The sequence below is a fragment of the Hippopotamus amphibius genome, chromosome X (assembly GCF_030028045.1).
Source record: "Hippopotamus amphibius kiboko isolate mHipAmp2 chromosome X, mHipAmp2.hap2, whole genome shotgun sequence".
In the NCBI taxonomy this organism is placed as follows: domain Eukaryota; kingdom Metazoa; phylum Chordata; class Mammalia; order Artiodactyla; family Hippopotamidae; genus Hippopotamus; species Hippopotamus amphibius.
In genome coordinates, this window is record NC_080203.1 from 89,609,861 (window position 1) to 89,746,090 (window position 136,230).

Here is a 136,230-nt window from a genome sequence, read left to right on the forward strand (position 1 = left end):
GATCTACAAGTTTTATAACATATTTTTTATTCTATTTTTACGTTTAGTCTTTTTATATATTTCTATTTCTAGCTAAGTTTTTTGTCAAGCTGACTGTATCTCTCCTACCTTCTTTTCATCTCTATCTTTTATAGATTTCTATTTATTTCTTTTTATTTTCATATTTCCAGTCACACTATGCTCTTCTGTTGCCCTGTCTTCTATCCTTTTTTAGTTTATTTTATCTTAAATACTTATAAGCAATATTATCGGTCTGCTCTGGCTCCTTGCTTTATTCTCAGGATGGCACACTGCTTTGGTATTTATTATTCAGTTTTTGTCTTTATCGAACTTCTTACTATAATTGTCTGATTTCATTCTGAGAATCCTCAATCTGTCTGGTGGTACTCTAGCTCTTTACTATATTTGATCCTAGCTTTCAATATCTCCCGGGAATTGTGTTTGTGTGTGTGTAGTGTTATTTTTTTGTTTGTTTCTTTTTGCTTTTGTTTCTGTTTTGTTCTGTATTGGTATTGAATTTCAGTTGGTTTTCTCTTTGAATCTCTGATAGCATACTGGGGTTCTTCTGTCAGGTCTTTCTAGTGCCTTATGTTCTATTGGATTCAGCATTTGTGTGTCTTATACATGTATGTGTTTCCTTGACTAAGTATTTGTTTGACTCAACACTCTGCCATTAGCTTGGGACTTGGACAGTCCTTTTAAACCCCTTTATTGCCAGGACAAGCAACCTCTGAATTTTGGACTACCATGAGAAAACAAAGAAGAACCATGCAGGCAAAGGAGCAGGAAAAAAACCCACAAGAACAAATAAATGAAGAGGAAATAGGAAAAATGCCTGAAAAATTATTCAGAGTAATGATAGTAAATATGATACAAAATCTTGAAAACAAAATAGAGAAAAGACAAGAAACAATTAATAAGGACTCAGAAGAACTAAAGAAAAAACAAACAGTAATAGACAACAAAATAACTGAAATAAAAAATATTCTAGATGGCATAAACAGCAGAATAACTGAGGCAGAAGAACAAATAAGTGAGTTGGAAGATAGAATGAGGGAAATAACTGCCACAGAGCAGGAAAAAGAAAAAAGAATAAAAAGAATGGAAGACAGTCTCAGAGACCTTGGTTATAACATTAAGCACACCAACATCTGAATCATAGGCATCCCAGAAGAAGAAGAAGAAGAAAGGGTCTGAGAAAATATTTCAAGAGGTTGTGTTGGAAAACTTCCAAAACATGGGAAAGGAAAAAATTTACCAAGTCCAAGAAGTGCAGAGAGTCCAATATAGATTAAACCCAAGGAGAAATACACCAAGGCACATATTAATCAAACTAATGACAATTAAACACAAAGAAAACACATTAAAAGCAGCAAGAGAAACGGAACAAATAACATATAAGGGAAAACCCATAAGGATAAAAGGTGACCTTTCTGCAGAAACTCTGCAGGACAAAAGGCAATGGCAGGATATACTTAAAGTCCTGAAAGAGAGAAACCTACAGCCAAGAATACTCTACCCAGCAAGAATCTCATGCAGATTTGATGGAGATATCAAAAGCTTTACAGACAAGCAAAAGTTAAGAGAATTCGGCATCACCAAACCAGCCTTACAACAATTGATTTAGGAACTTTTCTAAGCAGGAAACACAAGAGAAGGAAAACACCTACAAAAACAAACCCAAAACAATTAAGAAAATGGTAATAGGAACACACACGTCAATAATCACCTTAAATGTAAATGGATTAAATGCTCCAACCAAAAGACACAGACTGGCTGAATGGATACAAAAACAAGACCTCTCTGTATGCAGCCTACAAGAAACCCACATCAGACCAAGGGATACATATAGACTGAAAGTAAAGGCATGAAAAAAGATATTCCATGCAAGTGGAAATCAAAAGAAAGCTGGAGTAGCAATACTCATATCAGAAAAATTAGACTTTAAAGTAAACACGCTTACAAGAGACAAGGAAGGTCACTACATAATGATCAAAGGATCAATCCAAGAAGAACATATAACAATTGTAAATACATATGCACCCAACATAGGAGCACTTCAATACATAAGGCACACACTAACAGCCACAAAAGGGGACATCGACAGTAACACAATAAAAGTAGGAGACTTTAAAACCCCATTTACATCAATGGACAGATCATCTAAACAGAAAATAAATAGGGACACACAAGCTTTAAATGACACATTAGACCATCTCGACTTAATTGATATTTATAGACATTCCATCCAAAAATGACAGAATACACTTTCTTCTCAAGTGCACATGGAATATTTTCCAGGATAGATCACATCTTGGGTCACAAATCAAGCCTTGGTAAATTCAAGAAAATTAAAATCATATCAGACATCTTCTCTGACCACAATGCCATGAGACTGGATATCAATTACAGGAAAAAAAAAACTGCAAAAATTACAAACACAGGGACGCTAAACAATACACTATTAAACAACCAAGAAATCATTAAAGAAATCAAAGAGGAAATAAAAAATATCTAGAAACAAATAACAATGAAAACACAACAACCCAAAAGCTATGGGATGCAGCAAAAGGAGCTCTCAGAGGGAATTTTATAGCAATACAGTCCTACTTTAAGAAACAAGAAAAATATCAAATACACAATCTAAACTTACACCTAAAACAATTAGAGAAAGAAGAACAAAGAAACCTCAAAGTGAGCAGAAGGAAAGAAATCATAAAGATCCGATCAGAAGGGGAAGGGGAAGCTGAGACAAAGCGAGAGAGTAGCACAGACATATATATACTACCATCTGTAAAATAGATAGTCAGTGGGAAGTTGTTGTATAACAAAGGGAGTCCAACTCGAGGATGGAAGATGCCTTAGAGGACTGGGGCGGGGAGGGTGGGGGGGACTCGGGGGTGGGAGTCAAGGAAGGGAGGGAATACGGGGATATGTGTATAAAAACAGATGATTGAACTTGGTGTACCCCCAAAAAAATAATAAATAAATAAATAAAGTCAAAAAAAAAAAAAAGATCCGATCAGAAATAAATGAAAAAGAAAGGAAAGAAACAATAGCAAAAGTTAATGATACTAAAAGCCGGTTCTTTGAGAAGATAAACAAAACTGATAAACCTTTAGCCAGACTCATCAGGAAATAAAGGGAGAAGACACAAATCAACAGAATTAGAAATGAAAAAGGAGAAGTAACAAATGACACCACAGAAATACAAAATATCATGAGAGACTACTACAAGCAACTATATGAAAATAAATTGGATAACCTGGAAGAAATGGATACATTCTTAGAAAAATAGAATTTTCCAAGTTGAACCAGGAAGAAACCGAAAACATGAGCAGACCGATCACAAGTAAGGAAATTAAGGCTCTGATTAAAAATCCCCAACAAACAAAAGCCCAGGGCGAGGCAGATTCATAGGCGAATTCTACCAAACATTTAGAGAAGAGTTAACACCTATCCTTCTCAAATTCTTCCAAAATAGGCCAGAAGGAGAAACACTCCCAAACTCATTCTACGAGGCCACCAAAACCCTGTTACCAAAACCAGGCAAAGATGGCACAAAAAACGAAACTTACAGACCAATATCACTGGTGAATACAGATGTAACAATCCTCAACAAAATGCTAGCTAACAGAATTCAACAGCACATTTGAGGGATCATACAACATGATCAAGTGGGGTTTATCCCTGGGTTTCAAGGATTCTTCAATATATGCAAATCAATCAACGTGATACATCATATCAACAAATTGAAGGATAAAAACCATATGATAATATCAATAGATGCAGGAAAACCTTTTGACAAAATTCAACATGCATTTATGATAAAAAAAAAAAAAATCTCCAGAAAATGGGCATCAAAGGAAATTACCTCAACATAATAAAAGGCATATATGAGAAACCAAAAGCCAACATCGTTCTAAATGGGGAAAAATTGAAAGAATTCCCTCTAAGAACAAGAACAAGACAAGGGTGTTCACTCTCACCATTATTGTTCAACATAGTTTTGGAAGTGTTAGCCACAGCAATCAGAGACGAAAATGAAATCAAAGGAATCCAAATTGGAAAAGAAGAAGGAAAATTGTCGCTATTTGCAGATGACATGAAACTATACATAGAAAACCCTAAAGACTCTACCAGAAAACTCCTTGCATTAATTGATGAATTTAGAAAAGTAGCAGGATACAAAATTAATGCACAGAAGTCTCTTGCATTCCTATACACTAACAACGAAAAAGCAGAAATAGAAATTAAGGAAACACTCCCATTTTCCATTGCAGCAAAAAGAATAAAATACCTAGGAATAAACCTGCCTAAGGAGGCAAAAGATCTGTATGCAGAAAACTATGAGACACTGATGAAAGAAATCAAACACAACAGAAACAAATGGAGGGACATACCATGTTCATGGATTGGAAGAATCAACATTGTGAAAATGACTGTACAACCCAAAGCAATTTACAGATTCAATGCAATCCCTATCACATTACCAATGGCATTTTTCACAGAACTAGAACAAGAAATTTTATGGTTTGTATGGAAATGCAAAAGACCCCGAATAGCCAAAGCAATCTTGAGAAGGAAAGATGGAATTGGTGGAATGAGGCTTCCTGACTTCAAACTATATTACAAGGCCATAGCGACCAAGACAGTATGGTAATGGCACAAAAATAAAAAGGAAGATCAATGGAACAGAATAGAGAACTCACAGGTAAGCCCGAACACATATGGGCACCTTATCTTTGACAAAGGAGGCACGAATATACAATGGAAAAAAGACAGCCTCTTCAATAAGTGGTGCTGGGAATATTGGATAGCTACATGTAAAAGAATGAAATTAGAACACTTCCTAACACCATACACAAAAATAAACTCCAAATGGATTAAAGACCTACATGTAAGGCCAGACACTATAAAACTCTTAGAGGAAAACATAGGCAGAACACTCTATGACATCCATCAAAGCAAGATCCTTTGTGACCCACCTCCTAGAATCATGGAAATAAAATCAAGAAAAAACATAGGGACCTCAGGAAACTTAAAAGCTTTTGCACAGTGAAAGAAATCATAAACAAGACAAGAAGGCAACCCTCAGAATGGGAGAAAATACTTGCCAATGAAGCAACAGACAAAGGATTAATCTCCAAAATACACAAGCAGCTCATGCAGCTTAATACCAAAAAAGCAAATAACCCAATCCATAAATGGGCAGAAGACTTATACAGACATTTCTCCAAAGAAGACATACAGATGGCCAACAAACACATGACAAGATGCTCAACATCACTAATCATCAGAGAAATGCAAGTCAAAGCCACAATGCAGTATCACCTCACATTGGTCTGAATGGCCATCATCAAAAAATCTAGAAACAACAAATGTTGGAGAGGGTGTGGAGAGAAGGGAACTCTCCTGCACTGTTGGTGGGAATGTAAGTTGGTACATTCACAACGGAAAACAGTTTGGAGGTGCCTTAAAAAACTAAAAAAAGTAATACTATATGATCCAGTAATCCCACTCCTGGGCATATACCCAGAGAAAACTATAATCCAAAAAGAAACATGTACCATAATGTTTATTGCAGCACTATTTACAATAGCCAGGACATGGAAGCAACCTAAATGCCTATCAACAAATGAATGGATAAAGAAGATGTGGCATATATATACAATGGAATATTACTCAGCTATAAAAAGGGATGAGATGGAGCTATATGTAATGAGATGAATAGACCTAGAGTCTGTCATACAGAGTGAAGTAAGTCAGAAAGAGAAAAACAAATATTGTATGCTACCTCATATATACGGAATCTAAAAAAAAAAAAATCATGCTACTGATGAACCCAGTGACAGGACAAGAATAAGGATGCAGATGCAGAGAATGGACTTGAGGACACGAGGTTGCAGGGGCGGGGGCCAAAGGGAAGCTGGGACGAAGTGAGAGAGTAGCATAGACATATATATACTACCAACTGTAAAATAGATAGCCAGTGGGAAGTTGCTGTATAACAAAGGGAGATCAACTCGATGATGGGTGATACCTTAGAGGACCAGGACGGGGAGGGTGGGGGGGAGTCGCGGGATGGAGGGAATATGGGGATATGTGTATAAATATAGCTGATCGACTTTGGTGTACCTGAAAAACTGGTACAAGAGTGTAAAGCAATTATATTCCAATAAAAAAAATAATAAATCTTCACTTTAAAAAAAAAAGTGTAAAGCAACTATATTCCAATAAAGAGCTTAAAAATAAATAAATAAATAAATAAATAAATAAATAAATAGATTGGCTCTGAAAGCAATCTCTAAAAATAAATAAATAAAAATAATAGTAATAAATACAAAGAACATACACCATTATCAAGTGGGGTTTATCCCTGGAATGAAAGGATTCTTCAATATATGCAAAACGATCAATTTGACACATCATATGAACAAATTAAAGGGAAAAAAACACATGATAATTTCAATAGACGCAGAAAAATGTTTTGACAATATTCAGCGTCCATTTATCATAAAAACTCTGCAGAAAATGGGCATAGAAGGAAATTACCTCAACATAATAAAGGCCATATGTGACAAACCAACAGCCAACCTCATTGTAAATGGTGAAAAACGGAAAGCATTCCCTCTACGAAAAGGAACAAGACAAGGGTTCCCCTCTCACCACTATTATTCAACATAGTTTTGGAAGTTTTAGCCACAACAATCAGAGAGGAGAATGATATAAAAGGAATACAAATTGGAAAATAAGAAGTAAAATTGTCACTCTTTGCAGATGACATGATATTATACATAGAAAAACCTAAAGATGCTACCAGAAAACTGCTAGCACTAATCGATGAATTCAGTAAAGTAGGAGGATAAAAAATTAATGCAAAGGAATTTCCTTCATTCCTAGACACTAACAATGAAAGAACATAAAGAGATATTAAGGAAACACTCCCATTTACCATCGTAACATAAAGAATAGAATACCTAGGAATAAAACTGCCTAGGCAGGAAAAAGACCTGTATGGAGAAAACTATAAGACACTGATGAAAGAAATCAAATACGATACAAACAGATTGAGGGACATACCATGTTCTTGGATTGGAAGAATCAACATTGTCAAAATGACTATCCTACCCAAAGCAATTTACAGATTCAATGCAATCCCTATCAAATTACCAATGGCATTTTTCATAGAACTAGAACAAGAAAATTTTACCATTGTATGGAAACACAAAAGACCCCAAAGAGCCAACAAAATTTTGAGAAGGAAAGACAGAGCTGGAGGAATCAGGCTTCCTGACTTCAATCTATACTACAAGGCTACAGTGATCAAGATAGTATGACACTGGCACAAAAACAGAAATATAGATCAACGGAACAGAATAGAGAGCCCAGAGATAAACCCACACATATATGGGCACCTTATCTTTGACAAAGGAGGCAAGAATATACAATGGAAAACAGACAGCCTATTCAGTAAGTGCTGTTGGAAAAATTGGACAGCTACATGTAAGAGGATGAAATTAGAATACTTCCTAACACCATACACAAAAATAAACTCAAAATGGATTAAAGACCTAAATGTAAGGCCAGAAACTATAAAACTCTTAGAGGAAAACATAGGCAGAACACTCTATGACATACATCAAAGCAAGATCCTTTTGGGCCCACCTCCTAGAATAATGGAAATAAAATAAAAAATTAATAAATTGGACCTAAAGAAACTTAAAAGCTTTTGCACAACAAAAGAAACCATAAACAAGAAAAGAAAACACTCACAATGGGAGAAAATATTTGCCAATGAAGCAACTGTCAAAGGATTAATCTCGAAAGTATACAAGCAGCTCATGCAGCTTAATACCAAAAAAGCAAATAACCCAATCCACAAACGGGCTGAAGACCTAAGTTGACATTTCTATAAAGAAAGCATGGAGATGGCTCCAAAGAACACATGAAAAGATGCTCAATATCACTCATCATTAGAGAAATGCAAGTCAAAGACACAATGTGGTATCACCTCACACTGGTCAGAATGGCCATTATCAAAAAATCTGGAAACAATAACTGCTGGAGAGGGTGTGGAGAAAAGAGAACCCTCTTGCACTGTTGGCGCAACTGTAACTTGGTACAGCCACTATGGAAAACAGTATGGAGGTTCCTTAAAAAACTAAAAATAGAACTACCATGTGGCCCAGTGATCCCACTCCTGAGAATACCATAATCCAAAAAAAAAGTGTACCATAATGTTCATGGCAGCACCATTTACAATAGCCAGGATACGGAAGCAACCTGAATGCCCATCAACAGATGAGTTGATAAGGAAGATATGCCACATATCTGGAATATTACTCAGCCATAAAAAGGAATGAAATTGAGTTATTTGTAATGAGGTGGATAGACGTAGAGAATGACATACAGAGTGAAGTAAGCCAGAAAGTGAAAAACAAATACCATATGTTAACTCATATGTATGGAATCTTAAAAAATGGTACTGATGAACCCACTGATAGGGCAAGAACAAAGATGCAGATGTAGAGAACAGACTTGAGACACGGGGTGGGGGCTGAAGGGGAAGCTGGGACAAAATGAGAGAGTAGCATTGACATATATACACTACCAAATGTAAAATAGATGGCTAGTGGGAAGCTGCTGCATAACACAGGGAGATCAACTCGATGATGGTTGATGACTTAAAGGGTTGGGATTGGGAGGGTGAGAGGGAGCTGCAGGAGGGCGGGGATATGGGGATATATGTATAAATACAGCTGATTCACTTTGTTGCAAAAACTGGCAAAACAGTGTAAAGCAATTATAATGTAATAAAGAGCTTTAAAAAAGGAAAGAAAATGGGGGACACATCAAAATTCATTTTATGAGACCAGCCTTACCCTAATCTCAAAATTAGACAAGGACACCAAGAAACGAAAATTTCAGGCCAACACTCCTGATGAACATAGAATCAAAAATCCTCAACAAAATATTCCCAAGCCAAATTCAGTAACACAATAAAAGAATCATACACTGTAATCAAGTGAATTTTTTCCAGAGATTCAGGGATGGTTGAACATCCACAAATCAAACAACGTGACATACTGCATTAACAAAATGAGGGATGAAAATCATACAATCATCTCCAAAGACATATAAAAGACATTTGACAAAATTAAACATATATTCATGATTAAAACTCTCAACAAGGTGAGTATAGAGGGAACACACTGGAACATAATAAAGGCCATAGAAGACAAGCCCAGGGCTAACAAAGGGAAAGTATTTCCTCTAACAACAGATACAAGACAAAGATGCCCACTCTCTTCACTTTTATTCAATATAATATCAGAAATCATAACCACAGCAGTCAGAAAAGGAAAAGAAATAAATGGAATCAAAACTGAAAACAAAGAAATAGAATTGTCATTGTTTGCATATGAAATGATACTACATACGGAAAATCCTAAAAACACCACCTAAATGGGTAGGATAAACTGGGAGACTGGGATTGACATATATACACTAATATGTATAAAATAGATAACTAATTAGAACCTGGTGTATAGCACAGGGAACTCTACTCAATGCTCTGTGGTGACCTAAATGGGAGGGAAATCCAAAAAAAAAAGGGGAGATATATGCATACATATAGCTTATTCACTTCTTTGTACAGCAGAAAGTAACACATTTTAAAGCAACTAAACTCCAATTTAAAAAAATAAAGTCACCACCTAAAAATTATTAGAACTAATAAATGAATTCATCAAAGTTGCAGGATACAAAATTAATACACAGAAATCAGTTGCCTTTCTATACACTAGTAATGAATTATTAGAAAGAGAAATTAATAAAACAATCCTATTTACAATTGCATCAATAAGAATTACTTAGGAATAAACCTAACCAAGAAGGTAAAAGACTCATACGTGGAAAACAAATAGGTATTGATGAAAGAAATTGAAGATGACACAAACAGATGGAAAGACCTGACCATGTTCATGGATTGTAAGACTTAATATTGTTAAAATGACCATACTACCCAAGATGATCTACAGATTTGATTCAATTCCTATCAAAGTACCAACGACATATTTCACTGAACTGGAATAAGGAATCCTACAATTTGTATGGCATCTTCTCTCTCTCTGTCTCTGTCTCTGTCTCTCTCTGTCTCTCTCTCTCTCTCTCTCTCTCTCTCTCTCTCTCTTATACACACACTCACACACACACACACAAACTGAGTAGCCAAAATAGTCTGAGAAAGAAGAAAAAGTTGGATGTATCACACTCCCTGATTTCAAACTATACTAAAAGCTACACAAATGAAAACAGTATGTACTGGCACAAAAACAGACACATATACCAATGGAAAAGAATAGGGAGCCCAGAAATAAACCCACACTTATATGCTTAATTAATCTATGACAAAGGTGGCACAACTATGCAATAGGGGAAGACAACCTCTTCAATAAATGATGTTGGAAAAACTAAACAGCCGTATGCAAAAACAAAATCAAACTGGACTACATTTTCACACCATATACAAAAGTAAACTCACAATGGGTTTGACTTAAATGTAACACCTGAAACCATAAAATTCCTAGAAGAATCATAGGCAATACATTCTCTGACATTAATCTTAGCAACATGTTTTTGGATAGGTCTCCTCAGGCTAGGGAAACAAAATGGGACTACATCAAACTAAAAAGCTTTTTGCACAGCAAAGGAAAATATCAACAAAACAAAAAGGCAATGAGAGACTATATTGCAAATGATATATCCAATAAGAGGCTAATATCCAAAATATGAAAAGAACTCATGCAACTCAACATCAAAAAAACAAACAACCCAAGTAAAACAGGGGCATAGGACCTAAGTAGATATTTTTCCAAAGAAGACATACACATGGCCAACAGACACATGAAAAAATGCTCAACATCACTAATCGTCAGGGAAACGCAAATCAAAACCACAATGAGGGTGCACTCACTCCTTCTTACAAGAGCACCAGAATTACAACTAACTGCTGAACAATCATCGACAGAAAGACACTGCAACTCACCAAAAAAGACACCCCACATCCAGAGGCAAAGAAGAAGCTGCAATGAGACAGTAGGAGGGGCGCAATTGCATTAAAATCAGGTCCCATAAATGTTGGGTGTGTGACTCACAAACTGGAGAACAGCTATACCACAGAAATCCACCCACTATAGTGAGGGTTCTGATCCCACATCAAGCTTCCCAACCTGGGGGCCTGGAAACGGGAGGAGGAATCCCCATAGAATCAGACATTGAAAGCCCCCAGGATTTGATTGCAGGACCTCCACAGGACTGGGGGAAATGGAGACTCCACTCTTGAAGGGCACAGAAAAAATAGTGTACTCACCAGGACCCAGGGGGAAGGAGCAGTGACCCCATAGAAGACTGAGCCAGACCTACCTGCTGGTGTTGGAGGGTTGCCTGCAGAGGTGCGGGGCAGCTGTGGCTCACCAAGGGGACAGGGACATTGGTGGCAGGGGTTCTGGGAAGTGCTCATTGGTGTGAGCCCTCCCCGAGTCCACCATCAGCCCCACCAAAAAGCCTGTAAGCTCCAGTGCTGGGTAGCCTCAGGCCAAAGAACTAACAGGGTGGGAACACAGCCCCACCCAGTGGCAAACAAGTGGATTAAAGTTTTACTGAGCTCTGCCCACCAGCCCAACCCACCATCAGTCCCTCTGATCAGGAAGCACACAGGACCCTCTTAGATAGCTTCCTCCACAAGAGGGCAGACAGCAATATCAAGCAGTATCAGCAGTATTTCATTCTGTGGAACTGAAAACCACACTCACAGAAAGATAGACATAATGAAAAGGCAGAGGACTTTGTACCAGATGAAGGGACAAGATAAAACCCCAGAAAAACAACTAAATGAAGAGGAGATAGGCACCCTTCCAGAAAAGAATTCAGAATAATGATGATGAAGATGATCCAGGACTTTGAAAAAAGACAGGATGCAGATCGAAAAGATGCAAGAAAAGTTTAACAAGGACCTAGAGGAATTAAAGAGCAAACAAACAGAGATATGCAACACAATAACTGAAATGAAAAATACACTAGAAGGAACCAATAGCAGATGAACTGAGGCAGAAGGGCGGATAAGTGACCTGGAAGACAGAATGGTGATAATCACTGAGGCGGAAAAGAATAAAGAAGAAAGAATGAAAAGAACTGAAGACAGCCTAAGAGACCTCTGGGACAATATTAAATGCACCAACATTCGCATTATAGGGGTCCCAGAAGGAGAAGAGAGAGAGAAAGGACCCGAGAAAATATTGGAAGAGATTCTAGTTAAAAACTTCCCTAACATGGGAAAGGAAATAGCCACCAAAGCCCAGGAAGCACAGAGAGTCCCAGGCAGGATGAACCCAAGGAGAAACATGGCAAGACACGTAGTAGTCAAATTGACAAAAATTAAAGACAGAGAAAAGTTAGTAAAAACAAGGGGAAAACGATAAATAACATACAAGGGAACTCCCATAAGGTTAACAGCTGATTTCTCAGCAGAAACTCTGCAAGCCAGAAGGGAGTGGCATGATATATTTCAAGTGATGAAAGCGAAGAACCTACAACCAAGAATACTCTACCCAGCAAGGATCTCATTCAGATTTGAGGGAGAAATCAAAAGCTTTACAGACAAGCAACAGCTAAGAGAATTCAGCACCACCAAACCAGACCTTCAACAAATGTTAAAAGAACTTCTCTAAGTGGGAAATAGAAGAAAAGGACCTACAGAAACCAAAACAAAACAATTAAGAAAATGGTAATAGGAACATACATATCAATAATTACCTTGGATGTAAATGGACTAAATGTGCCAACCAAAAGACACAGACTGACTGAATGGATACAAAAACAAGACCCATATATATGCTGTCTATAAAAGACCCACTTCAGACCTAGAGACACATACAGACTGAAAGAGAGGGAACGGAAAAAGATATTCCATGCAAATGAAAATCAAAAGAAAGCTGGAGTAGCAATACTCATATCAGATAAAATAGACTTTAAAATAAAAAATGTTACAAGAGACAAGAAAGGATATTACATAAAGATCAAGGGATCAACCCAAGAAAAGGAGATAATTATAAATATTTATGCACCCAATATAGGAGCACCTCATTACATAAGGCAAATGCTAACAACTATGAAAGAGGAAATTGACAGTAACACAGTAATAGTGGGGGACTTTAACACCCCACTTACAACAATGGACAGGTGATCCACACAAAAAATTAATAAGAAAACAGAAGCTTTAAATGACACAATAAATCAGCTTGATTCAATAGATATCTATAGGACATTACATCCAAAAACAGCAGATTACACTTTCTTTTCAAGTGCACATGGAACATTCTTCAGGATAGATCACATTGTGGGTCACAAATCAAGCCTTGGTAACTTTAAGAAAATTGAAATCATATCAAGCATCTTTTCAGACCACAATGCTATGAGATTAGAAATCAATTGCAGGAAAACTGTAAAAAACACAACCACATGGAGGATAAACAATATGCTACTAAATAACCAAGAGATCACTGAAGAAATCAAAAAGGAAATCAAAAAATACCTAGAGACAAATGACAATGAAAACACAACAATCCAAAACCTATGGGATGCAGAAAAAGCAGTTCTAAGAGGGAAGTTTATAGCAATATGATCCTACCTCAAGAAACAAGAAAAATTACAAATAAACAACCGAATCTTACACCTAAAGAAACAAGAGAAAGAAGAGCAAACAAAACCCAAAGTTAGTAGACAGAGAGGAATCATAAAGATCAGAACAGAAATAAAGGAAATAGAAATAAAGAAAACAATAGCAAAGGTCAATAAAACTAAAAGCTGGTTCTTTGAGAAGAGAAATAAAATTGATAAAACTCTAGCAAGACTCATCAAGAAAAAGAGGGAGAGGACTCAAATCAATAAAATTAGAAATGAAACAGAAGAAGTTACAACGGACTCTACAGAAATAAAAAGCACCATAAGAGACTACTACAAGCAACTATATGCCAATAAAATGGACAACCTGGATGAAATGGATAGATTCTTAGAAAGGTATAACCTTCCAAGACTGAATCAGGAAGAAAGAGAGCATATGAACAGACCAATCAGAAGTAATGAAATTGAAACTGTGATTAAAAATCTTCCAACAAACAAAAGTGCAGGACCAGATGGATTCACAGGTGAATTTTTTCAAACAGTCAGAGAAGAGCTAACATCCATCCTTTGCAAACTCTTCCAAAAAATTGCAAAGGAAGGAACACTAACAAACTCATTCTATGAGGCCACCATCACCATGATACCAAAACCAGACAAAGATACTACAGAAAAAGAAAATTACAGACCAATATCACTGATGATTCTGGATGCAGAACTCCTCAACAAAATACTAGCCAACAGAATCCAACAACACATTGAAAGGATCAAACACCATGATCAAGTGGGGTTTATCCCTAGAATGCAAGCATTCTTCAATATACACAAATCAATAATGTGATACACCACACTAACAAATTAACGATAAAAACCACATGATCATCTCAACAGATGCAGCAAAAGCTTTTGACAAAATTCAACACCCATTTATGATAAAAAAAAAAATACTCTCCAGAAGTTGGGCATAGAGGGAACCTACCTCAACATAATAAAGGCCATATAAAACAAACCCACAGCAAACATCATTCTCAATGGTGAAAAACTGAAAACATTCCCTCTAAGATGAGGAACAAGACAAGGATGTCCACTCAAAAAACTACTATTCAACATAGTTTTGGAAATCCTTCCCACAGCAATCAGAGAAGAAAAAGAAATAAAAGTAATTCAAATTGGAAAAGAAGTAAAATGGTCACTGCTTGCAGATAACATGATACTTACTATATATAGAAAATCCTAAAAATGCTACCAGAAAACTACTAGAACTCATCAACGAATTTGCTAAAGTTGCAAAATACAAAATTAACACACAGAAATCTCTTGCAATTCTATACACTAACAACAAAGGATCAGAAAGAGAAATTAAAGAAACAATCCCATTTACCGTCACATCAAAAAGAATAAAATACCTAGGAATAAACTATCTAAGGAGACAAAAGACCTGTACTCAGAAAAGTATAAGGCCTTGATGAAAGAAATCGAAGATGACACAAACAGATGGAAGATATACCATGTTCTTGGATTGAAAGAATCAATACTCTTAAAATGACCATACTATCCAAGGCAATCTACAGATTCAATGCAATCCCTATCAAATTATCAATGGCATTTTTCACAGAACTAGATCAAAAAATCTCAAAATTTGTATGGAGACACAAAAGACCCTGAATAGCCAAAGCAATCTTGAAAAGCAAAACAGGGCTGGAGGAATCATGCTTCCTGACTTCAGACTATACCACAAAGCTATTGTCATTGAAACAGTATGGTACTAGCACAAAACAGAAATATAAATCAATGCAACAGGATAGAAATCCCAGAAATAAACCCACATACTGGGACTTCTCTTGTGGTCCAGTGGTTAAGACTCCACATTCCCAATGCAAGGCCCCCAGGTTCAATCCCTGGTCAGGGAACTAGATCCCCTATGCCCCAACTAAAGATACCATATACCACAACTAAAGATCCTGCATGCTGCAATTAAAGATCCTGCACACTAAAATGAAGATCCTGTGTGCTGCAGTTAAGACCCAGCACAGCCAAATAAGTAAGTAAATAAATATTTTTTAAAAACCACACACCTATGGTCTATTAATCTACAACAAAGGAGGCAAGATTATACAATGAAGAAAAGACAGTCTCTTCAATAATTGCTGTTGGGAAAACTGGACAGCTAAATGTAAAAAAAAAAAAAGACTAGAACATTCTTTAACACCATACACAAAAATAAACTTGAAATGGATTGAAGACCTAAATGTATGACCAGATACTATAAAACTCTTGGCAGAAAACATAGGCAGAACACTCTTTGACATAAACTGCAGAAATATCTTTTCCAATCCATCTCTCAGAGTAATAGCAATTTTAAAAAATAAATAAACAAATGGGACCTAATTAAACTCAAAATTTTTGCACAGCAAAGGAAACCACAAACAAAACAAAAAGACAATCCACAGAATAGGAGAAAACATTTTTTTAGTATTTTTTAATTTATTTTTATATCTTTATTGGAGTATAGTAGCTTTACACTGTTGTGCCAGTTTCCTCTGTACAACAAAGCAAATCAGCTGTATTTATACATATATCCCCATATCCCCTCCCTCTTGAGCTTCTCTCCCAAGCAACCCTCCCACCCTCCCTATCCCACCATCTCTATTCCCTCTCTAGGTCATCAGCAATCAAGTTGATCTCCCTGTGTTAGGCCGTTGCTTCCCACTAGCTATCTATTTTACATTTGGTAGTATATAAATGTAAATACTACTCTTTCACTTTGTCCCAGCTTCTCCTTCCCAACCTCCCCACGTCCTCAAGTCTGTCTCTACATCTGCATCTTTATTCTACCTCTGCCACTGAGTTCATCAATACCATTTTTATTTTTATTTATTTTTTTGGCTGTGTTGGGTCTTCACTACTGCACATGGGCTTTCTCTAGTTGTGGCAAGCAGGGGCTACTCTTCACTATGGTGTGCAGGCTTCTCATTGCGATGGCTTCTCTTGTTGTAGAGCATGGACTGTAGGTGTGTGGGCTTCAATAGTTACAGCACGTGGGCCCAGTAGTTGTGGCACATGGGCTTAGTTGCTCTGCAGCATGTGGGATCTTCCCATACCAGGGCTCGAACCTTTGCCCCCTGCATTGGCAGGCAGATCTTAACCACTGCACCACCAGGGAAGTCCCAGGAGAAAATATTTACAAATGATGAAACCAAGAAGGGATTAGTCTCCAAAATTCATAAACAGTTCATCCAGCTCAATATCCAAAAAACAAACAACCCAATCAAAAAGTGGGCAGAAAAACTAAAGAGACATTTCTCCAAAGAAGACATACAGATGGCCAAAAGGCACATGAGAAGATGCTCAACATTGCTAATTATTAGAGAAATACAAATCAAAACTACAATGAGGTACCACCTCACACCAGTCAGAATGGCCATCATCAAAAAATCCACAGACAATAAATGCTGGAGAGGGTGTGGGGAAAAGGGAACCCTCTTGCACTGTTGGTCGGAATATAAATTGGTGAAGCTGCTATGGAGGACAGTATGGAGGTTCCTTAAAAAGCTAAAAACAGAGCTACCACATGATCCAGCAATCCCATTCATGGGCATATATCCGGAGAAAAACATGGTTTGAAAGGATCAATGCACCTCAGTGTTCATTGCAGCACTGTTTACAATAGCCAAGATGTGGAAACAACCTAAATGTCCATCGACAGAGGAATGGATAAAGAAGATGTGGTACACATAGTCAATGGAATATTACTCAGCCATTAAAAAGAACCAAATAATGCCATTTGCAGCAACATGGTTGGACCTGGAGATTATCATACTAAGTGAAGTAAGTCAGACAGAGTAAGGTGAATATTTTGTAATATCTTTGTATGGTGACAGATGATAACTAGACTTATCGTGGTGATCATTTTGAAATATCTAGAAATATCCAATCACCGTTTTGTGTACCAGGAACTAATATAGTGTTTTAGGTCAATTATACATCAAAAACAAACAAAACAATCAAACAAACACATGGAGAAAAAAGATCAGATTTGTGGATACCAGAGGCATGGGGGTGGGGAAAGGGAGAATTGGATGAATGCAGTCAAAATGTACAAACTTCCAGTGACAAGATAAATAAGTACTAATGATGTAATGTACAACATGATAAATATAATTAACACTGTTGTATCTTATATATGAAAGTTGCAAGAGTAAATTCTCAGAGTTTTCATCACAAGGAAAAATTATTTTCTATTGCTTTACTTTTGTATCTATATGAGATGATGGACGTTCACTAAAGTTACTGTGGTAATGATTTCATGATATATCTAAGTCAAATCATTATACTGTATACCTTAAACTTATACAGTGATGTATGTCAATAATATCTGAAAAAACTGGAAGAAAAAAGGATACATATTAAACAAACTAGAATACCTTGTTTCCATGAGAGGCATAGAGTAGGAGTGAATAATGGGAACAAAAATGATTGACATGAATGACAACTGAGGGGCATGGCCTGAAAGAATGATGACAATAGTGATATGAGCTATAATACGATTTTCTCAAATGTCTGACCGTAAAGTATTCCCACCCTTCCTTTGCTTGAAATACTCTTACCTTCTCTTAGGCCCTGAGAGAGCCATACTTCTTACTGCCTTAAAGACTTTATAGTGCTGCTCCTGGAAACCCTGAAGTGATAACCCTTTGTCTTCTCCTGTTCATCTGTATAACTCATGCTTATTTCTGAAGTCTCAGCTTAAATATCACTTCTTCCTGAAGGTCTTTCCTGGCCACAAATCACTTCATCTGCAACTTAAATTTCTCATCCTCTTGGAAGAATCAATGTTTTTTAAATGACCATGCTACCCAAGGCAATCTAGAGATTCAATGCAATCCCTCTCAAAATACCACTGTCATTTTTCACAGAACTATAACAGATAATTTTAAAATTTGTATGGAAACACAAAAGACCCTGAATAACCAAAACAATCTTGAGAAAAAAGAACAGAGCTATGGTGATGACCTAGAGGGGTGGGATAGGGAGGGTGGGAGGAGGGCTCAAGAGGGAGGGGATATGGGGATATATGTATAAATACAGCTGATTTACTTTGTTGTACAGTGGTGGAAACTAGCACAACAGTGTGAAGCAATTATACTCAAATAAAGATCTGGGGGGAAAAAAAAGAACAGAGCTGGAGGAATCATGCTCCCTGGCTTCAGAATATACTACAAAGCTACAGTCATCAAAACAGTTTGGTACTGGCACAAACACGGACACATAGATCAATGGAACATGATAGAGAGCCCAGAAATAAACCAATGCACCTATGGTCACCTAATCTATGACAAATGAGTCCACAATATACAATGGAGAAAAGACATCCTCTTCAATAAATGGTGCTGGGAAAACTGGACAGCTACATATTAAAGAATGAAATTAGAACATTCTCTAACACTATATACAAAAACAAACTCAAAATGGATTAAAGACCTAAATGTAAGGCCAAATACTATAAAAACTCTTCTAAGCAAACATAGGCGAAACACTCTTTGACATAAATTTGCAGTAATATCTTTGTGGATCCACCTCCAAAAAAAAGGAAAAGGAAAAGGAAAAGAAACAAATGGGACCTAATTAAAATTAAAATTTTGCACAGCAAAGGAAACCATAAACAAGATGAAAAGACAACACTCAGAATAGGAGAAAATATTTGCAAACGAAGCAACTGACAATAGATTAATCTCCAAAATATACAAATAGCTCATGCAGCTCAAAATCCAAAAAACAACACAATCCAAAAATGGGCAGAAGACCTAAATAAACATTTCTCCAAAGAAGACATACGCATGGCCAAGAGGCACAGGAAAAGCTGCTCCACATCATCACTTATTAGAGAAATGCAAATCAAAATCACAATGAGATATCACCTCACACCAGTCCAAATGGCCATCATCAAAGAATCTAGAAACAATAAATGCTGGAGAGGGTGTGGAGAAAAGGGAACCTTCCTATACTGTTGGTGTGAATGTAAATTGATACAGCCACTATGGAGAACAGTATGGAGGTTCCTTAAAAAACTAAAAGTAGAACTACCATATGACCCAGCAATCCCACTATTTGGCATATACCCAGAGAAAAGCATAATTCAAAAAGATACATGTACCACCATGTTCATTGCAGCGTTATTTACAATAGCCAGGACATAGAAGCAACCTAAATGTCTATCAATAGATGAATGGATAAAGAAGATGTGGCACATATATATAATGGAATATTACTCAGCCTTAAAAAGGAATGAAATTATTTGTAGTGAAGTGGATGGACCTAGACTCTATCATACAGAGTGAAGTAAGTCAGAAAGAGAAGAATAAATACCATATGCTAACACATATATATGGGATCTAAAAATATGGTATTGATGAACTTGTGGTAGAGGAAGAATATAGACACAGAGGTAGAGAACAGACTTGAGGACATGGAGAGATGGGAAAGGAGAAGCTGAGACAAGGTGAAAGAGTAGTATTTACATTTATATACTACCAAATGTAAAATAGCTAGTGGGAAGCAACGGCCTAACACAGGGAGATCAACTCGATGATTGCTGATGACTTAGAGGTGTGGGTTAGGGAGGGTGGGAGGGATGCTCGGGAGGGAGGCTCAAGAGGGAGGGGGATATGGGGATATATGTATAAATACAGCTGATTTGCTTTGTTGTACAGAGGAAACTGGCAAAACAGTGTAAAGCTATTATACTCCAATAAAGATAAAAAAAAGATGTGATATATATATGTATACGTGTATATGTACACACACACACAGACACACACATACACACAATGTAATATTACACCGCAATTAAAAGAATAAAATAATGTGATTTGCAGCTACATGGATGGACCTAGAGTTTATTATATTGTGAAGTAAGTCAGTCAGAGAAAGACAAATATCATGTGATATCACTTATCTGTGGAATCAAAAGAAAATTATACAAACGAACTTATTTACAAAACAGAAATAGACTTATGGACACAGAAAACAAACTTATGTTTACCAGAGGGGATAGCAGGGTGGGCGGGGGGGATAAATTAGGAGTTTGGGATTAACATATACACACTACTATACATAAAATAGGTAAAAAACAAGGACCTACTATATAGCACAAGGAACTATACTCAGTATCTTGTAATAACTATAATGGAAAAGAATCTGAAAAAGAATATATGTGTGTGTGTGTGTGTGTATGTGTGTGTGTGTATAACTGAATCACTTTGCTGTACACTTGAAACTAACATATTGTAAGTTAACTATATTTCAAGTTTTTAAAAAGGAAAACCTTAAAACAATCTTGAATATAAAAAAGATTTAAAAAGAGAGAATAACAAAAAATGAAATGAAAATGCAAAACCATCTTTATTCACAGAGGACATGATTGTCTATGTAGAAAGTATAATAAAATCTAGAAAAAAGCTACTAGAACTAAGTAAGGTTAGCAAAGTTTCAGGATATAATATCTATATACAGAAATCAATTGTGTATATATATATATATATATATATATATATATATACACACACATATACATATATTTTTTGGCCATGCAGTGCAGCATGTAGGATCTGAGTTCCCCGACCAGGGATCAAACCTGTGTCCCCTGCATTGGGAGTGTGCAATCTTAACCACTGGACCACCAGGGAAGTCCCACAATTGTATTTTTATATACTAGCAGTGAATGATTGGAAATTGAAATTTTTAAAATACCATTTATAATAGTATCCAAAAATATGAAATAAGTGGGGATAAATCTGAAGAAAATATGATAGACCTGTACATTGAAAACTATAAAAATACTGCTGAGAAAAATTAAAGGCCTAAATAAATGGAGGAATATATCTGGTTCATGAGCCAAAGACTCAATACTGTTAAGATGTCAATTCTCCTCCCACATTGATCTATAGACTCAATGCAATCCCAACCAAATCCCAGCAGGCTCTTTTGTAGAAATAGACAAGATGATTCTAAAATTCATGTGGAAATGCAAAAGACACCCAAAGAGCCAAAAAAACTCTGAAAAAGAACAAAATTGAAGGCTTAAGACTATCTGATTTCCCAAATTATTACACAGCTACAGTAATCAAAGCAGTGTAATACTGGCATAAAGATAGACAAATATATCAATGGAACATAACAGAGGGTCCAGAAATAAACCAATGCATATGTAGACAACTGATTTTTGACAAAAGTTCAAAAGCAATGCAGTGGAGAAAGGATAGCCTTCTCAACACACAATGCTAGAACAATTGGGTAACTATATGCAAAAAAAAAAAAAAATGAACATGGTGCCATACCTTGTGCCATATACAAAAATTAACACAAAATGGGTCACAGACCTAAATGTAAAGCCTAAAACTATAAAACTCATAAAAGGAAACATGGGAGAAAACCTTTGTAATCTTATGTTAGACAAAGATTCCTTAGATATGGCACCAAAAACATATTCCATAGAAGAATAAAATAATAAATTAAACTTCATCAAAGGGAAGGGAGTGAGATGAATTGGAAGATTGGGATTGACATATGTACACTGTATAAAATAGATAACTAATGAGAACCTACTGTATAGCACAGGAAACTCTATTCAATGCTCTGTGTTGACCTAAATGGGAAGGAAATCTAAAAAAGAGGGGATATGTATACATATAACTGATTCATTTTGCTGCACAGCAGAAACTAACACAACAGTGTAAAGCAACTACACTCCAATAAAAAATAATAAAAAAAATCTTCATCAAAATGTAAAATGTCTTCTCTTCAAACGACACTGTTTAGATAAAGAATAGAGTTGAGAAAACTGGGTATCCATATACAAAAGAATGAAGTTGGACTCTTCCCTTATACCATATATAAAAACTCAAAATAAATCAAAGATCTAAATGTAAGAGCTAAAACTGCAAAACTCTTAGAAAAATATCATAGGCAGAAAGCTTCACGACATTGGATTTGGCAATGATTTTTTGTATGACACCAAAAGTACAGGCAACAAAATAAAAAACTGAACTATATCCAAATTTAAAACTATACATTGAAGGACACAATCACCAGAATGAAAAGGCAACCCAGGGGATGGGAGTAAATATCTGGAAATCATACGTGATAAGGAATTAATATGCAGAATGTGCAAAGAACTTCTACAACTCAACAATAAAAAAACAAACCCAATCAAAAATGGGCAAAGATATACATATGACCAATAAGCACAAAAAAAAAAAAAAGATGCTCAACATCAGTAATCATTAGGGGAATGCAAATCAAAGTCACAAGATATCACTTCACACCCATTAGGATAATGAAAGAAAGAAGAAGGAGGGGGGAGGGAGGGAAGGGAAGGAGAGAGAAAGAAAAGTGTTGGCGAGGATATGGAGAAACTAGAACCCTAGTACATGTAAAATGGTGCAGTCTCTACAGAAAATAGTATGGCAGTTCCTCAAAAAATTAAAGATCAGTTACCATATGATCCAGCAATCCCACTCTTGGGTATATACCATAAAGAATTAAAAGCAGGGACTCAAATAGATATTTGTATACCCATACTTAAAGCAGCATTACTCACAATAGCCAAAAGGTAAAAGCAACCTAAGTGTTCATCAATGGAGAAATGGATAAACAAAATATGGTGTATACAATGGAATATTATTTAGCCTTAAAAAGGAAATTCTGCCACATGCTACAACATGTATGAACTCTGAAAACATTATGCTAAGTGAAATAAGCTAGTCACAAAAGGACAAATACTGTATGATTTCACTTATATGAGGTACCAAGAGTAGTCAAATTCAGAGGCAGAAAGTAGAATGGTGGTTGTCAGGGGCTGGGGGGAGGGTGAATTAGCTATTGTTTAGATGGTAGTTTCAATTATGCAAGATGAAAAGAGTTCTGAAGATGGATTGTGTGGTGATGGTTGCACAAATATGAATGTATTTAATGCCACTGTGCACTTAAAAATGGTTAAGATGGTAAATTTTATATGTATTTTACCAGAATATTTTTTTAATTTTAAATCTGTTTAAAAAGCTTTTTCAGGGGACTTCCCTGGCAGTCCAGTGATTAAGACTCCGTGCTTCCACTGCAGGGGGCATGGGTTCAATCCCTTGATCAGGGAACTAAGATCCCGCGTGCTGTGTGGCCATACACAAACAAGCAAACAAATAAACAGCTTTTTCAGAATGAAAATAAGACACTTTTTAGAGAATGAAAAGACAAGCCACAGACTGGGGAAAAAATGTTACAAAACATACATAAATCTGATAAAGAATTTGCATCCAATTATATGTAGAATTCTCAAAACTCAACAATAAAATGAACAACTCAATACAAAATGTGCAAAACAGTTCAGCATTTTACCAAATAAGATACATGGATGGCACATGAAAATACTCTCAAATCATTAGTCAGTAGGAAAATGCAAATCAAAACTACGATGAGATACCACTACATCCTACTAGAATAGCTAATGTCAAAAAACTGACAATGCCAAGTGCTGGAAAGGATGTGGAAAACTTTCACACACTGATGAGAATGCCAAATGGTAGGATTACTTTTAAAAAAGTTTAGCAGTTTCTGAGATTGTTAAAAATATACTTACCATATATCCCAGCAAACCAACTCTAAGTATTTACTCTAGAGAAATGAAAACACAAAAAAATCCCATGCAAATGTTTACAGCAGCTTTATTTGTAATCACCTGAACCTGGAAACAACCCAATGTCCCTTCAACTGGGGAATAGATAAACTAACGGTGGTACACCCATACAACGGAGTATAACTCAGATAAGGAACTATTGATAAATCCAACAATGTAGATGAATCTCAAATGTATTATGCTTACTGAAAGAAGCCAGTCTCAAAAGGCTACATATTGTATAATTCCATTTACATGACATTCTCCAAAAGATAAAACTATAAGGACAAAGAACAAATCAGTGTTGCCAGGAGTTAGAGGTAGGGAGGATTTTACTATAAGTAGCAGGGATGAATTTGACGGGGCAGAGGGCAGAGGGTAATGGAACTGTTCTATACCTTGATTGTGTTGGTTATACAACTCTATGCATTTGTCAAAGCTTACAGAACTGTACACCAGAGGTTTATTCTATGTAAATTTTTTAAATAAAATTTTAAAAACCTAAAATAAGCCTACATGCTATATGATTCTTTTTACATTTACACTAAGGCAAAACTATAGGGACAGAAAAAGGATCAGGGGCTCCTGGGATCTGAGGGTCACAGTAGGGTTTGACTACAAAGGGTCCTGAGAGTTTTGGGGGTGATGTAAGCTATCCCATATCTTGATAGTGATGGTAGTTCACTACTGTATACATTTGTCCAAACTCACAGAACTTACACTATAAAGGGTGAACTTTATTGTATATAAATTATACTTTAAAAAAAAAAGGCAAGAGGGAAAAGACTCGAGAAATAGCACTGTAAAAAACTTGTGATAGGGACTTGCCTGGTGGCGCAGTGGTTGAGAATCCACCTGTCAATGCAGGGGACATGGGTCGAGCCCTGGGTCAGGAAGATCCCACACGCTACGGAGCAACTAAGCCCATGTGCCTCAACTACTGAGCCTGTGTTCTAGAGCCCATGAGCTGCAACTATTGAGCCCTCGAGCCACAACTACTGAAGGCCGCGTGCCTAGAGCCTGTGCTCCGCAACAAAGAGTAGCCCCCACTTGCTGCAACTAGAGAAAGCCCACATGCAGCAATGAAGACCCAACACAGCCATTTATTTATTTATTTAATTTTTTGAAAACTTGTCACATGTTGTAGAAAATCCAGAACCCCAAATTTTTATCCTGACATGACTACTTTAGTTCTTCTGTTTGACTTGGGCCAAATTTTGTTCCCATGCTTTTTCTTACTTGAGATATCTCTCTTAGGAGCACTAGAAAAGGTTTTAAAGTTAAATTATGAATTGCCATATGGTTATAAACTGGTTTTAGCTGTGCTGGTATCCAATTTTTCATTATAGCACTATTATCTATCAGGAGAGTTTGATAAGATAGCATGAAATAAGTTAGACCCCATTAAAGGGTATTTGGAGTGGAATTTTAGCAAGACCTTATTTTTTAGTCAAAGAAAGAGTGTATTTAAGACTTGATAACAGAGGCTGGCACACCGCAGATGCTTAATCAATGTTAAGGAGGCCGCACAATGCAGAGGAAAAGGCCTGCATGATGGTTTTGTTTGTTTTTTGTTTTGTTTTGTTTTTTCTCATTAAACTTTTTTTAATGGGTCTCAAATTCTGTGACAGATTTTTGGTCAAGTTGTTCCCATTAAAAAGTACTGATTTTAAAAACTAATAACTTAAAACTGCCACACAGAAAACAAATGGTCCACAAAACATTCTCCTTTCCTTCTGAAGGTTTTACGATGCATTGTTATCATTAACCAGTCTTTTACTATTAAACTTAAATGGCCAATTGAGACAAACAGTTCTGAGACCTTTCTTCCACCACTGCTTAAGACTGGGGTGGCAGGTATTGGGGGTAATATTCATTTAGCTTTCTGAGCTTTCTGGGCAGACTTGGTGACCTTGCCAGCTCCAGTTGCTTTCTTGTCCACTGCTTTGATGACACCGACAGCAACCATCTGTCTCATGTCACGAACAGCAAAACGGCCCAGAAGAGGATAGTCGGGGAAGCTCTCAATACACATGGGCTTGCCAAGAACCATATCAACAATGGCAGCATCACCAGATTTCAAGAACTTGGGGCCATCTTCTAGCTTTTTCCCAGAACGACGATCAATCTTCTCCTTCAGCTCAGCAAATTTGCAAGCAATGTGAGCTGTGTGACAATGCAGCGCAGGTGCATATCCAGCACTGATTTGGCCTGGATGGTTCAAGATAATCACCTGAGCTGTGAAGCCAGCCACTTCCATCAGTGGGTCATTTTTGCTGTCACCAGCCACATTGCCACGACAAACATCTTTGACAGACACGTTCTTGACATTGAAGCCCACATTATCCCCAGGAAGGGCTTCACTCAAAGCTTCATGGTGCATTTCAACAGACTTCACTTCAGTTGTTACGTTGACAGGGGCAAAGGTGACCACCATGCCAGGTTTGAGAACACCAGTCTCCACAGGGATAGCACTAATACCACCAACTTTGTGGATGTCCTGGAGAGGCAAACGCAAGGGCTTGTCAGTTGGGTGAGTTGGTGGCAGGATGCAATCCAGAGCTTCAAGCAGCGTGGTTCCACTGGCATTGCCATCTTTATGGGTGACTTTCCATGCCTTGAACCAGGGCGTGTTAGCACTCGGCTCCAGCATGTTGTCACCACTCCAGCCAGAAACTGGCACAAATGCTGTGTCAGGGTTGTAGCCAATTTTCTTAATGTAGGTGCTGACTTCTTTAACAATTTCCTCGTATCTCTTCTGGCTGTAGGGTGGCTCAGTGGAATCCATTTTGTTAACTCCAACAATTAGTTGTTTCACACCCAGAGTGTAAGCCAGAAGGGCATGCTCACGGGTCTGCCCATTCTTGGAGATACCTGCTTCAAATTCACTGACACCAGCAGCAACAATCAGGACAGCACAGTTGGCCTGGGATGTGCCTGTAATTACGTTTTTGATGAAGTCTCTGTGCCCTGGGGCATCAATGATGGTCACATAGTACTTGCTGGTCTCAAATTTCCACAGGGAGATATCAATGGTGATACCACGCTCACGTTCAGCTTTCAGTTTGCCCAAGACCCAAGCATACTAGAAGGAGCCCTTTCCCATCTCAGCAGCCTCCTTCTTGAATTTTTCAATGGTTCTCTTGTCGATCCCACCACATTTGTAGATCAGATGGCCAGTAGTGGTAGACTTCCCCAAATCTACGTGTCCAATGACAACCACGTTGCTGTGGGTCTTCTCCTTTCCCATTTTTGCTTAGGGTTAGCGGTGGTTTTCACGACATCTGTGTCCTGGCGGCAAACCCATTGCAAAAAAGCCTGCATGATGTTTTTATCACACCTGGGTTCCAATCCTGGCACCACCACTTGATATGTTGTCTTGGGTACTTCCTGACAACTTTGAGCCTACTTATCTTTCATATGGGGAGACTAACCTCTTACTAGCAGAGCTGCATTGAAGGCAAAAGCAGGTAACAGATTTCCAGGGTCTGGTGCAGTTTGTGCTCAAGCAGCATGTAATTCTCTCCTCTGGCTGCCCAAGAATGTATAAGTGGTCTGCACTTTCCCGCCAATCATCCTGCAGCCAAGGGCTCATCAGTCCATCACACAATTCCAGTCTTAGGATATGAATAAGTAAATTAGGGGGTGACAGAAAACGAGGCAAGACTAAGGTGTGGCTGTGGATCCAAAGATGATGTGGAAGACTTCCCTGGTGGCACAGTGGTTAAGAATCCGCCTGCCAAGGCAGGGGACATGGGTTGGAGCCCTGGTCCAGGAAGATCCCACATGCCGCAGAGCAACTAAGCCCATGTGCCACAACTACTGAGCCTGCATGACACAACTACTGAAGCCTGTGGGCCTAGAGCCCGTGCTCCGCAACAAGAGAAGACACCACACTAAAGAGTAGCCCCCATTTGCCACAACTAGAGAAAGCCCGCACACAGCAATGAGGACCCAATGCAGCCAAAAACAAAAACAAAAAAACAAAACAAAGATGATGTGGAAGTTTGGGGTGGGGGACAAAGACTGCAATGTAACACCCATTCTCTTCAAACATGTCCAGTCTCAGGTAGACTGCTGGGAACTGAGGTCCCATGCATAACCCAAACAACCCCCTGGTAAAGTAAGATTTGTGTTTCTATTGCAAACATTTACCCTAGTCCCTTTCTGAGGGGTCCTGACAGTGCCTGGGCCTTTGTCTGATGGGGTAGACTCCCCCAGAAGAGGTGGCTAATATTTTTATGGGGTATAATGTCTTCTAGACACAAGAAAAGGAGTTGGCTGGTGTACCCCTGATATAGCAGCTCTTGAGAATACAGCCTGTGAATAAATGATACCAAAACCCTTTTGAATCATGGAATTCAAATGATGATGCTGGGTGAGACATGGTCACACAATGATAGGGCCCCAGCCAGAGTGCTTTAGTTCAAGGGATTCCAACTCACAGTCTGCCCAGAAATGCCCCACAGCAACACTTACCAATAGGTGCCTTACTTCCCCTTTGTGTGAACAGGCAGTCCTCTACCCTATCCCTAGACCCTGTCAGAGACCCAGAAGGCTCATCATTGTCCCCCTACTCCCACTGCCACCCAAGCGAGGATCTGTGGACTTGGGTGGGAGAAAGATGTGTGGCCTATAGCCCATTGCAGGGATGTCCTACTGCTGGGCTGTTGTGGACTAGTAAAGAAACCATTACCTCCACCCCGGAGGAACCCCCAGATCTACCAGCAGCCTAGCCTCTAGTTGCATGTTTAACTCTCCAAGAGGGTTTTGTGAGGGGTCGGCCCTCCAACCATCCCAACCTATAAGGTGGGGGATAAAATTGTTAGCATAAGGGATCTGCTGATAAATTTTTTTATTTCTCTTGAAAACAGAGTAGGGGTTAAATAAGGGTATTGGGTTTGTCAGTTTCAGACACTTGGGACTTTTTTTCCCCTGGAGAATGGAGGGAAGGAGGGTGAGGGCAGGAGCAAACCATTTCATCTTTTATTTCCACTGGAACTGAAGCTTGGAGTAGGGGAAGGAAGTGAGATCAGTGGATCAGTCACCAGCACTGTCATCAGCATTGCCACAGAGGTCAAGGGCGGACATCATGGAATCAGACAGCTTGCTGGCAAGTTTATCTGCAGATGAAGAAAAATGGTCAGTCATTTGTTGGCTGGCTTACCAACAGGAGGCCTGCAGGAGCTAGCCTACATTTACCTTGGTCTGCACCAAACTCCCAAACTGGCTCCCTAACCTCCCCCCACCCCACCCAACACTAAACAAAACAACTGGCAGCCACTGCTCAACCTTACAGGAAGACCCACTTGTCTACCTGTGAAATGATTACCCCAAAATAGCTTATATCTCAGAGTGTCAGACTACTGAGCTTCAAGTATTTTTCTCTCTTCCTAGTATCAAAACAGCTGTTTTCTTTTACTGTGTTGAGCTTAGCATTCTGCCATGACCCTCAAAGTTCTCACAGCAAAGGGGCAAAATGGCAGTAGAAGCTTTGAGCCTAGATGCTCACCTCCATCCTCCAGCCACACCCTATTGCTCTTCAGGATTCCCCTCAGACATCACCTCCTTCGGGACGCCTTCTCTGATCACCCCTACCTTACCATGACCTCCAGGCTGGGTTAGGTTCCCTTACTGTGCTTTCTATGTCTTCATAGTGATCACTTTGTGTTGCCAATGTCTGTTTTCTTGTCTCCTCCCCACTCCTGAATAAGACCAGCAGCTCAAGGGCAATTCATCTCTGTATTCCCAGGACTGAGTGTGGAACCAGGCCAAGAGCCAATGGTTATAAACATAGTCTAGTTCAAAGAACAGTGCTTATGGGATCAATCAATCCTAAATTTGCATTCTGGCCCCATCAAATACCTTGAGTGTGTCACTTAATGTCTCTGGGCCCCAGTTTCCTCACTTACCAAATGAGAGTAAGACTTTTGCAATGAGTTAGCAAAAATCAGTATAGCATGGAGACCTAAATGGACCAGTCACACAACAGAGCCACCATTAAAATGAAGGGAGAAGTTCTTTTGTGAATTGATGGGGAAATACCTATAATGTATATGGAGCAGAAAAATGGTGTGGCAAAACTATGTTCAGGAGACTAGCATTTGTCTACAAAAAGAACAAAGAATATATAGATATTTGCCTGTGTGTCTATCTCAGAAATGAGATACAAGAAATTAACTGGTTGCCTCTGGGGGGAGGCCTGGAAGACTGGGGGATTGGAAGGAGACATTTTATTGTATACCCTTTTGTACCCTTTGGATTTTGATGTGTGTGCCTCTTGATAAACTAAACACATATAGCCTGAAAGCTTCTTAACACATAGAAAGCAGGTGATAAATAAATGGTGGGTATTTGATACATAAGACTAGGCCAGTGTTTCTCCAAGTGTGGTCCCCAGAGGAGCAACATCAGCACTAACTGGGAACCAGTTAGAAACACAAATTCTCAGCGCCCCCTACCCACCCACCCAATGGCCAACTACTCAATTAGAAACTCTGGGGGTGGGTCCCAGAAACCTGTGTTTTAATAAGCCCTCGGCAATTCTAATACAAGCAAAAGTTTGAGAACCACTGTGCTAGCAGGTGAGCCTCCTAACCCATCCCTGCCCCCTAATCCTGGCCTGAGGCTGGACACATGGAGAGGCTCATTCAGAAGCCCCTAATTAAGGCCTCAGGTGGGTGGTGGCCAGGTGCCCCCACCTGTACGCTTCTGGACCTTCTTCTTATTCTTCACGGCAGATGCCAGAGCCTGGCCCTGCTGCAGGGGGTCTGTCTCCATGATCCTCTGTAGCATCGAGCGACGGTCCACTGGGCAGACATCCACCATGCTGTTGTTCCTGGGGCGAAGGTCCACATTGCGCTTAGCCCACCCCATTTGATGACGGTTTGGATTGGTGCAATACCCAGTGAGATCTCCAATCTGGGGAAAGAGGACAACAGTGAGGTCTGGGCCTCCAGGGTACCTCCAAAGACTTCTGCAGAGGAGGCAGGGACAGGCTTGCATAAGAACAGGAGCCTGGAGCCATGCAGAATTAATCTTCAAGTCTGGCTCCACCACAGACTAGCAGGTGCTTAGTTATCCTTTCAGCCACAATTTGCACATCTGTCAAATAAGGGTGGACAGTGGGTAGCTTGCATGGCCTTTACAAGAATAAAATGAAAAAGTAGAATTACTTGTCCATGGCAATTGGTATTACAATAATTCTTTGTTCAAGTGACCCTTCAAGGTCTTACTCAATTTTACAGATATGTTCTGACACCTATTTTGTGCCCAGCTCTGTATGGGAAAATGCTAGAGAAATGACTCAGATGCAGTCCTATCTTCGGGAAGCAACCAGGTTAAAGGGGAAAAAAACCAACCACACCACAAGTTAGAATGTGGTTAAGTGCCCACCAAAGAAATGCAGCGTAAGCGACAGAGGCTGAGGAGACAGTGGTGGTCAACATACTTCTGCTGATGGGAGAGTCATTTCTGACTGAACACTGGGAAAATACCTGGGCACCCAAACAGGTGTCTATTTGGCTGGAATAGAAGGTACATGTGGGCAGTAATTTTGATAGAAAGCTCACTATGTGCCAGGTACCTTTCTAAACCCACACATATATGTGCGTGTTATACATACACATCCGTATGTATATGTATACATACACTCTCAGACACGTGTATTAACTCATTTAATCCTTGCAACAATGTCTTTGACAAACAAGGCACCTAAGGTCACACAGCTAGTAAGCAGTGGAATAAATTAGAATCCAAGCAGTCAGAATTCTGTATGTATGACTACCTGCTACATGACAGTGGGGAAAAGGCAAGGCTACCACACTGCACAACTCTGGGGTTGCGGGGTGGGGGGGGAGGTGCACCATTCACAATACGGCACACCTAAATGAAGGTGGGAATGGCGTGATTCACACTACTGCCCTAACGCAGGCCGCATCATCTCTTACAGAGCACAGGCAACAGTTTCCTTCCTGGACTCCCTACCCCTACGCTGGCTCCTTTCTTTCCAGCTTGATTTTTACTCCACCCACTAGAGTGATAGTTCTAATACATAAACTTGACCATGTAGCTTCCCTGCTTAAGAAACCCTTCCAGATGTTATACATCCATCAAAAATGAAGGACAGTTCTTTAAGTAATCATGTGAAACAATCTACAAGATGCATTTGTACATAAAATAAGCAGAACAATACAAATAGCACACGACTATTCGAATTGAAATAGATCTGTTATCTGCTTTTATGTATATGTGTGTATAAAGATGGAATAGCTCCGAAAGGACACTCAGGTCTAATAGTGACTGCCTCTAAGGAGGGGGCAGTGTGGCTGGAAAAGAGAGGCAGGAGAGAGATTTACTTTCACTATATACCCTTTACACCTTTTCAATTTTTTTGTTTGGTTGGTTTTGGGGTTTTTTTTGGCCATGCCACGCAGCTTGTGAGATTTTAGTTCCCAGACCAGAGATTGAACCCAGGTCCTCGGCAGTGAAAGGGGGAGTTCTAACCAATGGACAGCCAGGGAATACCCTACCTTTTCGATTTTGTACCATGTACCTAGTCAAAAATATCTTAAATATAGAAAATGGGAAAAAAAATTTTAATCTTTTGCCTCCCTTCCCCCCCACAAAAAATAACCAACTTTCAGTGTTTACCTATTATTCATGGTTTAAGGTTAAACTCAAGGCCTTCAGTGATGTTACACCAGATTCATCTTTCCTCACCTCTACCCCCACTCCAGCCATCTCAGACCACTGGTGATTTCCGCAAAATACCATACTCTCACCCTTTTGGGTCTTGGCACGTGCACAGGCGGAGCCCCTACCCACGGGCTGCTGCCCCTTTGCCCAGAGAATTCCTCAACCTTCAAGACGTGACACAAGCATCAAGGCCCCCAGGAAGATTTCCCTGACCCACAAGTAGTATAGGTTAGGGCCCTTAGATCCAAGTTTTCCCAACCTCTGCCCCCAACCTCAGGCTGTGTGTCTCCCATCACAGTGTAGCTATCTGTGGCTGAAACCACTGAACTGTGACCTCTCAAAGGGCAGATGTAGAAGCTGACAAAGCCTCCAGAGATCATAGCACAGCATATCAACTTGATCCTGTAGGTGCTGGGGAGCCATGAAAGGGCAAGTGACCTTTGGGATCTGCCATATGGGACATATGTCCAGGTGAGAGACAACTGGAAGCTTAGGCTAGGGTTACAGGAATGGTAGGAATAGAAAGACACCAAAAGCATCTCTTAAGATTTAGGAGGGAGAAGCCACAGACTTGGTGATTGACTGTGTATAGGATCCAGGATACCAGTTAGAAGGAAGGAAGAATCAGGGATGCCCAGGTTTTTAACTTAAACAACCAGGTGGATAGATGGGGATCCTGTTCTCTAGGCTAGAGCTGGGCTGGGAAAGCTGCTTGAGAAAGCATGCCTCCTCCTTGGACCTGCCATTAGTTGGCAAAGGATGCACCCTGCCTAGCACCCAGGGAGCCCACAGGGAGTGAATGAATGACCCACATCTCCCCACCATTATAGGCAGACCTCATTGGGAGCCAGGTGGAAGGGACTGACCATTTCCCAGAGCCCAGGGTAGAGGAGAGGGGTGCCATGGAGAAAGAGAACAGGTACCTTATACACGGTGGTTTTATTTTCCATGGCATCTGCTATTTTCACCATCGGAGAATGGAGCCACTTGATCTCCATTTCGAGTGGGTCCATGTCACCCAACAGCTCATCAGATTCTCCAGTGGCCAAGCCTTTAAACACAATCAATACCACTGTCAGGGCCCTGGCTCCTCCTTGCTACCAGCCCCTTGGTTAGGCCTCATTGGAAAGGATATGTGGACGCTGCCCAGGGGAGTCGGGAAGGAAAGCTCTTTTATTCCTGCTGGGAGGCCACATGACAAAGGATTAAAGGCATGGGTTTTCCAGTAGGGTACTCTCCTGCTGGGAGCTGGTCTTGGAGCCTCAGCTTCCTCATCTGGAAAATGAGAATGCCACAAGCCCTATAACAAAGGACTGCTGTGAATCACAGCAGAAGGTGACTGAAACGCACTGGCCTGAGACACTGCTCTGTAAATGGCAGCTACTGGGATTCCCTCCCCAGGACCAAGCCTCTCTCCCTCTCTCTCTGGTGCCTTGCCTAGAGCTGGCCTCCACTGCAAACCACAAATGTGCCCACTGCCCTGGGCCCACACTACCCTCGCACCTCTTCTAAACTTTGCCCCCACCCCCTTCCCTGGGCCTCTAATCCCTAACCAACACTAAGGCAACTAGGAAACTCTCACTATTAACCAATCCCTCTTCTCAATTTCCAGGACCTCCCTCTTTTGCCAAAGTACATTCTCACTGCCAGAACTCCACTAGCTCTCACACACAGCCACAGTCAAGCATCATCAGAAAAATGTGAGTAATTCCTCGCAACTGCCCACTTGATAGAAAGTAAAGTTCAGGAAAAGGGTTGACTTGCCCAAAGCCACATGAGGAATATACTCTGAACTAGGCAAGCCTCTTGTCCTCATTTGTAATCCAAGCACAGTAAAAGGCCCAGAGAAGGAAAGCTATTGGGCCTCAAGAGAAACAGAGTAACTAGAAGCCAGGCCAGCCAAGGCTTTCTCCACTACCCCAGTGTTCAGACAGGCCCAGAGAGCACCGGGCCCCTTTCTTGGGTAGGGTAGAGAAGGAAGGAGCCATCAACCAGAGCTGGAGATGGTAGAGTATCTGAAGAGAACAAACTTCCTACAGGAGTTTCTGAAAGTCATTCTTCTGTACCTCAACAAATAACCATCTTAATAACAACTAATATTTACTAAGCATGTACTATATGCCAAGCACTGTGTTTTTACATATTAAATAAGTCTTCACAACTATCTTATCAGGTGGGTGCTATTGTCCCCATTTTACAGATGATGTCATTGGACATGGAGAGGTTAAGGAACTTGTGCAGCACCACACACTAACTCAGATTTTAATCCAAGCAATCCATTCTTTTAACCACTTAGATACTGAATTGGAAGAGTCTTCAGAAACAGGGCAAGAGAGATAGTTTGAATGCCACATCTGCCTGTCACTGACCATGCAACATTTAGCAAATATCACCTTTCTGTGTCTCAGATGCCTCACCTGCCAATGGGAATAAAAGTAAAAATCTAGGAATGGACATGCAATGGCTGTGGCAAAACCTGGGGCAATATGAGAGAATGGGTTTTTGAGAGGACTCAGTCCACTCCAGGCCTCAAGAGATGAGGAAAAGGACCTCACACTTCCTAAACACCTCACCACGTTCCAGGTACTTTGCTGGTTTTTTTCCTATCTACCAAGAGCCCACAACCAGCCACCACCACCCCCCCACCCAATCCCCACTCCGTCTTCCCGTGACCCAGATTACAATTCTCCACCTTGTGGGAAAAGACATTAAGCTTAAAGCTGGTGAGTTTTTCCCAAACCAGAGTAGAGCCAGAGCAGTGGGAGGTCAAATATGGGACTTGCTGTCAGGTCTGTGTGGCTGCACTAGGACAGGACCAGGTGCCAGGCAGACCAACCCACTCGCCCTTACTTACATTCCATGGTATCCTCATTGGCCTGCTCAGTATCCTCAATGTCGAAGACCTCAGTCATCTCCTTAATGATCTCAGCACTGAGATGGGCAGGCAGAGTGTGGGTGGAGGGTGGGAGTGTATAGAAGCTGATCTTCCCACTGCATTGGGAGGTGGGAAGAAACTGGTGATATCATTAAGACAACAAATGACCAATCAAAGAGAGAATAAGTTCTCAAGTCAGAAACAGTTGAACTTCAACTAGAAAACCCAGACAGTAGCTTCTGAACAAGAGGTTGAGTTGCTACATAATCACTGGGTATAAGCTGCCGAGCAGGATGTGACCTGATGCCTCGGCCTTCCCTATCCAGGAACTCAGGCTACCCCACTGCTGCAGTGAACACAGATGAGCCCTTTTGTGGAGCCCGACTCCCAGTAGGCCTCACCCTTACCCCTAGCCCCCTCCTCACCTCACCCAGTCAGCCAGGACAGCTTTGGCTGCCTGCTCCTGACTGTATGTGCCCCCTTTCTTCTTCTTCCCCAAGCGGTGGGCCACTGCAGTCAGAAAGTGCTCAGTGGTCTGGAACCCAGAGATGCCGTAATAGCTGGAAATCTGGTGAAGAGAGGAAGAAAAGAAATCATGAGGAAGAACGAAGGACCCTTGGAGCGGGGTAAGGCATAAGCGAGAGCCCCATGTACCTCCTCCAGGTTACAGCGCTGCAGGATGGTCTCTACCGGGGTCACAGGGTCCGCCAGCTTCTGTACATGAATGCAGTTGCGCAGGATGGTGCCCACCTCTGAGTTGGGTCCTGGGACAATGCCCGGGGCGTCCAGCAGCCTGATGAACTTGTCCAGGTAGACCTCCTGCATGAACCTGGGGCAGGAGAGGAGAGATAAGAGGACGCAGGACAGTGATGAGCCCACATGTGTCTGGCACCCTCCAAGCCCCAAGCACCCACTTGAGAGAAGGGGTGGGACAGATGGCACACAGATGAAGGTGGAGAGATGTTGGGTGTGAGTCTAGTCTAGCCTCCACCACCAGAGACTGAGCTGCAGGACCACAGTCAAGCTTCTGACTCTCTAAGCCTGTTGCTTCATCGAGGAAGTGGAGCTGCTTATTCAGAGTCCAATCTTGCATGGCTGTCAGGAAGTTTCAAGGAGCTAAGGGGGAGAAAAACCCACCTGGGTGCCTAGCAGATACCCAGGGTGTGCCAGGTAAATGATGGCTATCAGTGAGACTCCCATGCCCATGGAAGAATCAGAGGCTGGTCCAAGATAAGGGACAGGGGCTGAAGGCGTGGGAGCTGGGGGAATGGTAGAGTGAAAAGGGTTTTGAAGTGGGGGAAGCAGGCAAGTGCTTACTTGGTGACCCCAGGAACGGCTCCCACACTGCACGCACGGCTGCGCTTCAGGCTATTGATCAGGCTGCTCTTCCCAACATTGGGAAGGCCTACAAAGGAGCAGCAGATGGCTCAGGGCAGGAAGGGTCCTCAGGAATACTTGAGACAGCCTGTGTGTGGGAGGCCCAGGCAGCGGCAGTGTGACCAGGCCACGGGGAAGCCAAAAAAAGAGCCTGGCCTCCTGCCTTCCTGTCCATGGCCCTGACTGAGCCCCTCCATGGCCTTTCTACCCCTCTCTTCCATATATGAGCACCCTAGCTAGATGCATCCCTCTCTCTAGATGTGACACTCAGCTCCCACCTACAACTAGCCTGGGAAAGATGCTCAATGCAAGGCCTCTGTAACACAGTCCAGTGGAGGGTGGACACTGGCAAGTATCGTGAGACAGAACCATCCATCCTGGCATGTAATTCACCTGGCATGGAGGTGAGGGGGGCTCATCTCCAGATGTCAGTCTCTGAGCAGCTTTCTGCCTGTGGTGTGTGTTTTTCTGTTTGGGCATCTGTGAGCACCTCTCAACCTATGGATGTCCTTGTCTATTTCTTCCTCACTGGGTCTCTCATTCTCACCATTCTCTTTCTCTGTGTGCTAGAATTTACATGTGTACTGCTCTCTCACAGAAGTGCCTCTGTGTATATTCCTCGTGTATAAAAGTCTCTGCACATCTGTCTCTTGGTTGTTCTCATTCTAAATAGCACTACTTTCCCTATATCTGTCTTTCCGACTCCATCTTCTTCTCTATCATATCTTTCATTGTCTGTGTATCTCTGTGTACCTAAGCACCTCTTTCTCTGCTGGTTTGTCTTACTGTCTCTCCTTCCGGCCATTGTCCTTTCTCTCTAATTCTCCCCACCTCACCAATTCCGTCTCTCTGTAATTCCCTCTATGCTAACTCCTCTCAGCTCTTTCTGCACGTGTTCCTTCTCTCCATGGGCTTGTCTCTCTATGTGTATGCCCCACTGTACATGTTTCACTGTGTCTCTTTTTCTCTGTCTGTGCCTCCCTAATCCTCTCTCTGTCTCTATTTCTCTATATATACATATATATCCGTCTCATCATAGACATGTATCTGTCTCTGTGACTCTGGGGCATGGCTATGTCTGAGGGTCGAGTGTATCTGGGCATGTGAGTCTCTGTGCTTGCAGGGCGGGGAGCGGTGGGGAGCAGAGTTGGGTAAGTGTATGGGAAGGGCTTGGTCTGCATGTATTTTGCCTCTGGGTCTCCATACGTATGGATATACATGTCGCTATACGTGTGGATCTGTACATCTGTTTGTGGATCTGTAATGTGTGCATAGGTCTGGGGGTACAACCTTTGTTCCTGCTCCTTTCTATGTGCATCTCCCTCTGAATCTCTCTCTATCCCTGTGTTTCCTTGGGTATGCATGTCTGCCTCTCCACTTACATGGGAGGGTCTCTAGCCCTGTTATGTCTCTCTCTGCAGGTCTCTGTGCACACGTCTTTGTGATAATATCTCCCTCTCTCTGCATGCCTCTGTCATTCAAATCTGTCTTCCCTTTCCACTCCCCACCAATCCCACCATTTGGCTTCCCAGATCTTTTACTGTGTCTATTCAGGTATGCACATTTACACCTTTTTCTCAGTGTCCAACTCTCTCTCCAATGTCTTTCTCTCTTGGCTTCACTTCCTCTCCCTGCTGGTCTATCTCTGCCTCTCTCAATTTCCCTGTTCGCTTCCCATGAGCCCTCCCTCAGTGCCCTGGGTTGCGGGTTTGAGCCTCAGCTCTGCCTTGTCTCACACAAGGCTGAGCCCTACAAGTCCCCTTCCCTTCTCTGAGCCCCAATGTTCTTATCTATGAAAGGGAGATGTTCAGCCCTCCCTCCCACAGCTCTGGTAGAATGAGACAGGGCCCAATCCAAGCCCAGCCCCACACAATTGGTCCATGGTTCTAACACTCAAACCATGGTGGTGATTGTAGGTATGCCTTCCCATGTCCACCAATCCAAATTACAAATCACAAGACCCTTCCTGAAGAGCTCCTCTCCTCCCCCCTCACCAACAAAAGTAACATGAAGTTCCCAGAATCCTTTCCCCCAATGAAGCCCCTGCACAAGGAAAAAGCCTGGGCCCCATGACCTCCCCTAAGGTCTTACCCACAACGCCCACACGGATGTGGGTGCGCACTTCACCAAGGCGGCAATAGTTCCCCAGAACCCTCATTAGGTTTTCAGCTCCAAAGCAGGCTTTGCTTTTCAGCAGTGACTCAGAGGCTTGATCCACTGGCACACTGCAACGATTCTGGAAAATGAAGGGTATTACAGAAGAGGCATCAAGTGGGAGATGTGATCTGAGCTCAGATTTCCAACTTTCAGGGCCACCTCCCTATGATCACTGAGACCCCCAGCCTGAAGCAGAGGGCTTCTCACACAGGCCCTGAACACCTGACATTTCCCTGCTTCCACAAGGCCTATTTTTCCATTGTCTTTGCATCTCCAGTCTTCTCTGTCCCAGCCTCTGCCTAGACACACAGATCTCTTGCCTCCCTCAGCAGGGGCAGGATACCATCCTCGCCTCTAGGCAGGCCAGGTTTGAGTTCCAGCTCTGCCTCTCACAGGCATGTGCCTGGCAAATTCTGATTCCACTCTCTGGGCCTCAGTGAACCTAGCCTACACAATGGGGACATTTGCCTCCCTGTCAGTGGAGGGAAGAGATAGTGCCTGGCCCACATAAAACCTACCTTCCCTTGATTCCTCACACAGGACAGGCCATTTCAGCCTCCATCTCTTTACTCCTGATACCACCTACTCTGCCCAGAATGCCCTTTCTCTGTGCTTACTTACCCACCACAGCACTGCAAAATAGGAATTGACTTCAATATCTATTAATGGGGCTTCCTAGGTGGTGCAGTGGTTAAGAATCCGCCTGCCAATGCAGGGGACACGGGTCCAATCCCTGCTCCAGGAAGATCCCACATGCCACGGAGGAACTAAGCCCATGTGCCACAACTATTGAGCCTGCGCTTTAGAGCCCGTGAGCCACAACTATTGAGCCCATGTGCTGCAACTACTGAAGCCCACACACCTAGAGCCCGTGCTCCACAACAAGAGAAGCCATGGCAAGGAGGAGCCTGCGCACCACACGAAGAGTAGCCCCCCACTCACTGCAACTAAAGAAAGCCCGCGCACAGCCAAAAAAAGACCCAACACAGCCAATAAAATAAATAAATAAATTTATAAAATATATATATATATCGATTAATAAGAAACAGGTTAAGGAGCTATATTCTTAAAGTGGAACACAAATGAAAGAAAGGTGGCAGAAAAGGATGCTTATCACATTTTTGCCATCAAAAAAGCCAAAAAATTATAAAGGAGATATCATGTTTCTCCAAGATGAGCAAAGATTTAAATGTTTAATGATATCAAACGTTGGCACAGGTGTAGAAAAATAGGCCCTCTCACACATTCACCTATCCCATTAGTGGGAAGATAAATTGATACAGCCATTGGTGGGGTGGGATGGAGGAGGGAGGCGGGGCTGGGGAGCAATTTGTCAGTGTCTAGGAAAATGTAAAATGCAAAAAGCCTATGACCCAGCCACTCTACCTCTCAGTAACAAACCTACACAAACACTTGCCCACTAGCCAAGAAGACATGTAAGGGTACGTGTTGTAGTACTGGTTATGATAATAAAAAAAACTGGAAACATTTTATTTAGCATCAAAAAGGTAGAACTCTATAGAAAGATCTTCAAGTAAAAAAAAACAAAAAGCAAAACACAGGATGACATATATGATACCCCCAAGCACTATTTTCTCTTTATATACACATCCACATATAGCATAAAACACAGAAGAACACCTGGAAGGATATACACCAAACTAACAATGGTAGTTACTTCTGGGTATGGATAAAGGAGACTGGAATTAGGGGTACCAATGAAAGGATATTCAAGCTTCATCCATACAGTTGACCCTTGAACAACATGTGTTTGAACAGCGCAGCTCCACTTATACACGAATGTTTTTCACTAGTAAATACTACAGTACTACATGATTCGCAGTTGGTTGAATCTGCAGATGCAGAACCACAGATATGGAGGGCCAACTATAAGTTATACATGAATTTTCCATTGCGCAGAAGGTGGATGTCCCTAACCTCTGTTTAGTTCAAGGGTCAACTGTAATTGTTTTTATTTTTTCTACATTATTTTTTAATAAATAAGTTTTACACCTGGTGCAAAACAGAAAAAAATGTCCCCAAGGACCCAGTTTCTCTCCCTAGAAGCAACAAATGTTTCTGTATACTTTAATATCTTATGTTGAAAACATATTTCCATGTTAATGATATAATTAGAAAATAGTAAAAGCCCTAGGCTACCCTCAAAGAGGCTAGATGTCCCTGGCCCCAGCTTACCAGGTTTTTGATCTGATGCTGGGTGCTGGCCTTAAAAGCCACAGTTGGCAGCTCATTCCGAAGGTATTCCAGCCACTTCTCCACAATCTCCTTGGGGACCAGGTCTGGGGAAAACAGGAACAGATAGGGTTGGTAAGGAGAACATCACCGCGATGGCTCACTCCAAAGATGCAACCACCCACATCCAAGGCTTGGTCCACCTCCTGCCAACAGGTATCTCCCTAGCACTGGCTGTCCAGTCCCCAGGTTAGTGTTAGAAAGGACAGTCTAGTCTAGGGGACAGGTTGGCCCTCCCTGAAGAGACTTCTGTTTCCTCAAGGAGAATAGGTAACCAGCTGTATGCTCCTAGAGGCCTTCTTTCCAGACCAGGGGGCCCAGGGTGCCAGAGGCCTCCCAAAGACTGTGTTTCCCATCCCCTCCCTGGATCATTCTAGGTTGGGCCAAATGTCAAGAATAACCTTGACAAGAATAGCTACCATTTAAGAAGTACTGATCATGTATGTACCAAGCACTTTATCACTAACTCTCACAACAATCCTGTGAGATTGGGACCCATTTTACAACTAGAGAAACAGAAGCTCTCAGGTGACATGACTTGTCCAAGATTCCAGAGAAAACAGACAGCAAAACTGGGATGAGACCCAGACCTCAGTGACTCCTGAGCCCATGTGCTCTTCTGCCCCAGTGTCTGGGTTCCAGCGTCACGTTGAAGAGGAACTCTCCAGGGTTGGCCAGTCACAGATAAAGCTCAAAATGGCAAAAACAGGGGACTGAAAGGCAGACAGGCTTTAACTCCATTTCCAACTTCTGCTACACTGTGCGTGTGTGTGTGTGTGTGTGTGTGTGTGTGTGTGTGTGTTTAGACAAGTGACTTCACCTCTCAAATCCCTGGCTTTAAAAACTAGAACAAGAATTCCTACCTTGCACAACTGTTATGAATACCACTGAATTGCTGGGTCTCAGGGTCTGGTCCAAGCTAGTCTTTTAAAAAGGCCTGGCCCCTGCCCTGCCTTACCCAATCCTGCCCAATACCTACCAATCTTGTTCAAGACCAGGACCAGCTTCTTGTTGCCTTCTGACCGCAGAACAGCTTCCTCCATTTGGAAGCAGCGGCAGCCCAATGGGTCCCTGGCATCCAGGACTTCTAGAATCACATCAGAGTATTCAACCACCTGCAGGGTAGGAAATGGGGGATGAAGACAGGGAAAGAACTCGGTAGCAATCAACAGGCCCATGAAAGAAGAGGTCCCCATCTTAGGAAAAACAGAACAGAGAGGAGACAGGACTGGATTGGTGCCCTCCATAAAGGGCCTTAAGAAATGGGCCCCCATACCTTACGGAATTCCTTGTAATAAGCCTTCCTTGTGGCCTCATCATCCAGTTGAGGAAACATATTTAATTCCTGCAAAACTTCCTCCTAAAGGAAAAAAAGACAATGGTCCAGGGAAGGAAAGAGACTGAGAGTGGTCTTTGGCAACCACGGGAGGCTGGGAGAGCCATTTGAGTCCCAGCCCACTGAAGAGTAGCTTGCATCACCAGCAAAGACAGAAACTAGAAGAAGAAAGGATAGACCCACATGGTCCATGCATGTGCCTATTTGTAAATGTGTGTTCAAGCACCAGCTAGAGGCCTGGGTATGCACCTGAGTGTATAAGGGAGGAATGTAAGAGGGAGGTGTAAGTGAGAAAAACAATCTATGGGGAACGTGGGATGGAGGAAGCAAAATGTGTACTGTATATTAGAAAAGGAACTTTTAGTTGGAAAGTATATATTCTGTGAGATGAGAATATATGTCAGAAAGGCAGTAAGAAATTCTAGAAAGAAGATGACTCCTCTCTTAAATTTCCCCTCTCACTCTCACTCTTTCCCCCGTCCCCTAGTCCAACGTCTCCCCACTCCCAACCCCCAGTCTCTGGGTTCCAGCTTGGGAGAAAGGACCTAACCAGGTTGTCCGGTCACAGATAAGGCTCCTCTCACCCTCCCTCCATGTGCCTACTGTTTTCCATCCTCTCTGCACTGATTCCCTACCCCACTCCCCAACAATCTCACACACTCCCTCTTTCCTTTTCACAAAGCAATAGCAAAAGATGCTTTTGAGTAAACCCACACCAGTCCTGCCCAGGGGCAAAGACTGCTCTCTTACCTTGTGCTCAAACTCCTCCTGGCGTCGCAGGACATCCTGACAGTAGCTTTCAATGGTCCTACGTCGGTGTCTCTCTTGCTCCCGGGCAGCCTGCTGTTTCTCCCTCATCTCCTCAGCCTAACAAGTGAACACACACCAGGGCTGTGGCTGACTAAGTCTTCAGTCTAAGGGAGGGATGCAAGACCAAGAATAACAGGAAGCAGGTGACAGAGGGAGAAAACAGTGTGACATGGCACAGGTGGGAGGAGAAGGGATACAGGGAGGAAGAAGATATGACAGCAAGAGATAAGGGGTTTGAGAGAAAGAAAAAGACAAAGAGATGAAGGAAGGGAAAGCATGGCAGACACTAATACAAGGAAGGTATGTGAAGCCGAGAGAGAATGTGTTCTAGGCAACGGGAACCACTTAAGACCAGAGAGGAAAAGAAAACAAGGTTCTGGGATGCTCCATCATTTAAAGAGCAGCAAAAGAGACTGGAGAAAAGAAAGAAGGACATCCAGGAGAGCCAAAGTAAGTGTTTCAAAAAAAAACATGGTCTCAAATGCTGAGAATTTGAATAAGATGAGGGAAGAAAGCTATTCATGAGTCTGATATCAAAGAACATGCCAGTGAGGTTGGCAGAGGTCGTTCTAGTGGAGCAGTGAGAACGTAAACCAGACAGCCATGGACTGGGAGGTGAGCAAATGGAGACACTAAATCAAGTATTGATGCAGCCGCCCTCTCTTCTCCTTTCCACAAACAGCTGCGACAACCCTAACAATTCTGGCCTTTGCCTTTCAACATTTCTATGGACCAGTCAAGCCAGGCCCTCTCTCTCCCCCATCTGGGAAAGGGCTTACCCTCTTCTTCTTTAATTCAGCCTCCCGACTGGCGTGATCACTGGAGTGAACAAACTGGGGAGCAGAGGCCACTTTGGTGGCAGCTTTCTTCCCATTCTGCTTTGCAGGCTGTCACCACACAAGAGGGAAAAAATGAACAGAGCTAATGAACCCATGGAAATCACCCTTCGGGGGGAGGGGGGTTAAAACTGCTCAGAAGTATACTTGGGGGGGGAAGGGGAGAAGCAAACAAAAAGGGCTCTGTCCCTAGAGGTCTGCCCATATGACTAGAGAGAGACCCTTCTTCCCCTAGCCAGGCAGGGACTAGGTAAAGAACACCAGGAAAGGTGGAGGGTAACTGGAAAGGTTTCCTAAATAAAGGTTAAGGGAATACTATGTAGCTCTCCAAGTGCGGCCCTTGGAACAACAGTAGCAGCATCACCTGGGCACTTGTTAGAAATACCAATTATCAGATGCCGAGACAGTCCTACTAAATCAGAAACTCAAAGGTGGAGCCCAACAATCTGTGTGTTTTTTTTTCTCTACAAGCCATAGTTTATTTATTTCCAATCTGGAGGGACTCCAGGGGGTCTCTAGGGACCTAGAACCCAACTTCCATCTCCTATCTTTCCAGCAGCCCACAGGATTTTATAGCTTCCTCAAAGTCAGTGGTTCTCAACATTGGTGGCTTTTTTTTTAAGAACTTTTATTGAGATACAGTTAACATACAATAAACTGCATATATTTAGAGTGTACAATTTGGTATCCCAATCTCCCAATTCATTTCCCCCCAACCCTCCCCACTTTCCCCACTTGGTGTCTATATGTTTCTTCTCTACATCTGTGTCTCTATTTCTGCCTTGCAAACTGGTTGATCTGTACCATTTTTCTATAGTCCACATATATGTGTTAATATACGATATTTGTTTTTCTCTTTCTGACTCACTTCAGTCTGTATGACAGTCTCTAGGTCCATCCATGTCTCTACAAATGTCCCAGTTTCAAGCAATCTGTTTTAACCAGCCCTCCAGGTGATTCTGGAAGGCTAGTTAAAGTTTGAGAACTTTAACCCTGCTAAAATTTGAGAACCACTAATCTTGACCCTAGTCCTACTTGTCCACAACTTTCCCAGCAGGACCAGGAGATCCAGGAGCTGGAGCCAAAGACTGCTTGAGTCTCCCCTCTCTCCATGGGCAATAGGGATTTGGGAATTAGATAGACTCAAGTCCCAGCTGTGCTACCTTGAACCTAAGAAATTTCTCACTGAGGCTCAGTTTCTTCATCTAAAAAATGGGATAATGACAATCCCTACCAAGGTAAATCAAGCACAAAGCAGTGTATGGCTTGTGGTGGAAACAATAAATGCTGCTGCTTCTCTGCTGAAGCCACCCAGAGAGGGAGGGAAAGCCAGATCTGCTGATTCCAAGGCGGTGCTCTGTTTGGAGTCATCCAATATCTGCTTAGTTTTGTGGGCCTCTTCTAGGGTGGGCAACCTGTTCCTGACCTTGTCCCCAACAATGGGTATACCTTACCTGACGGTGCAACCAACTTACCTTCTTGCAGCCTTTGGAACCTTTACCTGGCTTTTTATTTTCTGAAAGAAAAAAAAAAAAGGGCCATCATCCACCTACCCAACATTTGTTGAACTTTAATGGAGGTGGTCAGGCCACTCTGGGAACCTAAGGAAGCCTCAGACACCATGTCTGTCTAGGCACACAAGACAGACGTGGAGCTGGCAGCAATAGTGTCAGAGGAGGTACTGGATATAATGTTTGGGGTATTCAGTGCAAACTGAAACAATTCTTAAGTGAATCCTGTGAAAAGAGAAACCTTAATGTGTGCTTCTGACTCCTCTCTCTCTCTTCCAACTTCTAACTGGGGCAGCTCAACAATGTTGGCACCAGGCTGAGGTAGAGGGCTGGCAGCATGGGAAAGTGATCTGAGGAGTTCCAGCCAGCTAAGCCAGAGTAGATGCCCTCAGCACATGGGGAAAGAACTGTCCCTTCCTGCTGACCTTTCTGATGCCATTGCCTCCAAAAGGAATTGCCGTACTCAGCTAAACTGCAGCCTCCCTTTGATTTAAGGAGAGAACTCACTTTCTATTGGGTTGGCCAAAAAGTTCGTTTGAGTTTTCAAGCTGTCACAGAAAAACCCAAACAAACTTTTTGGCCAACCCCAATACAATCACACCTTAACAAAGCCCAAGAACTTAAGAGGCCTCTCCCCACTTCAATGAGAAGTCCTGTCTGTCATCTCCTCACAGCTGGCCTCTCAGAAAGAATGGCTCCCCTTAATTCTCACCATTTGCAAGGGGCTAAAGGAATTCCTACAGGGGGAGATTCTGGAAGGTCAGGATACATGCTACAAACAAATATAGGTGCAGCTTGAGATTATCAGACAGAGAACAGGCTCACCAATCACATCAGGTGGTTCACACCAAAGCAGAGTTAATGTAGGAAACAGAGGATTTAAATACTACTGCAAATTCTTAAGGAGATTCGAGAAGATACTTCAAATGAACTGTGTGAGAAAAAGATTCCCAAAACTTGATATTGAATAAAAATTCAATCAATGTAGTGAAAAACAGAACAGATATCACTAATAACCAAATTAATAAGCTAGAAGGTCAAGGGAAGAGCTTGCTTAAAATAGAACAAAAATCCAAAGAAAAGTAAAAATAGAAAATGGAGAATGGACTCAGGAGAGCTAGTATCTAAATTAATAGGAATTCGGGAAAGAGAAAAGATATATATCAAGATGCAATTATTTTTTTAAATTGTAGATAAAATTTTCCCAAGTTGAAAACAGGCTTGAGGCTTCAGACTAGAAAAGCTCATGGAGCATCAAGATTAACAAAAACAACATATGCCCTGGGCATATACTGATGAAATTTCTGAACTCCAAAGATAAAGAGAAAATCTTGTAAACTTCCAAATAGAAGGCATTCCCAACAAAGGTGAGAGAAGCAGACAGCCTTCTTAAATCCACAATTCTGAACACTTAAAACAGAAGAATAACCATTACAAAGTACTGAGACAAGAAACGGTGTTCCAAGCTAAACTGCTGTAACTGATCACTCTTACATGAAGGTAAAAGTCAGACATTTTCAGATGTGCAAAGATTACCACCTGTGTTTCCTTTCTGGTAAAACTACTTGAGGAAGTATACCAGCAAAAATAAGCATAAAACCATGCTAAAGGTCTAACTTTGGAAGAGTAAGATAAAGATAGTTATTATTAAACTTTGGTAAAGTGATAGAGAAATTTAGTTATTGCTTGATATAAATATGAATGCAATTACCAACATAATTTTAAGTACTGGTGGAGGATATTTTCACACTTGTTAAAACTTTTTTAAAGTAATAAGAGAATAAAAAGAAACAAACAAAAAATATAAGATGGTAGAAATCAGACCAAACATATTAGTTATAATGAATATGAATGGGCTGTAATAAAAAAAATCAGAACCCAAGTCTCCTTTTCTTCCAAAGCACTCATGTTGCAATGAAAAAAATGTGAGGTTTAGAATGAACCAGGTCTGGCCATTTTACTCAATTTCCATCGGCCTAACATCCCTGGAAAATGAGGGTCTGCACTGGATACAGGCACACAATGAAAGAAAATACATCACTTAAAGTGGGGGAAAACATCTGCTTCAGAGAGGAGAAGGAGGAGGGAAGAGAAGCAGGGAGGAGGGTAGGGGTGCAGTCACCACTCACAACACTGCAACACCCAGGAGCCACTGTTACTGTTTTTTAATATTTTCAGAGAGAAAACAGTTACCATTTTTTAGCCGGCCATACCTAGGTTCCTGTTCTGGCTCAATAACCTAGCTATATGACCTTGGAGAATTTTCTTAAATTTCTCTGAGCACCAATATCTCCATCCACCAACTCTCATATCAATATTTAAAGGTGAATCTCTCCATTCATCCATCAACTCCCATACTCTCACCCACTACATCCCTGTATACCCAGCGTGGCAGTGACTCTGCCCCCATCCTCCATCTAACCCTGCATCCGACTTCCCACTATGCCCTCTGAAATTCCCACTTGGGAGATCAGCACTCCCCTAATTCTTCCATCTCTCCTTGGGAACAATTCCTCAACCTCCTGCCTTAACAGAGACTCAGTTCTCCCCTGAGGACACTGCTTCACCAGCAGACCAGAAAGCTGGCTACTGTTTTATATGAACATGAATACCTTGGGGCCAGTAGGTTAGAGGAGGTATCTTGCAGACTCACCACTGCCAAACCAATTTCTCCCTCTTGTTAAAAACGGGGCGGGGGGGGGGGGAGGACCCTGCTCTTTTTGAGACTGCTGCTATGCCTGTCACCTATGAGTCACTTTTCCTCTTTTATTGAAGCACCTGGCTCATAGCTTTACTTTCAGCTAAACTCTTGCCATCATCAACCTGGGCAACTTTGGTGATCACTGGGCCCCTTCCAACACTCGGGTTTCCCACTTCCTCAACATCATCACCTCCAGGGACCCCCATTCCATGTAGTCACCTGCCCACCCACTGCTATGGTGATATCTATGATCATCATCTGTAACTGCTTGGACTTCAGAAAGCAGTCTCAGACACCCCTTTCAACTATCTTCAAGCACATTTGTTCAACCTCCTAGAGACTTCCGAAACACTGACGCCACTCGGTTCTTTATTCAGGGGCCACACCATTTCCCTCCCTGCACTGCTTACATTCCACAGTCTGTCATTATGATGGATTACATACCTATGCCACCAATTACTGATGGTTGTAAATCTTTTAAATGATAAAATATACCCTCCTTTTTAATAGCCATTCAAAAGTTAAACAGTTGAAACTGTATCTGAACACTCTTTCTAAGGCTTCTCAATAACCTTCCCAGATTTAATCATTATCATTACCATTTGGGTCCAAGGTATCTCTAGCCCAGGGTGTAGGAAGCTGCACCATGAAGCACCTCCCCCATCTTCCGCTGCAATCATTCTAGTTAGTCTGATCAATACTTCGGGTTGCAATTTGCCAGTGAAAGTCTCTGCGTGCAAAGTTTTTCCGTTTAATTTAATGTACGTAAAGTTTTTCTATTTAATGTTCACCATTTTCCCACTAATGCAGATGTGTATGATTGTTCTTTAACAGGTAATACAGTCATATGGTTCCAAAATAAAACCGTGTCAGACGCAGAAAACAAATTTATGGTCACCAGTGGGAGAAGAGGGGGTATAAACTGGGAGATTGGAACTGACATATACACACTACTATATATAAAATAGATAACTAATAAGGACCTACAGTATAGCACAGGGAACTCTACTCAATACTCTGTAATGGTATATATCAGAAAAGAATCTGAAAAAGAGTGGATATATGTATATATATAACTGATTCACTTTGCTGTACACCTGAAACTAACAGAACATTGTAAATCAACTATACTCCAATAAAAATTATTAAAAATAAATAAAATAGGACTTCCCTGGTGGCACAGTGGTTGGTTAATAATCCACCACAGGGACATGGGCTCGATCCCTGGTCTGGGAAGATCCCACATGCTGCAGAGCAACTAAGCCCATGCACCATAACTACTGAGCCTGTGCTCTAGAGCCCGCGAGCCACAACTACTGAAGCCCACACGCCTAGAGCCCGTGCCACCGCAATGAGAAGCCCACATATCGCAATGGAAGAGTAGCCCTGGCTCGCCGCAACTAGAGAAAGCCCGCGTTCAGGAACACAGACCCAACGCAGCCAATAAATTAATTAACTAATTAATTAAATATAAAACTATGTATTCTGATAGGTCTCCCTCCCACACTTATCCCTAGCCACTGCAGCCCCCTCACCACAAGAAAACACTTTATTAGTTTGTCATGCATCATTCACTTTCTTTAAGCAAATACAAATACATATATTCTTATTTCCCCCTATTTTCTCCCAAGGAAGGTAACATACTATATACTCCTGTCAGCAACTTGCTTTTTTCACTTAACAAATCCTGGAGATCTTTCCATCTAACAGTGTTTCCATACAATAGTCTTTCCATATACTACTTCCTCATTTTTTTTTAACTGCCAGGGTTCCTCTGTATGATACTCTATTTAACCAGCTAATTATTGTCTTTTTCATCACTATCAATAATTCTATTACCAATAAAAATTAATTTAAAAAATTTTAAAAGTAACTATTATTATCTTGTATTTGATGTTCTTAAATAGAGCATAACTAATTTTGTTCACTTTTCTTGTGTTGCTTGAAAAAATGATTATTTGCTTTTGGCACTGACATAACCAAAGCCTGATTCTTGATGAAATTTTTATGATTATATAAAGTAAGTGAATTTTCACCAAGCCCTACATAGGCAGGGCCACCATTCACACAGAACACAAGGCCACTGGGTTGCATAATTCTCATCCAACCTACCTAGTGTGCTATCCAAACGTTATCATTTTCTGCTTGGGCCTCGGCAGGATAAAGGCAGGGAAGCGCAGAACCAGACCTGTCCTACTGCCTTTGCCTTCCCTCTTACAAGGAAGAGTCCAGGTATCACATTTGTCTTCTCCCTCTAGGCTGTAAGCATCATGGTGGGAGGAAGGGAGATAGAGTTAGCACTACTAACTGAGACATTCTAGTGCCTGGCACACAGTAAGTGCGAAATAGCTACGCCTGGTCATGCTGGGCCCTTGGGACACAAAGATGAACCAGATGTCAGTGAGAAGTTAACAGTGTAGTGGAAGAGAAAGACCTAATCATACAGAGTTAGTAGCCCTGGTTCCTGGGGATACACAGACAAGTGGAAACCAAGGAAGGAAGTTAACAGGAGGGATTCCCAGAGGAAGTGATGTATAAACTGAAATCTGAAAAACAAGCAAGTTATCCTATTAAAGGATGAGAAGGAAAGGGGAAGAGTCCTGAAGGCAGAAAGAACAGCAATTTATCTACACTGTCTGTTTTATAGGTAAGAAAAATCCAAAGCTCAAGAGAGGTCAGACAATAATTTAGTGGCAGAACAGTGTATGCATCCTCTGAGGAGCTAAATTCCAAAGAGAAATGAAGGCTGAATCTTTCAAACTAATACTTATAGACCACTTATTATGTGCCAGGCACTGTTCTAAGTGTTCTACCTATTTTAATTCATTAAATCCTTACAACAACACTGTTAGGCAAATACTATTACATTATTAAGTAGGAACTATTATTAACCTCCTCTTCCCCCACTTCCACATCCCATTTTGTAGATAAGGAGACTGAAGTTAAGTAACTTGCCCAAGGCCACAAAAGTAATGAGTGGAAGAGCTGAGATCAAACTCAGTCTGGCTCCAGATTCCATGCTTTCTTTTAACCACTGGTACAATCTATGATACCAACTTAAAGGTACAACTTACTAAGAAAAATGCTAGGCTATGTTAGGGTTACAGGCAGTGTAATATGGTATTTACTGCTATTCACCTGCAGTCTCTTTATCATCACTTAATCTTGCTGAGCCTCAGTTTCCTTATCTGTAAAATGCATATTGGGGATAAGGGGAGCACTACCTCAGAAGGAAGTTGGGAAGACAACAATAATACCATATGTAAAAGACAGCGATCTGGTTCATACCGAGCAATTTTTAAAAGCTGCTGTGAAATACTATGAATATTCATTAAAGCTTAGCATTGAGAAGGAGTGGTAAAAGAAACTCACTGTGTCTAAATTTCATCATGATTAGCTTGAAAGCAGGTAGATTCAAATCTGCAGGCTTTTTTTTCCTGTCAAAATGGGAGAAGAACCAATTTGAAGACAGAGAGGGGAACCACAATGCCACTAGCCCCCTTCTGAACCCCCGAACCCCCTGAAGGCAAAATAAAATGTTAAAGAACAGGATAAGGAAGCCCTAACAATTACAGGAATCTGGGAGAAGGGGTTATACTGGAGCTGGCACCTGATATGGCTAAATATAATTATAATAATAATATTACAGGGAAGGCAGTGTCACACTACCCAAAGGGAAGCTGTGTCTAAACCTCTCTTCCTAGGTGGAGTCAGTGCCTCAATGCATCAGGTGGGATCCTGGGTCCTCAATCCTCCACCCTGAACTAGCACTAAACCTCTCTACTCTAAGGGGAGAGGGGTATGCGAGGACAATCTGTTTCAACATAGGGTATTAACTGCGCCTCTTTTCCCCAAATAGGGTTCTGTGTCTCATCTACCCTGGAAGTGGCGGGACACACACACACACACACACACACACACACACACACATATCCCTGGAGTCTACCCCAGGGAAAAGGGACCTCAGAATAGGGCTTTTTATCTGTATGTTTATGTGGACTGAGGTCAGTGCAAAATCTTGGGGGAGAGGGGGAAAGAAATCTGGGCTGTATGTATGGCTGGGGTCTGTTCCTTGGTGACTGAGAGGAGGAGGGCAGGATGCCTTTTGTGACTCTACTCCAGGATACAGAGGAAATGGATAAACCGGCACAGTGGCTGTGTGCATCTCTGCTGCATGGGAGAGGAGCACAAGCACAAGAATCTACATCTATAAATTGTGCAGGGGGTGGGTGGCAGGGGTGCGGACGGTGCTCTGAGTCTCTTTACCCTAGGGAGGGCCGTGGGATGGGATTGATACACCTACCTCCACTACAAGCTGACATTAGTGCCATGCTAACAAAAGGGGGGGGAGGGGTTCCTGTGTTTTTTCTTTCCCCTGGATGGAGAGAAAAAGATCTGAGCTCCACTACCTTGGGAGCCCATATGCACGCACTGTGGAGTAATCAGTGATGTCACTGCCTCTCAACATTGCAGGGCACCTCTCTGCTCCCTTGGGGTCTCTCCTTTCCTACAGTTTGTGATTCTAAATCCTTGGGGAAGGGGAGGCGGGGGAGGAGGGATGATCTGTGTCTACCTAAAAAGGAGAAAAAATCTGAGCCCTTCTTCCCCGGGGGCCCCAGGAGAGGCAGTTCTGACTGTCTCTTCGTTGGTTAAGGTCAGCTACGGGGCATTTTTGGTGGCTCAAGCCTTTACAAATTCAGTATGCCAGCGCCTAGAGAGGAGGTGGTCAGGTCTGATTTTCCACAACGGGGAGTAACTCTAGCCTAGAAGGGGTAAATCTGCGTGGTTCTCTGTGGGTTAAGACTTGTGCCTCCTAACACTTAGGGAGGGGTCGTCTACCACCTCTTCAGGAGCAGGGTTGGGGCATGAGCCAGTTACACGCGGGCGAGGTAGGGACGTCTCTAGGTCTCCACGCTAAGGGAAGGAGGCTCACTCCTCTGTATATTAACTTCGGAGCTCCTCTATTCTGGTGGTCGGGCGGCGGTGGGGTGGGGGTAAATACATCAAAGCCTCTGTCCTAAGGAAAAAGTGCGCGGACGCGGATCTGTGTGCCTTAGCGCCTGTAGAAATCTGCGCCGTTCAGTCTCTTGAGGAGGGAGATGTCTCTTTACGGGTAGGGTCGATGTCGCCACATCTTCGGGGTATCCACGCCTGTCTATACCAGGAAAGTGAGGAATGGAACCTCACTACCCTAAAAGGAGGGCACTCGACGCTTCTCCACGCAAGCTGGGTCTGTAACTCTCCATACCGTGTGTCCAGTGGTCTACACCAGTCTAGATGAGGTAGGTCCGTGCCCCTCTACCCCGCAAGAATGCGTTCGGGCGCATGTCCACGTGCCGAGCAATCCCTGTCTCATCTGGGCCCTTCTACCCGGGAAGGAACCTGACTCTTTACCTCTCTATTCCAGGGCAGAGAGTTCCTCTAGTTTCACCTCAAATAGCTGATCCTTTCTGCACTGCCGGCTGGGTGAGCACTCACCACGAAGAAAGAGAGTCGTCTCTTACCTCCACTTCCGACGAAGATCTGCGAGGAGAAGATAGCACAACACTATCTGCGGAGAAACTGCGCTCGCGCCGCTACGCTTGGACTTCCGGATCCTAGCCTCGCGGCGCCAGCTCAGTGAGCCGCGCGTCCCCGGGGGCGGGGCTTCGGATTGACAGTTCGCGCCCGCCCGTCGCTTCCCTGCAGCCGCGCTGGCCCCGCCTCCCGCCGCCCCGTAAGGCAAGGAAATAGCCGAGACCGGGAGGCGGGGGCCGGGGAGGCGGCAGCGGTTCTTCGCCTGGTGTGCCCGTGTAGCCTACTTGTAAGCCATGTTGTTGTCTGTGGGCCTCTGCCTAGGCCTAAATATGTGTATTCTCGAATCTTAGTGACCAGGTGATCGCCAAGGCCGCATCAGACAAGGGTGGGGGGGTCGGTGCCTTTGTCTACAATGGAAGATGGCGACGGGCAGGGTGTGAGAAAATGGCCGCCTGGGTCACATGTTTTGCTGAGTATACCTACCTGAAATGACTCGGTTAGCTGTTCCCAGCAACCGTCCCGGCTTGCAGAGTCCCAGATAAACCCTGAGGGAGCCACTCGGAGCTCTTTCTGCTTTAGGGCAGATCCACGGCCAGGACTAGGAGGAAGCCTCTCCCACCCGTTTGCCTTCTTCCCCTCCTCCTCCTCCCTTCCTCCCTCCCTCCCTCCCTCCCTCCGGCCCCAGAGCGGCGTCTGCAGGAGGGGATGGATTTATCTATGGAGTGGGGGCAATTACGGGTTTCTTCGGAAACAATCTCAAGGAGCTCCTGACCTGGCTGGAGAATGAGGTCTCCCCCTAAAAAAAGTAATTAGTAGTCTGAAAATTGTCTTCTTCCTGATAATTTAGTTCCAGCCACTCTTCCTCTAGCCTAAACTTTGGCGTGAGGTCGAACTCCTCTACCCCAAAGATATGTTCCTGAACCTCTAGCATATCCAGGCAGAAAATCACTCCCTCTGCCTACTCCTACCCCTTACACACAAAGGACTCACTGCCCCTACATCCAATGGAAGGCTTCTAAACTCTTACCCTGGAGAAACACAACTCCTCTGGACTCCAAATCAGTCCTGACCGCCTTCATGTTCCCTCCTGCATTAGCAAATTGTTCCTTTTTCTTTAAGACCTAACTTGTCGCTTCTGTGAACTTTCCCAGCTGAGTCAGAAACTCAAAGCACCTTGTTGCATTTATCACTTAGTACTGTAATCATTTATGTGGCTGTATCACCACAGGAGAGTGAACTCCCTGAGACTAGGGGCCATATATCTGAGCCCTCAGCAGGACCCAGCACAAGATTGGTACAAGGCAGGCTTCAGCAAATGATTGTCAAATGGGTAAGTTTACAGGCCTACACCACAAATCAATGGGAAATGGACAATTTACTAGATAGCTGGGAAATTTGGCTCACCATAATGAGAAAAATAAAACTGGATCCCTGTTTATTTCCACGTGAGAGTGTGGATAATATCTTTGTGACCTAGGACTGTGGAAGGACTTTTTAAACAAAGTCCCAAATGCACAAATCATGAGGGAAAAGAATTGTAATGAAGTCTTTAATAGGAATGAAAATTGGTATTACTACTTTGGAAAACAAGAAGTAATCGGAATAGTTGAAGATAGCCCTGGGACCCAGCAATTCTGTTAGAGGTGTGCATATATTTGTTAAGTCCTAAAGAAATTCTTATACGCACAAGGAGGTATGTTCAAGAATATTCACTGCAAAATAAAGATGAAAACAAAAAAAAATATTCTTTGTAGAACTGTTAGAGAAAAAAAATCTGAACAATCTAGAAGTTCACCAACAGGAAAATAAATAGTGGTACAGCCACACAATAGAACACTATATACAGTAGTGAAAGAAATGAACCAGAATTGGGTATATCAATCCAGATAAATTTCAAAAACATAATGCTGTGATAAAATGCAAGTTGTAGAAGGATGCATGAAGTATGAGACAATTTATATAGATTTTTTAAAACTATGAAACAGTTCATTGTTTATTGATTATATAGATATGTAAGCAATATTTTTTATTTACTATTTACAAAGGAATTAAACACCAAATGCAGAATGGTGATTACCTCTGGGGAAGAAAACAAGGGAACAGAATGAGAGAGAAATACACAAGGGACTTCGACTGTTTGTCTAATATTTTATCTGGGTGATAGGTACATGGATGTATGTTATATTATTCTTTAAACTTATTTGTATGCCTGACATATTTCATATTTTTTTAGAAAGACTATGAGGATCTATAACAAAATTAATGGTGTCTAAATCTAGACCAGTGGGTCTCAAACTTTGGCCAGTAGCAGAATCACTTCGGAGAGCTTGTTAAAATACTAGTTGCTAGGCCCCACACTCAGAATTGTGTTTTAGTTAAGTCTGTAGTAGAGCGGAGGAATTTGCAGTGCTAACAAGTTCCCAAGTGATGATGATGAAGAAGCAGCTGTTGCTGCTGCTGCTGCTAGTCCAGGTACCACATTTTGAGAACTGCTGACAGAGAAAATGAAATTATCAATGAATTTAATTTTCTTCAATGTGCCTTTCTGTGTTTTCCCGTATTCAATGAGTATCTTTTACTTTAGGGAGAGGTTTGTGTTGTATTTTAAGTTCTCTTTCATCTCTACTTCCCACTCACATTTACCTCATGTAGGCAACCATTTAAAAGTGTTTTATGCATATCTTTTTGTTTATGTGTGTTCTTGCAAAACATGCATCATTGTTTTATGTGCACGTATTTCCCCCAAATTTTCATTTTTCCGTTTTTCAAAATTCAGAACAGTTGAAAGAGTAGTACAATGAAAGCCCATATACTCTTAGTATTTTGCCACATTTGCTCTATTTCTCTTTATACATGTATGTATACATCTTCTTGCAGGCAGTATAACACTTCATCCCTAAAAACTTCAGCACACATCTACTAAAATAAGGACATTCTCCTACATAACCACAGTATCATTATCACACCTAAGAAAACTTACTAATTCAGTAATACCATAAAAGATACCCTATATTCAAATTTTCCAGTTGAGTACAAAATATTCTTAGAGCTGCTCTGATTTTTTGATCCCAGTATCAAATCAAGGTTTGTGCATTATATTGGTTGTTGTAGCACTTTAACATCTTTTAATCTAGAATAGTATCCCTATATTTTTTGTGTGTTTGATATTACACTGATACTTTTCAAGTATCCAGGCCAGTTTCTTGTAGAATGTCCCACAGAATATCTGGTTTCATCTGCTCTTTCCACATGATTAAATTCAGGTTAAATAATTTCAGCAATAACAGTACATAGGAGATATTGTTTACTTCATACTGTATCTCCTCAGGAGGCACGTAACACCAGGTTGTTCCACTGTAGAGAATGCTTTGTATCTGTGAATTTTTGTTTTATATAAATGGTATCTTTCTGTTTCTTACTTTTTTTCATTCAGCCTTTTGTTTTTAAAGTCTGTCCATATTGCTGTGTATACATCTAATCCATTGCTTCTAATTGCTCATGCTAACCGCAGTGTGCCTTCACCACATTTTCCCTGAATATTCCCCCAGTGATGGACAGCAAGATTGCCTCCAGCTCCATGACACCACAAATAATACTGTGATGAACATTCTTGTGCATGTCTCCTTGTTGGCCTGTATGAGAATTTCTTTTGAAATATATACCCAGGAACAGAATGATTGCATCCTAAAGTGTGCATATACTTAGTTTGACTGAGAATACTAATGCTGCTAAATGGTTCTCTGGGATGGCTACACCAGTCCAGTTTTACCATCAGTGTACAAAGATTCCTGGATCCCTACATCCTCACTGACACTTGATGTTTTCCAGCTTTCTAGTTTTTGCTGGTCTAATAGGTGTAAAGTAATATCTTACCTTGTTTTAGTTTACATTTCTTTGATTACTAATTAATTTTTTTTTTGGCCACATCACGAGGCTTGTGGGATCTTAGTTCCCCAGCCAAGGATTGAACCCGCACCCTCAGCAGTGAAAGCACGGAGTCCTAACCAGCAGACCACCAGGGAATTCCCACTAATTAATTTTTGAGCATCTCTTTAGATGTGTGTTAAACGCCTCTTCTGTAAATTGCCTGCTTGTATAGTTGGCCCATTTTTTCCTATTAGGGTTCTTATCTTTGTGGTTGATCTGCTAGAATTCCTTATATAGTCTAGCTATTAGTCCCCTGTCTGTTTCCAGGGACTAATGTTCTCCCCCTGTTTTAACTTTGCCCATGATAGCCATCTTTGAACAGAAACTGTTAATTTTAATGTAATCAAATGCATCACATTTTTGCTTTATGGTTTTTGGTTCAGAGGGTTTTGCTTAAAAAGTAGTTCCCTCCTCCTAGGTCACAAAGATATTCTCCTATTTTTTTTCTATTAACTTTGTAGTTTTACCTTTCACCTTTAGGTTTTAATCCATTTAGAATCCACTCTCATATGTGGTGATAGGTAGGTATGCAATTTTATTTTTTCCACAGTGAGCCACATTTCCCACCACCAAATACTAAACAATCCTTCCTTTTTCATTGATTTGCCATGCCACCTTTGTCACATACTATGAAACATACACACAAAGGTCTGTTTCTGTTCTTGTACTAATACCACCTTGTTTTTAATATTTTGTAATATATCTTAAATCTGATAGAGCAAGTCCCCTCTTTAGTCTTCTTTTGGGTTGTCTTAACTATATCTCTGCATAAATTTTATTTATTTATTTATTTGTTTGTTTATTTATTTATTTATTGACTGCATTGGGCCTTCCATGCTGCACATGGGCTTTCTCTAGTTGCGGCGAGCGGGGGCTACTCTTCATTGTGGTGTGCAGGCTCCTCATTGCAGTGGCTTCTCTTGTTTGTGGAGCATGGGCTCTAGGTACATTGGCTTCAGTAGTTGCAGCACACAGGCTCAATAGTTGTGGCACATGGGCTTAGTTGCTTCTCAGCATGTGGAATCTTCCTGGAGTAGGGATCAAACCCATGTCCCCTGCATTGGCAGGCGGAGTTTTAACCACTGCACCACGTAGGAAGTCCCTCTGCATAAATTTTGAAAAGAGTTTATCAAGCTCTTCAAAAAACCAACTGTAATTTTGATTGATTGCACTGAATTTGTAGATTGATTTGGGGGAGTTGACACCATCAAAATATTAACTTGTCCCATCCAAGAGCATGGAATATCTTCTCATTTGTTCAGTTCACCTCCTATCTGTGCACTTTATTAAGAGTTTAACATTTTCTCTTTAGAATTGTTGTGTGTTTTTACTAATTTAATTCCTAGTGGTTTTTGTTACTATTGTGAATATTATTTCTTTTTGAATAGGTAATACATATGCATTTTGAGTAGCTAAACTATATAAAAATTATACTTTGAAAATTGTCACTCACCTTTGTCCATTCTAGCCTATTGCCACCATATACACTGCCCACAGTTACCAGTTTTATTCATTTTTTTTATTCTTTCAGTGTTTCTTTATGCAGATACAAACAAGTATAAATGTATATCCTATTCCATCTCCCTCTTTCTTACACAAAAGGCGACATACTATACATAGAGTTATACATGTTGCTTTTTTCCCTTGATACATCCTGCAGGTCCTTACATATCAGAGCATTAGAAAGTTTCCAGTACATGGAAAGTCATTATATGAAAGTGCAGAGATAGAGTACTTCCTCAAACTGTTACATTATGTGGATGTATTAATAGTTTATTTAATGACTGCAGTACCCTACTGATGGATGTTCAGGGTATTTTCAGTGCTTTGGTATGATAAATAGTATCTTAATAAATAGGCATTTCATATATATGCAGATATTTTTGTAGGACAAATTCTGAGAATCACATTTGTAACTTTGGTAGATATTGCCAAAATTTCCCTCCATAAGTGTACCATTTTGCACTTACCACCCATGTATGTATTTATGCGTTTCACCACAACCTCACTCAGAAAGTATATCATTAAAGACTCGGATTTTTTGACAATGTGATAGGTGAGAAATGGTATCTCACTGTAGTTTTAATTTACACTTCTCTTATGATGAGTGAGATTGAGCATCTTTTCATATGTTTAAGGGTCATTTTTCTCTTTTTCTGTGAGTTGTCTATTTATATGCTCTGTTTTTTCCCTCAGTTTCTACAAGCTTATTACATAATTAGACTAGATCTTTGTGAATGATATCAGTTGTCAATATTTTTTTCCCAGTTTGTTGTTCCTTTGAGTTTGCTAATGGATTTTTTTCCAAGCAAATTTTACTTTATGTAAACAAATTTATCTATGTTTTCTTTTCTGGATTCTAGATATTGATTTGTACTTTTGTGATAAATTGCATTAATGACCCCAATTTTTTGTGTGTCTCCACACCCTTTGGTAATGCCCTCCCATACTGACTAAGTTTGGCCATGTAATTTACTTCAACCAACAGGGTAGTAGCAAATTTGGTATAAGCAGAGACCTGAGAAAGCTCTCACACGTTCTGCTTCCTCTCTTGGACCCCTGCCACTGCTATGAGAAAATACCCAGGCTAGCCTGCTGGAGGGATGTGAGAGACATATAGAAATGAGCCTGGTCCTCCCAGCCAAGTCATCCTGTAGCAGCCAACCTCCGGCCAAGCCACCAACTTAGTACAGACACAGGAGCTGGCACAGTTGAGATCAACAGAGCCTGATCCAGAGCGTAGAACCTCTCAGCTGACCATAGACTCTGTCTAAGTTTGGGTATCTAACTATTCATTTTGGTTTTTTATAGAGAATTATTGTGGCAACAGTCCCCCATCATTGTTCTTCCTTTTCAGAGATATCCTAGCTGTGCTTATTTGTTATTTTTCCATTGGAACTTTAATTCAGCTTGTCTAGTTTCAGAAAAAGGAAAAAAAAATGGTATTTTAAAATAGCTTATACTAAATTTATAAATTAATTTTACATCTTTATGATTTTGAGTCTTCCTATTTAAGAAAATAGGGTGCCTTTCTGTTTGTTCCTTCAGAGTGTTATAAATGTTTTCTCTTGAAGGTTTTAGACATTTCTTGTTTAGTTTGTTTCTAGGTATTTGCTGTAGACTGAATGTTTGTGACTGCCTCCACCCCCCAAAATTTATATGTTGAAACCTAACCCCCAATGTGATAGTGATTAGAAGTAGGACCTTTGGTGGGTGATTAAATCATGAGATTGGAGCCATCATGAATGGGATTAGTGCCCTTATAAAAGAGACCCAAGAGAGCACCCTTGCTCCTCCTGCCATGTGAGGACACAGTGAGAAGATGGCTGTCTATGAACCAGAAAGCAGGCCCTCACCAGACATAAAATCTATGAATGCCTTGATCTTGGACTTCCCAGCCTCTAGAACTGTGAATAATAAATTTCGGTTGTTTATAAGCCAACCAGTCTGTGGTATTCTGTTAGAGCAGCCTCAACAGACTGACAGTATTTTGTCTTTTTTGCTGTATGATAAATGGAGCCTTCTCTTTCAAATATCTTCTAACTGAATGATTTCTATATATTAATTTTATATCCTGCTACCTTGCTGAGTTCTCTTGTTTGTAATAGTTTTTTATTGGTTTGCTTGGGTTTTCTGGTTATACAAGTCTTATCTATAAGTAATGATAGCTTCACCTCCTCCATTCCAATTGTAATTTCTAATTGCTTTCTCTTTTCTAATCACAGTGCTTTTGCTACCTCCAATATAATGTTAAATTATAGTGCAGAGAGTAGATACCCTTGGGATTTTAGCATATAAACACTGCTTGTGTTTCCTGGTTAAGTGAAGTGCTGGATTGCTGGATTTGGGGATATATTTATAAAATTATATTCAGGAAGAAACCATATGTTCCTCTTCTATTGAATTTTTTAATAAAGAATGGGTATTGAATTTTGTCAAATGGTTCTTTGGCATCTCTGGAAATGACTATATGATTTTTCTCCTTAGATTCAACAATATATTAGATTGTATTAATGGATTTCCTAATGCTGAATGATTCTTGGATTCTTGGAATAAACTCCACATAGTCATGGATTCTGTTTGTGAATATTTTATTTAGGATTTTGCATCAATATTCATAAGTGGAGATTGGTTTATATCATTTTCTTTTTCTTGTGAAATCTTTGTTAGATCTTGGTATCAATGTTATACTCGCTTCATAAAAAGAATTTGAAAGTCTTCCTTCCTTATCTAGGCTCAGGAAAATAAAAATAGCATTCAAGTGATCTGCTTTTCAGGGTTAGTAGACTTCCCCTGTGAAATCATCATGGCCCAGTGCTTTGGGGGGAAAGTAGCTCTTATAAATTTTTCTGTTTCTTCCATGGAAGTTCGTCTATATGGACTCTTCTCTTTTAGAGTTTTGGCAAATTATATTTTCCTAGTATGTTTTCCATTTCTTCAAGATCTTTAAAACAATTTGCATAGAGGTGTATGAGGAGGTCCTTTATAATGTTTAAAATGTCCTCTTACTATGGTTATGTCCAACTTTTCATTTCCTGGTTTGTATATTTATGCTTTCTCCTTTTCTTGATTATTATTTAATGGCTTATATATTTCTTTTTCACAGAATTGGTTCGTCTATTTATTTATTAGTTCTACTGTTACCTGTTTTCTAACTCCCTTATTTGAACTTTCCTCTTTGTTAATTCTTTCCTTCTGTTCCTCTTAAGTTTATTTTGTGTCTCTTTCACTAACTTTCTGAGTTGGGTGCTTATTCATTTAATTTTTTCCCTTGTTTTTAATATAAGTATTTTGAGGCAATGAACTTTTCTCTGACTGCCGCTTTATCTGTATCCATAGATTCTGATCTGTAATGTTTTCATTATCATTATTGTCTAGAAATTCAGCAATTTTGGTTTGAGTTTGCCCTTTGACCCAAGAATTGTTTGACAGAGAGTTTTTATATATTCAGATGGAAAATCTATTTTACATTGATTTCTAGTTTTCTCCAGTTGTGATCACAGAACATTATCAGTATTAGTTCTACCTTTTGGAATTTATTGAGATTTTCTTCTAGGGCTAATATTGATTTAGTTGTTTAGGTTTTCTATATTCTTACTGGGTTTTTTGTTGTTGTTGCTGTTTATTTGATCTATCCTGGAATGAGAAAGGGGAGTTAAATTTCTCCTGTTTTTAGTGTATTTCAGTGTATTACCTATTTCTCTTTGTATGTCTTAACATTTCAGCTTTGTGAAAGTTGCTATGTTATTTGATACAAAAAGTCATAATTTTATATTTTCATTGTGAATTGTGGCCCTTTTTGTCTCAATTAATGTCTTTTTTATTTATTTTTTTAATAAATTTATTTATTTATTTTTTTATTGGCTGTGTTGGGTCTTTTTTTGCTATGTGCAGGCTTTCTTTTTTTCGTTGCGGTGAGTGGGGGCTACTCTTCATGGTGGTGCGCGGGCTCTAGGCACGTGGCCTTCAGTAAGTGCAGCACATGGGCTCAATAGTTGTGGGTCACAGGCTCTAGAGCTCAGGCTCAATAGTTGTGGCGCATGGGCTTAGTTGCTCCGCGGCACGTGGGATCTTCCTGGAGCAGGGATCAAACCTGTGTCTCCTGCATTGGCAGGCGGATTCTCAATCTCTGCGCCACCTAGGAAGCCCTGCCTTTTTTAAATAAGCTTTTTATTTTATTTTAAATTTTTTTATAAATTTATTTATTTATTTATTGGCTGCATTGGGTCTTCATTGCTGCACACAGGCTTTCTCTAGTTGCGGCAAGCGGGGGCTGCTCTTCATTGTGGTGCACGGGTTCCTCACTGCAGTAGCTTCTCTTGTTGCGGAGCACAGGCTCTAGGCATGTGGGCTTCAGTAGCTGTGGCACATGGGCTCAATAGTTGTGTCTCACGGGCTCCAGAGCACAGGCTCAGTAGTTGTGGCGCATGGGCTTAGCTGCTCTGTGGCATGTGGGATCTTTCTAGAGCAGGGATCAAACCCGTGTCCCTGCATTGGCAGGCAAATTCTTAACTACTGCACCACCTAGGAAGTCCCAAGCTTTTTATTTTAGAATAATTTTAATTTTATAGAAGCCTTCATCTAGTTGCTCCTCATGTTAATATCTCATAAGACTACATTTGTCAAAACTGAGAAATTAGCATTAGTACATTGCTATTAACTAAACTCCTGACTTTATTCAGATTTCATCAGTTTTTCCACTAATATCCTTTTTCTGTTCCAGGCTCCAAACTAGAATCCCACATTGCATTTAGTCATCATGTCTCTTCCAATCTGTGGACAGTTCCTCAGTCTTTCCTTTTCATGACCTTGACAGTCAATTAATGCCTTTCATTCTGAGTTTCTAACTTGTCTGATAATTGATTGCAACCTCTGCTTTCTTTATTTGCATTTGATTGGTATACCTTTGCCCTTTTTGTATTTTTAATCTTTCTGAATCAATTTGTTTTAGTTGACTCTCTTGAATACAGTGGTTGGGTTTTGCTCAGTGATCCAATATAAAAATGTTTTTCTTTAAATAGGTGTGCTAAGACCATTTATATGTATTGATACAAAAGATGTTTGGTGTTAATGTTGTCACATTATTTTAAGTTTTATTTTCTTTTTAGCTATATTTTTATGTATTAAAAGCATGTTACTATGTAGTCTATTTTGTTTGATTTTTTCTTTAGTTGTCCTGACATTTAGAAAAATTTATACTTTAGTCTAGTGATTAATTTTAGGTATCTTATTTTTTGTTACTTTTTTCTAGTCATTTATTGATAATGTAAAGAAATGTTATTGATTTTTTAAGTTGATTTTATCCCTGGCAACCTTGCTGAATTCTTTTTAATTCTAATAGTATGTCAGTTGAATCTATTGGTTTTATCTCTTCTCTTCCAATCCTTACACCTCTCATTTCTAGTTCTATGTTAAACAGTAGTTGGTGAGAATAAGTATCTAGTCTTATTGTTAATCTTCAAGGAAATGCATCTCCATTTACTGCAAAATATGCTGTAAAGTCTTGATATGTAACCTTCACCAAGTTAAGAAATTTGCCTTCTATTCATATTTTTAAGAGTTTTCATCATAAGTAGGCATGTAACATACTTTTCTACATTAATTGAGGTAATTGTATGATTATTCTCCTTTAGTCTATTCATGTGGTAAATTACATTGATAGATTTTCTGAGGTTGAATGCATTCTCCTTGCATTCTTGGGATAAACTCCATTTGATTGTGATGTATTTTTTAGCATACTGTTGGATTCTATTAGCTAATATTTTATTTAAGATTTGTGCATCTATATTCATAAGTGAAATGAGCCTATAATTTTCTTTTATGGTCCTTATCTGGTTTCAAAATCAAGATTTCAAGATTTTACTAGACAAATAAAATGAGCTAGGCAGCTTTCTCTCCTTTTCTATTTTCTGGAATAACTCATATAAGAAAAGTAATTCTTGAGCGTCTGACACACTATACCTATAAATCCATCTGTGCCTGGATTTGGGGGGGAAGGGAGGTCCTTACCTACCATTTCAATTTCATTAATGCCTAGTGATCTATTCAGTTTCTCTACTGCCTATGCCATTTTTATCATTTTATATTTTATCATTTTTATATTTTTATCTTTATATTTTATCATTTTAACATTTTATATTTTATCATTTTATATTTATCTATTATATTTTTATATCATTTTATATTTTTTATCATTTTATAGTTTCTCGGAAAAAAACTTTACCTAGATCTTTCCCATTATTTCTGTCTAGTTCCTAGTAGTCAGGTTTCTGGCTTAAGTACCTGGTGGTGCCTTCGCAGAGAGGGGGGCACAAGAGGAGCAGCATGTCTGTCATTTGGGGGCCAGAGGAAGTTTGGCTACCTCTGCACTTTCAGCAAAGCAGTGGCTACGTGTGATTCTCTGTTGCTTTGGATATTTGTGATTATATATGAATGTGCACATTTCTATAGAGGTGTGTTTCTGTTTATATAAAAATGTCAGGCTGAAAAAGAACAATTTTTCAAACAATTTTTCTGTGTAGTCATTTTTCTGTATCTGTTTGCACGCATCCATGAGCTGTGGTGGGGGTATTTCCATGGGTCTCTCAATGTCCCTGTGTACATCAGCATCTCTGCCAGCTGGTAATTCATTCTGTGTGCTTTTCCATGTCTTGGAGTATCTGCAGCTGTGAGGGTTCGTGATTCTATGTGTATCTTTATGTCTCTGCACATGCCTGCATCTCTGAGGGTGGGGGATTATGTATGCATCTCCGTGTTTTACTGTAGAAATATATGCATGCAGTGCACATGCTACGTGGCAAGTTCAGACTCTCCAAGTCTGGAAGGAACATTACAACAGGAAATGCTCTGGATTCCAGCTTCCGGATGGAATTTCACTCAGAAAAATACCCCTTCCTGGTCCTCCCAATAACTGCAGCATTCTTTGTCTTTCTTGAAGAGGCTGAGTGGAGGGGGTTTATGCTAACCTTGACCTCAGAGGCCACATCTTTCAGGAGGATTTGGCAGAGCCATGAAATTCCACACCCTGCCACTCGCCTCCTGCCAGGCCTACTTCTTCCTCCTAAACCCTTTTATAGCTCCACATTATCTACCAGACCAATTCTGATCTAAATTGTCCAGAGAGGCCAGAAGAAGACACAGGGAGATGAGGAGAAAGAAACAGAATAAGATTTTTTAAAAGAAATAGATAAACAAAGGTAGATATGGGAACAGGGGGATAGAGAAATGAGAACAAGGAGATAAAAACAGAGACAGAGACCAAGAAATAGGACTTGAATGGTAGGAACAGATAGTCAGAAATGGTGATAAAGAAGCAAAGAAGGTTAGGGACAGAGATATGTACAGACAGATGGAATGGGCAGGGTAGAAAAAGAGGGAATGACAGAAATGAGGTGGAATATAGGGAGAGAGAGAGATGGGGACAGAGAGATTGGGGTCAGAAAGGCAGTTACATAAAATATGAGGATAGAGACACAGAGATGCTAACACAGGTAGATAGAGAGTGACTGGGATTAGATAGAAAAAGACAAGCAGAGATAGTATTGAGGAGGAAGAGGAAGCAGTAGATGATATAGAAGCTAATATTGTTTTAATTGAAGTATAGTTGATTTACAATGTTTCGGGTGTACAGCAAAGTGATTCAGTTTATATATATATATATGTGTGTGTATATATATATATTCTTTTTCAGATTCTTTTCCATTATAGGTTATTACAAGATATTGAATATAGTTCCCTGTGCTATACAGTAGGTCCTTGTTTATTTTTAGGAGCTAACATTTTTGAGCATTTGTTGTATTTGAGGCATTGTTCTACAAGCTGTACATGTGTTAGTTAATTTAATGTTCTTGGTAACACTGAAGCAGGTACTGTTATCAGCCCTGTTTTACAGATGAGGACACTGAGGCACAGCAAGTCAGCAGCACAACTAAGATTGGAATCCAAACAATCTAATATCAGGGACCATACTCTTGACTACTCAGTCAGTGACAGAGAGATAGAGACAGACAGGGAACTGGGGACACGATAGCAAACAGATGAAACACACATAGGGACAGAAAGATGCAGACGAGACAGGCACGTGAGGAGAGCCACTCAACAAGAGTGATGGTAACAGAAGTGAAAAAGGGGTGATAGATGAGGAGAGAATCAAAGAGGGAAACAAGGGCAAGAAGACCAACATAGGGGTATGTGTGTGAGAGAGACAGAAACAAAGACAGAGAATGTAAATGTTAGTTGCAAGGGGGTGGGGGGCAGGGGTGAAGACAGAGATTGGAACAGAAAGGTAAGGATAGAAATAGAGAAGGATAGGTGGGGAACAGAGACAGATGAAGGCAGCAACACAAATAGAAAGATGAGGACTGGGAGATAGCCAGAAATAAGATAAATAGGTACAGAGTGATGGAGACAGAAGGGCGGACAGAAAAGAGGCCAAGGAGCCAAAGGAAATTGAAATAGAAACAGAAAAGGCAGAAATTTTGGAACACAAATTCAGAAACAGATGAGGTAGGGTAATATGGTATTATATATGTAAGGATGAAGACACAGACCAAGAGGAGAACCATAAGTTAAATGGGGACAGGATGGAGACAGGGCAACCTCCAACAGAGACAATAGAGAGAGAGTGAGAGCAAGAGCAAGAAGGGGAGAGATTGAGAGAGAATAGGAGAGACAGGAACAAGAAACCACCAGAAAGATGTGAACAGTCTCCAAAGAAGACATACAGATGGCCAACAAACACATGAAAACATGCTCAACATCACTAATCATCAGAGAAATGCAAGTCAAAGCCACAATGAGGTATCACCTCACACCAATCAGAATGGCCATCATCACAAAATCTGGAAACAACAAATGTTGGAGAGGGTGTGGAGAAAAGGGAGCTCTCCTGCACTATTGGTGGGAATGTAAGTTGGTACAGCCACTATGGAAAACAATTTGGAGGTTCCTTAAAAAACTACAAATAGAACTACCATATGATCCAGTAATCCCACTCCTGGGCATATACCCAAAGAAAACCATAATCCCAAAAGAAACTTGTACCATAATGTTTATTGCAGCACTATTTACAATAGCCAGGCCATGGAAGCAACCTAAATGCCCATCCACAGATGAATGGATACAGAAGATGTGGCATATATATACAATGGAATATTACTCAGCTATAAAAAGGGATGAGATGGAGCTATATGTAATGAGGTGGATAGACCTAGAGTCTGTCATACAGAGTGAAGTAAGTCAGAAAGAGAAAGACAAATATTGTATGCTAACTCACATATACGGAATCTAAAAATGGTACTGATGAACTCAGTGACAAGAACAAGGAAGCAGATACAGAGAATGGACTGGAGAACTCGAGGTTTGGGAGGGGGCGGGGGGTGAAGGGGAAGCTGAGACGAAGCGAGAGAGTAGCACAGACATATATATACTACCAACTGTAGAATAGATAGTCAGTGGGAAGTTGTATAACAAAGGGAGTCCAACTCGAGGATGGAAGATGCCTTAGAGGACTGGGACGGGGAGGGTTGGGGGGATTCGAGGTGGGGGGAGTCAAGGAAGGGAGGGAATACGGGGATATGTGTATAAAAACAGATGACTGAACTTGGTGTACCCCCAAAAAAATAATAAATAAATAAATAAAATTTAAAAAAAAAAGATGTGAACAGAAAGATAAGAGAGAGCAAAATAAGATACAGGGATGGGAGATATCTGAAAGGTGGTGACAGTGATGGTGAACCGGGATGACAGTAAAAAATAAGAGAGAAATAGACACACAGGATGAAGTAATTTTGATTCAACAACATTTACAAGTCTCAGATATACCAGGGCTAGTATGGTACCCAAAAAGCTGTGAGCTCAGGAAAGCAGGGCCTGGGGCTTTGTTATGCAATACTGTATCCTCCACCCACAATATACTCCCAATCATGTGGAGGGCTACCATTTATTAAACATTAGGTACTGGGGACTGTGCATGCATTACATGGATTATGTTATCGAATCCTCACAACTCTGATGTAGTAGGTATTATTATCATCCCCACTTTACAGTTGGGGAAACTGAGATGTAGAGCGATGAGTAACTAACCCAGGGTCACACAGAGGAGCTAGGAGTGAAGTCTCAGCCTGGATCAATGGTGAGATTGTGTCATGAACCAAGGATTAGGATGAACCCTGCTCTTTCTGGGCACCCAAGGTGCAAAAAATCAAATTCCAGTCTTCCTGACTCCAAGGCCTACCTGTTTGACCACGATGCCACACTGCTCCAGTGAAGACTTGCTCACAGACTGATGGAAGACTGCTGAGCCAAGGTAAGTGTGTCCTGACTCCTTACCCTCTGGAATTCCCTCTATCTAGCAAAGGAGGATGACCTGGCTACCTCAGAGAGTCTGAGAAAAGTCCTGTGAGTGGCAGGAATAAAGCCCTGTGGGAGAACCTCAGCCAGGGAAAATCAGAGCATGCTTCCTGGAGGAGAAAGTAGTTCAAAGAGGCCAAAGACAGAATTACACAGAGGTCAATGAAGCTTCAGGGTCCCTCATTTGCATAGGTCTCTTCCAAGGCCCTGCTTAACAATCAGCGAAAAATCAAAGAGTACTGGAGATATGTACTCTTTACTCTAAAAGAAAATTGAAATGCTCTGACATCTTACAGCTAATATATGGAAGAAACTAAACAGGTTTTCCTAAATTTCACAATAGTCCTAAAAATGTACATTATTGTAAAGCTGGAACTTTTCTAAACTATCAATAGTAAAAAACAAATTTCTATCAATCATGCTATTAAGAAAGACTGACCAATATTTCTATTCTCTACAGAAAAATGCTCTTATGCTTCAATGACAAAATAAAAGCCATCAGACATGGGAGAATTGTTCCAAGACCCTCATCTTCCCACCACTGAATCTCTAAACCTCCCAGTATCTGTGTTCATCTTTTGTCTCAATCCTTCCTGTTACAATGAAGGGCCTGAAGACCTCTCCTTCCCTCTGAGGCCCAGTGCCCCAGACCCCAGCCCCTCCTTTCGGTTCCATTATTCTCTTTCTCTTCTGTGTCCCATCCCATCTCTTTCTATAAACTCTGGGTCATTCCCAACAGCAAACAAGCATAGTACCTCCCAGTCTTAAAAAAAAAAATCATTATTTGCCCCTTCTCCTACCATCACCTTAGCTCTCTGGGCTCTGTTCCTATTCACAGCCATGTTTCACAAGGGAATTGCCTACACACCTAGCTCCACTTCAGCAGGGTTGGGGGGGGGAGTGTTTTATTCCCTCTGACCTCAGGGAGAGTCTTGTAACAATCTACCCTCCCACCAGCACTCTATCCAATTATTCCTGTTTTTTTAATTAATTTTATTTATTTTTCATGATAATACATTATAAATTTTAGAATATACATATCTGTACAGTTTGAATAAATTATAAAACAGATACCTGTGTATCTGTATCCATCACCCAGCTTCAAAAATAAATCATTTCTGAATGACAAAACCCACTGTGTAGCTCTTCCCAGTCATATCTCCTTCCCCTCCCTGAGGTTACCACCGTCATTTTTCATGCCTTGCTTTTCTGCATGGTTTTACAACATATTACTGCATCCACATATTGTATAATTTTGCATGTTCAACTTTATATAAATATATTCCTTCATGACTTTTTTGAATTCAGTATTAGGTTTCTTGAGTTTCATCCATGTTGATACACGTAGCTGGAGTTCATTCATTTATTTCATTATAGTATTCCATTTTATGACTATGTCTCAATTTATTCATCTCATGCTACTGTTTCTGTTTCTTGCTTTTCAAACAGGCTTTGGTGAACACTCTTACAGTGTCTCCCAGAACACACGTGCCAGGATTTTTCTAGGGGAGCAATTCTCAAACTTTCTGGTCTGAGGACTTCCTTTACATTCTTAAAAATCACTGCAGACCCCAAAGAGCTTTGGCACATGTGGGTTATACCAATTGATATTTGCTGTATTAGAAATTAAAACTGAGAAAGCTTAAATATATTAATTTTAAAATAAGCCCATTACATTTAACAAAAGTAACATTTTTATGAAACATAACTATATTTTCCACAACAAAAAGAATGTAGTGAGAAGAGTGGCATTGTTTTACATTTTTGCAAATCTCTTTACTGTATGACTTAATAGAAGACAGCTGGATTCTCATATCTGCTTCTGCATTCAATCTGATGTGATATCACATGTCATGTAACCTCAGGAAAACTCCACTCTGCATACTTGAGAGAATGAGAGTAAAAGAAGCAAATAACATCTTTCTAGTATTATGGTTTTGCCCCCCCCCCCCGCCAAACCCCTCATCCCTGCCTTCAGGATCCCCGGACCACACTGTGAGAACTACTGCTCTGGGATAGACACCTAGAATTGCTGGTCCTAGAGTATGTACATAGTTCAGCTTTACTAGAAAATGTCCAGGGACTTCCCTGGTGGTGCAGTGGTTAAGAATCTGCCTGCCAGTACAGGAGACATGGGTTCAATCCCTGGTCCGGGAAGATCCCACATGCCGTGGAGCAACTAAGCCTGTGTGCCACAACTACTGAGCCTGCGCTCTAGACCCTGCGAGCCACAACTACTGAAGTCCATGCACCTAGAGCCTGTGCTCCTCAACAAGAGAAGCCCACGCACCACAACAAAGAGTAGCCCCCGCTCGCCACAACTAGAGAAAGCCCATGTAGAGCAACAAAGACCCAACGCAGCCAAAAATTAAATAAATAAATCTTTAAAAAAAAAAGAAAATGTCCAACATTTGCTAGAGTGGTTGTATCAGTTTACACTCCCACCAATGGTATATCCATTCACTCTTCATCCATTATGGTTTTCACCCCACCACTCCTCCAAAACGATTTATATCAAGGTCACTGCCAACACCCACATTGCCATATCCAATGGGCCCTTTCCAATCCTCATTTTAGTTGACTTCTCAGCACTCTTAAAACATCCCTGGCACATCCCTTTTATGTCCCTAACTCTTTACCGCTTTTCAGTCTCTTTGCCATCTCCTACTCCTTCGCCCAATCTCTAAAGTTGGAATTCCTCAGAGCTTAGTCATGGATCCTCTTCCTTTCTCTTTGCTCTGTCTCAGACTAACTTCTTCTCTCGTCTTTTTTAATGCTATCTCTATACTGCCAACTCTCATATCTGAAACCAGACCTCTCCTCTGGGATGCACAATATATACCACTATCTGCTTGACTTCTTCATTTGGCTATCTCAAGGGCATGTAAAACTGAACTCTTGATCTTCCCCTGAAAACCTGTTCCTCTTTCTGTCTTCCTCATCTCAATGAATGACCTGCCTCACATCACCAGATCCCTGGGAGGTATCCTTGATTCCTCCCTCTCCTTCCCACCCCCAAGTCACCACACCAAGCCTTTTCAATTCTAAATATCTTTCAAATCTATCTACCTCTCTTCATCTCCACCTCTACCAACTTAGTCCACTCACCACCATCTCTGATTGCAGTAGACTCCTAATCTTGTCTGCCTCCAATCCAATCCACTGCAACCAAAGTAATCTTTTTAAACATTAACTATACCATGTCAATCCCAAGCTTAAAACCTTTCAACCTAGTGTATTTCAGCATTTGGGGGATGCGAAGTATCTACAAAAGAGATACTATTTCATCATGATCATATATGATGCAAACTGAAACAAAAGTTTCATGATACATGCTTACCCTTCCTACATGATCCTATGATACATTCTGATATTTTCTATTCTTTTCTCAAATTGATTTCAGTACCTTCTGCAGTTTGACCCACACTTAAAGCACTGCCTCAATACCTTTTTATTGCTCACAGATTTATTCTCCTTACCATGGCCTATAAAGCCCAATATAAGCTAGCTTCGGCCTGCCTACTTCTTTAACCTCACATCCCATCCCTCTTGCCCTCAGCTCACTATGCTCCAGCCACACTGGCCTTCCTGCGGTTCCTAAGTATACCATTTCTCTTTCTTCACAGGGCCTTCTCACCTGCTGTGGCCTCTGCCTGGGACACTTTTGCCTCCACTTTTCATGGGTTAACTCCCACTCCTTCACTGAGCTTAAATATCAGGACTTGCCTGACTCTCAGGCTAAATTGCCCCCGCCTGTTATTCTCTTTCCTATCACCCCATTCTGGCTCTTTATAGCCTTATCACAACTTGTAATTTTGTGTCTATATGTTGTAATTATGTATTTGTTTACCTCAAAGCCAGTCCAGCACCAGACTGAAATTCTGAGGGTCAAGTTTGTTTACCACGATCTTGTTCATATCTGTCTTATTCACCACTGCATAAGTAGTGCCTCACATGATGCCTGGCCCAAAGTGTGTGTTCAAAAGGTATTCATCAAATGAGCAGAGATCTGAAGAACAAATGAAATGGAACTGGGAAGATGTGGAGAGAATTTCTTGCAGATGCAACAGCATATGCAAAGACTCCAAAGGTATACAGACTAAGGAACAGTCTAAGAATTTCAGCTTTGACTCAAGCATGGAGTCTGGAAAGGCTGGCGGGGGTCAAATCATGAAGGGCTCAGCTTAACTTTGCCTGTTGATAAAGGTAGGTTTCCTTTTGAGCAAGTGGGGACTCATTGACGGGTTCTAAACATGAGAGTGATATGATTTAGTTTACCTTTTCAAAAGATCACACTGCCTACAATGAAGAGACTAGATTCCAGGGAACAAGATTGAAACGGGGAGGCTGTGACAGTATTCAGGTTAGAAATGGAGCTGGCCTAGATTAGAGTAGTGGCAGCAGAAATAAAAAGAGACTACATAAATAAATTTGGGAGATATTCAGGAGATAAAAACGACAGGACTTGGTGATTGCACAGGGGTGGAGGTGAGAGGAGTCAGGGGTATAGTTCAGGTTTCTGCCTTGACTGGGGTCAGTCACTAAGGTAAGGCACAAAGAAGGACAAAAAGGCTGGGAGGAGGATGCCTTGAGTTGGAGAGAAGCTAAGGCTTTAGGTGTCTCCAGAGTATTCAGGTAGAGCTGTCTGTCTATTAACCTGTTGAATGCATAGGTCAGGAGAAATATCTGGACTTGAGGTATCAATCTGGGAGTCATCAGCAAAGAAATGATAGTTGAAACCATGGGAATGAATGTAATAATCGTAGGAAAGAGCAGAGAAAGAGAAGAGAACTCAGGTCAAACCCTAAAGAACACTAGCATTTAAAGAGTTGGATAGGGACTTCCTTGGTAGCGCAGTGGTTAAGAATCTGCCTGCCAATGCAGGGCACATGGATTTGATCCCTGGTCCCAGAAGATCCCACATGCCACGGAGCAACTAAGCCAGTGTGCCACAACTACTGAAGCCCACATGCCTAGATCCCGTGCTCCACAACAAGGGAAGCCACCACAATGAGAAGCCTGCGCACCACAATGAGGAATAGCCCACGCGCAGCAATGAAGACCCAAGGTAGCCAATAAATAAATAAATAAAAGAGTTGGATAAGGAGGAGCCTAGAAAGTAAAAAGGAGTTACCAAAGAAGTAGGAGAAAACTGAGAGTGTGTCATGGAAGTGGTTTAGGGAGGAGGGAGTGGTTACTAGTGCCAAATACTACCAAGAAATCAGGTAGGAAAACCTCTGAAAAGATTCTATTGGATTTAGTGACATGGGCCATGGCAGACCTTGATAAGAGAGCAGTATCAGGCAAATAGTGGAGGCAGATTGGAGTGGGTTGAAAGATAAGTGGGAAGTGGGAAAATTAAGACAGTTAAGTGTAGGCAACTCTTGAGATGTTTATAGAGAGGAGAGAGAGAGAGGTGGTTGGAGAGGGAGATTTTTTGGTAATTGTTTTTAGATGGAAGAGACCTGAGTATGTTTAAATGCTGATGGGAAGGAACAAGGGACAGACTCTGTAGGTTTGGTGGCAAGAAGTCAAGAATTTCCTTTTGGGTGACTTCTGTTTACTCTGTGAAGTAGGAGGTGGGGTCATTTGCTGAGGGTCAGGGGAAAGATGGAGAAGGTGGGGGTCTAAGGAGAAGGGAGGTTAGAAATGGCTGTTGTGGAGCATGGGAGAGAAGGCTGCCTGGGAACGCAAAGTAGGGTTGTGGGTTGTGGGTCAGCACCGAGGGCCTGGTAGAAGCTGAGGACCATGAGTTTACAGTGGCACAGATCTGTGAGATTGAATAGTTTTCTCCAGCAGTGTGTGGCTACCTGGGCACAGGCATGGAAAAGGCGGACAGTTGCACTGATTCAAGGCTGGGATGTTGCCAGGCGGATGCGACAATCCTGGGAACTGAGGCTGTTGGCCAAAGAGTGGTGAAGTAAAGGGCCATGAGGTCTGGCCTGAGCTGAGTGAAGAGTATCAAAGGCAAGTCCCCTATGAGCCAAGCCCTAGGGAAACTCTGGAACACGTGGAAAGGTTGCTGGAAAAGAGATTGAAGGATGAGTACGGGTAGGCAGACCTGAGATGGGACAGAAAGGCAGATTTGGGGTTTGAGCCCGTAGTCTTGCCTGTGTGGGACCAGGGGAGATGGGGAGGGCAGGCTGAGGGGGTATTTTTAAGGAGAGGAAAGGAGGGCCTTGAAGGCGGTCGCAGCGAGAACTGAGGCCGGCTCGAGTGAGGGGGCGTGGCCAGCCGCAAATCCCGGGCGAGGGGGCGGGGCCCGGGCAACTGGGTCCCAGCGCCGCTGTGGCTGCGGCTGCCTCAGCGACGGCTCCCGCCTCCCCACCCCCCTTCCCCCCGGCTCCTTCCCGCCTGCCGCCGCGGAGACCCAGGCCGAGGCTGGGGAGGACAGTGGAGCCGAGCCCAAGCTGTTCCCCTGCCCCCGCCACTGGAGCATCTTCCGGAGGCATTGGCTGAGGGGGAGCCCCGCAGCCAGAGCTCGTGGCGCACACGCGCCCCCCCCCCCCCCACCGCCATCCTCTCTTTCCTCCCTCCCCTTCCCTCTCTCCTCCCCTCCGCCCCCCAGCCTCCGCTGCGGCGGGAGGAAGAACCTTTTCCGACCAGCCAGGAGAACCCAGATCGATTCCCATTTGGGGAGAAAGAAGAGACCTCGCACTCGGAATAGACGACCGCTCGCCCCAGGGCCACGGAAGTGGCTCGGCGCTCACAGGAGAGCCCCCGCCGAGCGCAACCACCCGACCCTCGCCTAGCAGCTGCCGCAGAGACAGCGCTCCCCAGGGGGCCCCCCGGCCCCGCGGAGCCCACTCCCTGCGCGGGCCCGGGCCGGCGATGCCTGGCACTGCAGCGGCGGTGGCCGCGGCTGCTGCTGGTACTGCCACCGCTGCCACGGCTGCTGGCCCGGGCCCGGGTCGGGGGCTCGAGTCTCCGCAGTGGGGCTGAGCCCGCAGCCCCGCCCCCCGAGCCTGAGGCCGCTGCTCCGCCGGGCGCCGGGCCTCCTCCGCCCGCGCCTCCGCCCCAGGAGCTGGAGCCAAGCGGGGAGCCGGGGCCCCGCGCCCAGGCCCGGACCATGCACGGCCACCGAGCCCCGGGGGGCGCCGGGCCTTCCGAGCCCGAACACCCAACCGCCAACTCCCCCGGCGCCGCGCCACCGGTCTATGCCGACTCGGACCCTGGAGCCTCAGAGCCCGGACTGCCAGTGCCCAGGGGATCAGGCTCGGCTCTCAGCAGCCCCTTGGATCCCCAGTTTGCCGGATCCTCGGACACCAGCCTGGGAGTCGCTCCAGGCCCCCGGGTCTTGCCCTGCGGCCCCAGTCCACAGCACCACCGGGCCCTGCGTTTCTCCTACCACCTGGAGGGCTCGCAACCCCGGCCTGGTGAGTGATCGAGAGAGCATGGGAGCCCGAGCCATGGGCCTGGGAGCGGGTTCTTGTTCTTGGGCCCTTTAAGCCCCACCTCTGGGCCGGCCCGCTGACCCCAGCCCTTCGACTCTTCTCAACCCCCAACCCCTTCTCTTGCCCTCGGCCTTCTTCTAATTCTTTCAACCCCTGCCTCCGCCCCCACCTCCCTACCCCCCCACCCCCGCCTCCTCTCTGTCCCTTGTGCCCCCTCAACACTTACGACCCTCTTCTCTTCTATCTGTTGAAGCTAATGGGAGAGGGAGCACTCTGAGAAAAAGGGGCAGGATTGAAAGGCAGTAAGGGGAGTTGGTTGGAGAAACCAGGGTTTGTTTGGGGGGATGGGAAAAAAGAAGGAGTCTCCCATTTGCCAAGTACATACATTGTGCCAGGCACTGGGCTAGGTGCTTTACATGGGTTCTCATTTCATCTTCAGGAGCCTCCTGTGAAGTAGGTATCATTAGCCCCATTTTGTAGGGGAGGAAACTGAGGCTCAAAGAAGTTAAGTAACTTGCCCAAGGTCACACAGCTAGTATGGAGACAGGATTCCAAACCAGATCTGTTTGAGTCCAAAGTCTGTGGTCTTTCTGCTTCCCCAAACTGAGGTTGGAGACCATGAAAGTAATGCCAAGTCTTCTGCTTATGTGATTTTCTCCTGTACTATTCAGCAGCTCTGTAGTATGAGTGGAAAAAAAAAGGATGGTGGATTGATCCAAGGTTGGGGTTTTGCCAGGTGTATGTGGCAGGAAGACAAGGGAAGGAGGGAGTATAAGGTGCTGATGAGAGAGAAAGGTGGAAGAGGTGGGCCTTGGGGGTCAAGTTGGAGGGAAGGGCTGGAGGGGCTAATTGCAGGGAGACAGCAGAAAGGTGGTTGTTGGGGGGAGCCAGAAGCCAGTTGTAGCAGAGCTGGAGAGATGCAAGGCTGCAAGATTGTGAGAAGTCAGGATGCTTGAACTTGGATTTGCAGAGGTGAAGCAGCTCTAGGTCAGGCTGGGGCCACAGACCACTGCCTGGAGAGACTTTTGCGCTGCACAGACCTGAGTGTCTGAGGAGTCCAGCAGGGCCTCTCCCATCTGGGGATATCCCATGTGGACCTGAGCCCAGGAGCCATGGAGGAAGAGCAGTGCCTTCCACTGGGCAACACTGAAGGAGCTGTTGAGCCTCTGAGACCTCCCAGGGCCCACATCCCAGGCTCCTCAGGTTTGAGGGACTGAGACCCAGCACCAGGTAGCATTAGTAAAGCATAAAAGTATGGGCAACATATGCCCCTTGCTGCTCTTGTGACCTTGGGCTAGTGATGGAACCTCTGGGAGTTCTCAGGGGCTCCCTCGGTGTGGGCTGGAGATAACCAGCCGATAACAGGCCTTTAATGCCCTGCCCTGCATGTTGTTCCTGCCAACTTTCCAAACTCCCCTTTAGATAGAGACTTGTGTGGGGCAGGTTACTCACCCACTTTACTGCAGCACCTTCTTTCAGGTCCCAAAACACGCCACAGTCACTCCTACCTCAGGGCTTTTGCATCTGCTTTTCCCTTTTCCTGGCAGCTGTTCCCCCTGCTCTCCACCTGGCTTGTTTCTTATCTTTCAGGTCTCAGCTCAGATGTCACCTCCTCTGAGAGACCTTCCCTGATCACTTTAGGTAGGGGCCCTTGTGGGTCTCCATCGAAGCTGCCACTGCACTTCCATCCTTGCACTTAGTATATATGCAGTTATTCTATGTATCTACTTATTTATTGCCTGTCTTCCTCAACTAGAATGTGAGCTCCGTGAGGGCAAGAGGATTGTATCTGTTTTGTTCACCATTGTATCCCTAGCAACTAGCATAATGCCTAGCACACAGTAGGTGCTTAATAAATCCTTGTTGAACAAATGCCTGAACAGATATGAAGGGACTACATAGTAGGCCCTCAGTAACTATTGTCTAAGAGAAGGACAACTGAATTCCTGCCCTCCAGATACTCTTGGTATGGGAGTGAGTAGCTGAGCAACATCTAGGCCGCTGGTCTCTGGCCTCTGATCAATACACAGCAGTGATTCTTCCCACTCCACCAGTCCTTCCAAATTACAATATCAATACCCATCCTGAACCACTCCCCTCCTCCCCCCAAAAAGCAGCACAAAGTTCCTACGATCCTTTTTCCCAATGAAGTCCCTGCCTCTGTAATTGGTGCATGTCTTTTTCTTTTTTTCACTTCAAGATAAGGAGTGGGAATAAAAAGGGTGTCAGGGAAGGACCTGGCCTCCCATCTAATCATTCCTAACTGACTCAGTGTGGGACCCTGGGTGAGTGACTTCCCTTCTCTGAGCCTCAATTTCCTCATCTAGAGAATGCCATGAGGAGTCTATGAGATACTGGTTGCAAAGCCTGCAGGATGAAATAAAATTAAAAAAAAAATAAGAGAAAACCCTTCTGAAGAGGAGGCGGAGGAATTACTCAGGCCCTGGCAAGACAAGCGCTGGGCCAGTGTGATTCACAGCAGCATGGGGCGTGAGAGCCCACCTCCCCCACTGCCCAGACAGTTCAGGGGTAGACACAAGAGACTTGCTTCTCTCTCCACAGGACTCGCCTATAATTGGCCCAAAGAGGGCAGGGTTGGTGGTTGTAGGGTGTGTGAATGTGTGTGTGTGTGTGTGTGTGTGTGTGTGTGTGTGTATGAAAGAGAGAGAGAGAGAGGGACTTGAGCTTCAATTAAAGGGTTGAAACATTTTAGTCCACATGTTAAGATTTCCGTGTGCCTCCCAGCTTCCTCCCTCAGACTGCTGAGGCCTTTATAGAATCACCATCCTTAGGGGCCAGTGGCCCATCCTGGGTGGGGGGGTGGGCCACTTTTTACAATAATATATCTTATCCATGTGAAAGCTTTGAATTGCTTCAAGGTGCTTTCTCTTTTAGTTACCCTGATTCTTGGTGAGGGGTTGGGTGATTGTTTTTATGCCCATTTTCCAGGTTGATAAAACCTAAGGCCTTATTGGGTCACTGAGATAACTTCTCTGAGACACCAGAGAGGGCCTTGAGAGAGTCAGAAAGGAGTTCCCAGATGTAGGTTTGCTCATAGATATTTGGGGGAACCCTACCCTCTTCCTCAGCTTTGGGAATATCTTTCCGGATGCTGGTTGGGGGATAGCTTGGGACTTGACCCTAGCTCAGTGGAGAGTTGCGCCTGGTGTTAAAGCCTTTTCATGAGTAGTGGAAGCACTGAGCCAGTTGAGGGGGGCAGCAAGAGGGTCTGGCTTCTTCTGATTTGGAGCCTGGGGCATCATCTGACACTAATCACCATCTGGTCCTAGGTTTCCCAAACTGGATGAGCATCAGAATCCCTTGTTGACTTTGAAAAAATAAATGTGATTCCCAGACTCCACCTCAGAGCTCCAGAATCTTGGGATTGCAACCCAGGAATCTATTTTGAAAGCTCCTCAGGTGATTCTGATATATAGCCTAGAGTGGAAATCATCCTTGAGTTGGGACAGTGGAGACTCTGAGAGGCAGTTTAGCCGCAGTCCTACAGTGAGTCCACATCATTAGGATACGACATCAGCCTCTACTCTGAGGCCGTCTCCCCAGGGCCCTGTGTGGGCCTCCCACAGTAACTCCCAACCCTGAAGGGAGGCATGGGATCTAAGCTAAAGGGAGTGAGTCAACCTCTCACCCACATATGCGCAAACACTGGCAGCCTCAGTTTACCCTTTATGCCTAGCTCTTATGAATGGCTGCCATTTGGCAATTCAAGCTGGAAGGTAGTTACAGTTCTGGGACTCTAGGCAAAGGAAACCATGGCATCAGCAGCACCCAGCACAGGGCCTGGCCCAAAGGAAGAGCTCTAGGGGGGTGTCAGCAAAGTTTACAGAGCTAGGAGGAACATGGAGGGCAGTTCAGGTAGGAAGTTCAGTGGGAGCAAAGGCACTGAGACATAAGGCATCCTGGGGCAGGGGCTGGTAGAGGGATAATGCTGGTCAAGAGACTTATCTTGAAGGCATAGGGGAAACTTTGAAGGGGAATGATGTGCTCAGATGTAGGTTTTGAGAAATCTCCATGGCTGCACATGGAGAGTGGATGGTAGGGGCACAAGAGTAGGGTTGGAGACAGGCAGATAGGGGTTGCAGTCATCCCAGCATTAGGTGATGGTAGCTTGGGTTAGAGTGATGGCAGGTGAGGAAGGTAAGATCTGAGAGATATTTTGGTGCCAATATGGACAGATCTTGGTGGTGGCTTGGACATAGAGGCTGAGGAAGACGGAAAAGTCCAGGATGAGTCTGGGTTGTTTTCTGAAACCAACTACAGTGACCTGGTGGATGGTAGTGGGGCCACCTACTTTGCAAGAGAAGGAACAGGTTTGGGTTGAGATACTGATGTACATTTGAAACCTGTTGCATTTGAGAGGCCTGGAGGGACATCCAGGTGGATGTGGCCAAGAGGCATTTGGATATAGGATTGGAAAGCTCAGAAGAGAGGTCTAGGCAAGAGATGTTTGGGAGTTCTCACCACCAACGAGTACCACAGACCTCATGGGGAGAGTGTGCATGGTTCTGGGGGCCAGTCCCATCCTTGAAGACATAGATAGTGAGGTCAGATAGTGAGGTCAGCAGAGTCAGCATCGGGTGGATCATTCATCAGCTGCCCAAAATTTGCCTTAGAAATGCCATTTGGGGGTGGGGTGCAGGGAGGAGCAGTTTTTAAAGTATATTTGCATAAAGCTGAGACCCATTTCACATATAGCCAGGGTAGTAGCTATTGCAAAGAACAGAGGGAGTACTCCTGAAAAGCAAATCAAACATTGGTGAAGTAAATTCCTGTGGCTCCCTCCATGTTCTCCCTGTTGAAAGCATCCTGAGAGGCTATAGAGGGAGGTTGCTCATGGAAATGAGAAGAGGGGACTCACGACAGGAGGGGGTGGTGGGCTCTGCTGGTGATTTTTGGAGAGCAGCAGTTTGAGATTCCAGGGGAGTATCTGGGAAAAGACCCAGATTAGGTTTCTAGTCAGCTGGGGCCTCCCAAACAAACGCAACAAAGTGTAAAGACTGGGTAGCTGCAAAAAGGACTTCCCCAGACAGGACTAAAAGAATTGAAGTTTCCATTGCTTCTCGGTCTTTTGGCTAAGATCAAGTGTAAAGAATTGAAGTTTCCAGTTGCAGATGATTGGCACCCCCATTCCTCGGCCCTTTCAGGTACCTCTGTGCCTAGGGGATAGCCTGGCTGGGGCTACTTGCTCCTTCAAGGATGAGTGGCAGCTTACAGTGCTCCAGACAGATGCCAGCCATGGCTTTCTGGGGGCCAGTTAGCTAAATGCCTTAGGCAGATGTGGAGCTGGCCAGACGCTGGCTGGGTGGGGCAAGGACCTGTCTGGAATGAGGACAGGAAGTGCAGTCTGCCGTTGCCCAGCCCAGAAGTGTTAAGTGCCCTCATCTGGAGAGAGCAGACATCCTTGGAGCAGTGAGTCCAGCCTCACCAGGCTCCAATACTCAGTTTCTTGGACCTAGAAGGCATCACACCTCCAAAAGGTACCTCAAAACACAAAGGGCTGGAGACAAGGATGAGGGTAACAGCAGAAGGCACCTCAGCACTCCTGACTCTGCCCTTGATTCACTGTGCCCTCAGGCTTCCCTTCCCACCTCAAGGCCTTCATTTCCCCATTTGTAACATCAAGGACCTGTTCATTGCATTTGTCTGGCATATAGGGCATCAGTAAATACTTGGTGAGCAGATAAGGGACAGTGAAAGAGGGGAAGAAGGAGGACATTTCTTCATTTAACAAAGGTGTGTTTTTTGGGGGGGGGGGATTTTTTTCAGTTGTGCCAGGTCTTAGTTGGGCTCCTTAGTTGCAGCATGCATGTGGGATCTAGTTCCCTGACCAGGGATTGAACCCAGGCCCCCTGGATTGGGAGCGTGGAATTATATCCACTGTGCCACCAGGGAAGTCCCAACAAATGTTTATTGAGAACCTACTTTGTGCTTGACCCTGTGCAAGTTGCTGGGTGGGCAATAAGGCAGGCTCAGTCCTTGTCCTTGTGGAGCTCCTTTCTAGCAGGGAAGACATACATAACAGGTAATTCCAAGCACAGATGCTGCAGGAACAGATGAGGAGGGGGCAGGCAGGGAAAAGAGGACACTTGAGCAGAGATCCAAAGGATAAATAGGAGTCCAGAAATAAGGAGAAGCAGAAAAGCTGTCCAGGCCCACGAGAACGACATGTGCCAAAGCCCCAGAGAGAGGAGAGCACTTTCGAGGAACAGACAAGAGGCCTTTGTGGCTGGTGGGTGGGGGTGGGGAAGTGTTCTCAAGCTGGGCCTTACTTGTCCCTATGCTCAGGAGTTTGGAATTCACCCTGGAGGCAAGGGGAGCCCTTCACCGGGCTGCAGAAATTGAAGGGGATTGTGTTTTCATAAGCTGGTTGTGGTGTGGAGAATACCTTGTAGAGGGCCCTGAGGATTCGAGGGAAACCAGTTAGGAGGCTGGAGTGGGAAAAATAGTCTATGGATTCCTGCCCTACTAAGAAGTTGAGTCTGCAGGACTTGGGGTCTGGCTGGACCTGTGAATTGAGGGAGCAAAGGGAGAAAGCCCAGCCTCTGGCTTAGGGAACTGGGTGGCTGGAAGTACCATTCCTGGGGTGGGGAAGCAGGAGGAGGAGCCACTAGGGAATGGGGTAGAGCTGGAGTTTAAGATGCACTGAGTCTGAAAAGCCTGGAAAAGGGGCATCTAGGTGGCAGTGCCCAGTAGGCTTCAACTCTGTTCATCTGGGCCCCAGACTAAAGACAGGAGGGTGAGGGGCACAGGTGTGTGGCTGAGGCTCAGAGAGGGGACTGAAGGCTTTTCCCATTGCTGGCGGCTTTCAGCCCTCCACAGCACTTCCCCGTGGCCCATGCAGAGAAGGGGTTAAGTCAGGGAGGGAAGGCGCCTGTAGAAAGCGGGAAAGGCGGGACTGGCAGCGCTTGCCCCAAGGAGCTGAAGCTGGCTTAGAAGCCCTTCCGCCTGGGCCTGCTAGGCCCTCGCCTCCGCCCACGCTGCCGCCTTCAACTTCACCTTCACCTTCCCTGTCCCCCCTCCAGCTTCTTCCCGGCTCCCCTAGGCCGAGCCTCTCTGCCTAATGCATTCCAGGTGTAGCCGTGGCCCCCTCCCCCACACGGGGCGCAGAGGAAGGGGGCAGGGAAGGTGCTGGGCTCTTTCATTCTGCATCTCTTAGGGGCTCCAGATCTCGCTGACAGCTTCTGTCTCTGGAGAATTCCTTCAGGGATCCTGGTTTAGGCCTCATGTCCCTGGCAGGGGCAGGCAGCGGTGAGAGCCCCCAGACCCAGCTCTGCCACTTTCTAGTTTCATGTGATCCTGGGTGAATCACCTCACCCCTCTGAGCCTCGGTTTTCTCATCTACAAAATGGGGTTAGCATGCCCACCTCCTAGGGTTGTTAGGATTAAATGCCACAGATAGAACAGAGCACTCGGCGTGGCACGTTGTAGCCATGTTCAACAAGTGCTCTTTTTGTCCCCTTTGCTTCTCAGAGCCTGCATCCCTCACTCTCTGTGTCTCCCTTCTGACTCGCCCCCACCCCTTTTTTTCTGTCTCCTTCTCTAGCTGTCCAATTTTCTGAGTCTCTGTAGTTTTCCTGTCTTCTTCCTCCTTGTCTTTGTCCCCGTCTCTCTCGGTCTTTTTCCCTCATAATCTCTCTGTGTTGCCAACTCTCAATTTTGACCAGGCCTCAGGGGAGTGGGGAGGAGGGAATGGGTGGGTGTTGGGGGCCCTGGGGTCACACACAGCAGAGGTCAGAGGGGCCATACCCTAGCAGCTTTGTCCTCAAGAGGAGGGAAATCCCAGCCAGCGTGGCAGCCCCAGCACCGGGTAATTACTGCCCCTGTTGCTCCCAGCTGCAGCTCCACTCCCTTCCCTTCCTGTCCTCTGAAGTCCCCAGCCCCTCCCTTGGGGTGGAGCTACCACCCGCAGCCTTCTCTGGCCTCAGGTCCAGAGATGCTGGGAGGAGGTGGCCAGGCCCTCATAGCAATCAAGCAACTGGAAGAAGGATGGGCTGTCTGTATTCCCATGTGGCTGTGGTGTGTGTGGGGGGGGTGCGCGTGCGCGTGCATGTGCGCGCGCACATGCGCATGTGTGTACATGTGCCTGGCTGCTTAGCTGTCTTTGTCCCCATGGGTCTGTTTTGTGTACATCTTAATGTTCTTGTTTCTGTATATCCATGTGTATGTTTGAGTGTGTGTCATTATATATCCATGTGTGATTGTGTGTCTTTGGGTCTGTATGTGTTATGTGTTCCTGTATTCCTGGTTGTGTGTCACCTTGGCTCTGTCTAAGCCCCTGGGGGCATTTCCAGATGTTTATGCGTGTGGGTCTCTGTATATAGATTGTGTGTGTGTGTGTGTGTGTGTGTGTGTGTGTGTGTGTGTGTGTGTGTGTGTTTGTGCCAGTGCCTGTCTCTGCATGGCCCCTATTGTATCTTGGTGGTAGTGGTTGGTGGAGGAGGAGGGTGGCTGCCTGTCTTTTGGCCTTTTCTGCCCCTTCCTCCTGTTCTTATGAACCCAGGACTCTCTGTTCACTGTGCCCTTCAAACACAGTCTTCACTTCCCCACCCCTAGTATCCACACCTTTGCTCACTTTTCTTCTCTTGCCTGCAGGACTGTGCCCAGTCAATCTATACCTAAAAAAACACACCCCATCGTGGATGGCTGAACTCAAAAACCATTTCCTTTAGAAAGTTCTCTGCCCTCCCGCCCTCCCCAATGTGATTTCTTTCCCAATTCAGCAAACATTGACTGAGGATGTGCTCTGTGACTCTGGACACAGACACACTTAGCATCCAGTCTCAGTTCAACCACTTCTAGCTGTGTATCCTCAGGCAAGTTATTTTGTTTCTCTGTGCCTCAGTTTTCTCATCCATAAAATGGAGCTAATAGCATACAGGGTTGTTAGGAGGATGCCATATAGGAAAGCATCAACACAATGCCTGGCACAGAGCAGGAGCTCAACAAACAGTTGAATCCTCATATGTAATATCTTCCACAAAAAAGTGAACACCTTGAGTTCCAGAGAGTTCTAAAAGTTCTTGCAGTCTCCTGCTTTTTTAACCAGGCATTCTGCACAGGGCAGAAGACCAGACAGAACAAAAGGCAGATTCCAGTTCAGGGAACTGCTGACAAGTATTACATGAGCCAGCTCCCTGAGGGTGCCCAGGTCCAGAAGAGATTGGGCCTTTGCAGGGGGTGGAGGAGGGACTCCAAAGCTGCTGCCCCAGGGCCAGAACACATCAGATAGAGCAGGAGGTAAATGGCAGAGGTGGAAGGGACCTTAAGCACCATCTAGCTCATATACTGCAAATTGGTGGCCCACAAGTTTAATTTGACTCACTAGTTTCATTTGGCCTACTCACTGTTTTTAAAATTAGGGGATTTCACATAAAAGCCTAGATTTCTGATTCTCTTGAAATACTGGAAGACTTGAAAATGCAGGGCCCCCATTACTTCAAGGTGGCAGTTAGATAGAAGGGAGAAGCTGCTGTCCCTACTTTAGGTGAGGCACATGCTCTCCAGTTTATCCCATCCTCACCATTCCCTATAGCATTATATTGTCCCATTTTACAGAAAGGTCCTCACTTTACACAAGGGTCCACACTTCACAAAAACGTTCTTCACTTTACAGAAGGAGCCTCATTTTACAAAAGAGTTCCTCCGTTTTACAGAACAGTCTTGTATTTTGTCAAAGAGTCCTTCATTTATAGACATCATCCATTTTACAAAGGGGTCTTTATAGAACTCTCCTCACTTTACAGAATGTCCCTCCACTTTGAAGAAAGCTCCTGCATATTGCAAAAACTTTTTCCCTTTACAGAAGGAGCCTTCTTTTTATCAAAAAGACCTCCATTTTACAGACAGTTTCTCCAGTTTTCAAGAGGGAACACTCTAGGGCTTCCTAGGTGGCGCAGTGGTTAAAAATCTGCCTGCCAGTGCAGGGGACACGGGTTCAGTCCCTGCTCCAGGAAGATCCCACATGCCACGGAGCAACTAAGCCCATGCGCCACAACTATTGAGCCTGTGCTCTAGAGCCCGTGAGCCACAACTGTTGAGCCCATGTGCTGCAACTACTGAAGCCCACACACCTAGAGCCCACGCTCTGCAACAAGAGAAGCCACGGCAGTGAGGAGCCTGCGCACCACAACGAAGAGTAGCCCCCACTCACCGCAACTAAAGAAACCCTGTGTGCAGCAACAAAGACCCAACACAGCCAACAAATAAATAAATAAATTTATTTAAAAAAAAAAAAGAGGGAACATGCTAGGAAGCTCCTTACTTGCCACAATGGCTCCCACTTTCCAAAAATTCCTTCACTCTTCAGAAGGTGCCTCCATTTTTCTGTAGAGTCTTTAGGTTCATAAGAACAGTCCACTTCAAGGAAGGAATCTTTGGACTAACCACTGGGTTCCTATAGACAGCTCCCCCTGCACTTTTCATACTTCACAGAGCTTTGTGGCAGAGATCTGGGGACTGCTGGGAGAAGCATGCACTGGGGGTCAGGAGGCCTGAGTGCTAGGGCTGGCTTCTTCCCAAAGTAGCATCTCACCAGTTCCTCACAATGAGAAGCACACACATATTCTCCCCATTTTGCAGATGGGGAAATTGGGGTCCAGAGTTGTGAAGTGATTCCCAGGTCACCAGGGAGTTAATGGCTGAGGTCCAGTCTGGGGCCCTATTAGCTGTCTTAAGATTAAGCCAAGGCTAAAGCTGGGAGAAGGGAAAGGGGGTGCTGCTGGACAGGGAGGGGGAGAGCTGGGAGCTGAAATTCCCAGAAAGAGGTGAGGGTCCAGTTCCAGTAGTAAGTCATTGTCCTCAAACTCAGCTAGAGGGTAGACCTGCTCTGCCATTAAGCCCAGAAGCACATGCTCATGGCACCTGCTTAGCAGAGGCATGAAGCTACCAGAAACAATTTGGGGAATGATTTTGCTATTTCAGTAACAATAAGTTGTCATGGGAAGATTCCAAACTGTTATACTTCTTCACACTTATTTTATGGTTTTGTTTGGTTTCTATATTTGAATTGAATTTGATGAGGGATGGGGTACCATTGTCTTTTCCCTGCCATTCTGCCTCTAGTAGGAATCCTGCCCTGATCTGAGGAGCTGTTGCGGAGAGTGAGGCTGGATTCTGTGTCCATCTCTGGATGGGTTTGCACATGTTTCTCAGTGTGTTGATAGCTTTGTCTTGGGTTGCAGCCTGTGGCCCATGGGTTTATGTATCTGTGTGCGTAGTATTGTATCTTTGTGGATGTACGGTTCTGTTGGCTTTCAAGTTCAAGCCACATTGCTCTGTGGGGGAGCACTATGCTCTTTCCATTCTTTGTCTCATGGACCCCTCAAAACCGTGGAGCTGTGATTATTATCCTATTTTCCACACAAGGAAACTGAGGCTCAGACAGATGGAGAGGCTTGCCCAGGGTCACACAGCTGGTAAGTGAGGGTATTGGGATTTAACCGAGGTCTGTGTTACTCCTGAGCCAGATGTTCCTAGTGAAGGCTTCACAACACCTTAACCCATGCAGTCTGGTCAGTGAAGTGTGATCATGCCACCCTTCTTTGGAATAGTCAAGTACCAGAGGTTTTTAATTATTGACTTTGTTTTTTTTTTAATAAATAAAACCAGATTCAAGGTTATCCCTGAAATAATGTCATTGTCATGAGCATTCAGGTGCCCATTGCAGGGAAATTGGGTAGAGCCCACAGCTTGCCTGGTGCCACCTTGGAGGCCTGGCTCTGCCTCATTCACTAGAATCCCTTCTTGACTAGGGTTTCTGGAATTCATCCCCAAAAAAGCACAGTTAGATTTGCATTTCAGATGTACAACAAAAAATTTTTAGTATAGCATAATACATTTCTAGTATAAGTATGCATGAGGCATGCTTATACTAAGAAATTATTCACTGCTTATCTGAAAGTCAAACGTAACTGAGCATCCTGTATTTTATCTGGCCATCCTGTCCCTGACCTCTCCTCTGACCTTCCCCAGTCCTGACAGGCTGACACCCTCACATTTCTGAGCCGCACTTAGCTTTTCCTGAATGAGAGTCTCTTGTCTTTGAGATTGGGAGCTCCTTGGGGGTCAGGATCAAGATTGCCCTTTGGCCTATTGAGGGCCTGTCGGAGGGCACACCCCATGCCCACAACAGAGCCGGGGCCACACCCAGGCATTCTGGGGTGCCCAGGGCAAGAGACACCCGAGTGTGGCTGTGTGTGCACACCCTGTGCCAAGCATGTTGCATGTGGATGTGTGAGTAGCTCTGTGGTTCTCACTGGGTCTTTGCAGTTCCCACCCCTGCCAGACCAGGGATTGAACCGTGCCTCCCTCCCCCCTACAGCAGGGATCAAACCTGTGCCCCCTGCAGTGGAAGCATTTGGTGGTATGACTTTGCGGCCTCTGATCTAATGGGTACTGGGCACTCTGGTAAACCCAGTCGTCAAGGAGGCAATGCTAGTGGAAGACTTTGTCAGGTGTCTTGGTGTGGATGTGGGTGCATGTGTGAGAGAGAATGCTGTGGATTATCAACCATAAAAAATGGACTGGAGGACTTCCCTGGTGGTCCAGTGGTTAAGACTCCACACTTCTACTGCAGAGGGCTCGGGTTCCATCTCTGGTTGGGGAGCTAAGACCCCACATGCCAAGCAGCTTGGCCAAAAGAAAATTAAATTAAATGTAAAAAATAGACTGGAGAAAATCAACGCAGGACTTAAGGGAGATGGGGATAGGATGGGGCAGTGGGAAGGGTTGTGGTATCTATGGCAGGGGAGGACCTCCCCTGAGAACTTTGTGAGGACAGAGATAGGATTTTCAGCTCCCCCAGCACAGAGTCTACCAGGCTCAGAGCAGGGCTCAGAAGTATTGGGGGGACTAAACTAAGCCGAGGGAAGCCAGAGAGTTCAGCAGGGCCGTGAGGGGCCATAGAGAACTAGCTGGGAAGCTTCTCTTTTCCCCATGGGCAATGGGGAGCCATGGAAGGTTCTTGCACAGGTAAGTGGCATGACCTGAGCTGGAGGTCCATCTAGCCACTTGGAGGGAGCAAGACCTGGGGCCAAGGAGGCCACTGAGGGAAAACATAGGAGACAGGGAAATGTAGGCAGAGGGACAGGGAAGGGGAGCACTGCAAGAGGAGAGACAGGGATCTTGAATCTTCTTGCCTCAGTGGACCCCTGCCTGGTTTTTAGCCAGGCCTAGGCTCCTGAACTGAAGCCCTGTTGTTGTAATAATAATAATAATAATAGCTCACGACTTTCTGAAGCACTGAGGCTCACCCCCTTCCCCTCTAGGTTCCCCTCTTTCCCAGCTTCCTCTTGGAGAGCAGGGTTAAGAAGTCCAGTCTCAGATCAGTGTGCTACAAGTGTGTCACTGACTTGCTCTCTGGCCTCAGGCAAGTCACTGCCCCTCTCACTGCCTTCATTTCTCCATTAGAAACTGGGCTGCCAGTCCCTGCCCCTCTCACCTGGGAATCCAGGGTATCCCCAAATATTTGAATCCCATTCTGCAGGGCTGCCTGCAAGGAGGCAGAGGGAAAGGAGGGGCAGGCCCATCTGTGGGCTCCCAGGTGAGGTGGGTGAGGAGGGAGCAGAAGGTGGGCCAGAGCAGGGCCACAGAAGGTGACTTGGTCACCCTATCCCTGGGACAAGCAGTGAAGAGAGGGAGAGGCCCCAGCTAGGGGCCCCACAGCCCTGTACGGACTGCATGGGGAAGGCTTGCCCAGGGAGGCCTGCCTGCTTTGAGGTGGGTGCCTCCAGGCCCAAGGAGGCAGAAAAGGGGCACCTAGGACCCTTGCACCTATGTGTGAAACTCTGAGATGGGTCTCTGCACGGTGGGGTGCCTGGCTTTGCTCTCTGGATCTCCAGCCCTGTCAGCTGCTCTCTGTGTCTCTCACTTTCTCTGGCCATATTGTCTCTCGAACTTTGTCTCTGCATGTGCCGCCCTCCAGGTGATTCATCCTCCTCAACCCCATGCCCAGGGGGAGGGCAGGACAGGACCAGGCCACGATGTGCTGAGCAGGGCAGGGTAAGCCCAGCTGAGTGAGAGGAGCACCTCCTCCCTCCCAGCCAGGGCCCTGCCTGCTCAGGTGAAAAAGGAAGTGAGGAAACTGCTCCCAAAGCCAGGTACAGAGTGGGAGAAGGGGGCTCAGCCTGGGGCCTGGGGCACCTTCTTCCTTCAGGGCTGGGAAGGGACCATGGCCTGAGGCCCCTGGGGCCTTTGTGACTGGATTGTGGCCTGGATGGAGTCAGACACCCTGGGAAGCTGCTGGAACTCTGTGGGTTGGGCAACTCCTTCCCTCCAGGACTGGGAAACCTAAAATTCCCTGCTGCTCTTTTTGCCTGTGACTGGATAGGGTATCTCTGAGTTGTAGCTCTATGTTTTTGCAACAGAGGCCCATGACTATTTAGACCAGGAGGCAAGTGTCATGTGGGTGTGTATAATTGAGCCCCTAAGATCCAGAAACTCGATGGACATGTTTGTTTCATGAATACAACATAGTAAATTATGCAATGTGTCTGTGATTGTATGTCTGTGTTTCTGGGTACATGATGTTATGCGACTTTGTGCTATTTGCCATTGTGCAAGGTTGTGTCTAACATGGTGTAATGACACTGTGTGGCTATAGTCTTGTGAATGTGTGAATCATTTGCAAGTGTGTGAACCTGCAACACCATATCCTGGTGTGTATGACACTCTGTGGCGCTGTGATTGTGAGGTAGAGCATAAATGGCACTGTATATCTTTGTGACTCAGTGGAACCATATTTGAGGAGTGTATAAGTGGGTATATGGTGGTAAGTGGTTGGGTGATTGTTTTATGAGGCTGTGTGTGAAACTGTAGGTTTGGCCCTGTGTGACTTGTATCTTTGTGACTGCTTGGCCATGTTTGCCGGTGCATGTGATACTGCAAGGCTGTGTGATAATATGTGAAGTTGTGACTGTGGGTCTTTGTGACTGTGTGCCACCAGGCTTTCAGAAGCATGATGGCATGTGATTGGATGTTTGAATTTATGTGGCCCCAAAGTTAAGTGAAACAGTGTAAATAACCCCATATGTCTCTGTGACTGAGTGGGCCCATTTGTGACTGGTCATGTATGAGACTGTGTGACACAGGGTAACAGACTCTCTGTGGCTGTGAGAGGCCACGTGGCTGTGGCACGGCAAAACTGGTACCTTGTGTGGGTGGGAGCTCTGGGGGCTCTTGGCTGCCACTCACTCCCTCATCCTCACACCTGTTTGCCTGCATCCTTCCCTACGTGACAGCCTTTCGTGGCTCCCTTCTGCCCACAGGATGGTCACCTAGCTCCTCAGACTGCCATCCAGGGCTTGCCCTCTCTACTTTTCTCTTCCCCCTTCCTGACTTCTCTATCATCTGAGACCTGTCACAGCTCCCTGCCCATCCAGGCCACACTCCTTCCCTTAGGACATGTAATCCCGGTGGGGGGGGGTCCCTCACACCTCCCAGACTGAATCTTCTCTCCCCAGTGTGACCATCGTCTCCCCCAGGCCCAAAGACAAAGGTAGATTTAGGGAGCCCATAGTGAAGGAAGAGGGACAGTGTAAAAAGGCCTCCCTTTTCTGAATTTTTTTGCCTGGTGTACTAAAGCTATTCCTGTGACCTGAACTCTGGGTACTGGCTGTGTGTGGGTGTGTGTAGGTGTGGAAATAGAGGAGGATAGTACAGATTAGTGACAAGCTGGGATTTTAAGAAGCAAAACTTCTGTTAATGAAATATAATTTCATCATTTTCAGCTATATGAAATTGTAGAAAAGAAAGTCCAGATATCCTCAGGACCTTAAGAAAAAAGGTGAAGAATGATTTAGGCTCGGTGTCTCACTGTGGCTATATAAACAAGAGTGCAAGCATGTACACAAACCATATGCTGCTTGTGCCCACCGCCAGCCTGCTTAAACTCCCTAATAATAATGCCTGCTGACATACAAGAAATCAATGTACTAATCACAAAGAACTCTTGTCTATTAATGAAAACAGCCAGCTACAACCCTGGGCTGGCTCCCCATCTGACGGCTGGGGTAAAGCCTTCCCAGAAAGGCAGTGTGGCTTGGAAAGGGGCTCAGGGAAACCCGGTACCACAGGTACCTGCTAAGACATACAACTTCCCAGTTTCCTTTGGGGTAATCAGTTGCTTCACACCCAGTTTCTCTCTTTCTACAGGGCTGCACCACGGAAACCGGATCCTGGTTAAAAGTTTGTCCCTTGATCCTGGCCAGAGCCTTGAGCCTCATCCAGAAGGTCCCCAGCGACTTCGCTCAGACCCCGGCCCTCCCACTGAAACCCCCAGCCAGCGTCCTTCACCACTGAAGCGGGCACCAGGCCCAAAGCCACAGGGTAAGTGGTTCCAGAGAGGGGCAGAGAAATGGCCCAGGAGAGGGGACAGAGGGTGGGAAAGGTTGGCCAGTGGCAGAGGAGACGGCTTCTTGGAAGGACAGGAAGCACCGTGGTCTAGGGGCAGAGGGCTGTGACCTGGGGCCAATGTGTGCATACTGGCATCTCACCTCAGGCCTGCTCTATGCCTACCTCAGGCAAAGGTGCAGACCAGGGGTTTGTGGAGGGGCTTATGGCCTAGCTACAACAGCCAATTCCAAACTCAGCCCGCTGGGATCTCCCCTCTTTTCCCATCCATCTCTCTAGTCCCTCCGAAGCCCAGCTACCTGCAGATGCCCCGGATGCCCCCACCACCTGAGCCCATTCCACCCCCGCCATCACGTCCACTGCCTGCAGACCCCCGAGTGGCCAAGGGCCTTGCCTCCAGGGCAGAGGTCAGCCCCAGTTCTGCAGCAGTATCCTCACTGATTGAGAAATTTGAAAGGTGAGTCTGGCCCCTGGGGGACCCTGTTGGGGGAGGTTGGGCCTGGGATAAAAAGGACAGCTGTAAGACAGGCCTCTCAGTCAAGCTCATACCCTGCCTCCATGTGTGTCAACCACCCACCTCAGAGAGCCTGTGATTGTCGCCTCGGATAGGCCAGCCCCTGGCCCCAGCCCAGGTCCCACAGAGCCAGCCATGTTGCCGCAGCCACCCCTGCAGCCACCAGTGCCCCAGCTCCCTGAGGGCGAGGCCTCCCGCTGCTTGTTCCTGCTGGCTCCCGGGCCCCGGGACGGCGAGAAGGTGCCCAATCGGGACAGCGGCATTGACAGCATCAGCTCACCATCAAACAGCGAGGAGACCTGCTTCGTCAGTGATGATGGGCCCCCCAGCCACAGCCTCTGCCCCGGGCCCCCTGCCCTGGCCAGTGTCCCTGTTGCTTTGGCTGACCCCCACCGGCCCAGCTCCCAGGAGGTTGACAGTGACCTGGAGGAGGAGGACGACGAGGAGGAGGATGAGAAGGACAGAGAAATCCCAGTGCCCCCGATGGAGAGACAGGAGTCTGTGGAGGTACCAACCCACAATCACTGTGAGGGACTGTGTGGAGAAACCAGGAGCCTGACTTTTACACTTGGTTCTTCCCCCAGCTCAGTATTTCTCGAAACAGGGCATTGTTTCCGCTTGGAATGTTTGACTTCCCTGGTCTCCTGGTACTAAATATCAGTAGCAGACCTGTACACTGTCCCCCCCATCACAGTAAATACAAAAATGACCATGTACAGTTCCAGATGCCCACTAGGAAAATTGTTCTGGCCTCATCCAAGGACCATTAGCTGGATCTCAGTTTTTCCATCTTGAAGATGGGCATCCTGGTTGGGGATCTTTAAAGTCCTGTTCCAGCTGGAAAATCCCCAGATTCAGTAGCTATGTGACATTAGGCAAGTCTCTGCTGCCCCAACACAGCCTCAGTTTCCTTATTTGTAAAATGGAAAGTCTCACGTCCAGAGAGACTTCCAGACGTCTGGCCTCCGAAGGGGTCACAAGAGCTTAGAGGCCTCTAGGAACCTGAGGCTGTGGAAAAAAGGCTCTCAGCAGCAGGAATCCCTTTCTGTGCCCTAGCAGCCTAACACTGCCTCCAAAGGCATCCTTTCACTTAATTAGGTCACAGTCAGAATACCTGCTCCACCAGAACCCGGCTCAAATTGGGGGCCAAGGCCTGGGACTCAGCAAATATGCATCCGGTGAATAGGCAAGTGGGCCAACAGGCAATAAGTTGTTTTGTTTTGTTTTGTTACGTACACCTATTTTTTTTTAATTGGAGTATAGTTGCTTTACAATATTGTGTTAGTTTATAGTTTACAGCAAAGTGAATCAGCTGTACGTATATATATAGCCCCTCTTTTTTGGATTTCCTTCTCATTTAGGTCACCACAGAGCATTGAGTAGAGTTCCCTGTGCTATACAGTAGGTTCTCATTAGTTATCTATTTTATACATAGTATCAATAGTGTATATACGTCAATCCCAATCCCCCAGTTCATCCTACCCCCCCGCCCTTGGTATCCATGTTTGCTCTCTACATCTGTGACTCTATTTCTGCTTTGTAAATAAGATCATCTATACCAATTTTTTTCAGATTCCACATACATGCGTTAGTATATGATATTTGCTATTCTCTTTCTGACTTAACTTCACTCTTGTATGACAGTCTCTAGGTCCATTTGTTTCTACAAATGACCCAATTTCATTCCTTTCTATGGCTGAGTAATATTCCATTGTGTATATGTACCACATCTTCTTTATCCATTCCTCTGTTGATGGACATTTAGGTTGCTTCCATGTCCTGGCTATTGTAAATAGTGCTGCAATGAATATTAGGGTGCAGGTATCTTTTTGAATAATGATTTTCTCAGGGTATATGCCTAGTAGTGGGATTGCTGGGTCATATGGTTGTTCTATTTTTAGTTTTATAAGGAACCTCCATACTGTTTTCCATAGTGGCTGTATCAATTTACATTCCCACCAACAGTGCAGGAGGGTTCCCTTTTCTCCACACCCTCTCCAGCATTTATTGTTCATAAATTTTTTGATGATGGCCATTGTGACCAGTGAGAGGTGATACCTCATTGTACTTTTGATTTGCATTTCTCTAATAATTAGTGATGTTGAGCATCTTTTCATGTGTTTGTTGGCCATCCATATGTCTTCTTCGGAGAAATGTCTATTTAGGTCTCCCACCCATTTTTTGATTGGGTTGTTTGTTTTTTTGATATTGAGCTGCATGAGCTGTTTGTATATTTGGGAAATTAATCCTTTTTCAGTTGCTTCGTTTGCAAATATTTTCTCCCATTCTGAGGGTTGGCTTTTCGTCTTGTTTTGGTTTCCTTTGCTGTGCAAAAACTTTTAAGTTTAATTAGGTCCCATTTGTTTATTTTCGTTTTTAGTCTCATTACTCTAGGAGGTGGGTCAAAAAAGATCTTGCTTTGATGTATGTCAAAGAGTGTTCTGCCTATATTTTCCTCTAAGAGTTTTATAGTGTCTGGCCTTACATTCAGGTCTTTAATCCATTTTGAGTTTGTTTTTGTGTATGGTGTTAGGGAGTGTTCTAATTTCATTCTTTTACATGTAGCTGTCCAGTTTTCCCAGCACCACTTATTGAAGAGGCTATCTTTATGAGTTTTTACATTTTCATACTTTTGGGTTTTTCTCATATCCCAGGTACTCAGCAAGCCTTTGCTGACAGTGAACTGAGTGAGTGAATAAATAACATTTATAGTCTACTTAATCCATAGTCTGCTGTGTTTTATTTATATTAAATCCTTTAGTTGTCTCAATTACAAAGGGACTTAGGTCCTGTTATTATCTGTATATGTAGATGAAGAGACTTAAATAAAGAGCATTTATACAACTTATTCAAGCTAGTAAATGTCAGAGCTAGGATTTGAACCCAGGAAGTCTGACTTTCCAGCCCACACCTTAACCACTACACTATGGTGATGAACAGTGGGAGCAGATGGCTGGGTGAATGAGTGACCGAATGAGGAGTGCATGGCATCAGAATTGAGGGGTGGCCTTTATGATACATGGGGGAGTTAAGGGTAAAGCTGGGGGCGGCTTATGGGTTCAGGGATGGGAGGTAGGGTTATCTCAGGGTGGTGTTAGGCTTAGAGTAGCATTTGTGCTAGTCTGAGAATTTGGGTGAAGGCTAGGGTACAGGATGATGGACCAGCAGTTGCTTCTTCTCTCTCCAGCTGACTGTGCAGCAGAAGGTGTTCCACATTGCCAATGAGCTCCTGCAAACTGAGAAGGCCTACGTTTCCAGGCTCCATCTCCTGGATCAGGTGAATGGTCTCTCAGGGGTGCCAGGGCACCAGGACCTGGTAGGTGGGTGCCAAGGAGGAAGTGATAGGGCCAGAGCCCAACCCTATCATTGGGGCCAGAATCTAGAGGTGGTAAAGCTCCTCTCGGACCTTGACCCCCATCCTATTCCTGAAGCCAACTCTGATTCATGACCCCAAGCTTGATCTTTGTACAAACACTCATACCAGCCCTGACTGCAAGTATGACCTAGATCCTGAATTAACCCCTGGCTATGAACTAGACTCTGAACCTCATTCTAACCCTGGCCCTATTCCTGACCGCCAAATCCACTAGAATCTCTAAGGGTAGGAATTTTTGTCTGCTTTGTTCACTGCCTGGCACACAGTAGACACTCAAAAATGTTTGTTAAATGAATAGTTCTAATTCTAACCATCTCTCTGACCCTGAGTCTAATTCTGACCTTGACCCTGATTCTGACTTCTCATTATTCCAGTGCCTACCTCCAGATCCTAACCTTGACAACCTGAAATCCAACCCCACATATAAGCCTAACTCCATTCCCTCACTCCTTAGTCTCAAGATCAGTGCTGATCCCACCTGCCCTGCCCTACAGGTATTCTGCGCCCGGCTGCTGGAAGAAGCTCGGAACCGCAGTTCCTTCCCAGCTGACGTCGTCCATGGCATCTTCTCTAACATCTGCTCCATATATTGCTTCCATCAGCAGTTCCTGCTGCCTGAGCTAGAGAAGCGCATGGAGGAATGGTGAGGGGCCCCAGACCTAGGCTGTCTACCTTCCTGTTCACTTGCCTGCTGAGCCCAGAGCAGATGTGTGCAGGAAAGTTTCTTCCTGCCTACCCTTTCCCCTCACTGTCTTTCACAATAAGAATCAAGCCTAAGCTCTGCTTTCTAGGCCCTCCCAATCTAGAATGAAACACAGATCAGGACTCAGAAAATTACAACAGAATAGCAAAGCCCTAAATAGTATGAGGTTAGGAGTCAGATTGGCTGGGGTCAAATTCCAGTTCTGCCACTTGCTAGTTTTATGATGTTAAGCAAGTTGCTTAAATTACTGTGCTTCAGTTTCCTCTGCTGTGAAATGAGGGTAATAGTAATAGCCTATCTTGTAGGGTTATTTTAAGGATTAAATGAGTTGATAGGTGTAGAGAGCTTAAAACAGTACCCAGTATGTAATAAGTGCTAAGTGTATGTGTTTTTTGGTGTTCTGTTTTGTTTTGTGTTTTGTTTTTATCAGTACTATTGATAGAGCTGAGAATGGGAGGCTGTGGGAATCCAGATAAAGGGACCAAAACTAGCCTGGGGGTTAAAGAAGGATTCAGGGAGGAGGTGAGATCTGAGCTGAGTCCTGAGGTAGAAGGGCAAGGTTCATAGGCAGTCTCCTGGCTTCTAGGCTCTCCTCTTCCAATTCATCCTTTACCATCTATACCACCTATACCAGAAATGGTCTTTCTGAACAACAATCAGACCATGTCACTTCCTGATTAAATCATCTCCATGCTCCCCACACCCACAGGATAAAGCGTGTCTGTGTAACCACAGACGGATGGCATTAAGTCACTTCCTACATCTCACCAACTACTATGACCCCTGAGAGCTGAACCAGGACTGGTTCTTGTGTCTCCCCTAGCAGACTGTGACTAATGAAGGCTGGGACCAGGTTTGGTCCTATGTGTCCTCCAGTAGACTATGACTCCTGAGGAGTGCGACCAGGCCTGGTTACTTTGCCTCGCCTACCTGACAGTGACCCTCTCAGGGCTCAGCTAAGTGTGACTCATTTGTGTCCCCAGAATCACCCAGCACGAGGCTGGGCACAAAATCAATAAGCAGTGTATGAAATGGCCCTCGCAGTGAGGTCAGAACGGGTATTCCAGGAAGTGTCATCTCTTGTGTTCAAGGCAAGGTAGAGTTGGGGTGGGTGGCAGCCCAAGCCATGGTCTCAGGTCAAGCTGAGCCTTTTGGCCTACTTAGTCTATAATATAAGCAGCGTTTCCAAAGGAGCAGACTGGCTGAGAAGTAGATTTCCAGGACTGAGATAAGAACATCCTATAGGGTGGGGGCATTGTGGGGGACAAGGATCAGCAGGACCACGTCAGCCCCTGTTTCCACCCTAGGGACCGCTACCCACGCATTGGAGACATCCTACAGAAGCTGGCACCCTTCCTCAAGATGTATGGCGAGTATGTAAAGAACTTTGATCGGGCCGTGGAGCTGGTCAACACCTGGACAGAGCGCTCCACCCAGTTTAAAGTGATCATCCATGAGGTACAGGTAAGCAGTGAAGCTGGATGGGGCCGACTGGGGTGGACAGGTCTGCAGGGACCCAGTCAGGGGTCTTTGGCCAGACCTGAACACTCTTGCTTCTACCTGTCACAGAAGGAGGAAGCCTGTGGCAACCTGACATTGCAGCACCACATGCTGGAGCCCGTGCAGCGCATTCCCCGTTATGAGCTGCTTCTCAAGGACTATCTGTTAAAGCTGCCCCATGGCTCCCCGGACAGCAAAGACGCCCAAAGTGAGTGTACACAACTGGGCCCTGCCCCCTGCCCCAAGACTTAACTCACAGGGTCAGCCTTCCATTGCCATGTAATTGAGATCTCAGAATAGGACCTCCAGACTGAAAGGCCCACCTTGAGAGTCTGGAATGAGACCCCAGGGTGAACCTTCAGGTTGAGATCTCTGCCTGGGCACCCAGACAGAAAATTTAGGAGTCCCTCCCCTGACCCAGTTTGAAGTTCCCAACTGGAACTCCAGAGTTTGAGGGGCATACCCAGAAAGATCCTCTAAAGGGAGCCATCTGTTTCCTAGGTTGAGACCCCAAGGCTGACCCCTTGACTTGTCCTCAAACGGAGTTGTCCCAAGTCCAAAATGAAACTAAGTCTAAACCCCCAGGGACTGAGCCATCAGGCTAAGAGCCTAGACTGGCCCTCTCAGGCCAAGTCCTCTTTATTAAATCTCCACAGCTGAGCTCCCCAAAAAGAGACTTGTCTCATCAAGCCCTGACTTTTCATCCTCTACATTTAGAGCTTCATTCCGTATCCACCAGCTACTACCCAGAATGACCCTCCCAAAAGAACCTCCAAGTCTGATCAGAACCCCACAGAATCACCTGTCTAGAACTGAGTACCCCAGACTGGACTCCTTATTTTCTGCCTCCCAGGTTTGGATCTCTAGGCTGAGATACCACCTCCCTAGACAAGTACTCACACATTGAACCACTAGAAAAGTGTTACATTTCTGATTCCTTCAGTATGAGACCCATTCCTCAGGGTCATACCCCAAAGAGTGCTCCCCAAAGTCTCCCCAACTTTCTCTCCCCAGACTGTTATTTCCATTCACTCCTTCATTAACATAACAACTATTTACTGAGCACCTCGGTATTCTGTGCATTGTCCTAGGCACAGGGGATATGGAGGTGAACAAGACAGACAAGGTCCTTAATCTCAGGGAGTGTGTATTCTAGTCGGGGAGATAGATAGTAGACAAAAGTCATAAATACACAGGAGAACATTAGATAGGTGCTATGTGTGATTCAGAGAATAAGAGGATGATGTGACAGTGACTGGGGGGCCAACTTTAGATTTGGTGGCCTCTCAGAGGATATTTGAGTCAAATCTGAATAAGAAGAAGAAGGAAGCCACATGCTGAGTAGGGAGAAGCATGTTCCAGGCAGAGGCAATAGCAGGTGTAGAGTTCCCAAGGGGGAGGGGGCGTTGGGGGAGGGGGCAGCAGCTTGCATATCTCTGGACCAACAAGAGGACCAGTGTGACCTGAGCATGGCCAGTGAAGGTAGAATAGTAGAAGAAACAGGGCTGTAGACAGGAGCAAGACTTTGAAGACCAAGATGAGGAGATGGATTTTATTCTGTGGGTACAGTGGGTAGCCACGAGAAGGTTTTGATTAGGATCACTTGAGGAGCTAGAAAGGGAGCCGAGAGACCAGTTAGAAGCCTTTTGCAACAATCTAAGTGGGAAAAGTTGGCTTGATGAGGATAGTAGCAGTGGAAATGGTGAGAAACGCTTGGATTCAGAATATATTTGAAAGTAGAACTGAAAGAACTAGGGTGAATGGGCATTGGGGCTTGGGAGAAATTGTCAAGAATGACTTGCAGATTTTTGGCTAGTGGTGGTGGCTCCTGAGATGAGTTTAGGACTTTGATTTGGAACATGTTCAAAGAGAGCTGCAAGTTAGGCAGTTAGATGAGCCTAGGATCCCAGGAAGAGAGATTTGGATGTCACTAGCACAGAGGTAGTATGCAAAGCCATGAGCCTGGCCACAGTCACCAAGGGACTGAGTGTAAATGGAGAAGAAAAGGGGGCCAAGGACAAAGCTGAGGGAGGTGGGATCACAAAGGAGACTTAGAAGCAATAGCCCTAAAGGTAGGAGGAAAACCAAGAAAATGTGGGGTCCTGGAAGCCGCAAGGGTCGGGAGCAGACAGTTGTGTCCACTTCCTAAACTGAGCCCTTTCCACCCCACCAGGTGGGGCACTTTGCTACCAAGCCTGGACTCTAGAAAGAGCTAGAACCCTAGAAAGTTTGATAGCTGAACTATACAAAGAGACATCTTCAGACTAAGTGCCTTATTCCTTTCCCCAGATGAGAGTCCCCACTGAGGTACCAGGATGACCTACATAATCTAAACCTCTAGAAAAAGCCTTCCAGGCTGATTTCCTGGGATGAGCCCCATAGACTGACATCTCCAACTTGAGCCCTCAGGCTGAACCCAATTTGAGGTCCCAGTTATAGATCCCCCACACTGGTTTCCCCAAACTAAGATCCCCAGACTGGGCTTCCAAAATGCTCTCCCCACCCTGGGTGCTGAGAGTGGGTTTCCAGTCAGAGCCCTCAGCCTGAGGTCCCAAAGGGAGATCCCCCAAAAAGAGCTTCCCAGTCTGATCTCCTTGGCCACCGTTTTATAGATAGGTATTGCCAAACTGAGCACCCTAGATTACTCCCCCCCTCCATTTACTGTCGCTCAGACTGAGACTTCTAGCTTGACCCCAAAAGAATGACTTTCCAGATGATAATGATACCTACCTCATAGAATTTTGAGGATAAATGAGATAATCCAGGTGAAGCTATCAGCACAGTGCCTGGCACATAGTAAAGGCTCAATAAATGTTAGTTGTTTTTATTACTGAATGTCCTGACTGATGCCCTCCATGCCAAATGCCCCTAAAATCAGCCCCCAGATTGAGTTCACCTAACTTAGGTTCCTGTTTTATACCAATCTCAGCCCTATCTCAGTCCCTAGAATGAACTTCAGAGCTTGAGCTTGGCCATCTGAGCTCCCCACATTGAGCCAAAGATGAACCCCCAGAAAGAACTTCCCAGTCCAGCTTTCTGAGCTGCTGAGAATGAAAATCTCTGAATGAGAGCCATCCTGGGATGTGCTCGCAAAGCTCCCCAGCACAAGATCTTAAGCTGACCACCCTATTTTTTCTTTTTTTTACCCCTCAGACTAAAATCCCCAGGTAGAGTCCCAGAAAGTACCTCCAGGTCTGAGCCCCACTGAATCATATTCCAAGTTCCCCAGACTCTGACTCCCTGGGGAACCCCTGATTCCCCCACTTTCTACTTCCCAGACTGAACTCTGGAGCCTGGACCCTAGACAGGGCTCCCCAAACCAGGCCAGCTGGAACTCCTGGCCTGAGCAGCCTACCCTGAGCCCAGGACTGAACTCAAACCAAGATCCCAGACTGCCAAGACCAGACCAGGCTCACCAGAGCTTCCAGACCAAGCTCCTACACCAATCTCCCCAAACTGCACTCCCTAGCTTAAACCCCCAAATGAAATCATGGACCAGAACCCCCACACTGAATCCCCAGACAGAGCCTGCACACATTGGACCCCTGGAAATGCCAGTCTGTACCCCACACAAGGCACCTCCAGGCAGAGTTCCTGATAGCAAAGCAGTCTGGGCCCAGCAGCCTCCACAGGCCTGAGCTTGTATGCCCACAGCTTGCCAGAGTCTTCTTCCTGTCCCCTTCCCTGGGCACCGCCTACCTCCACGACCCAGCATGCCCCTTGCCCTGGGGTGGGGGAGATGCAGAATGTGTGGGAGAAAGGGCAGCTCTGATGTCAGCTCTGCTGCCTCCCAGGCAGATAGCCTAGGGCCAGCACCTCTTCTTTCTGAGTCTCAGTTTCCACATTGGACAAACAGGGTACATAGGGTTGTTGTGAGGATCGAAGGATGCTATGCAAGGCATCTGTTCAGGAGCCCAGGAGAGGGTGGTGGGACCTTGGCCCCATCCTAGGGAGCTCCTAGTCTGCTGAGGGATGCAGATGAATACATAGTGTGACTGGCGGGACAAAGGGGAGCAAAGGGGAAAGTGGGAATCCAGACAGTGCCCTAATCCAGCCTGGGAACTCAGGGCAGGCTTATTGGAGGAGGTGAGCTGAATCCAGAAGACTGAGTTGGCCAGATGAAGCAAGACAGGACATGTTTAGGGAGGTGCAAGTACAGAAAGCTGGAGAGGTCAACAGAAGAAAGATCACGAAGGGCTTTGAATGCCAGGCTAAAGGACTGGGTCTTTACTCTGCAGGCATAGGGGAACCACTGACAGATTTGAACAGAGGAATGACAGCAAGCTGTGTGTGAGAACACTCCCTCTGGCAGCTAGGGTGGAAAAGGGCTGGGAGCATGGAGACTGGTACCTGAAAGGCCTGAACTGGGTTAGGGGCCATAGATCTTGAGCACCAAGACTTGGTCATGGAGGGAGAGCCTCCTAGGAAAATAACACTTGGTTTGCCAACCATGTGGACCCTCTTTGGAAGCACCTGTGCTCCTCCATTATAGGAATATTTTCTGAGTGGGAAAATCCAGCACCGTGCAGACAAGACTGGGGTGCAGTGTAGCTGGGCCTCAAGCATGTGCAAGATTCGTTAGTGTATGGAGATGCATAAGGACTTACTTCGTTTTTTTTCTGATACCTGGTCACAGTAGGAAATATGGAAATACAGGAAAGCTGAAAGAGGCAGAGAAGAAAATCACCTGTGGTACAAGACTCCAGAGAATAAGCATGAGGAACATTTTGACATACTTTCTTCCTGGTGTTTTTTATACACATATATTTGTGAAATTGAGATCATTCGGTGTATACGAGTTTGTATCCTTTCCTTTTCTTAAAATATCCTGAGAATTTCACAGATTATGAAAAATCCTAGAAAAGCATCATTTGCAAAGGTTGTTTAGTATTGCGTTATATGAATGCACATTAATTTATTTAACTGAACCCCTACAGTTGGATTGTTTGACACTGTTGTAAATACCACTGCAATGAAAGTGTATTTGTACATAGAATGTGTATTTTCTTAGTATAGATTCCTATAATCAGAATTATTGAGACAAAGAATAGGACTGTCTCTGTTTCTTTATACGACTTTTTCTGACTATAAAAATGATACATATTCTTTGTCAAAAATATGGAAAAAGAAGGCAATAAAAATCACCCACAGTCCCATCATCCAGAGACAACTTGTTAAACACGGGTATATTTCCTTGCAGTTACATGTGTAAATATTATTGTTGTTTTTTAATGGTAATAATAATCTTAAGCTTGTGTTTTATTGACTGCCAGCTAATTCATATCCTATGATTCTGCTATTGTGGCGTTGAGTCAGTTCTGATTTTAAGTTAGGTTGCTATGGACATCTTTAAGGCTGGCACTTTCTGGAATGGGGAGGATGTGGTCAGGCCAGGAGGAGGTATTCAGGGAGCAGAGAAGCTCCCAAGAGCCTTTTCTCTGCTACCCGCCCTCCTCATCCGACCTCCCACTCTGCCCACAGAGTCTCTGGAGCTGATAGCCACAGCAGCAGAGCACTCTAATGCTGCCATCCGCAAAATGGTGAGTGGTCCTTCTAGCCCCTGCCCTTCCTTAGCCAGCTACCTATCTCTGTCTCCGTCCTGAGCAGGGGTGATGGGGGGTTGTGACCTGTGGACATCTGAGGGGAGGCCAGCACCCTAACCCTGCCTTTTACTCACTGTCTTCTGCCAGGAGCGAATGCACAAGCTGCTGAAGGTATATGAGCTGCTAGGGGGTGAGGAAGACATTGTCAGCCCCACCAAAGAGCTCATAAAAGAAGGCCACATCCTTAAGCTGTCAGCAAAGAACGGGACCACTCAAGACCGATACCTCATACTAGTAAGTGCCACGGGTAGTGGTGCGGGTGGGTCATGCCGCCCCTCCCCTCCATCCCTCCCACTGCCACATTGACCTGGTACTCACTCAAGGCTATACTTCGTGCTCTCCATTCTTTCCTCTACTAACTCGTATTTTCACTACCTATACTGGGAATTTTTTCCTCTACTTCACAGATAATGTAACTAGGACTTAGAGAGAAGTGACTTGCCCAAGGCCACCCAACGAGGAAGTGACTCCCACGCCTAAGCTCTTTCCTTGCAATATTTGTGCCCAATCTGGACCACGTTTTCTCCATCTATTGACTTGAGTCCTTAGCAGTAAAGCTTCAGGAGTCCTATAAGGGAAGGGAGCTGGGCCACAACCCTTGTGGGTCCTGCACATGTACATCCAAAACCTTTTCCTTCCTAGTTCAACGACCGTCTCCTTTACTGTGTGCCCAGGCTGCGGCTACTTGGTCAGAAGTTTAGCGTGCGGGCACGCATCGATGTAGATGGCATGGAGGTGAGCACCAGGAGGTGGGAAATGGGGACCTGGAGTGTGGCCTTGGTGCTGGGAAGAACAAAGACTTTCTGACTTTGACCCCAAGTGTGTGCATGTGTGCAGAGGGCAAGGGCCCTGTGGAGCTCAGTAGGCCTCACCCCTTTCTCTCTCCATTCAGCTAAAGGAAAGCTCCAACCTCAATCTGCCTCGGACCTTCCTGGTGTCAGGAAAGCAGCGCTCCCTGGAGCTCCAGGCCAGGTACTTGCCCTTGCCTATATCTTCCCTCAAGCCCCCTCTTCCCTTCAGATATGCTGAGGCATTCTAGGCCTTGTGCCAGGGGACAGGCTACCTCCCTAGAGGAGAGATTGTTCCAGAGAAAGGGTGGGTACCTTTTCCCAAAGATGCTTGCTCTTCTGATGGGTTTTGTTAGAGGAGAGGAAAGAATGAGAGAGTAATCCAAACATGAATAACAACAGCACAAATAGGTTACTGTAGATTCAGAGATTTAAGAGAAATAACAACCAAATGCAATGCTTAGTCCACGGTAGGAATCTGGTTTGAGAAAAACAGCCCTAAAAGACAATTGCAAGGTAATAAGGAAATCCTGAATGTGAACTGGGCATCAGCTATCAGGGCATCAGCTATTGCTTTCTCAGGTGTGATAATGGTATAGGAGGATATAGGAGAATGGCCTTGTTTTTTGGTGATGCATGCTGATGATTTAGTATCATGATATATGTAACTTATTTTTAAATGATTTATCAACCAAAAAATATATACATGTATACACATATTATATCTACATATATAAATATATATAATATATACATATATATGAAAGAAATGTAGCAAATATTCTTAAAATTTTCATTTATATAGTGGGTATATATTTAATGTACTTGTGTTATCCTATCTACTTTTCTGTATGCTTGAAATTTTCATAATAAAAAAATTTTAAATAACAAATTTTAAAATAATGCCTAGCCATTTAACAAAGGAGCTTTCATATCCATGCTCTACTTGAATGATTATAATAATAGTTCACTTTTTTTTATAAATTTATTTATTTATTTATTTTATTGGCTGTGTTGGATCTTTTTTGCTGTGCACGGGCTTTCTTTAGTTGCGGTGAGCAGGGGCTACTCTTTGTTGTGGTGCACGGGCTCCTCATTGCTGTGGCTTCTCTTGTTGCGGAGCACAGGCTCTAGGTACATGGGCTTCAGTAGTTGCAGCACATGGGCTCAATAGTTGTGGCTCACGGGCTCTAAAGCACAGGCTCAATAGTTGTGGCGCACGGGCTTAGTTGCGCCGCGGCATGTGGGATCTTCCTGGGGCAGGGATCGAATCCATGTCCCCTGCATTGGCAGGCGGATTCTTAACCACTGCACCACCTAGGAAGCCCCAATAATAGTTCACATTTAATGAAGACTTGCTCTTATACCAGGCACAGTTTTAAATTAATTTTAACTTTTTGAGTTTAAATTGACTAATTGAATTCTTAAAACAACCCTTGAAGTAGCCACTGCTATCATCAACCCCGTTTTACAGATGAGGAAACTGAGGAAGAGTTATGCACCTTGCCCAAGACCCCACAGCTAGAAAGCAGCGGAGTGGGAATTAGAGCTCATGCTGCCTTCTGAGGGCCCAGGTGATAGGGTATCGGGGGCCATGGTCAGGGGCAGAGAGTGGATGCACATGGGTAGATGATCTGCTTCTGACAGGCTGCAAGGAATTAAGAAATGAGAGTCAGAACCCTCATTGTTGGAACTGCGTGGAGGCAGGAGAGAGAGATGAATGTGGGCTAGAGGCTGTCCTCCTGGAAGATGAGAGAAGGGAATTGGGTTTGATGTTTCGAGAGACTGAGAGAGCATCTCAGAGGCCCAGAAAAGTGAGAACAAAGGTGACAACAGGCACATCCAGGGGAGGGCAGATGTGGGGCCCAGTCAAGCCTCAACAGAGCCTAAGTGACAAGCCACATGACTGGGATGGGTTGTCTGCTGGGAGGATGGGAAGGAGGGGACTGCAGAGGGATGCCGGGCCCAGAAGGGTGCACCGAGCAGTGTAGGGTTTCCTTCTACTGGCAGAGGGAAGGCATGGAGCATTTGCTTTGCAGTTGCTTTTTTTTTTTTTTTTTTTTTTAATATTTATTTATTTTCTTTATTTATTTTCTTTATTTTTTTGGCTGTGTTGGGTCTTAGTTGCAGCATGCAGGATCTTTTTGTTGTGGTGCACAGGCTCTTCACTGTGGTGCAGGGGCTTCTCTCTAGTTGTGGCGTGCAGGTTTTCTCTCTGTACTTGTGGTGCATGGGCTCCAGGGCACGTGGGCTCTGTAGTTGTGATGTGCGGGCTCCAGAGTGCGTGGGCTCTGTAGTTTGCAGCACGCAGGCTCTCTAGTTGAGGTGCGCGAGCTCAGTAGTTGTGGTGCTCGGGCTTAGTTGCTCTGAGGCATGTGGGATCTTAGTTCCCCAACCCAGGATTGAATGTGTGCCCCTCTGCATTGGAAGGTGGATTCTTTACCACTGGACCACCATGGAAGTCCCTGCAGTTGCTTTTACTGACCTTTAAAAAGTTGTTTTTAATGAAAATTTTCAAATATCCAGAAAAGTAGAAATACAACACTTATATGCCCACCATTTATACAACTGATTCTCAACTTTGGTGACATAGGAATCAGCTGAGGAGCTTTTGAAAAATACTGATGTCTGGGATCCATCTCTGGAGACTTTGGTTTAATTTGTCTGGAGTATAGCCTGAACATGGGGAGTTTTAAAAGCTCCCCAGATGATTTCAATGTGTGCACCAGGGTTTAGAACCACTGACTTAGGAATCAATATATATTTTTGCCATATAAATATTTTGCTGAATCATTTTAAAGTAAATTACAGACATGACACTTCACCCCTGTATACTTCAGTATGCATGGCCAAAAACACTATTGTGGCTCTTAAACATCAAAAGCAGTATTGTTTAGTGCAAAGAAATTAGAAGTTAGAAAATATAAATAAAAAGAATTTTTTAAAAAGAATACAATCAGAATAAAGTAAAATTCCCTAGAACCTCTTTCTGGCTTTTCCTCTATTCGCATATGTAGACACACTCGGACACACACAATGTTTTCTTTCCATATTTTATTATGAATATTTTCCAAAATACAGAAAAGTTTAAATACAGTGAACACCCATAAGCTCACCATGTAGATTCAACAAGTTAACATTATGCTATATTTACTTTATCACAAATCTATCCTTTCATCCACCAGTCCATTTGATTTTTTTTAATGCAAAGTAAGCTTCAGACATCACTACACCTCACCCCTAAAGACTTTGGTTTTTGTTTTTGTTTTTTTCAATAAATTCATTCATTCATTCATTCATTGTCTGCGTTGGGTTTTCATTGCTGTGCACGGGTTTTCTCTAATTGTGGCGCGCGGGGGGGCTGCTCTTTGTTGCTGCAGCATGCAGGCTTCTCAGTGTGGTGGCTCCTTTTGTTGTGGAGCACGGGCTCTAGGTGAGTGGGCTTCAGTAGTTGCAGCACACGGGCTCAGTAGTTGTGGCTCGCAGGCTTTAGAGTACAAGTTGAGTAGTTGTGGCACACAGGGCTTAGTTGCTCCACGGCATGTGGGATCTTCCTGGACAAGGGATCGAACCCATGTCCCCTGCATTGCCAAGCAGATTCTTAATTGCTGCACAACCAGGGAAGTCTCACCCCTAAAGACTTTAGCATCCATATCATTAACTAGAACTCGATAATTGTTTAAGGCCCCCTCCTTTTTCTCGAGGCAAAATTTTCATAGAGTGAAATGCAAAGATCTTAAGTGTACCATCAATGAGTTTTGACAAATGTAAATACCAATGGCACATGGGTGTTTTGTTTTGTTTTGTTTTGTTTTGTTTGGCTGCATTGGGTCTTGGTTGCTGCACGTCGGCTTTCTCTAGCTGTGGTGAGAGGGGGCTACTCTTCGTTGCAGTGCCCTGTGGGCTTCTTAGTGCAGTGGCTTCTCTTGTTGCAAAGCACGGGCTCTAGGCACGTGGGCTTCAGAAGTTGTGGCACACCGGCTCAGTAGTTGTGGCATGCGGGCTCTAGAGCACAGGCTCAGTACTTTTGGCACATGGGCTTAGTTGCTCCACGGCATGTGGAATCTTCCTGGACCAGGGCTCGAACCCATGTCCCCTGCATTGGCAGGTGGATTCTTAACCACTGTGCCACCAGGGAAGTCCTGGCACGTGTTTTTTTTTTTTTTTTTTAAGACCTTTTATTGAGATACGGTTAACATACAATAAACTGCATATATTTAGAGTGTACAATTTGGTATTTTTTTCTTATTAGTAATGTATATATGGCAATCCCAATCTCCCAATTCATTCCCCCACAACCCTCCCAACTTTCCCCACTTGGTGTCCATATGTTTGGTCTCTACATCTGCCGGCACATGTGTTTTTTGAACAAAAAGGGAATGCCATGTGTATTTTACATATGTTGTTTTCAGTTAACATAAACAGCTTTCTTCATCATTTATGTTGTTTGGCAGTAGTGATATACCATCATTTCTTTTTTTTTAAACCTGACCCCTTGTTGTTGGTCACTTAGATTGCTTCTAATTTTTCACTACAGTAAATAGCATTGCAGTGGACATTCTTGTAGCTAAATATTGACTCACATCCTTGATTTTTCATGAAGTGGTCTTAAGGATGCAGTCAAACTTTCATATTAGAAAAATACTTTTGGTGTCTGGAGTGTAGATGTGGAAGGAGATTAGATGAGGCTAGGTGGGAGTCAGCCAAGAGGCTGGGTCATACTCCTAGTGAGCAGCTGATGGGCCTGCAGCAGGGCGGAGGCCTTGGAGACTGCAGGGCAGACCAGAGAGCTGGGGAAGGAACAAGGGGAAGGGGCAACTCAGACTGATTGAGCACCTAGTGTATCAAAGATTGTTGGGCACTTTATATATCACCTCAGTTACTGCCTAGAACAACTCAGACTGATAATTATCATATCCGTTTTATGAGAAGAAAAATAAATTGCCCTCCTTTCTCAAACTTGACATTCCAGCAAAAATAGGGAACTGCTGATGATTTCCTGTATGTTCCATACTCTAATTCACACACTTCACCCTTACCCCTCTACTTGAGGGCTAGCACCTCCTTGAGGAAACCTTCTTTAGCAGCCCCCACCCAAACTCTAGGATGGGACAGGTCTCTTCTTCTGGGCTCCTCAGCCCCATTTTCCCTCTGTCATAGCACAGATCCCCTGTATTGTCCCACTAGACCATGAACTCCTTCCTTGATGGTAGGGTCCTCTCTGAGGTCCAAGGTCCTAGCACAGGGTCTGGAGAGTATTAATAACTGTTGAATAAATAAACTCAGGTTATATGACTTGCCTAAAGTCACATAGTGATAAGTGAAGGAGCAGGTCAAACTCAGATCTTTCTGACTCCAAAACACCTGCTCTTTACCACTCCAATTGCTTTTGATTGGCTTGCCTAACCCAACATCTTTCTTTTCCCCTGCCCCCACCACCTTCCCTACCCAAGGACTGAGGAGGAGAAGAAAGACTGGGTCCAGGTAACATCCAAGAAAGCTTTGTGGTAGGGGGCTGGAAGAGTATTAACAGGTCTTCTAGGGGGTGGTGGGCTCTCCCCTAAAATTCACATTTGACCAGAATGGGCCTGGGCACCTGCCTTCCAATAAACTTTACCATCCCCATTTTACAGATTAGCAAGCTGAAGTCCAGAGGTTAAGCAGACACTAACCAATTCTTCCTTTAGAAAGCTGCTCCCCTGAGGGTGTAACCAGTGAGTTAAGCCCAGTAAAACCTTAATCCCAGACAGTAGCCAGGAAGGCCTTCTGTGGTTTTTCAGCCACTGAGACCCCTCCTCCACTTCACAAATATAAGAACTGAGACCTGGATTTGGGAAGGGACTTGCCCAAGGTCATATACCTAGCAAGGGGTAGAGCTGGGCCTAGAACTCAACTTTTCTGACTCCAAGCTGTTATAGGAAGGTGAGGTAAGGGTGGAAATGGGTGGGTTTTGAGGTGTTCTGACCTCTTATTTCTTACACCTCCTCCCAGGCCATCAACTCTACCCTCCTGAAGCATGAACAGACGCTAGAGACCTTCAAACTGTTGAACTCCACAAATAGGGAAGATGAAGACACACCCCCCAACTCTCCAGTAAGAGTCCCCATCCCCTCCTCTCCCGCTCTGGGCCTCCAGGTGCCCACCTTACCTTGAGATGCTCCTCTCCCTTTCCCATAAAGAGGCAGTGCATGACCTCATAAGCACGGTCTTCTGTTGGTAGGGCCAAAGAGAAATCATTGGGGAAACCAATGCCCAGAAAGAAGTGACTGGGCTTCAGTAGCATAGTGAGGTAGAGCAGAGCCAGGACTCAAAGGTAGGTCTTCTGAATGTATCTGCTGCCTCCCAGTGATGATCCAAGCCTTGGGGCAGGGGCAGGGACAAGCACTGGATGGACTGGACTGGGGAGTAGCTGTCTCTGACCTGAGACCTGGCCCTCTCTCCAGAATGTGGATCTTGGGAAGCGGGCACCTACACCCATCCGAGAAAAGGAAGTCACCATGTGCATGCGCTGCCAGGAGCCCTTCAATTCCATCACCAAACGCAGGCACCACTGCAAGGCCTGCGGGCATGTGAGTGTTGGGAGGCAGGGGCAGAGCTAGGGATGGGACGGGCTGGCAGCCCAAAGGCCCAGTTCTATGTGAGCACCCTCTAAGTGGGGGGAGGCTTCAAGTCTGCCGTGGGAGTTGGTACACTGAAGGGGAAGGCCTGCTGGAATCAGGTTGTTCTTACCCACTTGCCACCCCAGGTGGTTTGTGGGAAGTGCTCCGAGTTCCGGGCCCGCCTCGTCTATGACAACAACCGCTCCAATCGTGTGTGCACTGACTGCTATGTGGCCTTGCATGGGGTGCCCGGGAGCAGCCCAGCCTGCAGCCAGCATACACCCCAGCGCCGGAGGTCCATCCTGGAGGTAAGAGCCAGGCCCTCCAACTAACCCACCCACACTGACCACATGGGCCCCCGCCACCCACACTGTGGTGACTGAGGCCTGAGCATCTCCGAAATCGTAGCACCATGTGCATCCACTGAACAAGTGACCCAGGTTTGGAGTGAGTAAAATGAGTACAGGAGTCAATGAAGATTAATTTTTATTTAAGTGCTTTAGACATTGAATCTTCACAGTATCTTACCTATCAATGCTATTCCTATTCCGGTTTTACAAACAAGGAAACTGAGGCCCAGGGAGGTTATTTGCCCAAGTTACACCGTGAGTGGCAGAGCTGGGATTTTTTTTTTAACTAACAAATTACCTTTTTTTATTACAAAGTAGGATATATGCACTGAAGAAACTTAGACAATATAAACAAAAATAATAAAAACACCGTATTCCTTTGACCCAGAGATTACCACCGTTAACGCGTATGCTTCCTATCTTTCTAGATGTGTGCACATACACACACTTTTGCTTTTGTTTAACTAAATTGAGGTATTCATTTTATTTAACATTTAAAGAAAGCTAACTCTGTGCCAGGCACTCTTCTAAGCGCTTTGCATATATTAGTTCATTTAATCCTTACAACGGCCCTATATGCTCTCCTTCCAAGTCAATATATTTCCAATCTAGGGCTGCGATTCTGAGTCTGACTGCCTTACCCACCCACCCAACCCCTTAACCACAATGCTAGGTTGCTTCTCTCTGAGTGTAGGGAATGCATGGGATGAAAGATGAGAAAAAAGATGAAGTGTAAATGCATAAATGACTTGAGGAATAAATGGACTGATGGAAGAATACCTGACTGGCATTTAGGTGCCCCCACTGAGAGCTACACACCCCTCCCACCCACTCTTAGAGGCAGCAGCCATGGCCCGAATCCAGCAGACAAGCCTGGCTTTGAATCTCAACTCTGACTCACTGAGTGACAACGGGCAAATCACTCCTGCCACCTGAGCTTCAGCATCCTCCTCTGAGACATGGAACTAGCAATCCCTATGTTGAGGGGGTGTTAAAGCCAAGAGGAGCCAGGCTAGGCCTCCTATCAACATTGATGCCCCCCATGTCTCTGGCCACAGAAACAGGCCTCAGTCGCTGCGGAGAACAGCGTCATCTGCAGCTTCCTGCACTACATGGAGAAGGGCGGGAAAGGCTGGCACAAGGCATGGTTTGTGGTCCCTGAGAACGAACCCTTGGTGCTGTACATCTACGGAGCCCCTCAGGTGTGCATCCTACTCCTTCAGGTCCTTTCAGCCACCTGGCAAAACCAGGTTGCTCTCCTTTCACCTCAGTCCTTCACCTCTCCTTGGCCTTGGAGGATAGGGTGAACCTAAGGGGAAATCAGAAGCCCCCACCCTTGTGAGACAAAGACTGGCTAGAGACAAGGAGTGACTGTGAGTCAACATATGTAGGGAAAAGTTGGTTAGTTGTAGGGGGGCTAGCTTCCTGGAGGAAGCTGGAGTGGAGACAGGGCACTGCTTAATCCGATTTGGAGTGGGGAAGATGTAGATGGGGGCAACAGCCCAAAGGCCTAAAAATATTATATGCTAAAGAGACTAGCTCAGCTGGTTTGGGATGTGGAAGGAAAGAGGTATTTGAACCAGCCTTTGTTCTAGCCCCAGTTCAGACATTTTCCTGTTGCTCAGTGAAGCCACATAAGGTTCTTAAGCAGGGGAAGAAAAGGAAGGGTTTAGCAGATGCAAAACCAGTGAGAAGCCCAACCCCTAAGTGACCCCTGGCTTTGTCCCTGTTCCCCAGGATGTGAAAGCCCAGCGCAGCCTGCCCCTTATTGGCTTTGAGGTTGGGCCTCCTGAGGCTGGGGAACGGCCTGACAGACGGCATGTCTTCAAGATCACCCAGAGCCACCTGAGCTGGTACTTCAGTCCTGAGACAGAGGAGCTGCAGCGGCGCTGGATGGCTGTGCTCGGCCGGGCAGGCCGTGGGGACACGTTCAGCCCAGGGCCCACACTGTCTGAGGACAGGGAGATGGAGGAGGCACCAGTGGCAGCTTCAGGAGCCAATGCTGAACCCTCCGAAACCCCCCAGACCCGAGACAAGACCTAGAGGGTTTGTGGGTAACTGGGGCCCCGTGCTCCACACTCTAGCTGCCCATGTCCAATTGAGGGCCCCAGTCCCCTCTCTCCCAGCTGTCGATACTTGAACTCCCATCATGGGCACTTTCAATCTTGAATGCTGGGTCTTGGGTTTTTTAATTCATCTTTTCACAAAACCTGGGCTTTTAAAAAAATATTCCTACAGTGATGTTAATTTTTTTTAAACCCTGTTCTCCAGTGAGGGTGGGAGCTGTTGCTAGACCTGCCTGAATTAGGCCATTTTCCCCCAACCCCTCAATACCCTACAGATCCTGCCTACACCACCAATTCCCCTCAAAGCACCAGAGGCAGGAGATCTGGATTTAAGTGCCAGCTCTGCCACTGACCCCATGGCCCTGGCCCACGCCTGCCCCCTCAAACAGTGTCTTCACACGTATGATGCTACGTGGGGTGGTGACCAGACCCCTTCTGTCTCTCCCATGGCTTACAGCTTCTACCCAGCCCCAAGGTTACCCAGTATTTTATCGTCCAGACCCATGGCAGGGCCACTGGGCAGGACAGGGGAGCAGGGGGGAGGACAATGAATACTCTTTGTTTTGTTTTTTAAAGAAAAATACAGTTTATTTCAGGCTTACAGAAACTTTCAGAGCGCTGCTATGCTCCATTCTTCCATCTGTTTGTTTTTCCAAAGTACCAGGCTGCCGGGGTGGGCCCAGAAACTGCTCCCTTGCTGAGCTCTGAAGCTCAGCTCCCAGAAGGCTGATTCCAAGACTACTCACGGGTCAAGCCACAAATTAAACAATAAGGTATTATTTATTGAGGTCTTAAGCCTCAATGAGACTTCGATGGGATGAGGAGTTTGGAAAGAGGTTGAAGGAGACGGAAAACAAAGCCCAGGTCCCCTGAGCTCACCACCTAGACAAGGTCTTAGACATCCTGAAGAACCCAAGGCTGGACACTGGGCTGCAGAAAGGGAGCATTCCTGGGAAATTCCAATTTCTGGGCAGGGACATAGAGCTGCTCTGTGTGTGTTGGGGGGGGGGGGCAGGGGCGGGCAGGGGGAAGCAGGGGAGAGGGAGAGGTACCACAGCTATTTTCGTTCACATCTTTAACTAATCTCTCTTCCATGTGCAAGCCTTACCCAGCAGATATACTGGTTCTCCTGCTGGTCCTCTCCCTTAACACATCCACCTACCTACTATCAACCAGTGTTTACCTTCTCTTCCAGTCACTCCCACACCCACTCATCCCTCCCTCTTTCACACTGACTGCACCCAAGAGGCACTTTGCTGGGAAACCAGGCTTCTTCACTCAGACCACCCCAAGACCAAGGACCCTTGGGCTCTTCTTCCCCTAGAAGGAGCTGGACAGGGGAATGGGGAGAGGGTGGAGATGGGGTAACCAGTCCAGAGATCCACGACCCTCCAAAAACCCCCTTGCAAACAAGCCCCAAACAACTAGCAAACAAGGACCCAGACCATTTCCAGCCCCACTCATTTCTTTCTCCGGACAATGGTCCAACCATCCTCCACTATATCCTCTTCCTTAATCATCTGGGAGTCTGAAGCAGAGGGTTCAGGCTGGGGGCAGACCCCATCTGTAGCTGCCCCATCATTCGTAGCTGCAACCTGGAGAAGAAATACAAGAGAGAACTAAATACAACACCTCCCAGCTGTGGCCAATGGAGACCCAGGCTCTCCCAGCTTTGCCAGGACTGGCTGTGTAGCCTTAGGAAAGTTTCCTGCCCTCTCTGGATAATACAACCACCACCCCCATCACCACCACCCCCATCACTTCCTTGTGAAACTAGCTGATCTCCCAGAAGATTGAAAACATCTGCATCTCCACACCCAAGAGGAATCCCCTTCACCTCCATCTCCTCCACGCTGTTTGCATCATCATCCTCATCAGTCTCTCTGGCTGTCGTCAGTGCAGTGGCTCTGACCTTGCACTTTCTTTGGGTGATGAGAGAGGCCATCTCCTTCAAAGCAGCCCTATCACCCCTCTGGAAGTGGTGGAACATGGTCTGTAGCTGCTGGCTCACCTACCAAGAAAACATTTAACCAGCTTGGATTTTCTAGAGAACCTACAATACAACCAGTCCATGTTTGCAGCAAGAGTGGGGAGGGAGGGTCTGGAATTTCCCAGAAGAGAATGGGGCTCTTTCCTCCCCCAAGGAGTTCACTAATGAAGCAACCACATATGAACGGCTCAGTAAGGGCCTGAAGCATTGAAGGAGGGCCTCCTAGCAGGGAAGGCACTAGAACTGGGTTTAAAAGACAGAAGATATAAAAAGGGAAGGCAATCCCAGCAGGGGCAGAGATGTTAACCAGAGTAGGGATGGAAATGTACCTGGCATGATGTGCCCTTGAGATGAGGGGGACAAACAGACCTGGCTGAGAATGATGTATGGAGAGAAATAAAAGAGACAGGATCTGAAAGGCCTGGGAAGACTAGACTTTCCTTTAGGCAATAGGAAGTCATAGAAAGTTCTTGCACAGGACTCAAGAAAAGAATGATTACAGGACTTCCCTGGTGGTGCAGTGGTTAAGAATCCGCCTGCCAATGCAGGGTACACGGGTTCGATCCCTGGGCTGGGAAGCTCCCACACGCCGTGGAGCAACTAAGCCCGTCTGCCACAACTACTGAGCCTGCACTCTAGAGCCTGTGAGCCACAACTACTGAGCCCGTGTGCTGCAACTACTGAAGCCCACATGCCTAGAGCCCCTGCTCCAAAAGAAGAGAAGCCACCACAATAAGAAGCCTGCATACTGCAACGAAGAGTAGCCCCCACTCACCACAAATAGAGAAAGCCAGAGCGCAGCAAGTAAGGCCCGACGCAACCAATAAATAAATAAATACAGCCAAGAGTATTGATCTAAAACAGACAGTTGGGGAGAAGAAAGGCTGCAGGCAGGGAGATGGCAGTTGTATCCAAGATATGCTCACCTGGGGCAGACTCCCGTCCTCCACAACCGTATCAAACTCGTTTGTCATTAGCTCCCCGAGGAAGTCCTCCACCTCATCTAGCTCCAAGTCAGCTGAGTAGGAAAGGATAGGGTCCTCTGGTCAAAGACTAGCCAACTTTATCACCCCTGCCCACTACTCTTCAATACCTACTTGGGGGATCCACATCTGGTTGGTAGGTAAAGGTTCAGCAAGCCTTTTATTTGCTGAAGTACTCTACGTTCCAGGTTTTAACATGATTTTTAAAAAGAAAAAAACAAAACACTAAATAAAATACTTAATTACCAATCTCCTGCATTCTACCAAGCCCTCTATTCCTACAGCATTCCATTCACACTCACCCTCTTTCATCTGGCCTATTTTAACCAGCCTCCTCTCCATGTGACCTTCAGCATGTGACTTACTCATCTCCAAGCCTCAGTTTTCTCATCTGCAAAGTGAGCTTAATAGTAACCTCCCTGAAGGTCTGTTATGAGAAGTCACCCAAACAATGCCTAGCACAGAGGAGACCCATAATCCATGTTCATTTCCATCACTCAAGGGCTGAAGTTTTTGAAATGTAGAGACTCTTCCCAACTGTGGTTCCACCAACACAGGAGGCCACAGACCAATGGGATAGGTAAGAAGAAATGGATGTAAGTACAGTACTTACCACAATGAAATGATCACAGCCTTGACCTAACATCCTATTGTGTGACTTTGGCTAAGACTCTTGGCTTTAGTTACCTTATGGGCCCACACTCTACTTTTTCTGAATTAGAGAATAACTCAAGAAAGACTTCCACAAAGCTCCTTGCTCTCTCTTCCCTCTGGGAGAGCCCATTCACCGCCTTGGCTTTCCCTACCACTCTAATATCCCCCCAAATCTGCCTCCAACCCAGACTACGCTCCACCTGTTTCACAGGTGCCTCAGATCCTCCACATCCAAAGCCAGATTCATCACCTTACCCTGCAAACCTACTTCTTATTCTCCAGCATTCTTCTTCCATGAAAGGCACCTAAGTCACGCAGCAACTCAAATCTGAAACCTGCTTCCTTTTTCCTCTCTACAGCTGAACAATTTCCTTAGGGCCACCTCTTCTTTTCCATGACTATTGCCACTGCCCTAATTCAGGCCTCATCATTTTCTAGACAGAAGCAGCCTTCTTATCAGTCTTTCCCTCTCCAGTCCATGCTCCATAATAACTACTTTCTTAACTTTCTAGCCAGAAAACCCCACCCTATTATATCCTGCTCATGAATTTTTAATCACCTACTGTAGTGTTTCATATTCTGCTTTTGAGAAATAACTGTCCTGCTGGGATTTAAGGGAAGCTGTTCATAGAAAACTAATGGGAAACAAAGGTAAACAGGTTTCTTTTTGGTGGTTCTTATCCTTATCCAAGCCTTTAATATATTAATGATTACTGTGACTCTTAAGTAAGAGCTGAAGAAAAGAGCTTTTCTCATATAATTTGACCGGAGATTTTTCTTCACTGAACATCTAACAGAACTAGTCTTCCAAAGCATGCATTTTGGCAAACGCTGGCCTAAAGGACAAAAATCAAAGGCTCATAAGGCCTTCCATGTCTCACCCTTTTCCAGGGGCCTCCCCAACCCCCAACTTCATTCTCCACCACTCCTCCCTTTCACACACCCACAAGCACACAAACACCCTTACTCTAACACTGAGCTTCCTGCCACTTTCCAAATATAACACACAATCTCCTCATACCACAAGACTTATTTTTGAGTGTTGCTCTCTCTGCCTCCCCCACCTAGTTAACTCCTCATCCCTTAAGATTCAGCCCAATCACCACCACCCCCTAATCCAAAAGACGCCTCCTCCCCAGTCTCACACTACCCAAGCACCCTGAGCTCCTCTTTATTAGAACACCTGTTACCCTGGGTGTAAATGCCAATTTATTTATCTGGATCCCTCACTAGATGGTAAACTTCCTTGAGAAAGGACTGTGCCTAATGTCACCTCCAAGACTAAAAAACTAAATGAAGAATTTTGAAAAAATCATACTTCGCAAAAGACTCCCTGAAGGGTCCTTTATTCTTATAGGACCCTCAAGACACATCAAATACCTCTGCTGTCCAAAAAGTCCAATGTGGTTACCGAGCTCTTAAAGTATGGCTAGGCCAAAAAAAAATGAGATGCGCTAAAACTGCAAAATACCCACCAGATTTTGAAAAGTAATACCAAAAAAAGATGTAAAACATTTCATTAATAGTGTTTTATACTGACTACATGTTGAAATATTTTGGATATATTGAGTTGAATAATATTAATTTCATCTGCTTCTTTTTACTTTATTAAAGTGGCTGCTGAAAAATTTTAAATTACATGATGCGACTGGCATTATATTTCTATTGGACTGTGCTGGTGTATACTTTTACATCCATTTTACAAACTAGGAAACTGAGTCTCAGGGGGGTAAAACGACTTGTCCAACCTGATACCCTGAGTCAGTGGCACGGCCCGTAAGGCATTCGAATTCAGGATTCTGACTCCAAAGCGTGCATTTATTCCACCTCGCCCCCAGGTACCAACCGACAATTGCTCAAGAAAAAGTGCGGACTCACTAGGATCGGCCGCCTCCTCCTCCCCACACCCCCACAGAGACACGTCCTAGCGCTTCACATTCACTCACCATTGCGGAAGAAGTATTCCTCCACTGCACCTCCCAGCCACTCAGCCTTCTCCTGGCTGTGCACACCCCCGAAGCCATTCTCCACAGCGATCTGCGAACACAGGCCCAAGCCCACCACGTTAGCTCAGGAGTCGGCCTGCGGGGGCGCAGGGGTCCTCTGCTTACGCCGCCCAACCAAGCCTCGGGCGGCTCGCCAGGCCAACTCTCGTTCTGCCCGGGTCCCTAACCTTTGTCCCAGCCGCGGCCCGGCTCACCTGCAAGGCAGGCCAGGCCTCCAGCGCCGTGCGGACAGCAGCCCCGAAGAGAGCTCGCGAATCTTCAGCAGCGCCCGCCATCATCTGGCTGCGGACCACGTGGCGCCCAGGCGGGCCAATACCTGCGCAGCACCGCCCAGGCAGAAGGAGTCGGAAGCCGAGCCTGAGAACGCAGATTCGCCTTTCCGCCAGCCGGGCAGCAAGACTAGAGCAATAGAAAAGTCTGTCGAGCAATCGATGACACCGCCACCGTTACTCACAGGTAATAATTAAATCTAAGGAAGCCAGGAGTGGAGGACGCCTGGGGCTATGAGTTCCGACTCCTGGGTACTGCGCAGAAAAGATGTAGGGAACTTATTAAAGATACAGATTTCAGGCCCTAGGGAAGACGAAGGAAGCTCAGGTAGCAGTGCCTAGTATCTGCATTTAATAATGCATCCTAACATCTATAGAACACTCCACCCAACAATAGCAGAATACACATTTTTCTGAAGTGCACGTGGAACATTTTCCAGGACAGACCATATGTTAAGTCATAAAGCAGGCCTCAATAGATTTAAAAGGAGTGAAATCATACAAAGTACGTTCTCTGACCACAATAGAGTGAGATTAGAAGTCAATAACAGAAAGACATTTGTGAAATTCACAAATATGTGGATATTAACACATTTATAAATAACAAATGGGTCAAAGAAAAAAATCACAAGGGAAATCAGAAGACATCTTGAAATGACTTGAAAACTAAAGCACAGCACACCAAAATTTATGAGGTGCAGCTAAAGCAATGCTTAAATGGAATTTTATAGCTGTAAATGTCCCTGTTAGAAAAAGAAGAAAGATCTCAAATGAATAACCTGACCTTCCACCTTAGGAAACTAGAAAAAGAAGAACAGAGTAATCCCAAAGCAAGCAGAAGGAAGGAAATAATAAAAATTGGAGAGGAAATAAATGTAACAAAAAATAGAAAAACAATAGAGAAAATCAGTAAAACCAAAAGTCAGTCTTTTTAAGAAACATCAACAAAAATGACAAACTTTTAGCTAGATTGACTAAGTAAAAAAGAGAAAAGATTCAAATTACTGAAATCAGGAATGAAAGAGGTGACATCACTACCAACTAGTCAAAAAAGCCCATATATTGTATGGTATCATTTATATGAAATGTACAGAACAAGCAAATCTATGGAGACAGAAAATAGATTAATGGTTGCCTAGGGATAGGGGAAGGGGGAAAATGGGGCCTGACTCCTAATGAGTATAGGGTTTCTTTCAGGGGCAATGAAAATCTTCTAAAATTAGATGTGGTGACACCTGCTGTTAGGGCCTGAATTGTGTTCACCCCACCCCGCCCCACCCCAATTCATATGTTGAAGCCCTAATCCCCAGAATGTGACTGTATTTGGAGGCAGAACCTTTAAAGAGGTAAATAAGGTAAAATGAGGCCATATGGATGCACCCTAATCCAATATGATTGGTGTCCTTATAAGAAGAGGAGATTATGGCCCAGAGGTTATGACTCCGAGCTTCCACTGCAGGGAACACGAAGGGTTCAATCCCTGGTCAGACAACTAAGATCCCTCAAGATGAGTGGCTTGGCCAAAAAAGAGGAGATTAGCACAGAGACACCAGATGCAAACACTTTGATATCCTCCTGTAAGTAAATGACAATTATTTTCTAATAACATTTTCAAGAGAATAAAAAGAATTCAATTGAATTCAATTCCATTCAATTGATCAAAATATTTTGTTATTGATAGTTTAGGAAAATTTCAACTTCACAGCTTGTTAGTAATACAAAATTTAAGATTGTTGCTACATTTGGGAAAACTTCTATTTAGCTTCTTTTACATGTGAGCTGTAACATTTTATGGTATTTTGACTGTTCCTCTGCAGTGACAAATCTTAAGTACTTCTCACATTGACAGCGCTCAACAACCAGGGACTTGGAAGTGGTCTGTGTGTGAGGTGCAGAGGCTTAAACTTTATTAGTTCTATGATAAATCCATCGCTGTATAATGCTAGAGGAGAAAGGACCACAGGGGGCCCATGGGAGTCCAGCAGAGGGGGTTCCTGATCCAGCCTTGGGGATTATGGCAAGCATCTGAGAGATAATGCCTCCAACTTAAAGTTTGAGTGGAATTTTGCCAGGTGATGGGGAGTTTGTGCAGATGAGGGCGAGGGTGTGTTTCTAAAAGAAAGAAAGAGCCTTTCATGCTGAGAAAACAATCTATACAAAGAAACAAAAGCAAGAAACAACATGATAATCATGAGCATTCCCAGACTGATAATCTCAGGAGCCATAAATTCCTAAAGGGCTCTAGAGACTCATTCCTGCAGACTCAGCAATTTAAATTGAATTCAAAGGAGCCCAAATGAAGAAACTGAGATTAGGCACTTCCCACATGAGTTCCCAGGGCCTCAAACTTACATACGTGGAGAGAGTAGGTAAGATTCTGGTCACCAGTTGTGTTGCAGAAAACCGATCCCATGAGAGACCAAGCATCACACTCAGAGGGTTGGAGAACTCAGGTTTATTGAGCCAGCGGACCCAGACGAGCTAACGCTCCAAAATTCTGGGGCCCCATTTAAGGGGAATCTTTTCCTTATATAGGTTAAGGCATATAGCTATAATTGGCACAGACTGATTGGTTGGTTTAAACAAGGCTCTAGTTGAGTTTGGCACAAACTGATTGGTTACATAATTGTTATAGGTTACGGGCAGTTACAGAGTGTGGGAGTTGCTATGGGTTACTCGCAAGGGTTGGGGAGGGGTTCCAAACAGAAACTTGCATGAGCAGGAGCAGGAGCAGGACATTGCATACTTATCAGAACATCTTAAGGTTACAGTTAATAACTAGGTCATCTTGTTCTTATTGTGGCACAGCAAGCAGATTTTACAGAAACAGAGCTAGCATAAAGTTATAAACTTCAAATTTTCCCCCATCAGTTGCAGTGTGTGTGTCTTGAGTTTTCCCACACCACCAAACAATTCAATATCAGCTGTGTATCCTACAATTCAACTTGATTCTGATACTATCTACCTGGAGATAGTGCCAGATCTCACAAGTTAAGGGCTCAGTTACACAAGACTGCCCCCCCCCCACTACAGACACCAGCCACCAAGCCCAGGTTGTCACCTGTGCTTCTGACCCACAGGCCCACAGATCAGAGTTCCAACGACCCCCTCCTTGCTAGAGCGGCTCACAGAACTCAAAGAAACATTTTATTTACTAGATTCTCGGTTTATTATAAAAGGATATAACTCAGGAACAACCAGATGGAAGAGATTCATAGGGCAAGTTACGTGGGAAAGGGCAAGGAGCTTCCAAGCTCTCTGAGCATGCCACTTTCCTGGCATCTCCGAGTGTTCATCAACTCAAAAGCTCTCAGAACTTGTTCTTTTGGGGGTTTATGGAGGCTTTGGTACAGAGGCACAATTGATTAGATTATTGGTGATTGAACTCAAACTCCAGCCCCTCTCCCCTCCTTGAGGTGGAGGGGAAAGACTGAAAGTGCCAACCCAGGCAACTAGCCCCCATCCTTAGTCACCTAGGGCCTTTCCAAATGTCACTTCATTAACATATCAAAAGACACCTTTTATCACTCAGAGGATATTTCAAAGGTTTTAGGAGCTCTGTGTCAGGAATGGGTTGAAGACCCAATATATATTTCTTATTATAAATCACAATATCACAGTAGACCTGCTAGAAATTTCCACACAGGGAGCCCAATTCTGGGCTCCAACAAACCAAGGCCTCTGAATGAACCCTGAGATTTTGCCTTGAGATCGAAGTGCAAGGCTGAGTGTACTAAGATTTCACCTTTTCTGTACCTTGAACCCATCTAGCAATCTGGTGAAGACAACATACCTCTTCCCAGAATAATGTTTTTAAATGCATAAAATAAATATAGAATTACAAATGAAACCAATTATATTAAAATACAGTTAGCAAAATTTTATAAAAATTAATTGCAATATATATATATATTTTTTGGCCACACCATGCATCTTGTGGGATCTTAGTTCCCCGACCAGGTATCGAACCCGGGACCTGGCAGTGAAAGTGCCAAGTCCTAACCACTGGACAGCCAGGGAATTCTGAGTATACGTATTTCTTTATTAATGCATTAAATACCATGATCTACTAATGAAACAGGAGGGAAGGGGGCAGAGTACAACCTTTAAAAGAATGACAGCAGTTGAGGACAAGACATAAACTGGTTAGAAACAATTAGGTCCAAGATGGCAGAATATTTGACTTCCAGTAGACCTTGAGCCTCACTGTATACTCATTGTAATACATTAGCATGCTAAATGACTCACTCACCAGAGCCATGACAGTTCTGAGGCCAACCATAAAAGGCCAAAAAGTGGGCGGTGGCCCAAATCCTGGAAATCCCTGCCCCTTCCACCCGAAATAGTTGGAATAATCCCCCCTATTATTAGCCTATGAAATTACCCAGCCCATAAAAACTAACCACACCAGGAACCTCCCTGGTGGTCCAGTGGGTAAGACTCTGAGCCCCCGCATGTCACGACTAAGACCTGGAGGAGCCAAAATTAAATAAATAACTTAAAGAAACTAACCACACCATATTTGGGGGCTTCTTGCCTTCTGAGATGGCCCACACTCTGTCTGTGGAGTGTGTTTTCTCTCAAGGCTATTCTCCCTATTGAGACAGACTGCATTCTGCCTACGGAATGTGTACCTCTCTAAATAAACCCACTTCTTACCTATCACTTTGTCTCTCACTGAATTCTTTCTGTGATGAGACATAAAGAACCTGAGCTTCATTAAGTCCTGAGACCAGTTGTGTGATCTCAATTAAAAGACCATGGGTTTGTGCCGGGTTCGAGTCCCACATGCGGGTTCAATTCCCAATCTGAGTTGCGTGGTTCACTAACAGGTTAAATGACTACTATGATTTCAAATTAATGATGAATGTAAACAATATTTTAAGAGATCTGCTATGAAAAGTATCTGTATTGGTGACAAAGTCATATGTACTGCTAATACTACTGTGGTTGGTTGCCTACTTTCATCATTGAAAGAAATGTCAAGTTTCAACAAGCTTGGTGAAAATAAGATGTATTTTTTTAGCATCCAAATACACAGACACTCCAAATTCGCTTTATAAATCCATGAATCCCAGGTTAAATACCCCTAGACCCTACTCTAGAGGGGACATTTCAGGCTAGCTTAGGCCTTCAGATGAAGATGACCAGGTTGATGTGTTGGAGACTGAACTCTTAAAACCTAAACCAAAATTCAGTCCCCAGCATGAGACCTCAGGCTGAGCTCCAAGACTGAAATGCAGGATGAACTGCCAAACTGAACTGCTAGGGTGTAAATGCAGAGGGTGCTTCCAGATGAAAATTTTCAGAGTAGGACCCCACTTAGGATTCCAAGACAGAGCCCACCAGACAGAAATCCCCAGGTAAGGTCATCACATTGAGATACCTTAGGCATGACTCCTCAGGCTAAAATAAACCAGTCTGTCTGAACCCCCAATATTTGAGCCTCCTGAAGCTGGCCAGAACCAGCCACCCGGACGGAGCCCTGAGCCTGGCACTCACTTGGTGAGAGACTCAGTCATATTTTAGACCAAAAATCAGGCTCCCATATTGAATCCTCAGGTGTCTCAAGAATGAACTGTCAGTATTTAAACCCTCAAAGTCAGACTCTCCGTAATGAGCCTCTAGGCAGAGCCATAGGACTAACCCTAACTTAGCTCCTTCCAGTGAGCCACAACTACTGAAGCCCTGGTGCCTAGAGCCGGTGCTCCGCAACAAGAGAAGCCACTGCGATGAGAAGCCCGAGCACTGCAACGAAGAGTAGCCGCCCCCAGCGGCAACTAGAGGAAACCTGCGCACAGCAACAAAGACCCAATGCAGCCAAAAACAAACAAAAAAACAAACAAGCAAATAAATAAATAAATTTATTCTTTAAAAAAACTTAGCTCCTTGAAGGAGAGTAAGGGTGATATCTTGGAAGTGGGCCCAGACTGAGTTCCCAGAAGAACCCCTCACACACTGAGGCCACAGATATCCCCCTGCTGAAAGTGCAGACAGCCCATGTTCTGAAACAGATTCCCTCAGACTGAAAACCTAATGTCTGAGCCCACAAATAATATGCACATAATGAGCCCTAGAGGGAATCCCCAGAGAGAACAACCAGTATGCACTGCATGGTAGCCATAAGAATGCATCTCATAGACTTTATTTATTTATTTAGGATGCGTTGGGTCTTTGTTGCTGCATGCGGGCTTTCTCTAGTTGCAGTGCACGGGCTTCTCAGTGCAGTGGCTTCTCTTGTTGCAGAGCACGGGCTCTAGGCGCATGGGCTTCAGTAGCTGTGGCTTTTGGGCAGACTCATTAGTTGCGGCACACAGACTTATGGCATGTGGGATCTTCCTGGACCAGGGATTGAACCCACGCCCCCTACATTGGCAGGCAGATTCTCAACCACTGCAACACTAGGCAAGTCCTGTCTCATAGACTTGAAGCTTCAGGATGCATAATTGATCAAGAGCCCCAGTTGCTATGTTCTGAAATCCATCCCCTCATTTATGCAGAGACCATACTTCCCACAAGCTACTCCCAGCCAATGACCAAGTGTGACAGGGATACTTTGGTGACTTTGATTCAAGGAATTCCACACAGCCTTGCCAAACTCCCTTGCACTGCACAGCAGTCTGGAATACTTTTGCTCAACCTTCCCTCCTTCTCTCCTTAGTCTGAGTCAGACTGCATTATGTTCCAATGGCTCTCCCAGCCTTCCATGACACCCACCCCATTTTCTCTCATGGGCATTTCCCCTGATAAAATTGTTGCTCACTTTTGTGACACTAATCCCATCTTAGTGTCCACTTCTCAGAACTAACACAAGCTCCCAGGCATGAGACTGTGAGGTTAATTGCTCCAGACTGAGCTGCCAATGTCTGAGACCCACAACTCCCATTTTCAGAATGAGCCTACAGATTGAGATCAGGAGCCAGCATGCTCCCAGATGAACTTCCAAGGTCTCAGCCTCAAACTGATAGCCTGGTCTGAGTCCTCAGGCTTGTATTGAAGGGGGGCAACCCAGGTGGACTCCAAAGGCTGCCAGATGAAACTCCCACTCTGAAAACTTCAGGCTTATGTTCACAGATATAGCTGCCAAGACTGAGCCAGCAGCCTAAGTGCCCCAGAATGAGTTCCTCTTAACTGACCCCCCGGAGGAAGCTCCCACACAGCCCCCAGACTGAGCTACCACTGTCTAATCTTTTAAGACGTGCCAAAAAATGAATCCCCAGACAAGTATCCAGAAAGGGGTTCCTAAAAACCCAGACTGAGGATCCTACACTGAATCCCAAAAGTGATGACTGAAGGCTAACCCCCAAAACTGAGCTGGTTTCCTTAGATTGAACCTCCAAACTCTGGGCCCACTAAACAAACCCAAAGCCCAGAATGAAGTACAAGACTGGTGATACAGAAGCTCAGACAGACCCTGGACTGAGCCTCAAGGTAGAACCCTGAGAATCAGACTCCTAGACTGAACTTTTTTTTTTTTTTTTTTTTTTTGGCTGCACAGTGCGGCATGCGGGATCTTAGTTCCCAAGCAGGGATTGAACCCTCACCCACTGCAGTGGAAGCATGGAATCTTAACCACTGGATCTCCAGGGAATTCCCTGAACTCTCATATTGAAACACTAGAATGATCCCCCAGTCTGAGCACCCCCAAACTAAGCCCCCTATAAAATGAAAACCAAGAATGAGATTCTGTAGACTGAATCTACCAGATTTTCCACAGAGTCAGAAACTGAACTGAATCCTTTAAAGTAAGTTTCTAGACCAGGGTCCCCCAAATGTGATCATAAATCTGATTCCCCAGAATGAGCTTCCAGTCTCTTAGACACTAAATTCATACACCCAGAATCAATGCCCAAAATTATATCCACAGAACCAGGGACTCAGACTGAGAAACTTAGGATGAGATACCTGTGTAGCAAGACGGCTAGCTTCACATTCCAACTTACATTCTCCCTTTCCTCCTTTGGAACAGAATCCATATTTTTATCTGAGTGGGCATAAGTCCAGCTAAAAGACTACATTTCCTAGTCTTCCTTGCAACTGGATACAGCTGTGTAATATACACTTTGGCCAATGAGATTTAACTGGAAAAGAGGCGGCAGTTCCTTGGGACTGTTTCTACCTGAGAGAAGTAAGACTTGTTCAAACTATCCTTATATGGTGGTTTTCTGTTACTTGCAATCACATCTCTGATGAGATGCTGAGCCCTCTAGAGTGGGCTGATGCCTGAGCCACAGCGAGTCAGTGCTCTAAACCCAATTCCTGATGCTGAGCACCCAACAGTGAATGATCCAGATAGAGCTCCTGACTGACCAGTACTGTGAGATTGGTCCCTGGTACTAAGCTAGCAGTGCCTGAGCCCTTAGACAGGCAACCATAAGGTAGGTGACACAAACAGTTTCTAGGCCAAACCCCCAAAATGATGTCCCCAGAACAAATACCCTGCCTGAGCCCCCTGAAGTTCTCCAGACTATGTACAAGAGATTTGTTTGCAGAATGAAGTTTCAGATCCCCATACTGAGGCCACACTGAGCCCCCCACCAAAATGAATCTCAGAGTACATCAGAGTAACATCAGAATAAACAGCTAGATGGAGCACCAGCCTCTCACATCCAGAGTGAGCCCCTTGACTGTGCCTGATAGAGTACCCCAGTTGATACATCCAAATTGAGTTCTCCAGAGCATAATTCCCAGATGGAGCTCCCTGAAACTGATCTGCCAAACTGAGGTCCCAAGTTTGAGTCCCTTGGGCTAAGACTCCAGATTGACTTACATGCAATGATAGCCCTAGGTAGTCCACTCAGGTTGTTCAGATTGAACTCAAATATAGGTCTGCAGAGTGACTGCCTGGACTAGTCCCCTGAACTGATTTTTTTCAGATTGAAATCTTCAGACTAAGCCCCTATACGGAAAGTGAGATAACCAGTAACAATATTCAAACTTATCTGAGTCCTGTGTTCTTGGAAAGTAGCATGGTCCAAAAATTCTCCCTCTCTTTTGTGCTCTGAGGAAGGGCTAACTGCAAAGGACTTCCCTGCTCCCATGTACTCCAAGATAAGGCTCAGCTCCACTTTTCTTCAGTGACTCAGGTAAGAACTGTCTCTCTCCTTCCTCATCACTCCATAAGGCTTCCAGATCATCTACTCTTGTCTACTTGCCTCCATAGAATCCCAGTCTCCTTTTGTATTCTTTGAGACATTTCTCCTTAGTGTACAGTTTCTCTATTGTACTATCCTGAATAAAATCACATCTTTAATTGTCCAGTGCATTTTTTCTTTCACACCAATCTCAATCCCCACATTGAGATACTCAGATCCTCAGAGAAACTGCCTCACTCATTCATTAACCAAATATTGATTGAGTGCTGCATGTGTGCCAGGCATTGCACTAAGCACTGGGGAGCTAACAACACAGACAAAGGCTCTGCTTTCACGGGGCTTACAATGTGAGTGAGGGTAACAGGGGAGGAAGGAACAGTTTTTAATAGGATGGTCAGCGTCAGAAAGCACCTCTGAGGATACAACATTTAAGCTGTGCTCTTAAGGAGGAGATGGAGGACAAGGCAGATTCAAGGCAGGTTCCAAGAAAAGGAACAACAAGCACAAAAGCCAAGAAAACAGAACTTTGAGACAAAAAGAGCTACAGTACATGAGGTGTGTGACACTGGCAAGGGCCTTGTTAGTAATGGCAAGAAGTTTGAATTTTATTTGAAATACAGCAGAAAGTGTTCTATGCAGGGGGATAAAATGATGTGATTTACTTTTCTGAAAGACCACTTTACCTACTTGTGTGGAGAAGGAATTATAAAGGGGCAAAAGTGGAAGCAGAGAGACCATTGGGAAGCTATTACAATAATTCAGACAAGACAGAGTGGTGGTTTGGTATAGGTTAGTGATAGCGGAGACAGAGAGATGTGGGCAAATTCAAGATAAATTTTAGATAAAACCAATAGTATCCATAATAAGTACTATTGAGTGTGGAGGAGGTGAGAGAAAGGGATGATTCTTAGCTTTTTTTTTTTTTTTTTGGCTATAAAACAAGGCTTGCAGGATTTTGAACCCACGTCTTCAGCAGTGAAAGTGTGGAGTCCTAACCACTGGACCACCAGGGAATTCCCAATTCTCAGCTTTCTAGTTCAGTAACTGGTAATTGTGTTGTAGGAAAAATAGGGCACAAGAGAATGGTCATGTCCCAGGTCTCTGGTGAGTTCTTGGGTTGGGCTGCCAAGTGAGGGTGCTTGGCTTCACACAGGAAAGAATACAAGAGCAAGCCATAGTAAAGTGAAAGCAGGTTTATTTAGAGAGATACACACTCTGTAGACAGAGTGTGGGCCATCTTAGAAAGCAAGAACAGCCTGAAGTGTGGGGGTGGTTAGTTTTTAAGGAGTGGGTGGAATATTCTAACTATCTGGGAGAAGGGGTGGGGATTTCTAGGAGTTAGGACACCACCCACTTTTTGGCCTTTTATGATCGGCCTCATAACCGTCATAGCACAAGTGGGTGTGTCATTTAGCACATGCTGATGTATTACAATGAGAGTATAGTGAGGCTCAAGGTCCACTGGAAGCCAAATCTTTCACCATCTTAGGCCTACCTGGGTTCTAAACAGTTTACAGCATATCCTCCATGGCTATGTCACTCCTTTAAAGGTTGTGTCCTGCCCCCTTCTCTCCTGTCTCCGTTGTACTAAGATAGGGAAAGGAAGCAGGAAGAACAGACTCGGGGGAAATATCAAGATTTTTGTTTTAGACACAGTCAATTTGAGTTGCCTGTGATATATTCAAATGCAGATGATAAGGGGGCAATTGGGTTTACAAGCTCAGAGGATGTCAACATTTAGAAGTCGGCAAAGGAGTATGAGCAGAAATACACGATTAAAGAAGGAGAGACTGATTGACTGCGTCAGATGCCCCTGGGAGAAAAGCAAGATGAGAAAAGGAGAGTATCTGTCTGTTGGATTTGACAACACAAAGTCTTTTGTGACTTTGAAAAGAGCAGAGTCCAAGTTACAGAGTTCAAGCTTACTGTGCTCATTGCACAACAGGCCAATGAATAGGAGATGAGGTATTGAGGCAAGGAATACGACTTTATTTGGAGAGCCAGCAGACCAAGAAGATGGCAGACTAGTGTCTCCAAAAAACCATCTTATCAGGGTCTGGATGCCAGTTTCTTCCATAGAATCAGAGAGGGAGAGGCAGTGAGGAAGTAAAGTAAAGTAAAGTAAAAGGTAGAATACAGAGGGAGAGGTGGCAGGGAAGTAAAGTAAAGGGGCATCAGTCTTGCAAAATACCTCCATCTCCAGGAATGATCAGCCTCAGTGAAGGGATGTGTTAATTTTTTTATTTCTTGCAGCCATTCACAGGTGGGCAGGGTTCCCTGAGGCAGACCATTATATATGATTATAATAACAGAGCAACGAAAAGCAAAGTTTAAAGTCAAAGAAAGAGATCGAACAAGGAGTCCGATTTAGCTCTTCCCTGTTACAGTTCCGCAGAGTGGTAAAAAACTAGACTGGAATTGGTTGAAGAGTACCAAATGTAAAATAGATAGCTAGTGGGAAGCTGCTACAGAGCACAGGGAGATCAGCTTGATGCTTTGTGAAGACCTAAAGGGGTGGGATAGGGAGGTTGGGAGGGAGGCTCAAGAGGGAGGGGATATGGGGACATATGTATACATATAGCTGATACACTTTGTTGTACAACAGAAACTAACAATACTGTAAAGCAGTTATAATCCAACAGATATTAAAAAGAAGAGTGAATGGGAGGTGGAGAAATCAATGTGTAATGCATGTCTTGAGAAGATTTGCTGTGAAAGAAACAGAGAAATATACATAGCAGGAAGAGCTTGTGGAATTCAAGGGGGACTCTTAAAATAGTAGATGTTAGAGCACGTGCATACACTGATGGGAATAGCCCAAAAGAGGAGAAATTGGTGATGCAAGAGAGATGGGAATGACTGAAGGAGTGAAGTCCTTGAGTAGGTGGGAGGAGTCTAAAGCAGAGGTGGAGGGACTTGTCTTTGACATGAGGAGAGACAGTTTCTCCATGTGACAAGACAGAAGAGGAAGTTGTGTATCCAGAGGATTGTAGATCTGGTGGTGAGATAAGGAAATTCCCATTTGAATACATCTATCTTCTTAATGAAGGGTGATGTGAGACCAATAGCTAAAGATGACGACAGAGGCTGGGATGTGGGTGGTTTGGGAGGAGAGGAGAAAGTGTTGCAGGAAAAGGGACCCCTTCCAGGGCTCGAGAGTGGGCTCTTGTTTAACACTCAGAAATGAATTGTCTGAGGAGGCACACGTGCTGACAAAGCAAGAGACTTTATTGGGAAGGGGTGTCTAGGTGGAGAGCGGGAGGGTAAGGGAACTCAGGAGGACTGCTCTGCCACGTGGCTTGAGTCTCAGGTTTTATGGTGATGGGATCAGTTTCCGGGTTGTCTCTGGCTAATCATTCTAACTCAGGGTCCTTTCTGGTGGGGCAGGCAACTGCTCAGCCAAGATGGATTCCAACGAGGAGGATTCTGGGAGGTTGGTAGAACATGTGGACTGGCGTCTTATCTCTCCTTTTGACCTTTCCCCTATTCTTCTGTTTGGTGGTGGCTTGTTAGTTCCGTGTTCCTTACCAGGGTCTCCTGTCGTAAAAAAAAACTCATGCAAACTGTAACTGTCTTTTCCCGGCCAGGGCGGGCAGTTTCAGTCAGTGTTTCCCCTAACAAAAGTATGAAATACTTCTCTCTGAGAGTGGGGAAGTGAGCACAGCAGGATTGCTATGCTATTAATGCCCATTTGAGGTCTATGACCAATGACTTAGAGTCCAATGAATTGACTTGTTGTGTGGTTTTTGGTTTTCTCTAATAACATTCAGCTACTCTGAGACATTGTGACTAACCTGGGTTATGTTTGGCCAAGTCAGTATAAAGATGGGAGAAGGCAGTGTATTAGTTTTCTACACTGCATAACAAATTACCACAAACTTAGAGGCTTAAAACAACATGCATTTATCATCTCACAGTTTCTATGTGTCAGGAGTCTGGGAACAAATTAGCTGGGTCTTCTCCTTCAGGGTCTCATCAAGTTCCAATACAGATGTCAATTGGGGCTGCAGTCTCATCAGAGTCGTGACTAAGTAAAAAATCCACTTCCAAGCTCCCTCAGGTTGTTGGAAGAATTCATCTCCTTGAAGCTCTAGGACTGAGGTCCTCATTTTCTTTTTTTTCTTTTTCTATTTTTTTGTTGTTGTTCTTTTTAAATTTCTTTTAAAATTTTTTCTGTTTTTTAATTTCTTTTTTCTTTGTTTTGTTTATTCGTTTTATTTTTATTATTTTTTGTTTGTTTGATTTTTGACTCTTGAGGTCCTCATTTTCTTGCTATCTCTCAGGCAGGGATGGCTCTCAGCTGCTAGAAGCCAAGTTCCTCACCACGTGGTCCTTTCCATCAGCCCTCTTACAACATGACGGCTTGCTCCTGCAAAGTTAGTAATAGAGAGTCTCTCTAACTCCAATCTGATAAGATGGAGTCTTAGGGGAGTGAAATCCTAACACTTTTGTCATACTCTAATGACTAGAAGCAAGTCACAGGTTCTGTTCAATTCACAGGTTCTGCTCAAGGGAAGGGGATTGCACAGGGCATGAACACCAGGTGGTAGGGATTACTGGGGGTCACTTTAGGGTCTGTTGGCCACAAGGGCTAGAATAGTAAGGATGTTTGCAAAGGAGTGATTATGATGAAGGATAATGAAACCTAAGCTGGGTGTATTAGTTTTCTATTGCTACAGAACACATTGCCACAAACTTAGCAACTTAAAACAACACATGTTTATTATCTCACAGTTTCCGTGTGTCAGAAGTCCAGACACAGCTTATTGAGATTCTTTGCTCAGGGTCTCATAAGTTGCAATTAAGATATTGGCCAGGGCCGTGGTCTCGTATGAGGCTACGTATTATTTCACATTCTCTTCACGCTCACATGGTTGTTGGTAGAATTTAGCTTTTTGTGATTGTAGAACTGAGGACTTCAGATCCTAGGGTCTGCCTGAAATTCCCTGCCATGTGGCCCTCTCAATACAAAGTTCACAGCCTAGCAGCTTATCTCTTCAAGGCCAGCAGCTGAGTTCCTTGCATGGTAACAAGATGCCATAATATATAGATAGATAGATAGATAGATAGATAGATAGATAGATAGATAGATGATAAATAGATATTCTCCCATCACATTTGCCATATTTTATTAGTTAGAAGCAAGTCACAAGTCCTGCTTATACTCTAGAGAAGGGGATTCTATAGGGCATAATACCAGGGGGTAGAGATTATAGGGGTCATCTCAAAATTCTGCCTATCACACTAGTTCAGGAAGTAAGCAAGGACATGAGAAGAGTGAGGGGTAGTGAAAAGGTGATGGAGTGAAAGAATCAGAGGTTGAGATGTGGTTGAAGAATTCTTTTGCAGGGCAGATACGAGAGTAAATCAGCTAGAGGACCAGGAAATGATGATTAGAGTGGTATGTTTGAAACTGATATTTGGAGAGGAGTTTCCTTTTTTTTGCTGAGGAAAATGGCTAGGCTGTGACCATAGAAGTAGGAGGCTGAGGTGGCTGAAGGACAAGGTTAGAGATGATGAGGTCAGAAAATTGAGATGCCAGGATGATGGATGGGCCATCTACATCTGAGACCTAGCCCAGGGACTTCCCTGGTGGCACAGTGGTTAAGAATCTGCCTGCCAACACAGGGGACACTTTTTCGAGCCCTGGTGCAGGAACATCCCACATGACGAGGAGCAACTAAGCCTGTGCACCACAGCTACTGTGCCTGCACTCTGGAGCCTGTGAGCCACAGCTATTGAGCCCATGTGCCACAGCTACTGAAGCCCATGCACCTGC

The 136,230-nt window shown here is 44.1% G+C and overlaps 3 protein-coding genes and 1 pseudogene across 7 annotated transcripts; 1 reads left to right on the top strand and 3 right to left on the bottom strand.

Moving 5' to 3' along the window:
- Positions 1-24,395: 24,395 nt before the first annotated feature.
- Positions 24,396-29,191, bottom strand: LOC130841728 (elongation factor 1-alpha 1-like; annotated as a pseudogene).
- Positions 29,192-29,280: 89 nt separating this feature from the next.
- GNL3L (G protein nucleolar 3 like) lies at positions 29,281-54,496 on the bottom strand. Of its 3 annotated transcripts, XM_057718083.1 has the most exons (17): positions 54,404-54,491; positions 52,272-52,336; positions 51,012-51,158; positions 46,163-46,203; positions 44,631-44,738; positions 43,792-43,908; positions 42,982-43,065; positions 42,685-42,820; positions 41,649-41,752; positions 39,387-39,531; positions 37,236-37,323; positions 36,573-36,747; positions 36,344-36,486; positions 35,898-36,034; positions 33,967-34,094; positions 31,048-31,267; positions 29,281-29,469 (listed from the first exon to the last, which is right to left on the bottom strand). In XM_057718083.1, exons 6-17 carry the CDS (start codon positions 43,897-43,899, stop codon positions 29,387-29,389), a joined length of 1,551 nt encoding a protein of 516 aa, XP_057574066.1. In that variant the 5' UTR covers positions 43,900-43,908; positions 44,631-44,738; positions 46,163-46,203; positions 51,012-51,158; positions 52,272-52,336; positions 54,404-54,491; the 3' UTR covers positions 29,281-29,386. The 3 variants fall into 3 exon arrangements, with proteins under 3 accessions (XP_057574066.1, XP_057574064.1, XP_057574065.1); XM_057718081.1 differs by lacking the exon at positions 51,012-51,158 and having other exon boundaries at positions 54,404-54,496; XM_057718082.1 differs by lacking the exons at positions 51,012-51,158; positions 54,404-54,491 and adding an exon at positions 54,294-54,312.
- Positions 54,497-76,403: 21,907 nt separating this feature from the next.
- Positions 76,404-116,055, top strand: FGD1 (FYVE, RhoGEF and PH domain containing 1). 2 transcript variants are annotated; one of them, XM_057718135.1, is made up of 18 exons: positions 76,404-77,569; positions 93,758-93,931; positions 94,235-94,412; positions 94,538-94,976; positions 97,657-97,746; positions 98,340-98,488; positions 99,856-100,012; positions 100,118-100,256; positions 105,530-105,588; positions 105,739-105,885; positions 106,294-106,386; positions 106,544-106,623; positions 111,893-111,923; positions 112,431-112,532; positions 112,883-113,008; positions 113,185-113,346; positions 114,447-114,590; positions 115,126-116,055. In XM_057718135.1, the coding sequence occupies exons 1-18, from the start codon at positions 77,263-77,265 to the stop codon at positions 115,429-115,431; spliced, it is 2,883 nt and encodes a 960-aa protein (XP_057574118.1). In that variant the 5' UTR covers positions 76,404-77,262; the 3' UTR covers positions 115,432-116,055. The 2 variants fall into 2 exon arrangements, with proteins under 2 accessions (XP_057574118.1, XP_057574117.1); XM_057718134.1 differs by having other exon boundaries at positions 99,856-100,256.
- TSR2 (TSR2 ribosome maturation factor) lies at positions 116,051-121,388 on the bottom strand. 2 transcript variants are annotated; one of them, XM_057718136.1, is made up of 5 exons: positions 121,255-121,384; positions 121,028-121,118; positions 118,371-118,462; positions 117,292-117,465; positions 116,051-117,049 (listed from the first exon to the last, which is right to left on the bottom strand). In XM_057718136.1, exons 1-5 carry the CDS (start codon positions 121,363-121,365, stop codon positions 116,915-116,917), a joined length of 603 nt encoding a protein of 200 aa, XP_057574119.1. In that variant the 5' UTR covers positions 121,366-121,384; the 3' UTR covers positions 116,051-116,914. The 2 variants fall into 2 exon arrangements, with proteins under 2 accessions (XP_057574119.1, XP_057574120.1); XM_057718137.1 differs by having other exon boundaries at positions 116,054-117,049; positions 121,282-121,388.
- Between the last annotated feature and the right edge of the window lie 14,842 nt (positions 121,389-136,230).

Bases quoted from the DNA above. Each gene is read 5' to 3' on its own strand.
- FGD1 (XM_057718134.1), top strand. From the start codon at position 77,263: ATGCACGGCCACCGAGCCCCGGGGGGCGCCGGGCCTTCCGAGCCCGAA. The intron at 77,570-93,757 runs GTGAGTGATCGA...CTCTTTCTACAG, and splicing joins GGGCTCGCAACCCCGGCCTG to GGCTGCACCACGGAAACCGG. The intron at 112,533-112,882 runs GTAAGAGTCCCC...CCCTCTCTCCAG, and splicing joins ACACACCCCCCAACTCTCCA to AATGTGGATCTTGGGAAGCG.
- TSR2 (XM_057718136.1), bottom strand. From the start codon at position 121,365: ATGATGGCGGGCGCTGCTGAAGATTCGCGAGCTCTCTTCGGGGCTGCT. The intron at 121,119-121,254 runs GTTAGGGACCCG...CTGTGTTCGCAG, and splicing joins GGGCCGCGGCTGGGACAAAG to ATCGCTGTGGAGAATGGCTT. The intron at 117,050-117,291 runs GTGAAGGGGATT...TTTCTTCTCCAG, and splicing joins ACAGCGTGGAGGAGATGGAG to GTTGCAGCTACGAATGATGG.
- GNL3L (XM_057718081.1), bottom strand. The intron at 36,748-37,235 runs GTAAGCACTTGC...CTCCTGCCCCAG, and splicing joins GCCGTTCCTGGGGTCACCAA to GTTCATGCAGGAGGTCTACC. The intron at 36,487-36,572 runs GTACATGGGGCT...TCTCTTCACCAG, and splicing joins AGCGCTGTAACCTGGAGGAG to ATTTCCAGCTATTACGGCAT.